This window comes from Peromyscus californicus, unplaced genomic scaffold (assembly GCF_007827085.1).
Source record: "Peromyscus californicus insignis strain IS unplaced genomic scaffold, ASM782708v3 Scaffold_6__1_contigs__length_162567912, whole genome shotgun sequence".
Lineage (NCBI taxonomy): Eukaryota > Metazoa > Chordata > Mammalia > Rodentia > Cricetidae > Peromyscus > Peromyscus californicus.
The window spans coordinates 65,738,066-65,882,244 of record NW_026294584.1 but is presented as its reverse complement, the minus strand read 5'-3'; the positions used below and the strand labels follow the sequence as shown (position 1 = coordinate 65,882,244).

General features: G+C 46.1%; 1 protein-coding gene across 4 annotated transcripts; it reads right to left on the bottom strand.

Annotated features, from left to right (window-relative positions):
* Positions 1-41,576: 41,576 nt before the first annotated feature.
* On the bottom strand, positions 41,577-96,563 carry Dnajb6 (DnaJ heat shock protein family (Hsp40) member B6). Of its 4 annotated transcripts, none has more exons than XM_052719576.1 (10): positions 96,432-96,563; positions 81,999-82,089; positions 78,707-78,816; positions 77,323-77,385; positions 76,383-76,493; positions 65,439-65,570; positions 62,633-62,774; positions 61,607-61,677; positions 46,567-46,869; positions 41,577-42,942 (listed from the first exon to the last, which is right to left on the bottom strand). In XM_052719576.1, the coding sequence occupies exons 2-10, from the start codon at positions 82,061-82,063 to the stop codon at positions 42,860-42,862; spliced, it is 1,080 nt and encodes a 359-aa protein (XP_052575536.1). In that variant the 5' UTR covers positions 82,064-82,089; positions 96,432-96,563; the 3' UTR covers positions 41,577-42,859. The 4 variants fall into 4 exon arrangements, with proteins under 4 accessions (XP_052575536.1, XP_052575537.1, XP_052575535.1 ...); XM_052719577.1 differs by having other exon boundaries at positions 65,439-65,567; XM_052719575.1 differs by lacking the exon at positions 41,577-42,942 and having other exon boundaries at positions 42,950-46,869.
* Between the last annotated feature and the right edge of the window lie 47,616 nt (positions 96,564-144,179).

Below are 144,179 nucleotides of genomic sequence, written 5' to 3'. Positions count from 1 at the left end.
CTCACACTTGCAGCATGGTTTACACGCGTATGTATTCTTCACAAGCAAGCATTTTAACTGCCAGGTTTAAGTTCTCACCCAATTTGTAGAATAAACACAGTTCACAACGCTTCTTGAGCTTGCTAGCTTGGGTGGGTTTTTTTCTTTACCGCCGACTTGTGTGTAGAGATTTGTGTACAGGTGCTGCCACCTAGTGGTAGAAGAGACTACTGACACCTGTGGGAAGGAATATGGCCTCCCCGCCTGCAGAGAAAGGCCAGTAGTGTGCAAAACGATGGGCCGGTTGATAAAGCCCCTGGTGACGTTTTAAGCAGAGGTTCTCCACATGTGGTTCCCGGGCCAGCATCGATAGCACCCCTTCGAACCTGTTAGAAATGTGAGTTACTGGGCCCTGCCCCAGAGCCTCGTAAGAATCCTGCTCGTGTGTCAACAAGCCCTTTCTATTCTAATGCAGGATAGAAGTCGTAAACCACAGCGACAACCTGAAATAATGGCTCCTGGTCTTTTTTAAAGCGCATAACCCGTGACCATCGTAGACAATCTGGTGTGTGTGCAGGAGCACGTCCCCGGGTGACAGGGGAGGGTGTTAGGTGTCCTGCTCTATTATTATCCACCTTATTCCTTGGAGACCGTATTTCTTCTGTCCCTTACTGAATGAAGCTGGAACTAGCCTGGCAGCCAGAAACCCCACGCTGAGGTTGCAGCTGTGCGTGACCATGCCCAGGTTTTTCTCCACCCACCCCACCCCATCCCACACCGCCCTTTGGTTTTTTGAGACAGGTTTTCTCTGTGTAGCCCTGCCTGGCCTGGAACTCAGTATGTAGACCAGGCTGCCCTCCAACTCAGAGATCTACCTGCCCCTGCCTCCCGAGTGCTGGGATTGAAGGCGAGCGCCACCACCTCCCAGCATTTTCTTTAAATGAGGGTGCTGCGGGGTTAGGAGTCAGGTTTCACAGCTGCGCAGAAAGCACCCTACACCACGGCCACAGCCCCTACACTGTCTCTTGAAAGAAAATGTCCAGAGCACACGCTACTAGACTTTGGCAGCCATGGCTGCCATGGTTCCTAGTGCTGACCCTACCATGAGCCGGGATGTGGGGAAGAGCACGGTACCAGCAAAGAGAGCAACGTCTTTCTGGTGTCAGATTCGCTCTGCTTTAAGAGCCAGGTCCTGCTTTGATGTGCGTGGATTTTAGAACCACTGCGAGCCTATTCTGTGGTTTTGCCAAATTAAAAAAAACCCTTTAAACATTTTATTTATTATATGGGAGTATGTTGTGGGTCTGAGTACAAGCCATGGTGTGTGTGTGTGTGTGTGTGTGTGTGTGTGTGTGTGTGTGTGCGCTACACGCGAGTGAACAAATCTCTTTACTCCAGTAAAACCACACTGCAAAAACTTAGCATCTTTTAATCTTTTGATAGTGACCGTAAGACTAAATCAATTTTGTGTGAATTAAGCAAATCAAATTCTTCATGATAAAATAATAAATATTTTTCAGAATACTGAGGAATTCAGTCCCCCTGGGAGGTGATAGCTCTTCTCTTGCCTCCAAAGCCTGCTGGCTCCAGTCTCTTCTTCTGTAGCCATTATTACATGTTTCACAATCTTTTCTGTGTGGGCACAGTCCTTCTATCTAGCATAAATTTATGTCATTTTCTACATTCAATTTTGAGAGCCTATCTTTCATACTGATTAAGTTCCTCACTGGCTAATATCGCTATTAAAGTTACAAAAGTGCTTGGAAATTTCTGGTAGATTATAGCTGCAAACCTATTGCAGTGTCTGAAGGAAACTCAGAACTGATTTTAGACTTTTTTTTTTTTATTTTTGAAACAGGATTTTCCTTTGTAGCTCAGGTTGGTCTCAAGGTCACAATTCTCCAGCCTCAGCTTCCTAAGAGACACCCACACCTGGACCTTCATATTAGAATTTGGAAAGCACTTTAAAATTTTGCTTCTCTAAGTGTGTGTCATGGTGCATGCCTTTGATCCCAGCACTCTCAAAGCAGAGGCAAGCTGATTTTCTGGGCCAGCCTGGTTTACATGTGGAGTTCCAGGCCAGGCAGGGAAACAAATAACTAACTAGACAGACAGATAGATAGATAGATAGATAGATAGATAGATAGATAGATGGATGGATGGATGGATGGATGGATGGATGGATGGATGGATAAAAATTTCTAAAAACATAAAGAGAAAGATTTTATCTCCCCACACATCAGGTACCTGTCAGTAGCACATCTCATGATGTGTTCGTAAGCTGTAATTTCATGTTTAACTGTAGCTGAAGTAGTTTATCTTTTAATTTCCAATAGTATACACCTCTGAGAAAACTGGGATGACTGATGTTCTTTAAGCGCTGTGATTCTTGGAATAATGAAAGTACTACATCTAATGTAGGGATCAGGCTAAGCTGACCACGAGGTCTTCAGCCAGAGGCTCTCTTTCCCTCATTTATCTATTTTTTTTTTTTTTTTTTTTTGGTTTTTCGAGACAGGGTTTCTCTGTGTAGCTTTGCGCCTTTCCTGGAACTCACTTGGTAGTCCAGGCTGGCCTCGAACTCACAGAGATCCGCCTGGTTCTGCCTCCCGAGTGCTGGGATTAAAGGCGTGCGCCACCACCGCCCGGCTTTATCTATTTTTTAATGATGCAGAAGTTGGTATAAAAACAATAAGATTTGCCGGGCGGTGGTGGCTCACGCCTTTAATCCCAGCACTCGGGAGGCAGAGCCAGGCGGATCTCTGTGAGTTCGAGGCCAGCCTGGTCTCCAAAGCGAGTTCCAGGAAAGGCGCAAAGCTACACAGAGAAACCCTGTCTCGAAAAACCAAAAAAAAATAAAAAAATAAAAAAAAAAAAAATAAGATTTGTAATTTGGTTTTTTGGGCTTCTGTTGTTGTTGTTGTTGTTTTGGTTTTTAGAGACAGGGTTTCTCTGTGTAGTCCTGGCTGCCCTGGATCTTGCTCTGTAGACCAGGCTGGCCTCAAACTAAGAGATCCACCTGCCTCTGCCTTCTGAGTGCTGGGATTAAAGGCCTGCGACACCATGACCCGGCTAAGATTTGTGATTTGTTTAACACTGATAGCAGGTATTTCATAAGTCACTACTGGTTTTCCTCAGAGAATTTCTTAACTCTTGATTCTTCAGGATCATTGAGCACATTGACAAGCAGGGAAGTTGACTCGGTGGGTAACACGCCTGCTGTGCAAGCATGAGGACCTGAGACTGCATGCCCAGGGACCACGTGAAAATAAAAATGCGGGGATGGCAGCACATGCCTGTAACCCCGGTACAGACAGACAGACACAGGCAGATCCAGGGTCTTGTTGGCCAGCCAGCTTCACCAAAATGGCAAGCCCCAGGTTCAGTGAGAGACCCTGTCTCAAAAAGTAAGGTGCTGGCTGGGAGTGGTGGCCACGCCTTTAATGCCAGTGCTGGGGAGGCAGAGGCAGATGGATCACTGAGTTCAAGGCCAGCCTGGTCTACAGAGCGAGTTCCAGGACAGCCAGGGCTACACAAAGAAAACCCGCAGCACACAAGTATGCACACACACACAGAAAAGCGTTCTACATATTGGGTTTGTTGCTGTATTATTTTCTCTTATATTGTTCCTTTTATTTATTGTATCACTTAAATTGGTACTGAGTAAAAACGAAGTTTTTTTATAAGGCTTACTTTCTAAAATCTATATCCATAAAATCGTCAAGTTTCAGAATTAGTATTCCATATTGCTCCTTGAACTCAATCTTTGCTCTAGATTTAGGTTTGGTGAGTGTTTTGAACTTTTAAACCTTTCTTGTCTTATGCAAAATGACCTTCTAGACCTTCCTTATGCACTGTTTCAGGGGCCACAGTCTACTGGTCTGAAATATTAAATGAAAAAAAAAACCCACAGATGTAAATAGTTCCCATCTTTATAGTTTAATTGTTATTATTTTTTCAATTGTACGTCTATGTGTGCTTTGCTGCATGTATGTCTGTACCCCACATACATGCCTGGTGCCCTCTTACCGAAAAGAAGTTTCAGCCCGCTCCAGGCAGGCATCCAGTCTCAGCACAAGTGTCCCGTGAGTGAGGCAGGAACTGCTGTAATTCTTCATCTGCGGTTTTCTTATTGAGCTCTGGAATTTGTCTCCTTAATAAAGCACACTATTATTTGGAGTTGGGTTTGTATTCTGCACAAGCCCATTTCTGTAATCAATATGTGCTGTGGCTTCTGCCACATGAAGACATCACACATAAGAATTGTGAGGTTGTGGTGGGTTCCCTGATATTTACATAGTGTTTCACCAGAACTCGGAGAACATCCGCCATGTGCTCAACAGAAGCAGCATGGTATGTACGTTTTATTTACATATGGCCTCACTCTGCAGCATTGACTCTGTGTGTGTGTGTGTGTGTGTGTGTGTGTGTGTGTGTGTGTGTGTGTGTTCATATGTATGGTGTATGTGAGTGGTGTTTGGGCTCATATGTGTGATGTGTGTGTGGTGTGTGCTTGTATGTACAATGTGTGGTGTGTGTGTGTAGTTTGTGTTCATATATGTGGTGTATGTATGATTTTTGTGGTATGTGTGTGTATGTGTGGTGTGTGTGTATGTGTATGTGTGCTCTGTGTGTGTGTGTGTGTGTGTGTGTGTTGCTGAGAATTCAATCCAGGACTTTGTATATACCAGGCAAGCACTGTACCCCTAAGCCACATACCCAGACAGTTACACATTTAAAAGTAAAATTTCATCGCTGAGTGTGCGGTCCACCATGGTGCACATCCTCTCTTTGTTTACTGTATTTACCGAGGATCATGACGACTCTGACAGTCTCTTATTCACCCCTACACTTTGATTTTTAATTCATCTCCAGGTTATAATGCAGATAAGCTGGACTGCTTGGGCAGTATAGTAAATAACAAGAATTAGTGGGGTTCTTTTCCCATTGTTGGAAAAGATGAGGGTCTATGGCTCTCAGTCTGTCTGTTCTGTGTGACCCTCAGTCTGTCTGTCCTGTGTGACCCTCAGTCTGTCTGTCCTGTGTGACCCTCAGTCTGTCTGTCCCTATGTGACCCTCAGTCTGTCTGTCCTGTGTGACCCTCAGTCTGTCTGTCCTGTGTGACCCTCAGTCTGTCTGTCCTGTGTGACCCTCAGTCTGTCTGTCCTGTGTGACCCTCAGTCTGTCTGTCCTGTGTGACCCTCAGTCTGTCTGTCCTGTGTGACCCTCAGTCTGTCTCCTGTGAGACCCTCAGTCTGTCTGTCCCTGTGTGACCCTTAGTCTGTCTCCTGTGTGCATCTCAGTCTCAAAGAATAAATAAATTAAAAAAGCAAACTTCTCAGATGAAAGAGATTACAAGTAGACAAAATTTACGAGGTCCTGGGCTAGTAGATGGCGATTTCTGCAGCCCATTGGCCTGGTATATATTCACATATTTCGTTTCATCGTGTCCCAGACTTTTTTGTCTTAGCTACTTTTCTTTTGCTATGGTAAAACACTATGACCAAGGCAGCTTATTTTTTAAAAAGTGTTTAACTTGGCTTATTGTTTCCGAGGGCTAGAGTCCATATGGTGGACCGAAGGAGCAGCTAAGAGCTCACATCTTTATCTGCCAACATGAGGCTGAAAGAGAGAGGCACACCAAGAATGGCTTTGAAACCTCAAAGCCCAATCCCAGCAACACAGCTCCTCCAACCAGGCCACATCTCCTAATCCTTCCCAAGCAGTTCCATCAACTGCGGACCAAGTATTTAAGTATATGAGCCTATGGGGCCAGTCTCATTCAAACTCCACACTCAGGCACCACAGCTTCACTGCCAGGCCACTTAGCAGGCCCCCTCCAGCATGGCTGGCCCAGCTCATCACTGGCCTGCTCAGCAGTCCAGGCATTCTCTGACCCTCCAGGTTCTTGTAAGTGTCCCTTGACCAGGTGTTATCAAAAGTGTCTGTTCTTGTGGAACAGAATATTTGTTTAACTATGTAAAGATGCATTGCATTTGTTTGTGTTGCAGAATAATTCTTTAACTATGTAAAGGTGTGTTGCGTTTGTTTATGCTGTATTTGTTTAACTATATAAAGATGTGTTGCTTGTTTACCTTGCCTGCCTAAGGCACATGATTGATCTAATAAAAAGTTATTGGAGGGATAGATGGGACTGGTGGGCAGATAGAGAAGGGGAGCCAGCCAGCCAGCCAGCCAGGGGCCAGCCAGGGGCCAGCCAGCTAGGATGGAGGAAGCAGGAAAGCAGGATGGACAGTATGTAGATGAGGTAAACGAGCCTCCAGGCAGCACATAGATGAATAGAAATGGGTTCATTTAAGTAGAAAAAAAAAAAGAGCTGGCTAGAAACAAGCCTAAGCTAAGGCTGTGCATTCATAATTCATAATAAGTCTCTATGTCATGATTTGGGGGTCCAAGAAAGCCTGCTACAGTGTGTCATCCTTAAAACTGTGCAGAAGCTCTGAGAGCTTCTCCCCCTCCTCCCTCTCATCTTCAGCCTCCCCTCCATCATACCCTGCTCGGCAGGTTCAGGTCTCCTGGGAGGTACAAACTGACTCAAGTGTCTTCAGAGGGCACAGAGCGCAGTAACACCTTTCTCTAGATCTCTTTCATTATGGGGTGATTTGTGTCCCCCTACACTGTGAGCTAAAGCATTGCCAGTACCTCAGAAGGCAACTATATTGAGAGGTTAAATTGTGATGAGGTCAGAATAGGTCCTGATGAAATATGACTTGTCTTTAGGGGAATAGGAAATTTGGGCACAGACATAGAGAGAGGATGCCATGGGGGTGAAAAGATGAAACACACATCCTTGACTTTGGACCTCTAGCCTCTAGGCTGTATGTAAACAAATGTGCATTGCTTACTCCACCTGGGCTGAAGTATTTCCTTTTAGCAGTCCTATATACAAATGTATCTCCTATTGTAGAGTATAATTTTAAGGTGTGTTACTTTTGTTTATGTTGCATTTGTTTAACTCAGTGAAGCTGTGTTACTGTGCCTACCTAAACCACCTGATGGTCTAATAAAGCACTGAATGGCCAATAGCAAGGCAGGAGAAAGGATAGGCAGGGCTGGCAGGCAGAGAGAATATATAGAAGGAGAAATCTGGGAGGAAGAAAGAGTAGCCAGAGAAGGAGGAGGACTCCAGGGGCCAGCCACCCAGCTACACAGCTACACAGCAAGCCACAGAGTAAGAGTAAGATTTGAAGAAGTAAGAGAACAAGAAAAGCCCAGAGGCAAAAGGTAGATGGGATAAATTAAGTAAAGCTGGTAGGAAACAAGCCAAGCTAAGGCCAGGCATTTATAATTAAGGATAAGCTTCTATGAGTGATTTATTTAGGAGCTGGGTGGCAGGGACCCCCAAAAGAGCCAAAAGAATAAAAAAAAAAAAGCAAACAACATTTTGGTGTACCAACATGGCACTCAAATTTCCATAGTGGCTGAGAAAGCTTTTTTTTTTAAAAAAAAAAAAAAAAAAGAGGATACAGCTCCTTTGAGAGTGTCTGCCTGATGGCAAGGCCTTGAACAGCCTGTACCTTAAATAGGAACAAAAACCAAAGTAAAAGTGTCTTCCGCAGCATAAGCATCGACATTCTAGAGCTCTAGGAAGGTTGAATGCAGTTCTCGGTCATAAACCTCCAACTGGCCATAAGTTTCAGCTTGGTTTTCATGACCTGAGCAGTGGGTGGAGCCAGCTGAGAGCCGCGAGTGAAGGATCCAGGTGTAGGTTAGCAGTTTAAAGGTTTGCTAATATGGTCAAAAAAGGCTGAAGATACACAATAAAAGAGGTCCAGATGGGAAAACCTCTAAACAGGTTACAGTATGTTTAACAGTGTATGTAGGTTTAAGAAAAGAAAAAGGGCATATGGTCATAGAAAGAAATGAATAGTTTAAAAATAATTAACAAAGTCTTTAAAGAGAGAGTAAAAGTAATATAAAAGAAAAAAGCCATGTAAGATGGGAAATACACAGGGAGTCCGGATCCTGTATATTATTGTGTTGATTTTGAATTTTTTGATTGTTGAAAAGCAAAGGACAGCTGCAAAGAGACCTGGAATTGAAAGAGGAACTGTTGAGACAAATCAGTCTATATATTTTAGAATGCCTTAACTTTTAAAAAGTCAAAAAATATATTTGTCAAATGGAAATCAAAAATGTTTTGGAGTTTTGTTCCCACAGGAGATGAGAGGTTGTGGATTCCTTCAGGGTTAATATCAATCCGGTTTGATCAGGTAAGATCTCCTAAAACTTGTCAGGTAATATCTATCAGCAAAGGTTACTGCTGGTCTTCCCAGGACTTGGTCATTATCTCAAAATTTTCTCTCTGGGACCCTAAAGATACTTCACCCACAGACAGCAGGAAGCAGTTTGGAGAACACTATGCCCACATTTCCAAGAGCTGGGGTGGGTGGTCTTTGGTTATTTGGTGGGTTGTGGATGTTTCCTATAATTTAGAGGAATATAGGAGTGACAGGATGGAAGGGTAGGTTGTTGAATCTACTTTAAATAATAGGGTAGATTATTGAATTTACTATAAACCAAGGGACAGCTATTGATCTCAAGTATTTTGTATTTGTAAGGACATTTGTATATTGATACAAATTTAAGATAATTTTTGTTACAACACACTATATATATATTTCTACTTTTGTTTAAAAGATTTTTGTATATTGATATAAATTTAAGTTATTTTTGTTACACTGCATATATGCTTCTACTCTTGCCTAAAGAGTTTTGTATATTGATACAAATTTAAGGTTGTTTTTGTTACCACATTGTATATATGTTTCTACTCTTGTTTAAGGTACTGTACCTATGTAGTTCATTTAAAAATGTAAAATAAAGTTCTAGTTTTTGAAAGCTATCATTATAAACTATATAGGACAATCAAGAAACATAGGTCAGTAGTTGGTCATTTATAACAATCAAATTTGTAGGTATGTTAGTTATGTTTTCTAGGTTAAATAGATATATTTTAGATAGTTAGTCTTCAAATACTTCAAAGACCTATAGAATAAGGCATTTAAAATGTTTTGTTAATTTAAAGTTTTCATGACAATAAGACACACCTGTTCCTGGCAGCACCAATTTACTTCAGAGAAGATGATGGGCATTGAAGAAATTCCTTATGGAGTTTACTTCCATTGTGGCAACGTTAGCCACTGGGCAAAGAAACTATTCTTGCATTTGACTGCTGACAATGTGCTGTGCAGACTGGACATAAAGGACATACAGGAAAAAGAACTGTTGAACTTTGCCAAAACAAGGAAGGACAATCTTTCAAAATTCCTGCTTCACAAAAGAGTCTGCCAGACATTCTGTAGGACACACAGGAAAATGACTGATGAACTTTGGCAAAACAAGGCGGAAATCCAAAATTCCTGTTTCATAGAAAAGTCTGCCAGATACTCTGGACCTATAGGCTGAAGATGGATTCCCAACGTTGCAGAGGAACTTTGGGTGACTGTTCAGGTAGCCAAATGTCTCTGCTATTATGAAATTTTACAACCTCCTGGGTCTTTGATAGAGTTGAAGACAAGATAGTTATATTTGCAGTTTTTCTTCATTATGATAGAAAGTAAGTTAGGTGTAAAACTTTGGATTCACTAAGACAATGCATTACTTTCTTTGAATATGCTAACTACAAATTGACAGAATATTGTAAATGTAATTCCTACTTGATAATTGTTTTTGTTGTATGTAGTTATGCTATGTTAAAGTTAAAACCTTTCTTTTTATTTAGACAAAAAGGGGGAAATGTTGTAGAATAATATTTTAAGATGTGTTACTTTCATTTATGTTACATTTGTAACTCTGTGATTGTGTTACTTTGCCTGTCTAAAACACCTGATCATCTAATAAAGAACTGAATGGCTAATAGCAAGGCAGGAGAAAGGATAGGTGGGGCTGGCAGAAAGAGAGAATATATAGAAGGAGAAATCTGGGAGGAAGAAAGAGTAGCCAGAGAAGGAAGAGGGCTCTAGGACCCAGCCACCCAGCTACACAACCAGCAACAGAGAAAGAAAGAAAGAAAGAAAGAAAGAAAGAAAGAAAGAAAGAAAGAAAGAAAGAAAGAAAGAAAGAAAGAAAGAAAGGAAGAAAGAAAGAAAGAAAGAAAGAAAGAAAGAAAGAAAGAAAGAAAGAAAGAAAGAAAGAAAGAAAGAAAGAAAGAAAGAAAGAAAGAAAGAAAGAAAGAAAAAGAGAAAAGGTAAAAGCCAACCTAAGGCCAGATGTTTACAATTAAGAATAAGCCTCCCTGTGTGATTTATTTGGGAGCTGGGTGGAGGGCCCCCCAAAGAGTAAAGAGTAAAAAAAACAAACAACAATCTCCATCACAGGGATTAATTTCATTCTGACCCACACAGCCAGTGGTCACAAAAAGAGGCATTAATCTGGGGGCTGGAGAGATAGCTTAGCAGTTATGAGCACCTGTCACTGCTCTTCCTGGGTTCAATTCCCAGCACACATATGGCAGCTCACAACTGTCTGTTACTCCAGTTCCAAGGGATTTTATCCCTTCTTCTGACTGCGGTACACATGTATACATGCAGGCAAAACAATTATACTCATAAAATAAATTATTTTTAAAAATTAAATTAATTTTAAAAAAAAAAGAGGCTTTGATCTGGCTGGAGAGACGGCTCAGCTGTTAAAGGCTAGGCTCACAACTGAAATAGAAGAAAATACAGCAGAATCTTCCTTGTAGCACCCTGGCAGCTAGTGAGGATATGTCCTTCAGGAACTACCAAGCAACCTGGAACAGGAAAGACTGATCAGGAGGAGTGACAGCTAGTAACAGGACAGACCAGAACAGGGGATGCGGCTCAGTAGCAGAGCACACCGGGGTCCTGGGTTTCCCAGCACCGCCCACCCTCCTCCAGGAGAACAGCAGCAGCCTGGGGAGGCAGATAACTCAGGGGAGAAAGCGATGTGGCAGGGAACTTCTGTGACCCAAGAAACGGCAGGAAGCTTGTGGTGCCAGCTGGTGACCTAAGCCAGGAGTGTGTGTTGGGCTGCCAATGGTCCTGCATGAGACGCTTCCCGAAGGCACACTGCCAACACCTGTGGGTGTCCCTCATGCTGTTGACTAGCTCAGGCAGACACAGTGCCACAGTGTCCCCTCAAAATTAAGAAGTGTTAAAAACTGTCTTTCTCAGTCCTGCCTCCAAAAGCAAACAACACGCTTGGTGTAGAGACAAGATCTTGCCCCTTCCCTAAGCCCCAATTCCTGGAGCCAGGAAGATGCAACAACACCCCCCCCACAAAGCTCCAGATAGTGACTCATTTCCCAACTCAGCCCCCTGGGACCCACAGCTGGCTCTACTGTTGCAAATTTCCTGGCTTCCTGTGATCCCTTCCCTAAACACTGCTGTGGAGAGGGCAGAGGTAGGCTGAGAGTGCGAGCCCCACCTCTATCCCCCACCCCCAACCCGGGTTCTGACCCAAACTGTAAATAAAGCATTTCTTTGCTTTATATGTTGTATGTTGATTTCTCTTGATGCAGCTGAATGACTGGACCAGACCTTTGGGGGCAACAGAATTTGTCAAACATTAAGGGACACACCACTGGTCACCACGACGACAGGGTTTTCACTCATTTACTGTTCCTGAACAAAAGGGGAGAATGGAGGACATCCCCGTAGCTTTGAAATCATTTTGTCTGGGGACTTTCCTTCTTTCTCTCTGAGCCAACATGGATGGTCCTTTGAGGTTTGTGATAAAATAGGGGGGGAAGGAGTGCTTTGGAAACTCTGAGCCCAAAGTCTGTTTCCTTATCAGTGATGGCCACACCAGCTGCCTCTCCTGTGAGCGAGTACGTGTGTGTGTGCGTGCGTGCGTGCGTGCGTGCGTGCGCGCGTGTAAGTGTGTGTGCTCTCACTGAGCCAATTTGGGCATTCTCTAGTGAACCAATTTGGAGTTCTGTTTGAACTATCTGGAAAGGAAGTTTGGATTGTCTGTGCTTTGTGCTCTTGCGGCCAATCCAAGGCATTCAGGACACAGGGAACCTGGCGGCTTTAGAGAGGTCTCTGGTTGGCATGAGGAGAAACCCTAATTCTACTTTGGGGTTCCCTAGAGAAATCATGATGAGCCCTGCTGTGGGTCTGAGAAAATATGCCTATGTGATGAGATTGCTTTTGAAAGTGACTGGCTGCGGTACTCACAGATTTTTTTTTTTTTAAACTCTCTGAACTTAAGCTTTTTTTTTGTTTTGTTTTGTTTCTGATGGATTCACCTTTTTAGGTCTGCACACTCAAATTTATTTATTTGTAAATATGAGATGTAGTTAGCATATCTCATCTATACTGACATGTAATTTAGTGTATGTGTTTGTTTTGTGTGATTGGAAGTTTAGACTCCCTATCTGGTCTGGTTTTGGTGTTTTGTTTGTTTGTTTGTTTTGCTAAGACAATTCAGTCACTGTTACTCACCCAGGCTAGATAGAATGGAAACATCCAAAGAATTAACTCAGCCTGTTTGGGACTAGAAAAACGAAGATAAAAGTTGTGGGGTTTGTTTGTTTTATTTCTAAGCCAAGTTACTGTCATATAAAATTTTTATTTTAGTTAGGTATTAAAGTTCAGTCATAACTCCAAGTGGCCTGAGCTTGTTTCTGTCTGTCATAGATACAATTTGGAGTTAGCTGCTTCCTTTTAGACTGGTAAATTTATTATAATTGGCTTTGCCTTATGACTAAAATTTAAACTTAAGAAAAATCTCTTAAAATGGATCAATTTAAATTTGTTGGTAAATAAAAGAGACGCCTCAACACCTGTCAAAAATAAATTAGATAAATGTAAAATGTGATAAATATTCATAAATATATGTAATAGAAGTAAAACTTCTGAGTCATTAATAAATATGTTAAATAATAAAACATCATTTGCTAAGTATAAGCTCCAGGCTCTTGGCATCTTAAAATCTATGAGATGATAACACATTCAGATCTACTGTATTACACAAGTTACTAGTATGTCAAAATATTTTGTGACATACCATCAAGAAACAGCTCTAATCTTGGTAATAGTTTATGAACAATTATTTATTCCAGATCCCAGAGGGGTAATGTATATCTAGAAATAAAGACTTCACGTAAAGATCACTATCATCGAATACAAGCTAAAGCAATGCCGTTTAAAAATGATCCAGTGGTATTCGCCATTCTTTTTTTTTTTTTTTGGTTTTTTCGAGACAGGGTTTCTCTGTGTAGCTTTGCGCCTTTCCTGGAACTCGCTTTGGAGACCAGGCTGGCCTCGAACTCACAGAGATCCGCCTGGCTCTGCCTCCCGAGTGCTGGGATTAAAGGCTTGCGCCACCACCGCCCGGCTGGTATTCGCCATTCTTAACTACCCTATGGCAGTTTAATAATTATGCAAGGCAATTCATTACCATTTAGGTTGTAAAATAGTCACTGTTTTAGGTAGCAGTTGGTTTTGGAAAAACATCTTTCTGTTTTTCTGTAAAGGACCATTAATAAAGACTGTTCTAATAGAGTTAATAACTGGACTCAGCCAGCCAGTTAACGAAGCAGGTTCCTGATGGAAATAGTCAATAGAGCCCAGAGAGACTTGCCATAGGGACTCACTTCTCAGCAGAAGGTGGGTGGCTGTTGTCTTCCCAGGTAATACTTGCTTAGTTTCTTAGCTTAGATTCTTAGTGATGTAGTCTCCCCACCCCCATTTTGGTTCTTCAAGGCAGGGTTTCTCTGTATAGCCTTATCTGTCCTAGAATTCTCTCTGTAGACTAGGTTGGTCTCAAACTCAGAGATCTGCCTGCCTCTGCCTCCGAAGTGCTGGGATTAAAGGTGTGTGCCACCACCGCCTGGCTGAGATGCAGAATTAAAGCAATTATTTTGATTGTAGGAAAATCTTGCGAATCTCAAAAACAAAAATCTTGAGCTTTCCACACCCCAGAGATGATGTGTTTTTGATGAATGTGCCGTGTTTGCATTGGTTATGGCATGCACAGCTGTCTGGAGCACAGCTGTAAGTATATAAATATTAACCAGCTGATAACTATTTAGAAGTCTAGAAATGAAACTATACACTAACAGTAAGTATAGACTAAATTATAAAAAGCTTGTACTTACCTGTTATTTATGACATTACAGGAATTTTTAAGATTTATTTTTTTTTTTTTTTTTTTTTTTTTTTTGGTTTTTCGAGACAGGGTTTCTCTGTGTAGCTTTGCGCCTTTCCTGGAACTCACTTGGTAGTCCAGGCTGGCCTCGAACTCACAGAGATCCGCCTGGCTCTGCCTCCCGAGTGCTGGGATTAAAGGCGTGCGCCACCACCGCCCGGCTTATTTTATTTTTAAGTGTGTGCGGGCACACATGTGTGGTGTTTATGCATGTGTAAATACAGATGCTTGCAGAATCCAGAAGAGCGCATTGAATTCCTCGGAGCTGGAGTTACAGGCAGTCGTGAGCTGCCCCAACATGGGTGCTAGGATTCAAACTCAGCCTCTCTACAAGAGTTGTAGCAAGGCAATGGTGGGAGGCAGAGGGAGGTGGATCTCTGTGAGTTTGAGGCCAGCCTGGGCTACAGAGTGAGTTCCAGGAAAGGCACAAAGCTACACAGAGAAACCCTGTCTCAAAAAAAAAAAGAGTTGTATGTGACCACTGAGCCATTTCTCCAGCCCTTTAGCAGAACTCTTATACTCAAGAAATACAGTTTATATAGTTTTGTTCATTCTTCCTTTCTTTATCCTAAGCCTAAAGTTGGCCAAAAGAATTTTTTGCAGTGACGGGGGCATGTAATGCTGACGATCAAACCTCAGGTCTTCTACTGGGCAAGCACTCCATCACTCTGATAGAGCCCACTCCCTGTAACAGGAATTTTAAGTAGTATTGAGCCAGGTGGCAGTGGCACACGCCTTTAATCCTAACACTTGGGAGACAGGCAGGTGGATCTCTGTGAGTTCGAGGCCAGCCTGGTCTACAGAGTGAGTTCCAGGACAACCAGGGCTGTTACACAGAGAAACCCTGTCTCAAAAAAAAGAAGTATCAATAGCATACATGTGGTTTCTGATTTCTGGGATTGAATTATTTTATAACAATTTAAGGATTTTCTTTCTGTTGCAACTAAAGAGCTAAATACGTTATAGAATTCTGATCCATTGTAGATTTATCAAAGATTAAATGAAAAGATTAAGCTGACAAGTTTATAACAAAAGTGGCACTCCCCCACCCCACTCCACCCCCATCCCCATCCCCACCCCCACTTCATGGTCTCTGTGTCAGTTCCTGCCTCCAGGTCCCTGTCCTGACTTCCCTGGATGATGGACTACAAATTGTAAGATGAAATAAACCCTTTCTTCCCCAACTGGATTTTAATAAAGATGTTTTCATCATTGAAATAGAAACCTTAAGTAAGATAAAATGTAGTTAGCCAAAAAAGTTATTTTTAGGGGGTTTAAGGTAAAAGTTTAATGTATAGATATAAGACAAGAATTGAGTTGTTTATTCCTTAAGCCCTCCTTAAAACGTTGCTTTGCTCTTCATAAAGTTTACAAAAGAACAACTTTCTTTCTTTTTTTTTTTTTTCCGGAGCTGAGGACCGAACCCAGGGCCGTATGCTTGCTAGGCAAGCGCTCTACCACTGAGCTAAATCCCCAACCCCATGAACAACTTTCTTATATACCAAGATATTTTCCTGTTAGAGTTTCCTTTGCTTGTTTTTGCTTTAGGGGCTGGAGTCTTAAGAGACTTGGTGTTTATTTAAGCATCTATTTGCTTTAAGATCTTTACAGTAGGGGACTGGAGAGATGGCCCAGTGGTTAGGGATATTGATTGCTTTTGCCGAGGACCCAGGTTGGTTCCCAGCCCCAACATGGAAGCTCACAGACATCTGTAACTCCAGTTCCAAGGGACCTGACTCCTTGCTCTAAATTCCATGCCTATAAGCACATGGCACACTCACATACACACAGGCAAAACACTCATACACATAAAACAAAAATAAACTATGGGGCTGAAGAGATGACTCAGCAGTTAAGAGCACTGGCTAATCTTCCAAAGGACTCGGGTTCAATTTTAATTCCCAGCACCCACATGGCAGTTGACAACTGTCTGTAACTCCAGTTCCAGGGGATCTGGCATCCTCACACAGACATACACGTAGGTAAAACCTCAATGTACATAAAAAATGAATAAATCTTTTTAAAAAATCTTTACAATGGGCTGGGCAGTGGTGGCGTATGCCTTCAATCCAAGCACTCTGGAGGCAGAGGTAGGTGGATCTCTGTGAGTTTCTCTGTGAATTCGAGGTCAGCCTGATCGACAGGGTGAGTTAAGCCAGGGCTACACAGAGAAACTCTGTCTCAAAAAAAAAAAAGAAAAAAAAAAACAACTTTACGGTGACTTTGGGTGTGCAGTGCTGGTTAAATAGCTGCTGTCACTTAGTAATCGTATGAGATATGTCTCACTGATACAAATGTTATCACCTTTTAAAAGCCTGAGGTTCCTAATACAAAGCTGTCTATCATGAATATCCTCTTAAAATGCTATAAAAAGCCGGGCGGTGGTGGCGCACGCCTTTAATCCCAGCACTCGGGAGGCAGAGCCAGGCGGATCTCTGTGAGTTCGAGGCCAGCCTGGTCTACAGCGCGAGATCCAGGAGAGGCGCAAAGCTACACAGAGAAACCCTGTCTCGAAAAACCAAAAAAAAAAAAAAAAAAAAAAAAAAGCTATAAAAAGAAAACTGCCAGGCAGCAGTGGCGCATGTCTTCAATCCCAGCACTCGGGAGGCAGAGGCAGGTGGATCTCTGTGAGTTTGAGGCCAGCCTGGGCTACAGAGTGAGTTCCAGGACAGGTGCAAAGCTACACAGAGAAACCCTGTCTCGAAAAACCAAATTAAAAAAAAAGGAAAAGAAAAGAAAAGAAAGAAAGAAAAGAAAAGCAAGCAGGCTGCTAAATTACTAGATCTGCATGTACTGTTTAGAGTCATTTTAAACAGCTCAAGCCACGCCTAGAGTCATATTGCTTTGTTCACCTTTATTTCAAAACAAATTTGGAATTAAAAAGTTTAATACAGAGCCGGGCGGTGGTGGCGCACGCCTTTAATCCCAGCACTCGGGAGGCAGAGCCAGGCGGATCTCTGTGAGTTCGAGGCCAGCCTGGTCTCCAAAGCGAGTTCCAGGAAAGGCGCAAAGCTACACAGAGAAACCCTGTCTCGAAAAACCAAAAAAAAAAAAAAAAAAAATGTTTAATACAGGCTGGAGAAATGGCTCAGCAGTTAAGAGCACAGGCTTCCCTTCCAGAGGGCCTGGGTTCAATTCTCAGCACCCACATGGCAGCTCACAACTGTCTGCAACTTCAGTTTTTAGGGAACCTGACACCCTCACACCAAAGCACATAAAATAAATTCAAATAAATGATTTTAAAAAAATACTATTTGAGCCAGGCATGGTGGTGCTCGCCTTTGACCCTAGCACTCAGGAGGCAGAGCCAGGTAGATCTCTGTGAGTGTGAGGCCAGCCTGGGCTACAGAGCAAGTTCCAGGACAGCCAGTCTCGAAAAACCAAAAAAAAAATTTTTTTTAAATAAAAACAAAATTACTATTTGAAAGAGGTTCTCAACTGTACTGTTTGGAAACACTTGAAAACAAAGTCATAGCAGGAGGGACATTTGTAGATATGTGTTCTAAATTGACATTATAAGCAATAATTCTTATAATATGTATTCAAAATAGTCACAGTTCTCTGGTACACACCTAAGTGTTGTGGTTTGAATGTGAAATGTTCCCAACAGGTTCATGTCGAACACTTGGTCCCTCTTAGGTGGCTCTATCTGGGGAGGTGGTGGCAGTTCTAGGAGGCAGGAAGGACCTGGCTGGAGGGGCCAGGTCATTGGAGTGCGCTCTCTAAGGTCCCTGCCCTCTGATCGGCATCGTGTCCACCAGCGCAGAGGGGCTCTGTCTCAACACAGCCACGAGCCGAGCTGTGGGCTGAAACTCTGAACCATGACCCACAATAAATCTCTCCTCTTGAGATGTCTGTCATGTAACTTGCCATAGTGACAGCCTAACTTAACACACTGGTGAGTCAGCCAACTGACTTAACCTAGCCCGGAAAGTAAGTAAGTGTGTGTGTGTGTGTGTGTGTGTGTGTGTGTGTGTGTGTGTGTGTGTGTGTGTGTGTGTGTGTGTGTGTGTGTGTGTGTGTGTGTGTGTGTGTGTGTGTGTGTTTGGGGGGAGGGGGGTGTCTTATGTGCCATTGCCTAAAAGCCGAAGTTCTGCCACAAGATGGCGCTACAGGTTAGCGTCTGATGTTGGCTCCCCCTTGTGTTGGCTAACGGTCCCGGAACTGCTGCCCCCCACCCGCTCCAGCGGGCATCTAGCTCCTTTTACACATGCTTCTCCGGAGCCTTGATGGAATCTCTGCGCAAACAGCAGTAGATGGCCAATCAGATGAAACAGCATGCCAAATCCCTCGCTGAGTAACGGACAGGAAAAGGGGTGTAGCAATGGCCTCCCTAGAAATTGACTTTTTAAAAAAATTGTCCTTTTCAGTCCCAACTCCATACAGGAAATATCATACCAAAGGCGGAGACACCTCTCTGGGGCCCTTGCCCTGGCACTAGAAGGTGCAACAAGAACCCAAGAGGTGGACTTGTGATTTTATTACTTATCCCCTAGCTCTAACCACTGGGACCCACAGCTGAATCCACGTGTGTGCTAGCCAGTCCATCCCTCGCATAGACTATAACACTGTTAGGAGGAAGGAGGAGGCAGACTGAGAACGACTCTCCAATTTTGGTCAAAGCTATAAATAAATCCATTTTATGCTGTTCTTTACAGTGTTTTACAGAGGTCGGAAGATCCCCTGAAACTGGAGTTAATGATGGTTGTGACCCGCCATGTGGGTGCTGATCCCCTGAAACTGGAGTTAATGATGGTTGTGACCCGCCATGTGGGTGCTGGGAACTGAACTCAAGTTCTCTGTAACAGCAACTTGTTCTTAATCACTGAGCCAGCTCTCTAGTTCCTGCTTGCTGTTGTTGGTGGTGGTGGTGGTGGTGGTTGGTTGGTAGGTTTTGAGACAGGGTCTCACCTAGCTCAGGCTGGAATTTATTGTTTAGCCAAGGCTGGCCATGAACCCCTGACCTTCGGTCTCCAGGCCCCAGGTGCTAGTATTATCATCCTGCCCCACTACATCTAGCTTAATATATGAATTTACTTTTTTGAAATAGTCTCAGCCATGTATGATGGTGCACACATTAATCCCAGAACTTGGAAGAGAGACACAGATGAATCTTCAAGGAGTCCCAGGCCAGCCTGGTCTACATAGCAAGTTATAGGACAGCCAGGGCTACATAGACCCTGTCTCAAACAATAACAACAAAATTTAAAAATAAATAATAAAGGCTGGGTATGGTGGCACACGCCTTTAATTCCAGCACTCAGGAGGCAGAGGCAGGTGAATCTTTATGAGTTTGAAACCAGCCTAGTCTACAAAGCAAGTTCTAGGACAGCCAAGGCTATATAGTGAGACCCTGTCTTGATAAAACAAAAATAAATAATAATGTCTCATGTATCCCAAGCTGGGCTCTGCAGCTTGTGATGACCTTGAACTTCTGATCCTCCTGCCTTTACCTCCCCAGTACAGAGGGGATTACAGGATTACCTCACCAGATTACGCAGTGGTGGGGATGGGTCTTTGGGTCAACTGAGCTACACCCTTGTGTTGCTTTCTACTGATGCAGGAGAGAGGCTGAAGCAGAGCTGGGGGCTGGGGGAAGAGGAGCAAATGAGGAGCATCCTGGGAGATGCAGAAGCCCTGTCCTCCTCCAGGGTCCTCCAACATCTACTGACAAGGCTTAACACTGTGTCTTCTGGGAAGGAAACATTCACAACGCAAAGCTCCGGCACAACCCAGGACAGCAACGGGGTCAGGGAGGGTAAGTATGGAACTATGATGCATGGCATATCAGCCCTGAGCTGTGCAGCAGATGCGTGCTTGGCATGGCGCTGACAAACGCTTCTTCACTTTTTCTGAGGGAGAGAAGAAGCATGAGGACTTGGAGGAAGTCACCAGCTCCTCCAGTTCCATCGGGTTAGACAGGCCTGCTAGAGCATTCCCCAGATTTCTCAGTAATGCTTCAGTTCCCACCATCAGGATGTCGGAGGGATCTTGCTAGACTATGAACAAAGTTCACTAGAATATTCTCTGGCCCTTCACACCCCCTAAGAAGTAAGGAGTAAGGAGTAAGGGCTGAGGCAAGCGGAAGACATAGGTGGCAGGAAGATCTGGTGTTACCCTTCCCCGACCTGAGGGCAAAGGACATGGCCATCCTAGGCTACTGGCTCCTGACAATAGAATCTTGCTGCCAGATAAGAACTTCCAGGCTTCTGCATTGAGCAAGTACCTCCAGCTACACAGGCCAAGAAGGTCCAGTGCTTGGATAAGAGGGGATAGCCTGACATTTCCATGGAGTCTCCCAGAAGGAATGGAAGGTTCTAATAACAGATTAGGAAGAAACCAAAGAGGAATATATCTGAAAGTGTGTTTCATTTTCCCGAGCAAAGTGTGTCCACCTCAGCTTTACCCGACTGCCCAGGACCCAGCTGGACACATTCTGACTGTCTGCCCCTAATTTCATAAGGTCGTGACCTTGTGGACATGACACAACATACCTGGAACAGCTCAGGGATGCAAAGCACTTCCTCTTTATCCACCTGCCTTCAAGAGAGATGTCACTCACTCTGGTCTTCAGTCTTTTGCCTAGGCCCTCACGGTACTTCCTAGTATTCTGTGTATGGATACAGCTAGGAGCTGCACTAAGAGAGACAGTCACCACCAATAGCTTGACAGGGGTCCTGAAGAGCGCTCCATGCCACATGACCTAGCCTACCATGCCAAGAATGACAAGGCAGTTCAAGATAGTCTTTAGTCTGGGTATGGGGGTGGGACTGTGCCTGCAGCTTTGGGGCAGAGGATGGAGGGGAGTACTGTCAGGCCACAGAAGTCTTGCTCATCCACACTGTGTAGAGACAGATACAACAAGAGCATTCGCTCCCTGATTGGGGAAATGAAAGGGGGAAGGGGAGACTCACTGTGACCTACAAGAAGGAAGGATTGGAGGGAGGAAGTCCCAGACCAATGAGAGACCCTGTCTAAAACAAAAGGTGAGTGGGACCTGAGGCCCAACCCCAAAGGTGGTCTGCTTGCTCCATATGCACACCATGCATGCATGCATGCACTGGCACCTGTCCCCTCCCCCACAAACTAGAAACCATACATTACAAACTTTGCATCAGCCCATGAAGATTTTCCATGAGGACATAATGGAAATCACCGCCCCTGGATCTTTCAAAATGTGATGAAGGTACTGGTCTTGGCGATGTCCCAGAGGTGTGACATTACTTTTGATTCACCTTCTTGACAGAGCAGTTGATTCCCAGTAGAAGCCACGTGGCCCTTTCAGACACAAGGCCAAGAGCGATGTAAACATTCTGCAGATGGTGAAGTTGATTTGACCTGCAAACCCCAAGCTGAGACAACACTACAGTGAGTGGGAAGGACCAGGTGAGGACGTCCCATCGCGGGCCTCCAGCAGCCTTCGTTCAGTGGGAAGTCATGTCTCTGGGCACTCATGCCAGTTATGGGCAGGAACTAACTCTGGAGATTTTCATATTCCCCTTTCTCCCGTCATAGTTATCATTGGTTCTATGGGGAAGCCTGGGGAAAATTCGCAGACACTAGGGTTGCTTTGCGAAGTTATTCTAGGACTCCAGTTCCAGGTGGGCTGAGCATCAACCTACAATGAATTGATCTAGGTTTCTGCCTAGAATTTACATATTTCTTTCCTCCCTAGACACCTGAAAATGTATTTTAGTTGGCTACCCATTGACTACTTTTCTGAAAACAGCTGCATCAATTACCCACCGTCTTGCCCCTGGGGCTTGTATGACTGTGGCTGCCTTGTGGCGCCCTGCACCAGAATTAAGTCATTCTTCGTGAGACCCGGGACTACCATGGAGATGTATGGACATGTTGGAGAGTACTAAGAAGGCTGAACAGTCAATTATTCCACTGTTCCTATTCCCCTGAGCCTTCGGGGAGGCGCACTCTGACTGTAAGTCACTGTGGTGCACGACAGGTGAGGAGGAATGATGTACAGGACAGATGTGGTGGAATGATGATGTACAGGACAGATGTGGAATGATGATACAGGACAGATGTGGTGGAATGATGATGTACAGGACAGGTGTGGTGGAATGATGATGTACAGGACAGATGTGGTGGAATGATGATGTACAGGACAGATGTGGTGGAATGATGATGTACAGGACAGGTGTGTAGAATGATGGTACAGGACAGATGTGGTGGAATGATGATGCAGGACAGGTGTGGTGGAATGATGTACAGGACAGATGTGGTGGAATGATGATGTACAGGACAGATGTGGTGGAATGATGATGTACAGGACAGGTGTGGTGGAATGATGATGTACAGGACAGGTGTGGTGGAATGATGATGTACAGGACAGATGTGGTGGAATGATGATGTACAGGACAGATGTGGAATGATGGTGCAGGACAGATGTGGTGGAATGATGATGGTACAGGACAGGTGAGGAGGAATGATGGTGCAGGACAGATGTGGTGGAATGATGATGTACAGGACAGATGTGGTGGAATGATGATGTACAGGACAGGTGTGGTGGATTGATGATGTACAGGACAGGTGTGGTGGATTGATGATGTACAGGACAGGTGTGGTGGATTGATGATGGTGCAGGACAGATGTGGTGGAATGATGATGTACAGGACAGATGTGGTGGGATGATGATGTACAGGACAGATGTGGTGGAATGATGATGGTACAGGACAGATGTGGTGGATTGATGATGTACAGGACAGATGTGGTGGAATGATGATGGTACAGGACAGGTGAGGAGGAATGATGGCTGCCAATCAGCTGACCCAGGTTATTATCCTGGGAAATGCAGGCAGTCCGAATATAATCACAGCTCTTTAAATCGAGCAGAGGGAGAGAGAAGAGTCAGAACCAGAGCACTGTCACCACAAGCTCCAACTAACTGTTGGCGATGCCATTGGAGGGGCATTTCCCGTGAGGAAATGTAGATGGGACAGCTTCTAGATTCCCGCAGTAAGGAAATGTTTTCTGCTGCAAGGCAGTGGTGCATGCCTGTGATCCCAGCACTCAGGAGGCAGAGGCAGGCGGATCTCTGTGAGTTCGAGGCCAAAGGAAGGAAGGGAGAGGGGGAGGGAGGGAGGGAGGGAGAGGGGGAGGGAGGGGAGGAAGAAAGAAGGAAGGAAGGGAGAGGGGGAGGGAGGTGGAGTGAGGGGGGCAGAAGGAAGGAAGGAAGGAAGGAAGGAAGGAAGGAAGGAAGGAAGGAAGGAAGGAAGGAAGGAAGGAAGGAAAGAATTTTCCTTTAGGAATGCCAAAAAGGGGTACTGCCTTGCCAGCACCTTGATTCAGCTCCATGAGATCCATTTCTGGACTTCTGGTCTCCAGACCTGGACATTCAATTCATATCATTTTAAGTCATTTTGTGACTGTTTGTCACAACAGCAGGTCATAGGTCAAATATCTACTGTCAATTTTTTTGGGGTTGTTTGTTTGGTTGGTTGGTTTTGGCACTGTTGTGTTTTGCCTTCGTGTGTGTCTATGTGAGGGTGTTGGACTCCTGGACCTGTTACAGACAGTTGTAAGCTACCATGTGGGTGCTGGGAATTGAACCCAGCTCCTCTGGAAGGAAGCTGGTGCTCCTAACCTTAAATCAAGTTCACTCCCAGACCTCAGGGTCCACATAGTAGATTCTAAATCCCGGATGCATTTGCCCATGAAAAGAAATTTCGTATTAGGAAGTTTTAGTGGGTCACTGACAGGTGTTTAATAGTCAGCTCTCAGGAAAGAAAAGAAAACAAAAACAGCAGCCCTGACCTGGGGCATCTGCTGCTTTCTGACTCAGATGCTCTCTCCTTGGCTCACTTCAAGCCAAAAACAGTAGCAGAACAGGAACATGAAATTTGGGGTAACATAATCTGTGTTCTGGGACAATGGTCACTCTAATGGCTGCAGAAGAACCCTTCTTCGCTCTGAGGTGAGCTGTGGTTTCTCTGTTGACAGTTACGATGATGCTGTACTGTGTTTCATCGGAGGAATCAACAACTGACCAGGTACCCGCATGGACGGGTTGGGTCCAGGCCATCTGGTATGATTTGCTCAGGCCTGTGTCCATGCCCCCTTGTTGTTCTGAGGTGGTGGCTTCAGTCTCTTGAGTGTCCCAGTCTCTCTGAGCTCACCTGCCCATGGTTCTTTTCTTTATTAGTGTAAACTCAGAACGACAGAATGGCACTTCCTTTTTCTACAGGATATTGTTGTGCAAGGTTGTCAGGCTCTTTGACCTTTTGACCCTCTTACCCTGTCCTGTGAGCTCCCTCTTTCCGCTAGGCCCTTCCTCTACCCAAATGGTCCCTCTTCTACTGTGTGTGTGTGTGTGTGTGTGTGTGTGTGTGTGTGTGTGAGAGAGAGAGAGAGAGAGAGAGAGAGAGAGAGAGAGAGACGGGGGGGGGGGGGGGGGGGGGGGTGTGCAGGGGATATTCCTGAGTCTGGCTTTCCATTTAGCAAGACCATTCTGACAGCCCAGAGATGGAATCTCCGTGTTCTTTTGATTTGCATTTCCCTGGTGGGTAGCGATGCTGTGACCATCTATTATTTCATGTACTTCTTATTCTGAGAGTCGTCTATTCTATTCACTTGCCTACTTATTGACTGGGTAATTTGAAGAAGAAAGTTTGGTGTTTAATTTTTTGAGTTCTTTATGTTACAGTCTGGATATTCATCCCTGGTCACATAAATAATTGGGAAAGCCTTTCTTTTTTAAAGATTTGTCTAATAAATCATTTGTTTTTATGTGTGTGGGTGTTTGGTCTGCATATGTCTGTGCACTACCTGTGCGTGCTTGATGAAGAGGACATTGGATCCTCTAGAACTGGAGTTTCAGACAGTTGGGAGCTGCCGTGTAGGTGCTGGGAATTGAACCTCTGCAAGAGCAGCCAGCACCTCTAACTGCTGAGCCATCTCTCGAGCTACTCTTGAGCTTTTATGTTCTCCCCCTCCCTCTCTAAGGTGTGGGGCACGTGTGTGCACATATGGAATCCAGACACTGACTTTAGGTAGCTTCCTCAGTATCTTTTTTGGTTTTGGAGAGGCAGGGGTTTCTTTCGAGGACAGGGTTTCTCTGTGTAGCCCTGGCTATCTTGGACCTAGCTCTGTAGACCAGGCTGGGCTCAAACTCAGATCTGCCTGCCTCTGCCTCCCAAGTGCTGGCCTTAAAGGAGTGTGCCACCCCTGCCCCACAGTATCTTATTGTCTAAGACAAGTCTCTCACTGATCCTGGACTCACTGTTTCAGTAGACTGGCTGGTCAAGAAGCCCCTGGCATCCACCTGTCTTCACTGGTATCACAGTCACACCCCCATACCTAGTGTCTGTGTGTGTACGTGCTAGGGATCCTAACTCAGGTAGACAGGCTGTGCTGCAAGCATTTTGCCCACTGAACATCTCTCCAGAGCAAACCAAAGACTTTCTCACATCCGGTTGGTGCCTCTTCATGCTGCAAGATCCTGTCGATGGTTCTGAGCAACCTTTACTACAGCAACACTGCTGCCCATGCTAGAGTCTAGAGCTGGCCCCATGGGACTCAGGGCTGAGACTTCCTCCTGACATGCACTCTCAGGGACACAGCCACTGGATGCTAGAAAGGAAAAGTGGATAGGGAACAGAGCCTCTGTCCCCCGGGCTCAGGGCAGTAGGGTAGTACCAAGGCCACTATGCGGACAGTGAACCTGCAGTGCAGGCCCTTCGGGGGGCAGCCCTCTCTTGCCTTCACCTGTGCACACAAAAGCCCTGGGCCTTCTGGGTTTGGGGCTGGAAAAGGAGGCACTAACTGAGGGAAGAGAAAGGAGGAGGGCCTGAGACCTGGCCTTCCCTGCCTGCACTGAGTCCCAGAGGTGGAGAATGCCAGGTACTTAGAAAATGTCACACCTAGTATTTATACCCCATTTCACCTCTCAGCACGAAAAGAGAGAGAAAAAAAGAGAGTGGTCCATAGGGCCACAGGCCCAGAGAAAATCCTGCAAAGCACCCAGGACAAACATCAGATCCTGGCCGGGCCCTCTGTGTGAGAATTATCACCCACCTCATCAGAAGCCACCGCCAGGGGCAACTGGGGTTTGAACAGCGCTGCTTCAGATTTAAAACCGATTATTTTTTTCCCTTAAGAAACCAGACGAAAAGGGGGTGCTTTGAGCTCATCCGCATTACAGATCAAGCCTCTGAGAGAATCAGCCATCCATAGTTCATTGCAGTTTCCCGCCGAGGATGGAGACGGCCGGATCCTAGCAACAGAGTCCTAGCAACAGAGTCCTAGCAACAGGAGCTGAAGCAGAGCTGCTCCGCCCACCAGGGAGAGGACGGGAAGGGTAAGGCGCGTGGCTCCTCACAAAGAGTGAAGGTGGGGAAACGGGGCTGATGGTGGAGGAGGGAGAATGGGAAGGGGTGTTTGGGGATGAAAGGGAGAACGTGTGAGTTCAAGCTGCAGACACCCTAGCTGACGCAGAAGGCCAGTAGTGTTTATAAAGAGCCCTGCCAGCTGCCACACCGCCTGGTGCCCATCAACACAGCATGCAAACTATGCCATCTCATTGTCAGGTGCTCCAAGAATCACATGACCTCTAAAGAGTGCCTGACTGCCGGTGGGAGGGAAATCCTCCAGTGAGGGCACTGGAGGGATGACCATGGAAACCATCTGGTATGAGACTTCGAGGGGTGCTCTAGACAGGCCTGGTTTTCCGAGTTAGGGTTTCTATTGCTGTGAAGAGACACCATGACTACAGCAACTCTTACAAAGAAAATGTTTAGCTGAGGTGGCAGCTTACAGTTTCAGAGGTTCAGTCCATTATCATCATGATGGGGAACATGGCAGTGTGCAGGCAGATATGGAGCTGGCTACATCTTGACCAGAAGGCAGTGGGAAGTCAACTGATAGTCACCCTGAGGGAAGCTTGAGAAAAAGAGACCTCACAGCCTGCTCCCACAGTGACACACTTCCTCCAAAAGGCCACACCTCCTAATAGTGCCGCTCCCACACTGGAGTTTGACTCCTCACAACCAAGCGTAGTTCACCTGACCCTGACCACTTGATCTTGGGGTCTGTGGCCCTATGAAGAGAATGTGTTTCTTCTATGTTTGGCAGTTTGAGGACACTGGCGGAACCACTAGAAACTTGCAAAGCAATGTGGGAAACACAACTGAAGATCTTTATGGAGGACACCATGGGAGCCACTGAAACCCACGAGCTGTGTGTAAGTGACTATCAGAGCCACTGAAACCTTAAAAGTCATGTGGAGGTCACCTCCAGAGCCACAAAAACATTCAAAGGTGCCAGTTTTTGGTCCGTAGAGAGTGTGACCCTTGCCATGTGGATGCTTTGACTCAAACTCAGGTCCTTGGAAGAACAGCCAGTGCTCTTAACTGCTGAGCCATCTCTCAGGCTCCTGGGGCCTTGCTTCTGAAAGCTTCACTTTTTTCCCTTAGAAATGGTCCTTGTCACAGCAGTCACCACATGGTCCCCAACTTCCTCTTGATGGAGCCAGGGCTAGATGTGCAGCAAGCTGTACACACAGTTCTCTAGGAAGCATAACCACCCACACCACCACAGTGGCCTCCAGGTAGCTGAGACCAGCTCAGAGTCTTTAAGCATCACATGGATTCCTGACGCCTTGAGTGTGAGGTGGTTCCGATGACTCTTGTCAACTCCAGGCAAAGCAGTGACAGTGTCTGTGTCAGGTGAAGAGAAAGCCATCTCGCTAGCTGGTGTGCTTTATATTCCCAGACTTCACAGGACAACTCAGTCATGCCCTCCTGAGCAGCATGCTAGCCGCTGGGACTCATGGGAAAGTGGCACTGATCTAGAACATAGAGCTCATTGGTCTGCCCTGTGTCTGCCCAGATGCTGAGTGGACAGCATGCAGCCTCCACACTGCCTCCACAGCCAAGCAAAGACGAGAATGTCTTGGGATTCTCTGGAGCTCACTGCTCTAGGCTGAACTGCAGAATTGAAGGTTATCGGGACCTTGGAAAGCACCTAGGACAAACCTGTAAAGCCCTGCCATCCTTCCTCACCCTGTACCCTCAACACCAACAGGCACTCTGGCCAGCACAACACTCCCAGTCAGTCTCAGACCAGTATAGGGGAGACTCCTCCTCCCCCCTCCTCAACATCCTCAAAATGATGTCATCTGAAAAGCTGCTGGTGCTTTCCTCTGAAATGATGGTTTCCCTAAGGTCAAGTGGAAAAGCCACTTTCAACAATAGGTCGAGTCTAGACCCGCCCATATTCTGCAGAGTTCATGTGAACCCTTCAAAGCACCCCAGGCTCAGCACACAGACACAGATGTGAACACTACTGACCACTGTGCAAGGTGGGGCGGGGAGGGTATCAGGAACATCAGCAAAGTGAGAACAGGATCATCTGTGACCTTGTATTATTAAAATGACCCAATGACCTCATGTGGGCATGGGACGCTGACTTGAAGGGTGTCAGGTGGCCACACCTGTAATGCTTCCTTAGCTGAATCCTCTTCTGAGGCCCCCACGCACCAACCCCTGGCTGCTCAGGAGCCACTAACACCACAGACCCAGGCAGTATCTTTGCTGTCTGCCTGGTTGGATAAAAGTCTACAGCAGGCCGGGCGGTGGTGGCGCACGCCTTTAATCCCAGCACTTGGGAGGCAGAGCCAGGCGGATCTCTGTGAGTTCGAGGCCAGCCTGGGCTACCAAGTGAGTCCCAGGAAAGGCGCAAAGCTACACAGAGAAACCCTGTCTCGAAAAACCAAAAAAAAAAAAAAAGTCTACAGCAGAAATCAAAACAAATCGGCTGTTCTAAAGAGCCACATATTCTTCCACGCTATGATATGTGTTCCCCTAAACAACGAAGCCACGGAGCAAACGGGAACACCATTCCTAGTCAGCCAACCTGTCAAGCTCATCTTGGCAGAGAGGACTCCAACATACTTCGTAGGGTGAAATACAGAAACTCTAACCATTCAAAGACAATCAGGGGCACTGGATGCTTAAAGCTGCTCATGGCCTGGCAAGATGTTCTCAGGGGGTAAAAGCACCCACCTGAAAACCTGAAGACCTGAGTTCAAGTCCCAGAATGCACGGTGGAAGGAGAGAACTGACTCACCAGAGTTGTCTTCAGACCCCACCCTTCAATACACACAATGATAGTAAAAACAGCTGTAAGAATTATTCCCTGTGGCACTAACTGCTCATTGGTTGGCTAGCTGCAGCTTGATGGCACAGGGCTAGTGACTCCCTGTCTGGGTTGTGGCCCTAGGACAAGGCCTGCGAGAAGGCCCTGTGGCTCTAGAATGCAGCAGGGGTGGGTAGTGGAGGGACCATCGCCATCTTCCCCATGAGCTCCCCGCCCAGCTCGAGCCTCATGAGTACCTCTCAGATACTCTTTTTTGTGCATGTTTAAGTGGCTTCTTTTCATGTTCCAATTGCTTGAGAACTACTCTGTTATTTTCGCCTTGCAACCTGGTTTTCATGGTGCCTTTTTACACTGGCTATTTTATCGTTAGCAACATCCAACTGTTGCATAAATGAAGATTGCCTGCTCCCAGGCTCTTGTGAATGACCTTTATGTCAGAACAGCTCATTGCTATGTACGTGTGGTGGGGTGACTCTCAAGACTCTGCTGACTGTCCACAAGTTCCCACATCCTCCTTCCTCAGTGACTGCTTGGAACCATGGATACAACCACAAGCAAAGAGAAAAGGGTGGCAGAGAATGGGGAACCCTTGTTCCAGAAGGGGCAGGTGTGCATGACAGACTGGGGTATGGAGACGGACACTAAAGCCTGTGACTCTTCAGACCAGGAAGTGAAATTTTGATTAAAACGAAACAGGAAGTACATACTCAATAGGAAGTAAAGGTTGCCTCTTCTCCTCCTCCTCCACCCTCTGTTTTTCTCTCTTTTTTTTTTTTTAAGACACAGAAGACCTCACCATACAGCCCTGGCTGGCCTGAAACTAATTATGTAGAAAAGGTTAGCCTTGACAAATTTGACAGAGACCGCCTGCCTCCACCCAGCCCTGGGATTAAAAGCATGTGTCACTATGCCCATCTCAAATGGAGACTTTGGAAAAACTAAGCAGGCAGCTCCTTCTAGAAACAGCAGATCTGTCTGCCACTAAGGAAAGAACTGAATACCATAAGATTTTCAAAGTCAAATGCTCTAAATTCCTAAGTTAGTTTTCTCCATCTATTGCAGTGATTCTCAACCTGTGGGTCATGACCCCTTGGCATGGAACAACCCTTTCACAGGGGTCGCATATCAGATATTTACATTACAGTTCATAAGAGTAGCAAAATTAGTTATGAGGTAGCAATGAAATAATTTTATGGTCGGGGGTCACCACACGAAGCAATGTATTAAAAGGTTAAGGCAATAGGAAGGTTGAGAGCCACTGATCTACTGTATTTGGAACTTTTTCTTGGCAACCATCAATCTTTTTGTTGTTGTTGTTGTTGTTTTGTTTTTTGTTTTTCAAGCCAGGGTTTTTCTGTGTAGTTTGGTGCCTGTCCTGGATCTCACTCCGTAAACCAGGCTGGCCTTGAACTCACAGAGATCCACCTGGCTCAGCCTCCCAAGTGCTGGGATCAAAGGCGTGTGCCACTGCCGCCCTGGCTCCATGATTTCTTATGACAGCTATAATCTCTACTGCTATTCATACTAAATTTGAAACTTTTTGTTTAATACGAGTCCTTGAAAGTGGTAACAAAAGTATCTATTTCAAAGCAATTACTGTTTCATCCAAGTGGTCATTTTTTAAATTTATTTTTATTTTATGTGCATTGGTGTTTTGCCTGCATGTATGTCTGTGTGAGGGTGTCAGATCCTGGAGTTACAGTTGTGAGCTGCCATGTGGGGGCCGGGAATTGAACCCAGGTCCTCTGGAAAATCAGTCAGTGTTCTTAACCTCTGTGCCATCTCTCCAGTGCCCCAAGTGGTCCTATCTTTATGACAATTTATTTTTTACAGTTTTGTTTAATGATCGAACATTTGAGCTGCAACCTAATCGAGTTCATCCCTGACTAAACTGGATGTAATGCACAGAACCAGTAACGAAGAGAGACAGCAGAGGCTGCCAGAGATGAGGCACCCACAGGAGAGTTCCCCTTATACTGGGCTCAGCCTGCCCCCGATGTTAGCATCTGGATGGATACCCAACCTTGTTTAACAGAGATGCAGAGAAATACAACAGCTGCCTAGCTCAGTGTGACATCATCTCAGCCTCGAGTCTGTCTTGGATTTCTGTTCTTCATGGTGTACAGCACTTACAGCTAAGTGTCTCTCAATACAGCTAAAAACTGAGGAGCAACGTCTAAGAGCACAAAAGGAGGAGAGAGTGAATGTCCTTCTAGCTGTACCCTTCCTGGTCCCACACCAGCTGCTGTGTGTGTTGAGCCTATGCCTAGAAGGCAGCTGGGGTGTGCCTAAGTGGAGTCTCCTCTCCCAAGGGCTTCTGGAGTTAGAAAGCCGCTGGAGAGCCCACTATATGCTTCACGTGAGCCTTGGCTCACTAGTCTCATGTCAATCATAAGTCAATTGACCTTCCTCAAAACTGAAGCCAGAGGACAGGAAAGATGGCTCAGTGGTTGTAGCTGCCAAGCTTGACAACCTGAGTTCATTCCCTGGGACTTACTTGGTGGAAGAGATAATTCAGTTGTCCTCTGATCTCTACATGCCCACCGTGCATAGCGCCCCCCTACACACACACAACTAAAATGTTCTAAGTTTTTTTTTTTTTTTAATCAAAACCTGGGTCTAGGTGTGGTACATACCTTTAACTCTAATACTCTGGAGGCAGAGGCAGGTGGATTTCGAAGTCTGAGGCTAGCCTAGTCTACATAGAGTTTCAGTCCAGCCAGGGCCACATAGTGTGTGGGAGCCCACGAAGGTTTCCTATTGAGATCTGAGCTTGCTTTACACAGTAGGGCTGCTTTAGGGGATGGCATGACCACGTGCATGGTCACCAGGTGTCTAGAATGGTCTGCAGTTGGCTGTGCTGAGGGGAGGTCTTTTGCTCCACCCCTGGGCATTCCTTTAAATAGCTCTTTAGAAGAGACAGACGGGGCTGGTGGGTTTGGACCCAGGCCCTCCCGAGGCTATCCTGTGTTTTCTGTCTGTGTCTCTCCTCTAGACTTCTATCTACATATTTCTCATTTCTCCCCTGCTCAAGAATACCCTGGGGGAATAAGAGGGAGCAGGTCCCCCTCAATAGTGAAACCCTGTATCCAAAAAATAAAATAAAATTTTGCTGGGTATGGTGGCTCATGCCTTTAATCCCAGCACTTAAGAGGCAGAGACAGATCCCTGAGTTCTAGGTCAGCCTGGTCTACACAGTGAGTTCCAGGCAGTCAGGACTACACAGAGAAACCATGTCAAAAAAACAACAAAAAAGCCTAAATAAATGAAATTTAACATATAATTTAATTTAAAATTAAAGCCTGGAGCTACTTGTGGTATACACACATGTAACCCCAGCCCTGGGAAAGCTAAGACCAGAGAGTTCAAGGCCAGTCTGAGCCACATAGAGATTCTGATGCAAAAACAAAGTTTCTGCAGTCAGTCTACGCAGGCTGCTCTGACTTCCTGTGTCGCTGCTGGCTCTGGGACTTGTCCACCTCATGTCCCCTACTCTTGTATCTTAGGTAGGGAGCAGGGGCCATCACGTGAGGGGCAATGACTTTTCTTACAGATATGACTTGGGCTGTGATATTTGGGGGTTCTTTTTATTCTACAGCTTAATTTCCACACAATTTATAGCAAGTCAGGGATACAAGGTGGCACACACTTGGCTCACACTGGACAGTCCAGGAAGACAGAGACCCCATCTACCTTGTCAGCCCCATTCCTTATCTGCGCCCTGGAGAACAGGATGCTCAGGCGAGCACAATTCTGAGCCAGCAGGGGAGTCCCACTGTGTGCTTCCTAAACAACGCTGAAATGGGTTTTGTGATATGGAAGATGGATGCCACCCTCTGTCCCTGCAGCCAGGGGCCGACCCAGCAGCTCCGTTGACACCGTTAGTCTCTTGTCAGTGTACTTGGGGCGGTATCAAGCTCAGCAGGTGACAGGATTATTGTACGGAGAAAGGACTGGAAATACTAACAATGGGTTTTACTTTTCTCTATTAATCAGAAAACACAAATCACTACTTGTCGCGAGTGTGGGAGAACAGAAGGACGACATTTACCACTGTCTTTGGCACTCCTTCTATACACATGTGTGCAAGAGTTCACTTGCATGCACACAGATGTTCATATATGTGAGCATACAAGTGTGTGTGTGCCTTTGTGTGAGTGTATATGTGAGTGCATGTGTTCACATGTGCATTGTGTGCACAATCAAGTGCCCCTGTGTGAGTATGTGTGTATGCTTGCATGTTTGTGTGAGAATATATGTGAACTGTATGTTCATGCATGCATTTCTGTACATGAGCATGCTTTTTGAGTACAGGTATTAGTGTGTGCACACACATACATGTGATCATGCTGGTGTGCACCTTCACAAACAGGCGCTGATCCATGTGGTCCTATTTTCTTTTGTTGAGTCGCCCTCTTGTGACCACTTAAAATGTTGCATCCTGAAACAACTGGGCAGAGGTTTTTTGTTTTTTTTTTTTTTTTCACTGAAAAGTACTTAGATTCTTGGTGAGACTTATGAGACTTTCTCACCAAATATTTTATTTGTGCCTGGATATCAGGTTTGGAGGTTAAGAGCTACTGTCCTATCAGGGTTCAGACCTCAGCACACATGTTAGTAAGCACTCCATCACTTGCGCTAGATCTGATGCCTCCCCTACATAATGGTCTGACCTCTGTGGCCATCTGCGCACACACACACACACACACACACACACACACACACACTTTTAAAAAATAAAGCAAGCCGGGCGGTGGTGGCGCACGCCTTTAATCCCAGCACTCGGGAGGCAGAGGCAGGCGGATCTCTGTGAGTTCGAGGCCAGCCTGGTCTACAAAGTGAGTTCCAGGAAAGGTGCAAAACTACACAGAGAAACCCTGTCTTGAAAACCAAAAAAAATAAAAAAAAATAAATAAATAAATAAAAATAAAAAATAAAGCAAGTTTGAGGCCAGCCCGAGCAACACAAAACCCCATCTGAAGAAGGATCCATCCAGGGCTAGAGACTGTGAGATGGCTCAGCAGTTAAAGCCCCTTTCCACACAGCCTGAGGACCTGAGTGATCCCCAGAACTCCCGTGAAGGTAGTCACTCTGACTTCACATGTATACTGTGGCATGGGCGTGCCCCATAAACACATCACGCACAATATTAAATAACCAATGTTTTTATGTAGTGACCTTAGGAACAAGGACACAGAAGACACGCGCTCAGCCCAGTTTCCAGCGGACAGCAGCATGCCCAGGGCACGCAGTCCATGCCTTGTGTCTTAGGCTGCAGTGACAACTGGCCCCACACTTGGAGGTTACACCTATTCTCTCCGAGTTTTCACTCTAGGGGCAGGTCTCATGTTTCAGGTGACCTGGTTCCTGCCACACACTCACATTCTGCTGCTCCCTTCACAAAGCTGTCTGTGTCTGTCTCAAACCCCACCCCACCCGTCTCCTACACCTAGCAACCTAGCACTGGCCCCAGTGTCCACCCCAAAGCAAACAAAGGCTTGTCTAGACCTTTAACTGTCTACAAAGACTGAGTTCCCCATAGGGTCCCATCCAGGGGCCCCAGGGTGTGCTGTTTCTCAAGAGCCATTTTGAATCTGCAGAAACCAGAACATCTCAGGGAGGGGCAGAGATGGAGAGCAGCCATCATAAGCGACAGTACTCATAAACACACGACACTCTCTGAGTGTCAGGCTGCAGGGCTCCATGTCCAGGTCCTGCCTGCCCTTATCTGGTGAGTTCCTCCCCTACATAATGGTCTTGTTCTCCTGGCTCCATCCTACTTCCCAAGTCTCTGGGGCCTGACCGTCAGGTGGGAAGCGGACGGCAGCAAACAGGATGCTGGAGCAGGCTGCCCTGGTCCAGCTCCCAGCTTCAGGGAACCTAAAGGCTCAGGGATGCAGGACAGAGAAGGAAACCTCTCAGGGAGGCCCATGCTCCAGAGGCAGCCATGCCTTCCTCAGTCAGGGGGCTGATAGGGAGGACCCAGGCTCTGTGGCCTGGTGATCCAGCCTGCTGCAGACCCCCACACAGTATCTTCTCCTGGAAGGAAGTCACAGGCTCTAGCCATCCCCAAAGAGGTCATTCGAGGATCTGCAGCCCTCAACAGGGCACCTGCAGGTTCTGGGAACATAGCTGTGACTGGATTCTATGGAAAGACCCTAGTTAAGGCAATTATAGACTGTGTCTGGGCTGGGAGAACTAGCTAAGTTATGGTCCAGGCTGCCTGCTGCCCACCCGGTATGAATGGTGCCACAAACAGTACAGGGCTGGGATATACTGGGGATGAAACTAGCCCCCCACGCCTGTCCATGGACCCAGGGATTGTCATCTTGGAGCGTATGTCTTCTCTAATAGGTGCCTCCAGTGTCCCTAAACAAGAGGCTCCCTAGACAACGGCTACACAGCCCCAGCCTTAATACCCAGTCAACAACCAGGGCAGAAGCTAAAAAGTTCTACAACACACACCCACGAGCTAAAGGCCTTGTGCATGGTGCCCTCCCTGGACCTGCCCATCCTGGGGTGCTCATGGGCAAGCTGGCCTCATAGAGCCAGCTCAAACCAGTTGAAAAGCCAGGATGGCATTTTAGCCCATCTGCCCAAACCTACACAGCTGAGCGCCGATGCCATAAATCAAAGCCACTTTCTCGGTATCAGAAAGACTCATTGTCCCATGTCACCAATGCCACCCCGCGTCACTGCACAAAGACTAATCCACCAGAAAGACATTTCTTATGTCATGCAAACCAAATTCTGCTTGTCTACTCCAAATACACATTGTGGGGAGAGCAAAGGCCCATGACAAAGGGTGAGGGTGAAGACGGACACACTGGCCACTCCAAGGCCCAGAAGCATGGCTGTCCATCTGGAGGCCCCTCACCAGTCGAGGAACCTGCAAGAGGCAGGGGAAGTCTGAGTGTGGCTCCAGACGAGCAGAATGTGTAGTGAGCACGGTACTGAGCCAGCTGACAGGAAGAGCGGGTAGTTCAGGCTGACACTCTGTCCTGGGCTGGACTGTTGTGTCCCAGAGTCTGCTAGTTGAAGCCCTATCCCCAGAATGTGACTATGGGGGTGGGGGGGGAACGGTATTTAAGGTCAGGACAGACAAAGCAGAGGGACATTGGGAAAAGATTCTATCTCCAAGGAGAGAAGCCTCAGGAGGAACCAGCCCTGGCCCTGGACTCATCCTCCTGCACCATAAGTAAGTTTCTGATCTGAACCCACTACAATGGCCGCACAATATGCTCTCTGCTTTCCAAGGAAGATCCACAGTCTGCAGTCTGGGCAGGGGCAGCCCTGACCTAGCAGGGAGAGAAAACAAGTCCAGCAGCAGGACAGCAGTCTCATCCCGTCGGCACCCTGCAGACACCACCCAATCCACCACTTAATGCCCCCACCCAGGCGATGCCAGAGTCCTGGGAGCGGCTGAGCATCTAAGGCGTGCACGTGGTATCCCTACAGCATGCATGGAAATGGGCTGCCCCCTCAGCCCACCTTGTGTCCAGCCTGTCCTCTAACTACAGGTGCTGTACACACGCGACAGTGGGAAATGCGGCCCTGGCTATGGCCTTCTCCGCCTCCTTCCAAGCTTATGCTGCAGACACCACTCTTCCATCTGCCTGTGTGGGCTTAACCTCTTCCTCAGTGCACCAGATAGGCACTCAGTGTGGAACAGGGGCCTCTGCCACTTCTGCACTAGAGTTTTGGGGTTTTTGTTTGGTTTTGTTGTTGTTGTGTTTTTTGTTGGGTTTTTGTTTTGTTTTGTTTTGGGTTTTTTGTTTTTTTTGTTTTTGTTTTTGGGGTTTTTTTTGGTATTTTAAGACAGGGTTTTCTCTGTGTAGTTTTGGTGCCTGTCCTGGAACTCACTCTGTAGACCAGGCTGGCCTCAAACTCACTCGCCTGGCTCTGCCTCCCGAGTGCTGGGATTAAAGGTGGGCGCCACCACCGCCCAGCCCCACGCTAGAGTTTTGTCGTTGGCACCTGCAGACATGGTTGGCTGGGTCTCCATGGCCATTACAGGCACTCCTCGCCCCTCCTCTTCCTTCAGGACCCAGGGCTGTAGTAGTGGGGTGCAGCTCTCTGACAGAGGTGTGCCTAGTGTGCATGAGGTCCTGAATGCCATCCCCAACACCAGGCAAACAGCAAAGTTGACCTGAAAGGAAGAGCCTGGTGCAGATGGCCCTGGCAAAGCAGTCAGCCCATGCATCCAGCCCCACACAGGGTCTGTCAAGCAATAGGCAATCAACTCTCTAGAGCACAAACACGCGCACACACGAGAGAAAGATAGAGAGACAGAGAAAGAGAACAATGCCTGGCATGATGATCTACATAGTGAGTTCATGGCCAGCCAGGGCTCTACAGAGAGACCCTGTCTCAAACAAAGTGAAGGGGGTTGTGAATGACTGGTTCCAGGAACTAGTCGGTACGTCATCTGGTCAGAGCTTCAGCTTAGAAAGAGACCGTTCTGGAGAGGAGTGTAGAGAACGGCTACAGACCACTGGGCACTTAAATCGGCACGTGTGTTATGCACGTTTTATTAAGAAGGTTGCCCCTTTTAACATTTCTTTATATTTTATGTGTGTGATTTGCCTGCATGCGTGTTTGTCAAAGTGCCAATGGAGGCCAGACAATGATATTGGATCCTTTCACACTGGAGTTAAGACAGTTCTGAGCAGCCATGTGTGTGCTGGGAACTGAACCTGAGTCCTCTGGAAGAACAGTCAGTGTTCTTAACCACCTCAGAATCATATTGTATATTTAAAAAAAAAAAAAAAAAAAAAAACTTATTTTAGCCAGGCAGTGATGGGACACACCTTCAGCACTCGGGAGGCAGAGGCAGGCAGATCTCCACATTGAAGGCCAGCCTTGTCTACAGAGTGAGTTCCAGGACCGCCAGGGCTACACAGAGAAATCCTGCCTCTGGGATTAAAGGCGTGTGCCACCAAGCCCGGCAAATATATATATGTATATATATATATATATATATATATATATATATATATATATATATATATATATGAAAATAAAATAAGGCCGGGCGGTGGTGGCGCACGCCTTTAATCCCAGCACTCGGGAGGCAGAGGCAGGCGGATCTCTGTGAGTTCAAGGCCAGCCTGGTCTACAGAGCGAGTTCCAGGAAAGGCGCAAAACTACACAGAGAAACCCTGCCTCGAAAAACCGAAAAAAACAAAAAAGAAAAGAAAAACTAAGTTTAAAAAAAGAGGGGGAACGCAGTACAAGGTAACATTTTTAAACAGGTGATAAGGGGCCTCCACCTTGGATGGTCCCCAGCACTCTAGGGAAGCCACTTCTAGACAAGGTTATCTGACTGTGGGCTCTCTGCTTGTAGTTTGCAGACGTGCAGCCCTGAGTGTCCATCATGACCCCCAGCCGTGGGAAAGACGCCAAGGAAGGGGCAGACACAGTCAGAGCTCTTGTCTCGCTTGCTTCTTACTCGACTTACAGAACATGGAGATGGACTGAGACTGTGGACAGCAGAGCTATCCCACACAGATCCTACCCACCACGGGTCACAGCAGGCCCAGGAACTGGTTTCAACCTGTTTTAAAGTAGCACTACATGTCAGATCCTCAGATTTCTCTGGAGGAGTGTCCTTCCCTCACAACTGGAGATGCAGTTTCTTCTCACCCTCACTCCTGCCCTTCCCAAAGCACCTCAGTCCACCTGGATACAGAAGCCACAGGCCCTAGAACCTTCCCAACCCCCAGCTTCTCCTAACTGGCCCTCAGCAATGTCCGCCCAGAGCCCAGAGGCAGACCACCTCCCTCAGCCTGCCATCTGTTCTCTACCTGTGGGTGAGAAGTGTCCTGATCTTACTTTACCTTTAAGGGTGGCCAGGGTGCTGGAGTGGAGGGCTTTTCTCTTCCAAGCTGGTACTCAGCTCAGCTGGCAGGCCACTGACTGTGTTAGCTAGAAGTACTAATCTTTGACTGGCAGCATAGTGATGGAGAAGCACTCTTCACTGAGATGGACACCGGCTCCGGGGTAAGACTGCATGGAAGATTGTCAGGTACTCCCAAGGAAGGTGAGGCCACACACCCGCCTAGAGAAAGCGCCACAGGCACTTTCCAAGGCAACATAGGGAAGCCACTGTCACAGGCCCAGGCTCTTCTCAATCTAGGGCCTCTGCGGAAGCAGACAGCTTGCCCACAGGGAGCCTGCTACCTATTTGACACAGCCGACAGTGACCAACCCTGGGCTGGCTCTCAGATAGGGTGGCACCATTCTGGGTGAGTCAGTTGACAGGGACATCTCAGGGGCAGCAGCTAGTCGCAGACCCAGCGTCACCTTTGGATGGAATGGTCATGAGAACATTCACACAGGACATTCTCAGCATCATCTCTAGGGCAGAATACAGGAAAGGGAAAATCTTCACCAGGGGTAGGAGCTGCTCCAGACCTAGATCCAAGGATACCAGATAACCCCAATAGCCAGGTAAGATGCACAACAGTGTAGACCCTTGAGTAGGGGTGCAGGCAGGGACTGAATATGGAAGCCAATGGGATAAAGTAAGTCCCCTCCCAAATGATCTGCAAAGTAAAACCTTGTTAAATCCATATATTACAACTTTTCCTTTGGGGGGCAGTGAGGTGGAGCTGGGGCAGGGAGGGTGTCTTGATGAGTAGCTCTTAATTGGCCTGGATCTACATAGCATAGGTTGGTCTCAGACTCACAGATTTCAACCTGCCTCTGCCTCCTGAGTATTAGAGTTAAAGGCCTTCATTACCACGTGAGACTACAACTGTGATGTTTAATGCCACTTTGCTCAAACACTGGGTGATAACTAGAGAGCCTTTCCAGAATACAGAATCACTTCCTGGATTTCCCTATCTGCCCTACAGCTGTGAGACACTGTGGTGCAGACCTTGGGCCTTCACTGTGCTTACACTCACTCATGCAGGTGTGCTTTGGAGGCCATCACCAAAGGTGGAAAGGTCCAGGAAGTACCAGGCAGACCCTGCACATGGTCCTGATCTCTCCAGATCCCCTCTCCCCAGCCCCACAGGGCATCTCCACCGCCAGAGTTCCACCTTCTAGCCAACACATAAAAGATCACAAAGATGACTGGAGGCAAGGCCGCACACAGTGTCACTTGAGATGCACAGGAGTTTGCCAAGTAGCAATGCTGTTCTGCACTCACTGCCCCTTGGGAGGATCCTGCACTCACACACTAAGAGGCAGTGATCAGCCTGGACCGACCAGCACACTGCAAACTACTGAATACCTAGGGCTGACTGTAATGCCCCAGCCCAGGTATGGGCCAGGAGCCCTGGCTTTTCTGCGTCTCCTTACCTAAGCACAGGCCTGGCACCCAGCAGGCCCTACAGATGTCTCCTCCCTTTTGGCTGTCACATTGCAGCAGCACAGGGAAGAGCTGCCCTTGGACTTGAGTTCACTGGGAAAGCCAGGCTACCTGAAGACATGCGAAGACTCAATGCATACATGAACACTGCGTGCCTACTAGCTACACACCTGTGACTCACCTTGAGGGAGTGGTTATAGCAGAAGTAGTAGTAACTCTGTCCCTAAAACCTCTACGACCATGCCATCAACAGCTAGGATGCAGGCCGAGTGGCCGGGGAGCCTCGTCTGAAGTGGTCTCTGGTATATGCATCCCAGCACCTTCCTCTTCAGTACTGGAGACTTGAGCCGTATATTGTCACAGGCATGGAGCCAGGATGAGAAGGGACCTCCCCAAGGCTCCCAGCATGCTCAAGCAGGCTGCTGCTCCATAAAGCCATGCTCACTGGGCTACAACTGTCCTTTGTATGGCACACCAACACTTGCCCCAAAAATGTCACTTTATCTTCATAATCAAAAATGGAGGAGCTGGTGAGACAGTTCAGTGGGTACAAGTGTGTGCCACCGAGTCTGAGCGCCTACACCAGGCCCCCAGAGCTCCCACAAGTGTGTGCCACCGAGTCTGAGCGCCTACACCAGGCCCCCAGAGCTCCCACAAGTGTGTGCCGAGTCTGAGCGCCTACACCAGGCCCCCAGAGCTCCCACAAGTGTGTGCCACCGAGTCTGAGCGCCTACACCAGGCCCCCAGAGCTCCCACAAGTGTGTGCCACCGAGTCTGAGCGCCTACACCAGGCCCCCAGAGCTCCCACAAGTGTGTGCCACCAAGTCTGAGCGCCTACACCAGGCCCCCAGAGCTCCCACAAGCTGTCCTCTGACTACACACGTGTACCATAGCACACCCTTGCACATACACACAAACCAAATAAATAAATATATAAAACTGTATTTAAAAAAATACAAGACCTGCTTTTATTCTTCATAGTAACAGTTTAACTTACAGGCAAGGAATGACCACAAGAGAGCTGGACTCAGTGACGTTTACATTTTATTTACGTCGGTAGCACTAAAATACATTACGCCTTGTGGATCATATTTCCACAACACACATTAATACCAATCCACACTCCATGGTAACTGCCCACACCACCTCCCATCAAAACCAAGCAAACACAGCAAACACTTCATGGTCGTGCCCTCAAACCTAAGGTGACCTTGTCCCAGACTCCTAGCTATGGCAGTGCCCATAACTCACAAAACTCCCCCTTTCTACAATGCTGGACCCAACTGCTGGCATCTCAAGCCCACCAACACTTTTTATAATGCCCTCCCTTCCAAGGAGACAAAGTTCGAGTAACCGATCCCTGTGGCCAAGAGGAAGGAACACATCCCCAAGAGGCACGTGCAGCCCAGAAGTGAGGCGGCATCAGAACTACTTGGTGCTCAGTGCAAAGGGCAGGTTAGGTGGCAGCATGGCATGGATTTGACAGGATGGTGCTTGTGAAGGAAAGGGCCAATACTTGCAATAGAAAGAACTAAGGTCAATCTTCTTGCTTGATAGCTGATTATTCTGCATATACCTGCGTGTGCCCTGTGTTTGTGTAAGTAGCCAGTGGCACTGACCTACGAAAGCTAGAAATGGTATTGATAGGCAAAACCTTTTGACTGAAGGACAAATATTTCTCCAAGAAGAAAAGATGAGATTTCCCAAAAACTAAACTATATTTCGTGTCAATTCTGACATCTGGAGAAGATTAAGAATTGAACAATAAATATAAGGAAAGACTCTACATCTGAAGTGGCTCATAATGGCCTCTTGTTGCCAGAGTACTGAATCCAAAGAACCCTAAAACCCATGGCTCAAGGCGCAGCTTACATTACCTGTAAGTTCCGCTGTACTAAAACTGCACACTGTACCACCGCCAGGAGACAGTCTGTCATGAACACATACATACCCAGCTCCCTACTGAACCCTACTGGACTCCTACAGCTACAAATACTTCAGTGCTCGGAGCAGGGCTTGGACTGCTAAAAAGAACAAGGCAGATCCTTACAACAAGAGGAAAAGGCTACAGATTTAGTGTTGGGTAAAAGCAAAGTTACAAGGCTGAGGTTGTGTCACAAGCTTATATACTATACAGGCCACCCGGGATTGTCACCTCCATCTCCAACACCCCTGATCCTACCGATCCGTGGGCACACGTCCATAATCCTGCTAAGCGAAGTGGCCCTGGGCGGCACCGAAAGGATGCCGCTGCCGTGTGCGTGTGCACCACACACGAGAGCGGCTGCTGTGGCTGCCGCCAAGTCCAGCCTAGTGGTTCCCTTTGGTCGACTTCTTCTTCTTCGAGTCCTCTTTCTGCTTCTGCTTCTTCCTCTTGCCACCTTCCTTGAGCCCTAAGGAAACATGGCTTGTGAAACACTGCACACCAACAACTGCTTCCCCATGAGGCGGGTCACTCACTAGACACTTCCCCATGTACAAAGAGAGCAACAGAACAGCCATTCATGATGTCCACATCAAAAATGAAAACACCAAATCCGTTTGGATAGCATGCTGAAGACCTTCCGTGTTACTCACAGAACAGCACCACCACACAGGAAGTGTGCTATTCACAGCAAGCATCCTGCATTCACCCAGCAGCCCAGCCACAGAACCAGCTCTGTGGCACAGGCTCCATCTCAGTCCTGAGACCCTGCCAAGGCCCTATCTGCAGAATGTACAATCCTGTCACCTACACAGCCAGGTCAATCTCCACAGTTCCCTTCTGCAATGGACAGCCCACTCTCCCTAGCAGATCATTTTTCTTCCTTGAAAACAAAGCCTCTCTCATTTTCCTGTCATTAAAGCTAATAAAATAAGTACAACCTTACCAACCAAGTCCACAGTAGATGGACGGAGGCTCAACCTTTGGACGCTGCCAATGAGCCAGAAACAAAGGGCTCTGCCTTTAGGACTGCGGAAGTCCTCAGATCCTGGTCACAATGAAAGTAGGTGGGATATGGGCCTCATGTTGAACAGGAGCCACAAAAGAGAACTCAGAACATGCCAACAGATACCTCAACATTCCCATGAAGATCCACCAAAATCTTAACACATGAATTAGTTTGAGGGGCAGGGAGCACAAGAGGCAGGCCAGCAGCAGGGTTAGATGTAGGTTCTATCTCTGCAAAGTGCAAGCCGTGCTGTTCTGTGAAGAGGTCCACACTCCACAGAGCTACTGGGCAGGGTCAAGTTCAGCAGGAAGAGGAAGGAAAGAAAGGTTTATTCCTTCATTCATGATTTTTCCTAATGTTGAATAATTTCTGTTTTTAATAGCCATGTGTTGTTCTTCACAGTTCGCAGACCCATGTTGTGTGTGGACTACACAAATGAAAAATGCCACTAATCCCTTCTCCAAGAAGTGCAGCAGAACAAACTTTAAAGACACACACACAGATACACACATCCAATCCATGAAGCCCCAGGTGGCTTGAATTGCACAATAGGTCTTTCTCTATGAAGACACCTTAGTGAAAATTGTTTTCATCTAGGAAACTCCCCTTCCCAGTGCCAACTGGCCAGGCTGCATCTAGCTGCCTGGCAGTTCTCTGGCTGCAACTGGGATGGTCTGCACAAAGTTTCTCTTTGTGGTTTTTTTTTTAGGAAAATTTGCCCAAGACTTGTAAATCCAATCAAAACCAGTAATAACGGCAAAACCACTGAAGGCTGCACTGGGTCAAGAAGTGCAGGAAGCCTGGCCCAGACCATCTTAGATCTTCAACATGGCTCTCAGAACTTTAAAAGGAAAGGTCTGTTCTTGGTCCCCCTGATCCCAACAGCAGAGCATCAGACTTTGCAAAGGCTTCTGTGCTGCCTGGAGGACAGTGGTTTGCAGTACAGAGCAAGCTATGCTGCCCAGAGATGACAGCTTTGTCGCTGTAGAAACCAGAAACCACTGTTGTGTCGTAGCTAAGCTTCTAATGTCCCTCCCTCCCAACGGGTTTTGTTTTCACTTTGTTGTTAAGCCAAGCTCTCATATAGCTCGGGTGGCAATTTGGAGAACCCCACTTCAAAATGAGACACCATTTCTGAGTGAGAAGGTAAGTGAAGGGTTGTTCACAAACTTGTCTATAGAAGTTACGTGAAGGGTTGCTCACAAGCTTGTCTATAGCAGTTATGTGAAGGGTTGCTCACAAGCTTGTCTATAGAGGTTATGTGAAGGGTTGCTCACAAGCTTTTCTATAGAAGTTACGTGAAGGGTTGCTCACAAGCTTGTCTACAGAAGTTACGTGAAGGGTTGCTCACAAACTTGTCTATATGAAAGCATGGTTCCTTAAAAACATGGGGAGCAAAGGGACAGAGCAGAGGAAGCACTGGCTACACTCAGAGCCATGTGGGCAGATGCTCCTGACTCCAGACTTGGAAACATACAGGGAGACCACCTCATTCACAGCTTTTCCAGCCTCTCAGGCCAAGAATTTCTACAGGAATCCACAAGCTCACTAGTTCACCTCCCTCCCCTCAACACACACACAGAAAAGGTCTGGATCAGCACTGACAAAGCAACAAGGGGAGAGTGATTTGCTGTTCTTACTGCTCAACTCTACTGTCTCCAGATTCTTCGGCCTTGGCTGATCACCTTTTGCTTAACAGGCGTGGCCCAGGGCCAAGAGAATGGCCATCTGCTGCAGTCACACTTCCTGTCCAGATCCTGCTGTGGGAGGCCTGCGCACCTGTAAACAAGTTCTGCAGGCAGGCCTGTCCCTGTACGCCTTCTAAAAACCAGGAGATTAATGGCACAGCACCTGACAGGCCAGCCTTATGATGTCTTCGCAACTGAACATGAAGGGGATGGGGAGGTGCCAAAATCTCCAAGCCTGCTGCTCGCTACCTCTCATCACCCCTCCCAGTCCTCTTGGGAGCACTGGGAGGGAACAAGACATCGTGGGAGGTGTCCATAGTCACTGAGGCACATGAAAGCTTTCTAGTGCAGTCAGGCAAACCTACCCACCTGCCACTCAGCTGCCCAAAGCTCATGTCCCAGTCACCCATCTGTTTTTGCTGGCATCTCTTCATAGCAAGGTATATGCTATACGCTGGCTGCCCAGTTCCAGCAATGCCTCACCCATGGAGGACTTCGTGTTCTTTTGCTCATAGAACCCTGGAGAGTTCTCTGCTTCATTCTCCTATGAGGAGAACCAGAAGGAGCTTGGAGACTTGACTTTAATACAAAGTTCTGGGAAGCAATGGAATTGACCTTTGCCCTCTGTGTCCTATTTCGAGCACTTTGCAATACAATCAGACACAGACCACCAAGCCACATCTCCACCATAGTTTGGCCTGTTTGACCATGGGCACAAACTTGTTTCACTTCTGGGCAATAAAACTACACTGATATAGGGCTTGGGCCTGACTGGGAAAATTCTATGTGTACATGCTGAGCACCCAGAATGTTCTATATAGGAAATACTCCTGAAGATGTACAAGCTGCTGGCTGAGGGTAGAGTTGGACAGTGGACGATCCCATCCTGAGCACTGAGGGAGGAAGGAGCCAGGCCTCCAACTTCACCTGTAGCTCACCTGAGAGAACTCTACTGGGAACCTGTGTCTTTTGTCTGGAAAGTGAAGCTATTATAAGTGTGTGAGTGGCCTTGGGGCAAGTAAGGTCAAGTGACAGACCTCAAGATCTAGTACCAAAACTATAAGGAGCCATTAGGGGCAGAAGCAGCACCTAGCCATTTCCTCAGCAGTCAACTTGACACAGACAACATACTCCATACACATCAGAATACTGGGACCCCTGTTTTAATCAAGGGGCTTTGAACCACGAAGCTAGGCTGTACATAGAGCAACTGTGGGAGGTGAGCTGGGTGCAGGGTCTCCTCTGCCCATACTTGGTAGGCCTGGCACCTTCCCCCAGCTCCCCATGCCTGCTCAGGTCAGAATGCAGCAACACAGGCCTGACTTCTGTTCTCGCTGTCCTGGGTCTGGGGGCAAACCACTTTGGGGGTGCTCCACACCAGCTCCCTTCTGCACACCTGCTGAGGTCATGGGGGCATCCAAGTTGCCAGAAACCCGCTGCCTGTCCTGCTCTTCATCTTCCCGGTTGCTTTTAGACCCAAGTTTGACCGTCGGGGCAGGCTTGGGTGGCTTCTGTGGGCGGGTGCTGATAGAAGGGGCCGGAGTCTGGGCTGGAGCTGGAGCTGGGGCCGGGGGCCGGGCCGGGGGCCGGGCTGGGGAGGGGGCCCGAACTGATGCTGGGGCCGGCCCAGAGGCCAGAATTGGTGTGTGTTGGCCTCTCCGCTGGCATTCTTCTGCAAGGGCGTTCTCGTCAGGCACACCTGAAAGCACAGCACACCAGGGAGAGCTGTGAGCTGCAACCCTCCCTTGGGAGCAGAAGGCTTCACCCGCCTTCTTTCCCAAAAGATGGCTCCATCTCTAGAGCCACCATATTTCTATAAAAGAAGGTACTTACTGTCCATGCCCTCCACTGCACTGCTGGGTCTGAACACTTATAACACTTATAACCTCCTCTTCCCAGAGGGGTCTATAAAGCAATCCCAGAGAAACTAACTGTCTCTGCTGCAATGCCATCATCCAGATTCTGAGTATACAATCAAGGCACAAGGCCTGGCAGATCCTGCTTAAGATGGTTCTTGCCAACCCAATAATGCAGCCCTGCAAAAAGGCACCAGACCCAGCCCAGGCATGTCCATAGGCCAGCACCAAGGAGGCATCACCTCTGCACAAGCATGAAGTGGCTTAGAGGCACTGCAGAAGCCAAGGGCACTCACTCTGCCCACCATGCCTGCGGGGTAGAGCCAGGCCCCAGGCAATCTCCCGGAAAGCTCCCAGTCAGGTCTGTAGCACAGCTCATCACACCCCCCTCAACACTCGCCCATCATCACTCAGAAGACTGTTATCTTTGGAGAAACAGAAACGGGTTCTGAAGGGTTTACACACTAGATGATGCTGAAAACGAAACAAAAAAGCAGCAACAGTTAAAGGACTGACTTCGATTCCCTGGGACTTTGAATAACAGCACCATTTTCATTTGTACCGCCATAAAGCTGAAGGCAGTGGTTTCCAACTCTCAGTTCTCCAGGAGGGTGAACCTTTGCTCACCTCCTGGTGAGGAGCAGCTGCCCTGCTACTATCCCTCCAGTCTGGGTGTCAACTGGCAGGAGACCTGCAAGAGCCTCCTTCCTTTGGTAGGAACCTGGGACAGGCACATCCACTCTCAACACTGGGAGGCACTTGCTCAGAGAAAACTGCAAAGTATTTTAGACCAGTTCTCATTTTGACACCTCCCATGAACCCAGGCTCTGCTGGAACCAGATCTGTGGAGAAGCCATGCCTGATAGGTAACAGAGAACCTGCCCATCTTCCCACTGTGTGGAGATGGCAGCCCTGCACAGAATGGAATACATTTCTGAGGAATCTTAAAATTGGGGTCAAGTATCACACCTGGGACTACAGTCACAAGGTTCATTAAACCCCCAAATGCATGCCTGGTGGTGCTACATGCCTATAATCCTAGCACTTGGGAGGCAGAGGCAGGTAGATCTCTGTGAGTTCAAGGCCAGCCTGGTCTACAAAGCAAGTTCCAGGACAGCCAGGAATGTTACATAGAGAAACCCCATCTCAAAAAGCCAGAAAGAAGAAAAAAAGTTCAGAGCACTGAGCTAACAAGCTTCAACAAGTTACCGGCATCCAGTGAAGAGGCTTTACACACCCATTTTGCATCCATTTAACCAACCATGCACAAAGGTAAGCCAGCAACAATAGCCTGTCCAGAGGTGCCAGTCTTGACCCCATCATTCACACCCATCCTACATGTCCTGGGGATATCCTGTCCCAGAGCTTGGAAATCCTGGTGAGCCATACACTTTCTGCACTCAGCTGAGGGCAAAATGTGGCGTGGGCAAGCTTGTGAGTCCATAGACAACTCATCTACAGATAGGAAACATGTCTGAATGAGACCAAAACCTGAGATCTGGGGATCATCTGGAAGGAAAATTACCATGCACCCCATGTTAAGGCATCATGAAGACGTACTGTTTTCAAAGACTGTGCTGAGGAAAAGGCACAATTTGGGGAGCAACAGAGGCTAGCACACCACGGGGTCTCTGAAATGAACATCCAACACATGGTGGTCAGCAAACAACACATTTCCTGACCACTCGGCCCATAGTGGCAGGCACATGGTGACAGGGTTCAGAATTTGATTGACATAAATGATGGCTTGCAGGACAATGTGAATGCTTACCGGTCCCTTTAGGGGTATTGCCAATTATCCCTGGGGTGCCCCACAGCTGGCCCGTCACCCCAGCACTATCGAGAGACTGAGCACTCAACACTGCCCTTAGGGCCCAGAAAAGCACATGAAGGAAGCCCAGAGAGACTCCAGGCCAAACTATTCTCTCCTGAGCAGAGAATACCTGTGAAGTCATTCCATGCAATGTTTAAAAACTAAACAAGAGCCAGGCAGTGGTGGCACAGGCTTTTAATCCCAGCACTTGGGAGGCAAAAACAGGTGGATCTCTGTGAGTTCGAGACCAGCCCGGTCTACAGAGCGAGATCCAGGACAGCCTAGGCTACAGAAAGAAATCTTGTCTCAAAAAACAAGTGAAGGGAGGGAGGGGGGGAGAGAGAGACAGAGACAGAGACAGAGAGACAGAGGGAGGGAGGGGAGGGAGGGAGGGAGGGAGGGAGGGAGGACAAGAGACAGGCATAGTTGTGCATGCCCATAACCCCAACAAGGGAAGCTGAGGCGGAATGACAGCACACCAGAGGCCAATCTAGAATACATAGTTTGAGGTACACATAGCAACACCCCGTATTTACTAACAGGGAGAGGGAAGAAAGAATGACAGGAAGGAGAAAGAAGGGCGAGCATGTTGCCTGTAACTCGTGAAGAAAACCACTTTTTCATGTGATAACCACCCCCTACAAACCTTTTTTTTGGGGGGGGGAGGGCATCGGGCAGAGCCTCGGGACAGCAGCCTCTTGCTCTTCACACTTACCTCAGTGCCAAGATGGGTGTCCTTGGGTCCGCCCAGAGCCAGGTCTTACCAGGCTCCCATCCAGCTACAAGAGGAGACAGGATGCTCCCCACATTCTGCTTCAGAAGCACCCTTCCCAACAGTCCTGCTGGATCTGCAAGCTCCACCTAGACACACCCCACAAGGTACAACCCCCAACAAAATAAGCAAAGTTCCCCCAATAGACTTTTACAGGCAGTGGCCCTCAGTGGAGCAGTCTTACAAGCTCACCACCCGTGTTGGCCAAGTTCCCCGCACTCTGGCTTTCAGAGCTTGGCTAGGACATCTACAGCAGGGAGCCAATTGCCGGGAGGGTGGCATGCTTCCGTCTCACTGCAGGCTCTCTGCACTTCCAACCCTACCTTCCCCAGCCTGGGGATACACAGCAGACCTGCTTTCAGAGCCCCTTCAAAGAGCTCTGTGCTTACTGCTGAGTGACACTAACCATGCAGAGAAAACTGGCTGTTCGTTGTCTCAGGCCCTGCAAAGGGCAAAACGGCTCAGAGGGTCAAGGCGCTTTGCTGCCAAGTCGAGGCTGAGAACCTGGACTTTATCCCCAGGACGCTCATGTTGGAGAGAACCAATTCTCAAGTTGTCCTCTGATCTCCATTTGCACAATGGTGTGCACACATATGCACGTGCGCACACGCGCGCGCACACACACACACGCACACAAAGAAATAAACGTGAAATACTTTTAAAAAGAACTAAGCTTTTTAAAAAAAAAAAAAAAAAGACAACTAGCAGAAAGCTGAACAAAAACACTACACATTGTGCCTCACAACCCTTCTGGAACATAGGCCTCATTCTTACAACAGGCGACTAGCTGTAGCTCAGGATTCAAGCACATGTGGTTTCTCTGTCTATGCTTGAGGGCCCAGTGCTGGAAAGGCAATACTTGGTGGCCGATGGAAGCCACCCTCAACCCCTCTCATGACTGCCACCTTCCTGCTTAGAATGCCCTCCAGCTCTCGGAGCTTTCTTAAAAATCCCCATTAGGAAATCCCCTGGCCCAGCACGGGAGGGCATGGGACTATGGGCCGCGGGGTCCCACAAACTGAAGTGCCTGAGATGGATATAAAGGTGGGAAATAACCAGACATAGGTCATTCTCTCCTCCAACACTCCCACTAGGTACTTCCTAGGAGGGCTCATTTGCCATGTATTTGTCCAAGCACTCCTTGTGGCCTGCTGCTGTGACGAACCCTTAATCACTTAGCAACTGCTGCCTCTAAGGCAGTCTGGACCAGAGCAAACACAGCACGACCACTGGTGTCTGGGACATTACCAAACCTGACTCCTATGTGGAAGAAGCTGGGCAGGACCGATGACCTCAGCCCCAACACAGATGGCCCTGTGGACTGGCTGCTCTGTGCGGGCAAGCTCCAAAAGCGGAGTCGTAAAGGCAGTAACAGCGCACCAACTTCTCTCAAGTACTATGCTGTGATTTTCACACTCTGCCCCATGACGTGTTCCTGTCTTGCTTCAGAACCTCCTCTCTTGAACCCTCTGGTCTTTGTCTTCATGGCTGCCTACAAGCACAAGTGTTGGACAAGTGCTCTATGAGCCCAGAAACACGGCCAGTCTGACAACAGCCCATGGGAACTAAACTGCTTTTCACAAGGGATGTTGTATTACAGTTTTGATGACTTCTCTGTCCTGTTACGGTGGGAACCCACAAAGGTGCAGAAAACCATTACACCACCACCTTCAAAATGATGGCAAGCACCTAGGCTCAAACACCATTCATCCTTATCCCTTAATGTGGAGATGCCTGACAGACAGCCGAGTGAGAGAACCATCTCGCCATCTTCATATCCTGGCACAAAGCGCACCCAACTAACTCGGTTGATTCTTTCCAACCACAGCCTTCATGGCAGACTCTAGCAGAGCTGGGCAGGTACCCACCACACACACACACACGCACGCACGCACGCACGCACGCACGCACGCACGCACGCCCACCACCCACTGCTGCCTCATCATAGAGTGGCCAGGGAGATGTCACAGAACCAGAAGTAAAGCTTTATCCTGAACAGCACCTATCTATCACAGAAAGGACTCCACTCTCTGTCCTACTCGGCACCCTCACATGCAGCCTGCAGAGACAGAATGGTCCACTGCAGAGGCAGGGTCAGTGGGGGTGGCTGTGTGCCCTGGACATGCTGCTGATGGGCTTCCTTCTGAAAGTAAAAGCACATGTGGCACTGCCACCCCCTCGATGTATCCCTCAACACCCAATCAGGCCTGGAGACTGGGTAGAGCTGGACCACAGTACCGAGGGTAGGCTCAGAGCTCATCCACAGGGTCCTCAGAACACACCCTAGGCTGTGCCAGTGGCTGGGAGCAAGACCAAATCTTGAAATGTAGAGCAAGGACTGGCAGCAGTAGCCCTGGGGAAGAGTGCTAATTTAGCAATATGACATCATGGATTCCACACCCAGGACCCAAAAAATTAAAAGAATGAAATCCTGTAAACAAGGGTGAACTTCATAATGTCCGTAAGAGTAAACAAAGTCCCAAAGAAACAGCACCATAAACCAGCAATTCTCAACCAGTGGGTCACGATCCCTTGGCGATCAAATGACTCTTTCACAAAGGTTACATATCAGTTATCCTGCATACCAGATAGTTACAATTCATAACAGAACAAAATTATGGTTGTGAAGTAGCAATGAAATAACAACATGAGGAACTGTATCAAAGGGTCGCACACAGCATCAGGAAGGCTGAGACCCACTATAATAAACTCTAAAAGCAGATGTCCTCAACGCTTGCTTCTTAGGAATGAGGAAGGTGGGTCCCAGCCTACTATGGCTTGCTGTGTTGAGCTCTTCCAGGGACCCATGTGCTAGGGAGGAGCCTGGTATGCGCAGTATGCTGTGGCTCTAACATCGAAGCAGGCAGAGTGTCTGAGATTAGACAGCATTCACATTTAAAGACTCAGGAGCAGTAATCAACTGACAGCTCTGCTCTGTTCCCTTATCAGATATGGATTATACAAAAGTTTAACTTCACAATGTAACAGACCAGACTGAAAAGAGGGTAATAACCCCAGGATGGCAGAGTCCGAATATCAAGTAAAACCTACACTGACAGGAAAACATGGGTCCAAGGGAGTTCACTTATGCAACAATCCACAGTGCCTTCACAGGACCCATCAGAACCCTAGGGGAGGACATGATTCCAACTCCACAAATAGCAGTTCCCCCTCACCTCAAGATAAGCAAGATATTTTGTCATACCTTTCAGGTTCCTAAGAATCCAAAGAATCATACGGCTGCAAGGTGGCTGGGCCCCAGGCAATCTGTCCAACCTACATGGTTTGAAGCCTTCCTCCTCCATCCTGGGATAAACCAACACTTTGCACCCCAGCGCCATCTCAGATATCCCAGCAACAGATAGACACATGTCAATGGACCAACCTTTCAGGCTATGTGCCTGGAGGCAAAGTGGGTAAAGGACTTCAGAAGGCCTGTAGGCATGGGAGACCCAATCCAAGGAACCAACCAAAGAATATTTTGATTAGAAGTTCCTAATAGTCACTTGAGAACCTGACTTGCAAAACATAAAAGTTCCAGTGGGAAGTGCCCTTGATATCACTTAGGTAGGAACCAGCCCTGAGTCAACTGCCATACAAGGAAGGTAAGTCAGGCCCACAACCAGCATGTCTCAGAGTACTCCTCACTGCTAGCTTTAACATGTCCAGGGGGAAACATGTGGGTCAGTGAGGATCCCAGAGCTTGCTATATTACACTCATCTCACACACAAAGGCACAGCCAGGAAGAAAGCTCAGAGCAAGGGTGCCTGCCACAAAGCCTAATGACCTGAGTTTCCTGGAAGCCACCAACTCCTGCATGATGTTCTCTGTCCCCTGTCCTCCATGTGTGTGATAAAATGCACATACAAGCAAGTGTAATTTCATAAAAGATGTACAAAGGCTTTTCTGGAAGGTACAAAGTACACATTTTCTGCAACTAAAACAAATGCCAGGTCCTCCTGGCAATCTTTCAAAACCAGGGAAACCACCTGAGACTCGGCACACAGTCTTCTGCATAGTATGTGACCAGGAAGGGAAGGGTCAGCATGGATGCCAGAGGCATGGTCTACTACAGACCTGGGCACCGCTCCCATCACAGCATTCCGTAGTAACTCTTGGGCACACAGGGACAAAAAACTAAGGGCTCAGCTCACCATCTCACCCAGAGCTACCAGTTTCTTCCTGGGCACAGCCTAACAAGTGCTAATTGCCACTGGACCTCTTCCCATACCTGGCATCAAATCTATGACGTCTGTCAAGCTTCCCACACTAGCCATATTACTGCACCATCACTCCTCTTTTGCCATTCACCACTGTAACAGTTTTGGTTTAGCAATCTGTAGCCTGAGTGTGATCCATGTTAGTCACGGAAAAATTGGCAGAAAAAGTGACTAGATTTGCTCAGAGGTTAGGAGCACCATTTGCTCTTCAGGAAGACCCAAGTTTAGTCTGCTGTCTTCTGGCTTTTATGGACACCAAGCATGCATATGATGCATAGAAATAAATGCAGTCAAAACACCCGCATACAATAAAAAATAATAATTCATCTTAAAATTTTGGCACAATTTCTGCTAGCCAATTCTTGGGGCTTTTTTTTTTCTTTTTAAATTTAGAGGGGAGGGGAGGGTCTGGAACTCTGTGTAAACCAGGCTAGCTTTGAACTTAGATCCACGATCCTCTGCTATGATTAAAGGTTGTACCACCACATCAGCCATTGACACATTCTTTTCTTGTTGTTTAAAGGGTTTCTCTGTATAGCCCTGGTTGGCCTCGAACTCACAAAGATCCACCTGCTTCTGCCTCCAGAGTGCTGGATTAAAGGCATGCACCACTACTGCCCAGCTTATATTCTTTTTTAAATTATTTATGTGCATTGGTGTTTTGTTTACATGTAGATCTGTGTGAGGGTACCAGATGGGTGCTGGGAACTGAACCTGGGTCCTTTAGGCCAGTGCTCTTCTTAACCTCTGAGTCATCTCTACAGTCCCCTTACGTTCTTTTTTTTTTGAGACAGGGTTTTTCTGTAGCTTTGGAGCCTGTCTGTCCTGAATCTTACTCCGTAGACCAGGCTGGCCTCAAACTCACAGGAATCCACCTGCCTCTGCCTCCCAAGTGGGATTAAAGGCATGTGCCACTACCACTCGGCGTGCATTCATTTTTTTAATGGGGTTATTTTGGTGCTCAGGAGGGATCCAAGCCAAGGACTACTGCAAGTCAACCACTGAGCCATATCCCAGGTCAAATTTATGAAAATATCCAAAATGCTCAAGTTGGTCAGGAGAGTTCATGCTTCTTTTCCACTTGGGGAACACACCAGAAAACATCCTGCTTTTGAACAAATCAAATGAAATTTTAAAACAAACCCATGATCTGCCAGTGTCCTGAGTCAAGACACTGAGGTCACCCAGAAGCTGTGACAGAAATACTCGGCAGCTGTCACATGAGTGTGGCATGACTTCAGATGCCACACTGAATGTGAGTGCACTCCAGACTTCCCACAGCCCTCTCCCAGTACATGGGAGAGAGGTCTACTTCACTCTAGTCATTAATGCCACCGTAACCTGAGATTTCATCACCTCCTGGCCCACAAGGTGAAGTCCCACAGTTGATGACTGACATGGGTCAGGCACTGGGACACAGCCCTCCTGTTCTTGTAAACAGTTTCAAATAAGGGGAACAAGAGCGATGTGCTTCCAGTCTCAAACAAACAGACAGAATGGGGAGCACCTTCGAGAGGACACACATGTGAACAGAAAAGTATGTACGCAGCAGCCAAAAAAGGAGAAAAGCAAGCGAGCGGGCAGACGAGGACCGGCCAGCCTGGGATAAGTGAGGGTGGGAAGGAAGGAGGGGGAAACTGCGTGCAAAGGGTCAGCAGGGTCAGCAGGGTCAGCAGGGTCAGCTTGGGGAATGCCATGGAGAAAAGTTAGGAAATACAAGCAGGCAGAAACTGCATTTTATCAGGGGACCTAGGAGGCAACGAATCTCCAAAGCATTCATTTCAAACAGGACATAATTTATTTCTAACACAGGCTAGACAAGTACCATACCACTGAATCACATTCTCAGACTTATGAAGAATCCTTAAAGACTTACTAAATATGATCTTTGGAGTCAAGAGATACACAGACAGATTATAAAAATAACTGAGCTGAGTGTGGTGGCATACACTGAAATCCCAGTATTTAGGATACTAAGGCAAGGGTTCCACAAGTATGAGGCTAGCCCATGCTACCAAGTGAGGACAGAGCCCCTAACTGTATGGTTAAGCACTATGAAAAGCACCAGAGCTGACGACAAGGGGTGTCCAACTGCTGTTGGGAGCTGTGTGTGTCACAAGCATCCTGAAGCTCCTGAGTCACAGTGGACAAAGGGCCAAATGATTTCCAGCAGTCCCAGTGGAGTTGGTATCCTCTATATGGAAAAGTTATCTGTCCCATAGGATGCTGTGCCCCTAAACTGTGTTGCTCATACCCACCAAATACCCTGGGTAAGGGTGTTCATAACCAAGTCAGTCCTTAGGCAGGCAGGGCTGGACTCAATGGGAATCTTAAAAACACCAACTGTTCCCATGACCGAGGCCAAATGTTGTCAGTTACAAGACAGTGCTGCTTAGCAACTCCCCACACCCCACAGCTGTGGCCACTCCTGAATGCCTCTTGGAGCACCCTCTAGGACCAGAGCCAGTATTTACGGGGAACACACGCGAGGCAGCTTCCTGCACCCAAGCAGCCCAGGCAGACTCCACTGCCCTCTGCCATATGCTCAGTGAAAAGGGAACAAACAGGACTCGGGTGCTGGACATAAACCAGATGCCACTTAGTTCTTCAGTTTAAAACATTTTGGAGCTGGAGAAATGGGTCAGTGCTCAAAATCTGCCCCTAAAAAAACAAAATAATAATGTTGGGTGGTCATGACACATGCCTTGGAAGGCAGAGGCAGGTGGTTCTTACAAGAGAAACTCTGGGGGGTGTGGGGGAGAGGAAGGTATGAATATGAATCTGCTCTTCTAGAGTTTGGTTCTGAGTCATTAGGAGCAATAATATAACTTCTTCCCTTGTGAAACTGTTGAAGTCTCTAAAGAATGCCGTGTTTCCTGTGTGCAATAAATAGAGAGCACAGCCCTTTTAGGGTAGGGAGACAGGACAAATACAGACACACATGCTGACTACAGACAAGCCAGTGACCACAGAAAGAAAAGAGAGAGAAGTGGAAGATTCAAATGTGGGTTCATTCTTGGTCAATTAAGAGGAAGCCTGTGTTTCCATTCCTTGATGTACTATCAATACAGACTGCATAGTAAGACTGTCAAAAAAAAAAAAAAAGGATACACCTCCTGCTCGTCAGCTCATTCCAGATTCTGGCTACCAGAGGGCAAAAAGGGAAAAACTGTCCTATTATTTCAAAAATTCCCAGAGACAATGGATAAATTTCAGGATCTATTTCCCCAAAACTGGGGAAAAGGAGACTTTTTGTATACTATGCTTTCTAAAACCAGCCTATAACAGAACATAATGTTGTCAGTGGGCTGGAGAGATGGCTCAGCATTTTGCATTTTTCTAGAAGACCTGAATTTGGTTCCCAGCACCCACAACAACCTTGTCAACACTGTTTAGTATTCCAGCTCCAAGGAATCAGGTGCCTTCTTTTGGCCTCTATGAGTAACTCCACTCACATGTGCACACTCACACAGACGCATAAAACCAAGTCCTGGGATGTAGAGAAGGATCAGCAGTTAGGAGTACTTGCTCTTCTAGAGGATCTGATTCTATTCCCAGCATCCACATGGCAGTTTAAAACTACCTGTAACTCTAGTTCAGGGGAACACCCTCTTCTGGCTTCCAAAAGCACTAGACATGCACAGTACAAACATACATGTGCACAGACATACATATAGGCAAAATACCCAGTTTTTTTATTTTAAACCCACTGTCACCTAAAAGTGTACACCAAATGAATGACTTTTTAATCAAGAATGGGAGATGGAGAAATATCTCAGCAGTTAAGAGCATTGGCCACTCTTCCAGAACCAGAATTCAATTCTCAGTACCATACAGCCACTCACAACTGTCTGTAACTCCAATTCCAGGGGATCTAATGGCCTCTATTGGCCTCCTCAGGCACTGCATACACATGGTGCACAAGTAGACACATGCATACAACACTCATGCACAAAATGCTTTTTACATGTGTACACTGCACACAGGAAAACAGGCACACCCAAACACAAATGTAAAATGATTTTTTTTTTTAAAAAGGAAAGCTCTGAGAAATGTATTTCAACACTCCCCAGCACTTCTTCGCAACCCTAAACAGGGTCTCATACCCATCAGTATCTTCAAACCACCTACAAGCTGAGGTTGAGGTTATGATTTAATCTGTGCTGGCAGATGGATGAAATCCAAGTACTGGTATATGCTAGGGTGAGCAATCTATGGATTGTGCCCTATCATCCCTAGGGTCCATGCAAATAATTCAAATGAAGTCAACCAAGCAGCAGCAAATCAGGTGTAGCAGTTTGTGCCTATAATCACAGCACTTGGAAAGCTGAAGTAGGCTAGACAATGAACTTCCAGTTCAGCCTAAGCAACAGTGAGACCTTATCTCCCCCAACTCCCAACAACGCAGAAAAACCAAACTAAAAACACAAAAAGTGTAACAGAAGAATCTGAGAAAATATTCCGGAAGAGGGCTGGGGAATGCAGCTTGGGTACACCATGCACAAATCTCTGGGTTCTATCCACAATAAAGTTTTAAAAAAAAAAAAAAAAAAGGCTGGGAGCCAGGCGGTGGTGGTGCCTACCTTTAATCCCAGCACTTGGGAGGCAGAGGACAGACACACCTCTGAGTCTGAGGATAGCCTGGTTTAGTTCCAGGAAAGCCAGAACTACACAAAGAAACCATCTCAAAGGGCTGGGAGTGATGGTGCACACTTTTAATCCCAGCACTTAAGAGTCAGACAGGTATATCTCTGAATTCAGAACTATATAGGCTGTACTATCTAGGTAGACCAGGCTGTCCATGGTCTACATACATAGTGAGACCCACAACAAGGAGAGGCTAACAGTGCATGCCTGTAGATCATCCCAGAACTTGGGGGGAGGGGGGGGGGGTTAGGGCAGGAGAATGAGACTCTCTCTCTCTACCATCAACATGCCCCAAAAAAAGAATTCTGGAAGAGATGATATTCCTTAAGAGGCCACACACACACATGATGAATAAAAACTAGAGTTGTGCCAAGAAGCTCATCCCACTGTTCCTCAAACCTGAGCACCTACAAGTACCCCCCACTTTTAACCGTGTAGACACACAGGCTGAGAACGTTGCTGTATGGCCAGATTGACTACACATTGCTATTGAAAACTGCCCTTAACCTCCACAAGGCAAGCCACTCAACGAACATATGTTCATTGCATATCCTAACAGTGACTCAGCTCCAGAACCAATCCTAGAACTTCTGTTTTAAAAAAAAAAAGTGTGGGGAATAAGCCTTCACTTCACTGACACAGAAGAGAATGAGTGGGGAAAAAGAGAAACTTACAGACACAAGCACCTCCTAATCAAGGACTCTGCACATGGCAGCCAGCTTCTGAGAATCGTCCTGTACAGAAACTGAGCATACCCTCACAAGCTTTCACATAGATTCTCAAGAGAGAACTTTAAGGTGGTGGTGGCGCACACCTTTAGTCCCAGCACTCTGGAGGCAGAAGAAGGTGGATCTCTGTGAGTTCGAGGCCAGCCTGGTCTCCAAAGCGAGTTCCAGGAAAGGCGCAAAACTACACAGAGAAACCCTGTCTCGAAAAACGAGAGAGAGAGAGAGAGAGAGAGAGAGAGAGAGAGAGAGAGAGAGAGAGAGAGAGAGAGAGAGAGAGAGAGACCCCAAGACCTTCCTTTTCAAAGTGGTAAAGGGACCTTTTCATTTATCAAGTCACTGCTAAATACCACCACCACCACACAGCAATTCAAACCTTCCCAAAGTGGCATCAAGTGGCATCCACCCTGGGGATTGATTCTGCTCTCTGGGAACCAGTTTTACCAAGTGGGTTGTGTGTCCGCACAGCCAGCAACGGACACGCCGCCCTCCTCCTCCACCCCTGGTCTTTGGCCTCTAGCACAGCTGCATGACCTCCAAAGCTTCAAGTTCCAACATCACAGTATTCTCACACATGCGCAAATACAAAACTGAGGCCAAGTACTGCCTCATTCCTTTCCACTCCCATATCCTTAGCAACACCACAGCTTCTGTCTCATCCTGTTTCCAGGTACCTACTTGATGTCGTTAATGAAGTAGGGCTTTCTGGTCACACACTATTTGAGAAGCAAAGCAATAGGCACCCATGTCTTCAGATTTGCAGTGCGTTTGCATACCCACCTTATCCAAAGAAGTGGGAGTCACAACCAGCTCACTCCCAAGACATGTTCAAATGCTTAATCCTCTGCCATCATCTTTAGATCATTCACTTTAGCTATGCACTTTAAAGGTTTTCTTCTCTCCTATGAAAGTTTGTAAAATGGCTATTCCTTATTCCAGGCAGTATCAGAGTCCTTACAGTCCCATGAGAAATTTTTACAACAATCAGAATCTACACTTCTCACTTCCTAAATGATAGAGCGGGGGCTTAAATGCAAGTTTAGTTTAATATCACATTTAGCTAGAATTGTCGTAACCAAAGGTTATTTTTACAGACTGAAAAACCAGAGAAATTCATTGTTGTTGGCTCTTTAAGCAGACCATGATGTTCCATGCACACTGCCCTGAAATGATAGTCTGTGTAAACTATCTTAGAAAACTACAACAGAGTTTTCAATGAAATCTGAACTGGTTCCTTTTCCTCACAAACTGTTATACTAACATTTGTAACAGCAAAACATGATGGAGCATGCCTATAATCCCTTGGAGTGAAGGCAGAGAAATCTAGAGCTCAAGACTACACTGAGCTGTTTAGAAGAGATTTCAAAAATACAAGGATAAGAGGGTATCAGTGGTAACTACCTGTCTAGCATGCATCAAGCCCTGGATTCAATCCCCAACAAATCACTAAGTTGTTGCTCATTATTTATACAGGTCTTCATATAATCTAAGCGCCCCCCTCCACACACACACACATTGTTGGTCATTGTTTACAGGTCTTCATATACTCTCTGTACATACACACTGAAGACAGATCTCTATGTGACTTCCACTCAGAATCCACCATAATGATGGAAGGAAGCACAGCAGTGACACTAGAAGCCCAGGCACAAAAATCACACAGACACAAGAAGGCTGCAGACCCCACTCATGAAAGAATGCACCAAACACATTCGCATTTATTTTCTTTTTTTTTTTTAAGCAAATGACATAGACCCAAATTACCAGCTTTTTTTAAACCTAAGCTTAACATTACATATTTAAACAATTGTCAGAACTGACAAATTTGCCAGCATCCATGCACAACTAGAAAACATCCTTAATTTACACTAAACCAGAAATGTATTACCATTGATGCAGTAATAGCTTTCATTACTAAATACTGAAAATAAAATTGAAATATTTCTGTGGAAGGTTCATCTGGCAATGTTAACTTCACAGCAGGCTGACACTACTCACTCACATGTCAACACAATGGGAAGGAAGCAGATCCATGCTGGTGTTAAACAACAGTCTTGTCCTAGCACTACTCAAGAGTCACAGGGCTCACCTCAGATTACGTTTTGTTTTCTTTTGTTTAAAGCAAAGTGCATACAGAGATTACAACAATTTTAAAGACAAAAAAATGGTCCTATTTTGTGGTCCCAACAACAAACTCAAAAGTCTATGACAAATAGGGGCTCCGATGAGCTGTTTTATAAATACTTTAGATTAGGTACAGTTATACAGAAAGTCGAGTTCGTTTGAAATCTTCAAAAAAAAAGTTCCTGTTATTCCTCAAATGGTGCTTGTTATGGTTTACCATTTCTGTTAAATGCGTGCGTTGAATTACTTGTTATCCAAGCGTAGCAGGTGCTCCTTACCATTTATCGTCAAGGACTTTAACTGTCCGTCTTCCTCAACTTCTACTCTTTCCTGACCATTCTCCACAATTCTGTAAGAAATGATTCATTTAGAAACTGGTGTTCAACTGGAATGTAGAGTTTACCTAGCACACTTATGGCCCTAGGCTCGTCCTTAGAAGCACAAAAAAGGTTTTTATAATATTCTTAAATATGAGTATTTATAGAACAGGCCCATGAAAATTAAGCTCAAAATTCAGCTTAAGAATTCTTTTTTAAGATTCCTGTCCTGACAAAACTAAGTTTGGACTCTATAAACACTGTGACTCTGTCTGCGAACAATACACAAGATGTTACCAACACAAAGAATAAGGCTGGAGCTGAGGTGTGGCTAAGGGGCAGAGCACCTGGACCCTGGATTCCAGCCCAACTCAACCATAGGGTTCTCCTACTCAGCCACTTTCCTTTTGCAACACTCACAGTGCCAGGAAAGCTCATCTCATAGGACCACACACTGGCATGCCTCAAAGTATACATTAAGCAAATATTGAAAGCAAAAGGCTTTAAAACTTTAGCTGATTTAGAAATTCAGCTCGGAGGGATGTGCAAAGCAAGCATGTGAAACACTGTGCCATCAGACTCCCATGACTAAGAACAAACACTAAGCTACATGTGATGTGCATGACTATAACTCATCACTAGAAAGACAGCAGCAGGATTAGAGGGTTCAAGGTCATCCAGGTCTACCAAGTCTCAAAAACTTTTAAGTGGAAAAATAATAAGGGCTGGAGGTAAAGCTCAGTTTGTAGGACGCTTGCCTACTCTGGGCAAGATCCTGCATTTCAAGCCATAGCACAACAGTGGTGTGAAAACCACTAACCACAGTACTGCTATCATGGAAGGCAGAAGAATCAAGAAAGTCAAGATCTTGGCTGAGCATTTAATGCACTAGGGGCGGGGTAAGTGGCTCTCTGTGAATCTGAGGCCAGCCTGGTCTAGGTGAGTTCACTACCTCAAAAGTAAACAAATAAATTCATTGATAAATACCTCTTTGTAGTAATTTTTTTGCCATTAACTATCTTAGTAGAAGTTGATATTGATTTGAAGTTGCCCATTCCGCTACCGCCAAATGATGCTGAAGAGAAGGAAGTGATGCCCCCATGCCCTAGTGAGCCGAATGGAGTGAATCCTATAGAGAAACAGAAAATACAGTTAAAGGCTGCATACTTCAAGTATTCATGCAAAAAATTACTAAGTTCAAAACTTAGTAAGCTTCCAAGAGGGCCAGTGAGATGACTCAGTGGGTTAGGCACCAGTTGTCAAGCCTGGTTTGCCCCCGACCCACATAGTAAGAGAACTGACTGCACTCTCCATGCATGCCACTTGCTCCCCAGCAAGTGCCCACACATACACAAATACAAAGAATTGAATGAAACCTTTCAAGAAAAGGGTTTCTGTGTAGTCCTGGCTGTCCTGGAATTCACTCTGTAGACCAGGCTAACCTTGAACTGCCTCTTGAGCGTGCCACCCTCTTGAGTGTGCCACCCTCCTGAGTGTGCTGCCACAACCTGGCTTAAACCCACCCCCACCACCCAAAAGCTGCTTCAAAGAGCAATATGCCAAGGTCCTAGTGTGATGGCACAAATTAATCCAACCAAGTGGGATGAAAAGGCAGGTGATTTCCCCCTAAGCACAAGACCATCTTAGTCTATCTACAGATTGAGATTTGAGGTGGGAGACACATGTCTGTCAACAGCATGGCCATCTCCAGAATCACTTCTGTAGAGCTATAGCTACTTTCTTTCAGTGGTCTCTCCTCCCAAAGTGCTTTGCTTCGGCTCACTGGTATTTCCAACTTGCCAGACTGCCCCTATTCTGGGGTATCTACTTAGTACCAAACAGTAGACGGAGAAGGGGTAAGAAGTATCTCTATGTTACAGACAGAGCACAACAGAAATATGAGCCTACCTAGCTCATTTTCTTGCAATGGGATCACAGGACACAAACCTTGTGCTAAGGGCTGCTGGTATTATCTCAGGTACAGAATGCTTGTCAGCATGCACAAGGTTCTAGATTGGATCCCCAGTACCCCAAAACTCCAATTCTTTGGCCAGGTATTATGGTTCGTGCCTGTAATCCCAACACTTAAGGGACTGAAGCAGGACAATGACTACAGGTTTGAGGTCAAGGCTCTATAGAGGTCAAGGCTTTATAGTGATCACCAGAACAGTAGGACTCAAAAGAAAAAGTTTTAGACTAACAACTAATTCTTTGAAAAATCTGAACTATAAAAATTTTTAAATAATTTTAGAGGGCCTGGAAATACACTCAGCAGTTAAGAGGAGAGGACTTGACGCATTTCCAGGTTTGAGCCCCAGCAGCTTGCAAGTGTCTCCGACTACAGTTCTAAGGGATCCAAAGTTCTCTTCTAGCCTCAATGAGCACCAGGTATACACATGGTAAGAGGAGTACATGCAGACAAAACACCCATATACATAAAATAAAAACTTTAAAATAATTTTAGAAACAGAATAATTATTTGAGAAATCGTACTCTTGCAATATGTGCACACTGCTCTCAATCATACCACAATTACACTATGGGTTGTAAAGACCATTAATTTTTAAGGTAATGGAGCAGACCTATTTTCTGATGTGAGGTTGTTTGTTTTTGTTAAAGACCTCAGTACGTTTCCTGTTTCTCAAACTAAAACAACTCACATTCCTAGGCATGTCTCAATCATTTAAGCTCTATTTAAGCTCTAATGCTGCCTAGGACTGGTGATACCCACAGGAAACGAGCGCTGGAAGTTTAATTGACATTATTGAAGCTCATACCAAAATAAAGAAATTAAATCTCATTATTCTTGTTTACTTTACACAAAATCTTATTATTACTAATGATTCTCTAGAGCAGTGGATCTCAACCTTCATAATGCGGACACCCTTTAATATAGACACTCATGTTGTGGTGAACCCAACCATAAAATTATTTTCACTGCTATTTCCTAACTGTAATTTTGCTAGTTATTAATTGTAATGTAAGTAAGTATCTGTGTTTTCTGATGGTCTTAGGAGATCCCTATGAAAAGTTGTTTGACACACTCAAGGGGTCGAGATCAGCGGGTTGAGAACCATTCTAAGGGGCAACCAGATGCATGATTTATGAGCTGATAAAAGCGTGCCATTAAAACCTGATGACTGGGGCTGGAAAGGTGGCTCAGAGGTTAAGAGCACTGACTGCTCTTCCAGAGGTCCTGAGTTCAACTCCCAGCAACCACATGGTGGCTCACAACCATCAGTAATGAGATCTGGTGCCCTCTTCTGGGCATACATGCTGTATACAAAATAAATAAATAAATCTAAAAAAAAAAAAAACCTGATGACCTTAGTTTTATACCAAGAACCCACGTGGAAGGAGAAAAATCACCCCCAAGAGCTCTCTCCCTCTGGCCTCCAAACAAACACAATGGTATCCATGTGTCCAAGTACTCATACACAACAGTAGAATTTTTCTCAAGATAGGAATAATGCCCTTTGTTTTCTCACATGCAGACTTTTTGGGACACACCTTATGAGCACCTTAAGGCAGGGGAAAACTATATACCCTACAGTCTCACAATGGTGGCCATGGCTTTTCTTACTTTGAGATAGGGTGTCATTACAATCTCCAGGATTACAAGCATTACCTTCACACCTGTCCATATAGCAAGACCCTGACAGTCTACACACCCACACTCAAGACAGGAAATAGATTTCCAAGCAAACAGAGACGACCTGTCCAGCCCCCTACAAACTTCAAACTGTGCTAGCTAAAAGCCTTGTTCAGACTGATCCATTTAGGGCTTTAATACCTGTATCAAAAGCAGGAAATCCACCTCCAAAAGGAGGAAATCCACTGAAGGCAGAGAAAAACGAGCCTGCACCTCGGTTTCTGCTTCCTCGGGGACCCCTTCGGTTCCCAAAGAAGTCATCAAATGGGTCTTCTAGAAACAAATGAAAATTTGTGTTATAAAAATAACACAAGTTTATTTTTTCCATAGGAGAAGAACAATAGGTTAATGTCTTGATACACATCAGTCCATTAGGAACAAATATCTTACTATTAAGAGCAACAGCTCTTAGCAGGTCTGGAGCACATGCCCAACACTTTTACTTACTGGTATCATTCAAATAAAGCCCAAAGCTACAAAGCAAATGACCAGACTCATAATGCGAACGGTGCGTCCATGTACACCTGGCTCTTTATCAAGCCTTCAGAGTGCCATTCAACAAAGTTTTTTGCTCAAGTACACAGTTAGGTTCGTTAGAAAACATGGTTTCAACTTTAGGACAAATCTCTGGGTTCCCCCCCCTCTGTTATTTTATGCACACATGTGTCTTTGATAGGTTAGGTGCATGTATACGTAAAGGCCAGAAGCATCTGGTCACCATGGAGCTGGAGTTAAAGGCAGTTGTGAAATGCCGGACTTGAGTTCTGGAATCTAATCTCTTGCAAGGAATGAGCCATCTCTCCAGCCTCCAACCTTAGATACTTGTCCAGATAGAAGGAGATGCTTTCACCAAAATAATTCTGTGTGGCCCACACCTTTAATTCCAGCAGAATTTCAGACAAGCCTGATCTACAAGTGTTCTAAGGCAGCAGCAACAGGTAGCTGTCACTTGCCGGTGAGCCTGATGAGGCTGTCCCAAGAATTGTGTTTCTCATTTCTGTCCAATTTGATGGCCAAGATTTTTACAAGATAAAGCTGGAGAGTTAACTCAGAGGTTAAAGGCATGTGCTGTTCTTACAGGTTCAGTTCCTAGCACGTACACGGAGGCTGACAACCATCTCAACTCCAGTTCCAGGGGGATCCGACACCCTCTAGCCTCCAGGGGCAGTACCCATGTGATACACAGGCAACACAGGCAGGCAGGACACTCACAGGAACATACAAGAATCTTAAATTTTATAATTTTAAAATTTTATAAGACCAGTGGAATCTGAAGTACTCTGCCTGGGACAAACCATCATCACTTTAACTGAAAACATGATGATGCTCCTGAAAAGAAAAGGCTTTTTCAATAGCCAGGCATGGTTATTATGATACCAGCTCTTTGGGACGGGGGTTGGGGGTGGCCACAGCACAGAGGCTACAGTACAGGTTCTCTGACTTCAATGCCAACCTGGTCTACAGGAGTTCCAGGACAGCCAGGGATAGAGAAAAAACCAGGGTGGGGGTGGGGGGGTAGGGAGTGGTGCACCGCTGACCAATGACTCAGCAAGAATACTCTACATCTAACATATATCAACACTGCAATCTAAAGTGAGCAGCAAATTCAGTTTTTCATTATGGCAGCTAACAATATAGTATTTAGAATTACCTTTTAAACTTACCTTAGTGTTTTTATTTCCCCTAGGAAAGTGGGAAATCTGTAAAGAATCATACACTACATACTTTCAAACACAAATGCATGAAGAAGGATGTCACAGACACATAACGACAGACAGACAAGAGAAACCAGCACAAGAACTGGCTGGTCTGCCTGCAGTCAGATGAACACAAACACAACATTCCAGGGAGCCCTGGTTCCACAAGAGGGGTCTCCGGCTGGCATTCCCCCAAAAGGGCTCTATCAGGATAGGATCACAGGGGCCAGAGCAGAGGCACAAGCGGTCAAGGTTATTTTGAACAAGACTGGCTGGCCAGGCAGCACTGCCTAAAGCTGAGTCCAAGAAAACAGGACTTAACTGGCCAATGGCCCTGGCTGTCTTCTTCCAAGGTCTGGCAGTGGGTGGATGAAAGTAACTTGGTGTGTTCACTAACAGGAGTTTACTAATACAGGGTGAACAAATGAAGTCAACTGCTGTCTGAGCTGGGACTGGAGGAGGCCATCTTTTATGGAGTTCATTTATTAACTACTTTGAAAACACATTTTTTTTTAAATTTATGTAAGTGTATGCCTCTGTGTGGGTTTGTTCATTTGTGTATAGTGTCCAGAAGCCAGAAGAGGACACAGGATGTGAGCTGTCTGAACTGAGTGCTGTAAAGTATCTCAAATGGCTGGCCTGGAGCTTAGTACATAGCCTTAGGTTCCATCCCCAGCAACTGTGAACCCAGCACTTGGTAGAGGCAGGAGGACCAGATATTTGGGTCCATCCTTGGCAACATAGCTGAGTTTGAAGGCGGCCTAAGGCTCTGATACCCTGACTGTCACCACAATCAAAAGCATCAAAAACACTCTAGGTGGTAATTCAGAAAATGGGGTCAAACTACATCATCAGCAAGAAAAACAAATTCTCCACAGCTAATCTTAAACTAACCAAGCATTTTGTCTTTCCTGAAATCGTTAAAAGTATGTCTGTGTACACAATTTGGAGTGGGGATACTAACAGAGCATGCATACGAAGTCACAAGACAACTGGAGTCAGTTCTCCTCTTCCACCTTTACTGTCCATGGATGTACTCAAGGCATCAGATTTGCACAACAAATGTTTTTTTTACTAGCTAAGACATCTTATGTCCCGCCCCAACTATGTCTTTATTTTGCAAATGCTAAAGTTTTATTTAGTGGTCTAGATTTTTTATTTTTTTTTAAGGGTACAAAACAATATAATAGGGGCCATCTATACTAAACTCAAGGGTTGTAACCTGCAATTTCTCCTCAATCATTGTTCTGGATTATTTGGGGGCTGCAGTGTAGCTAGCTCAGGGGTGGAGCACTTGCTTAACATGTGCTAGGCCATGTGCTCCATCCCATGAACTACCATAATGTATGGTTTCACTTACAATGTTAAAATACATTTATCTGGGGGCTGGAGAGATGGCTCAGAGGTTAAGAGCACTGACTATTCTTCTAGGGGTCCTGAGTTCAATTCCCAGCAACCACATGGTGCCTCACAACCATCTATAATGAGATCTGGTGCCCTCTTCTGGCATACAGGCAGAACACTGTATACATAATAAATAAACCTTAAAAAAAATACATTTATCTATACTCTAATAACAATCAGGAAGCTGATGAGATCACAAGTTTGAAGCCAGCTGGGACTGTTACAAAGTAAGACCTGTCTCAAAGAATGGAAACAAACAAGGGCTGCTAAGATGCCTTGGTGGATAAAGACGCCTGCCAACGTGAGTGTAATCCTCAGAACTATCAAGATGGATAGAGAAAACTGTAAAATGTCCTGACCTCCAACAGCGGCCCCCCCCCCACCCCACCCCACCCCACCCCCACACTTTAATATAACAATACTTTTAAAGAGGGGTTGGGGTGGTTCATCAGGTTAGAGCATTGACTGTTCTTCCAGAGCACCCAGGGGGTTCAAATCCCCCAGACATATGGTGGCTCACAACCACTCACAACTTCAGCCTCAAGGGACCAGACTCCCTCTTCTGGCCTATGCAAGCACCAAATATGCACCATATGCATGCAGGAAAACACCCATACACACTAAATTTAAAAATGTTTTAAGGAGAAACTTTGTATGGTCCTGTTTTCTGACACTGAATAAACTAGCACTCTATAGTGACTTAACAAAAGTATCTCTAAGTGGAGACACACACACACACACACACACACACACACACACACACTGAGAAGCATAAAAGGTAACAAAAAGCCTAAAGGAAGACTGGTGAAACACTCACATTTTCAATTTCCCAGGACTGCTAGCTTCAAATCTGATGTTGCTATCAACTCTAGCCAGTGAAAGCCCACGAGCAAAACCACACACTCCACACAGCACCCCACAGACAGCAGGGAGAATGGACTAATTTTCATAGCCCGAACACTCCATCCCTGTGCTTCCAGATCAACTCCCAAATATAAAAAGCCAACCAAACACACACACACATACACACAGAGAATACACCGTGGGAATTCCTAACATCTAAAAAATTCTCTGTGTAACTTTAAAACCAAACTACCAATACTACACAGTAACCCAGGCTTAAAATGCCAGCACTTGAGAGCTAGGGTTTTCAAGGCCAGCCTAAGCAATTCACTGGAACGGACCTCACAGTCAAACTGCTAAGCAGTTGGACAGGCCCCTAATCCTAGCGCTAAGGAGACAAAAGGACTGCTTGCTATAAATTCTCAGCTAGCCAGAGCCACATAGTGAAATCAGTTCTCAAGCAAAAACAAAAAGAAAAATACAGGGTTGGGGAGATGGCTCAGTAGTTCAGAGCTCTAGCTGCTCTTCCAGAGGACCGGGTTCAATTCCCAGCACCCACGTGGCAGCTTACAACTGTCTGTAACTCCAGTTCCAGGGAATCTGACACACTCACACAGACAAACATGCAAGCAGAACACAAATGCACATAAAATAAAAATAAATTATTTAAAAAGAGGGGAAAAAAGACAATGAGTCATCCTAAGGAGATGTACAGGGCAAACACTAATCCCACTGCCTAAGAGCTAAAATTAAAGCACTTACTCAGTACAACTACAATTTTTCAAGTGGTATCTTTTACATTTCAAGAGTGGAAAATAACTACTTAGAATTAACAGAAACAAAAACCACAGCCAGGGACTATACTAACCCACATGGCACCCAGGATGGAGACTGGCGCTAAGTAAAGGATGTTGAGTATGTTTAAATTAAACCTCTAAGTGATTTTGCGTACAATTAATCTAGTTCATGAAGAGCCTCGGAGACGGGGTTACCCCAGAACTCCCTCCTAGAAGAAACATGCTAGGGCACACGGTAACTCTGTTTAGGGGTGAGGGGGCTCCTCTCTACTCTAAGATGTTTAGTTCTATCCTGGGCGCTAACTGCAATCTCATACAATGTCAGCCTGCTGCTTACCTTGCCCAAGGTAAACTAAAGGGGAAGACAATGCCATTGTTCCCGAAACCCACACCAGCAAGCTTGGATGGATTAAACTACTCTTCTGTCAAGGGATGACACCATGGGTACCCACTGAGGATGTTGCACTCATCTCTGAGCTGTGCACTGTCATGAATACAACATGAAAGTATGTGAACTAAGCTAGGTGTGGTGCCCACGGGAGGAAGCGGCAAAGGCAGGCCAATATGAGTTTGAAGCTAGGCTGGTCTACATAGCAAATTCCAGGCCACCAGGTGGGGCTATGTGGAGTGGACCCTGTCTTTAACTTTAAAAAAAAAAAAAAAGTGCAACCAAACAAGGTACTTGTTTCCTTCACATTTGGTTGGGGGGAGGGAGGGTTAAACAGGAAACAGTACAGAAAAATCTCAAAAAGTACATGAAAACCTCAAGAATACTGTGGGGATGGCCAGGTGTCAGGCTCCTACAGGAAAGAACACAAGCCTCAAAAAAACTTCAAATAGCACATCCTCTACTTCAGCACTCTTTGAATAAGCCAGCTCATTCCAGAAAGAAATCACCAAAGCAGCCTCCATTCCCCTTCCTTATGGTTAGGTATCAGTCTCTAATGTAGCCTCTACACCTCAACAGTCCATTTTCCTTTAAGAACAAGCAAGGAAGCTGATGAAAGAGACAGGCATTTTACTAACTAGCTGGAAGGAAACTGGTCTAGCATGTTTCTATATACTTTTAAGTCTTATCCCACTGGGGAGAGAACTAGCACTTTGTAAGGACATCTGTGATTGAGCCGGAGACGCAGAGTCACAATCCACGTGCAATATTAAGCCATCTGTTCTGTCACTTCCGCTCTGATCTCTGAATTGTTTCTAACTTCCAACTCTTCCAACATCCCCAGCTTTCACGATTTTCTACTTCTAAGTTTATTACTAGCTCCTAAACCGCACAGACTAGGATTTAAACCTAAGCAACTGCTGAGTGTCTTCCTGAGCTGTGATCTCATCTCAACAGATCTGAGCTTTTCTACTAGGAGCTCCCTGAAGTAATCAGATCAAATGAACTCATGGACCAGGGGTCAGCACTGGTCACAGGAGAAACTGGACACGGAAGAGCTGCCCACGGCACATCTGCTTCAGCTAGCAGGGACATACCCTGGCGTACCTTTACCTTGGACCTGCAGCACTGAGGAAGTTTGTTGTTTAAACCACTAGGACTGAGTGCTTTGTTTCAGCAGCCCAGTTTCACCTGGGCTGTAGCCCAGCCATCCTACAAAGAGGGCTGGCCTGGGGCGTCTGGGCCCCCTCCCCTCCCTGGTCTCCAGGTCAACTCTGGGAATCTGACCACATACAACATGGCGGTGATAGAAGCAATTTCTTTTTATTCTAGATAAATTTTAAAGAAAATAAACTTTCTTATAAGAGAGACCCAGGCCATTCCTTTCTGTTTATTGTTGAACAAGCAGCGCCTCGGGTTCCGGCCCACTGTGCTCCTCCTCGCTCAGTAGCTGCTCCTCATACTCCTCGCTGAGCTCCTCTGCATCCCCGAGACTGGCTTCCTCCTCGCTGGAGATGAGGTCCAGGTCCTCACTGAGAAGTCCGCCCTGGCCCCAGCTACAGCCTTCACTTGACTCATCTTCACTAAGGTCCAGCTCCTCACTGGATATCACATCCAAAACCTCACTGTGCTCGTCACTCAGGGCGTCTTCTACTGACTCCTCAAAACAGGGCTGGTCTAGATCTTCACTAGGCTCCAAGTCCTCACTGGCCACTTCCTCGAATCCTGGGGAGTAAAACGACTGACTCACTACATTAAAATTACGGCTCAGAAAAATTACCCTCCACAGTGTCACCCTCCCCCAAGGTTCTCCACACCACGGGCCTTTTCCAGGCCTCCTCCTTCCTTCCCCAGAGTTCACAAGACTTTGTGAAGAACAAGCATACTGCGTGGGAGAGAGGAGAGACCCTCTGGCAACAGTGTCAAAGGCCGTTTGTTTTGGGCATTCCAAAGTGAGAACAAAACTAAAATGTGGCATTAAACCCACACAGTTCTCTAAGAGATACTTCCTGCCCTAACTAGAAAGAATGAAAAGCCCACTGCTGGGTACTTGTCGGTCTTACACTACCACGTTTACATAATCAGGACACAGTAAAATATTGTTCTGGGTCAGTAAAACACATGAAGAGATCATCCTAATTCAAATTAATGCATATCCTGTTTTCAATCAGCATTTCAAGCTCATTTGTGGGTGAGATATATACTCTGGGAAATGTAAAGGCCAGCTGGCCTCAACATTCCACATACATTCCCCTCCACTGCTAAGCTCCTTGTGGAAAGTGCCTACAGGGATTTTTCTGAAAAAGTGGCTAATCACAGGGAAAGGTGTTTCTGCTCCTACAGGATCCCAAAGCATCTCCCTGCTCCAGGTCTCTGAATCTGAGGACCCCATCCCATTCACCAGGGTAAGAGACCTGAAATTTTTGAGCACAGTGTAGCTCAACAATACCTTACACTAGGACATAAGGATATTGTGTGATCCCAGCACTTGGAAGGCTGACCAGAAAAACAAGGAAAGCCTGGACTATGTTTAAAATAAAATCTTAAAAATGACTTTTGAAGAGATAGAAAAGGGATAAGGATTAGGTCTATAAAACGCAGAATAGCCTCAAACTTAGGAACCTTCTGTCTCAGTCTCTCAGTAGCTAAAACACACACGTGTACTACATTATACTGCACCCAGGATATTTATAATAAATTGAGCTACTCTCAAAAACCAAACTCCTCCCCCTCCAAAAAAGAAATATAGAAATAAATAAATAATAAATTTGGTGTGTAGAAATTTAAACTGAAGATTCACTGGCTACAATCAATAGACACTGTGACTGGGTTTACAAGGGCTCTGGATGCTGCTGACCATGCACTAGGTCCCCCAGCCCTGCACGAAGGACCCAGTCTACACTCCACATACCACCAGCAGGCTGCACGGTCACCTCATACACGTAGTAGCCGTGGAGTAGCTTCTTTTCCTGTGCGAAAATCCTTACTGCCTGAAAATGGAAGTCCCCTAGAAGACCTACAAGAATGGATTGAAGAAGCATCACTGCCACACTCATCACGGCAATGCAGGGAGGGATGGCTACCTGAGCCATACCTGAGATGGAGCAGACCTCAACAAGCCTAGTACAGTCTTGCACTACTGATAAAAACTTAAGGTTATCTAATTAAAAGCTCTAATATATACCTCCCATACAAAGAATTGTCCAAAGGCTAGTGTGTCCGATTCTTTTTCTCAAAGAAAACAAGCACTGACCACGTGATTCACTAAAAGGGAACACACACACACACACACACTTTTCTGTGACAGTGTTAGGGACACAATCCAGGGTTCATACACACTAGGCAAGCATCCACCACTGAGCAACATCCACCCAAGGTGAGATTTTGGAGTTGTTTTAAGTTTTGTTGCTGTTAAGATTTACTATGTAGCCAGGAGTAGTGGTGCACACCTTTAATCTCAGCACTGGGGAGGCAGAGGGGATCATTTCTCTGAGTTGGAGGCTAGCCTGGTCTACAGAGCAAGTTCCAGGACAACCAGGGCAGTTACAGAAAAACCCTGTATTTAAAGGGGGGAAAAAAAGGTTCACTATGTAGCCTTGATGGCCTCAAACTCATGATCCTTCTGCCTCAGTTTCCCAAGTTCTGGATTATCAAGATGTGCACTACACAACAGACTTCAATTTTTCTTTAGTCAGGAAGATATAGCAGTACTTCGGATATATGACCTTCTCAGAGAAGAAGTTAGCCTACTTCATCATATTACCGCACAAGCTGTTCTACTCGGAAAGGACATCAGAACAGACTCTGTCCAACACCACTCTGTCCCACAACAAACCAAGGTGGAATTTACTAAAGGCTTATTTTTGAAGAAAAAAATACCAGCAGTGATTTTTATTGTTCTGTTTTGCTTCTTGAGACAAGAGTATTGGAAGGCAAGGTGGGCTGCCTTGGACAAGAGCTGGTACTGCAACTGTGCATGATCCCACCTACCTGTTTCTAGTTTTCTTAGAGTCACATCTGCACTTCTCAACATTCAGGTAACAATGGATACAATAATGTTCATTTCTAAGCCTATTATAAATCACTCACTGCTTTGTCTGAAGTATGTACATAAAGGCTAGAAATAGAAATTTTAAATTATCATTTTTGTAAACACACATTTATTTATTAGTGGTTCCTGTGCAAATGCTCAAGCACCAAATTCAGGTCCTCAGACTTGTTGACAAGTGTCTTTACCTGTTGAGCCATATTCGGATTGTATACTGCTAGTGAGCTACTCCTTAATCTGTAATTTTAAATGTCCCACAATCTTTGGGTCATAGGCCTCGCTCTTAATAATTTGTTTATAGGGAACTTTCTTTATGTTTTTCATTAACATTAAAACAAGCAGGATGCCGGGCGGTGGTGGCGCACGCCTTTAATCCCAATACTCAGGAGGCAGAGCAGGCAGATCTCTGTGAGTTTGAGGCCAGCCTGGTCTACAGAGAAGTGAGATCCAGGACAGGCTCCAAAGCTGCACAGAGAAACATGGTGGGGAGGGGCACACCAAAAAACAAGCAGGTCTCAGTGTCAAACCACAGTCCATCCCAACCCTTACTAGCAACAACATTCAGTTTTCCTTCCCTCAGGAAGGCAGGATAAAGGATAAGTCTCTCTCTCTCTCTCTCTCTCTCTCTCTCTCTCTCTCTCTCTCTCTCTCTCACACACACACACACACACACACACACACACACACACACACACACACTGAGATCAACTACAGGATCACACCCACACCATGAAAAGTCTAAGACCTACCAGACCAGATCCAGGGTGACTTGTTCCTCTTCACACCCATAACATCAAGACATGCGGGGCTCCCACCTGTCTCCCTCTGGTATTACTGGTAGACACAACTGTCTTTTTTCCTCTTGGGGAGTTGCTGGTGGTGTTGGAGTCTCTTCAGCCACACAAGATGTGTTTCCCTTTCAGTGCACCCAGACAAAAAGAGGCAGCAACAGCACGTTCGACCCTGACCTCCCATGTCAAACACTCAAATACGTCTCGGCAATATGGAACATCTCTAGTAACCGACACCAACAAAGGTATGGAAAGGCTCCTGTGCACAAGCCCCTAAGAGTCCAGGGTCAGGCATCAAACCAAAGGCAGGAGATGGGAGAATCTATTTCCCACCATTCAACAGCTGGTCACACTCCTGATTCCTGCTGCCTGGCTCTAGACGCACCCTCTCTTCACAACACTTTAAGTGGACTACAGTTAGAAAAGGGTGTGTTTATGGAACCTGTATGTTTAAGTTTTGTTGCTGTTAAGATTTATTTATCTATGATGCTTAGTGAATTTCACAAACTCACAAAGTAATACATAAACTAACTTGTAGAGTGGTGGTAGGTCAGTGCTAAAAATGACAGTATATCCAAGGTCCTGGGTTCAAATCCTCAGCACCAAAGCAAGAAATAATACTTCTTTTTTTTTTTTTTTTTTTTTTTTTTTTTTTGGTTTTTCAAGACAGGGTTTCTCTGTGTAGCTTTGCGCCTTTCCTGGAACTCACTTGGTAGTCCAGGCTGGCCTCGAACTCACAGAGATCCGCCTGGCTCTGCCTCCCGAGTGCTGGGATTAAAGGCGTGCGCCACCACCGCCCGGCAATACTTCTTAAAAAAGATAAAACATTTAAGAACAGATTTCCAACATCCTATCCTGTCCCAACCATGGTTCACTGGAGGGCAAAGACAAATTTACTAGGATAGAACAATACACACAGAAGAGAGGAAGAATACACTAAACTCTTTTATTGTTGAAGTCACAAATTCAAAAGGTCTGAAAAGCCTGGCAGAAAATATCTGATGATTCCACTGGTCTGTAAAGATAAAAGGTTAGTAACATGGCACAGTGTTAAATGCAAAGGGCACCACAAGCCCTCACCAGACCAGACAAAAGAATGGACCAAGCAGTTACTTACCAAAGAGGTCAAATGAAAATGGGTCCCTTCCACCAAAAAATTCCCTGAAGACATCATCTGGATTCCGGAATGTGAAGCCAAACTCAAACGGACTGTCAAAATGACTTCCACCTATACAAGCACAGTAAAGTGTTTAGCCTACGAATTCTGGCGTTTCTAAACAATGTTTGTTCATAAAACATTACATGCTTCAAGGTCTAAAAGAGAGAACATATTCCACACATCTGGGATTCTAGAAACCAGAGGCCTTATTGATGCTAACTGCACTTGTCTAGCACTGTCTACAGATTTCCATCTCCAAAACATGTGATTTAAATCATTGCCCACTGTTTTTGTCACTAGTTATAATAAAGGCCTATGGAAGCTGGTAACATATTTCATCAATTTCTCCATAAGTACAACATGCTCACAATTAGGTAACAGCAAGAATTCTAAGGACCACGATGAAGGAACTCAATTTATTGAACACCACTTTCATGAAACAGGCAAGGCAGTGTGTGCTGTTTAAACCTGAATAGGTTCACTGCCAAAAACACAGTAAGGTTATCTATCATACTATATAGCTCGACATAAACATCCTAACTTGACTGGTCTATGTAAATGAAGCAGGCTGGCCCTCCACTCTCAGAGTCAAGTCTCTTTTGGTTCTTTTTTTTTTTTTTTTTTTTTTTATTCCTTTAAGGAGGCAAGACCTGTCACAAGAACTATAATCATACAAAGTGACCTGACACCCACCAGGCAGGCTCTCAATTCACAGGCACTATCCTGCCTCACTCAGCCTCCCTAGGTGATAAGATTATAAGCATTCCTCCATGTCTACCTAAATTTACCACTTTCTAGGCTACTCTGTATTGACTATCGGGTATAAATCATATGAACTCAACAAATATGGATGACTTGTCAAGACCTGTGTCTCCAAAGAGAAAATACATTGACATACCTCCTCCTCCACCACCATTTAATCCTTCTTTGCCGTATTTGTCATAGATGTCCCGCTTTTTTGCTTTAAATTTGAGAAAAACAATTATTATGGGCAAGTTCTTTCAAATCCTCCAAATTCAATCAGTATTTTCCCAAGTTTTAAATCTAGGTCCAAAGTTAGGAGACCCTGACTTTAAAAAAGAGGCAGTTGACTCTCTCTCTCAAAAGACCAGTTGAAAACCTACTTTTAAGTGCTACAAATGCTTGGAGATTACCTACTACAGCGTCCAGGGGCCGTTAAGGGTAGAGTGGAAAGCGGCTAAGCACATTCCATAGAAGGAAGGAGACTGCCTGTGTGCATAGCACACGGGACTCACAGGTGCTGTGCTGGTACCTACAGTCCCTGCTGCCTCTGCATTCTGGACTAGGGCAGAAAAGAACAGCTGCCACTTATATACATCATTCTGTTCTCCCCAAAAAGCTCATCTTCTACAACTGGGGAAACAAAATAACGAAGAACCCCATTTTGAGTAAGAAGAGCCCTTGTAAGCAGTGAGCTTACTAGAGCTCAAAAGTCCCAACAGTGTGAAGACACTGTCACATTTGTAGGATTTCAGTTATCAGTGTTTTCATAAGTTTAAAAAAAAAAAAAGATACTTGTGAAGTAAAGTTTCCAGATCTGCCTTTAAAAGTAGGGAGAAGGGGACACGTCAGAGCATAGACAATGCAAGGAGTTGCATGCCAATAAGCTGGCTCAGTGAGTTTTATCTCAGGTTCATTCTAGAAACGGATTCTTAATGATAAGAACCTATTTGTTATTTTCTGTGGTCAGTGAATCAGTACAGAACCTTTTGAAGTCAACCCTCTGCCTTGACTCATGCCAAGTCACCCAACAGGCTAGCGCTTAGGATGTGGACAGGACTTTTCCAGTCTCTGGCACTGTCCCCAGCCCTACAGATACAAATCTTTCCTTTGCCACAAACTCAAACTTGATGGCTGCCCCTAGCTGACAGCTAATCCTTCACCTAATTGCAAAATACAGCCCATCTTCACAAAGGCACCTAATGCCTATGCTCTAGATCCAAAGTAGGGAATCAAAGTCTAAATTGGAGCACAATGTTCAACCCCTTTCGTATCCCACTAATAAGGTCCTGCTGCAGTAGAACAATGGAGATAAGGTCAAGATGATCAGGAGTGGACACAAAAGTTCTTAAACCCAACTCTCCCTCAACTCCAGCCAGGAAAACCTCCCCATAGCCTATAGCTCCTCAGCACTGGTAGTTAGCTGTACCAGAAGCAACGTCCACAAGAAAATGAACCCTTTTGGGAAGGGGGGCAAACAAATCCTTTGTCTTCTGCTATCTCTGGAAAGACCTGCCCTTCACAAGCTCAGATGGACTTACCATCCGATAACACCTCATATGCCTCAGCTACTTGTTTGAATTTCCGCTCTGCTTCTTCTTTATTTTCAGGATTTTTGTCCGGATGCCATTTCAGTGCCTGTTTCCGATACCTTGAAAGATGAAATGAGTGTATACTGAGCACATATGAAGTCCACATAACTTTAATAACTGATATAAGGAGCTGGGTGTGGTAGTGCACACCATTAATCCCAGCAGGCACAGAAAGGTTTGTGCCTTGAGAACAACCTAATCTACATAGTGAGTTCCAACCTAGCCAAGGCTATACACAGTGAGACCATATCTCAAAAAAGAGAAAAGAAAAAAGAAAGGGAGGGACGGAGGGATGGAGGGAGGGAGGGAAGAAAAAAAAAAAACCACAAACTACCTACCCTTAAGCAAGAAAATGGCTTACACCATTAGGTGAAATTAACACTATCTTAGCACTCTTAATGATTTTCAAAAATTGCTGGGAGATATTAATTGTCTATGGCCCACAACTGGATTAACAATTCAAGAACTAAGTAATTTATTTCAAACCTTGCAAGATGGTAAGGACTTAAATAGTCCAAGAAAATTATCAGCTAAGGCTGACAGAGAATTGGCTCTGGTAGAAAAGAAATTAAATGATGGACATATGGATCACTAGGATCCAGAGCTTGATTGTATTCTGGTTTATTTTACCTTCTACACATTCTCCCACAGGAATTCTTATGCAGAGAGAAGTAATATTTTAGAATGGATATTTCTGCCACACAGAGTAAATGACTAAAGATTTATATAGAAAAGGTTTATGAATTGATTCTGAAAGGAAAACTGGGACATCATCAATTTGCAGGAATAGACCCAGCAAAAATTGTGGTACCTTTTAATAATGCTAAAATTTCTTCATTATAGGCAGAAAATGAACACTGGCAAAGCGCTTGCAATAATTTCTTGGGAGAAATTAGCAACAAATAACCCACAAGCAAGAGACTTCAGTTTATAAGAAGAACTAATTGGATCCTCCCTCACATTGTGTGGGGAAACACCAATTTTGGAGCCCCTACATTCTATACTGATGCAAATAAATCAGGAAAGGCAGGTTATAAGTCAGTGAAAAATAAGTGACTCAAAGCCCTATGTGTGATTCTGTTCAAAAGTCAGAATTATATGCTATTCTCATAGTATTATTAAATTTTCCAGAACCTCATAGTTACTGACTTTCAATATGCAGAGCTGTTTACATATTGAAACCACTGAACATTCCAGATGATTCAGAAATCACTTGGTTATTTATTCAACTACAACAACTAATCAGAAACAGAAATCATTCATTGTATATAACATATAACAGATCTGATATAGGTCTACATGGCCCTTTAGCACACAGTAATGATGGAATTGATCAGCTATTGGTAGGAAATGAGCTAAAAGCCTCAGAATTTCATAAAAAACACCATAGGTTCGAAGAAAGATTTTTCTATTACTTGGCAACAAGCAAAGGAATTATAAAGGAAATGTCCTACTTGTTCTTCATAAAACCAAACTCTATTACCTGCAGGAAGTAATCCAAAGGGTACTCAAAGAAATAAAATTTAGAAAATGGATGTGTTTCATTTGCAGAATTTGGAAAATTAAAGTATGTGTGCCATACCATAGATATATATTCAGGATTTCAATGGGCAACTGCTTTAAGTTCTGAAAAGGCTGATTCTGTAATTGCACATTTATTAGAAGTTATGGCCATAATGAGTGTACCTGCACAAATTAAGACTGACAGTGCTTCAGCATGTCTCTAGTAAAATGAAAGGTTTTTACATATTACAACATAAAGCATATTACAGGTATACCACACAATGCTACAGGATAAGCAGTTATAGAAAGATCTAATCGCACTTAGAAGATATGCTTAATAAACAGAAAGGAGTAATGAAGACCTCCCAGAGATAGATTCCACGGTGCTTTATTAACTTTAAAATCTTAAAATGCTAATGAGAAAGGACAGCTGCGGAGAGACATTGGTTAGTAGAAAAAACCTGAATTAAATCAGCCTGCCTATTTTAAAGATGTGCTGATCTCACATTGGAAACCAGGATGTGTGTTACGTTGGGGAAGAGGTTTTGCTTGTTTCCACGGAGAAAAGCTATGGATACCATCAAGATTGATAAAAATTAGATTTGAACAGGAGAGGAGAAACCTCTTGACTAGGAAAGGCAATAGTTCATCGAACAGCATCATTCCATAGGCAGGAGTCCTAAACTGCAGAGAAATCAAGCTAAGTACAGGCAAGAACACAGCCATCTATGCATCCATCTATCTTAATCTTAACTATGGATCCTGCCATGACTTCCCCACAATCATGTACTCTGACTTTTTTGGGGTTTTTTGTTGGTTTGTTTGCTTGTTTTGTGTGTGTGTGTGTGTGTGTGTGTGTGTTTATTTTCAAGACAGGGTCTCTCTTGACTTGACTGGCCTCGAACTTACAGAGACCCACCTGTCTCGACCTCCCAAGTACTGAGATTAAAGGCGTGCTGCACCACCACCACCACCACCACCACCACCACCACCACCTCCGCTGCCGCACAGCTGGACTGGGACTTATATCCTGAAACAAACCCCTTTCTACTGTTTGTTTCAGGACATTTCATCACAACAACAGAAATAAACTAGAACACCAAGACTCAACTAGTAATATACCAGCTTTTTTAAAAATCATGAAGAGGAAAAAAAAAAATGGGCTGGAGAGATGGTTCAGCGGTTAAGAGCACTGACTGTTCTTCCAGAGGTCCTGAGTTCAATCCCAGCAACCACACGGTGGCTCACAACCATCTGTAATGAGATCTGGCACCCTCTTCTGGCCTGCAGGTATACATGCAGACAGAATACTGCATACATAATTAATAAATAAATAAATCATGAAGAGGTACAGATATATAGTTCAGTAGAAACAACAGGCCTGGGTTTGAAGGGGGGGCACACATAATAAAGTATCACCAAGTAAATATAGATAGTACCAGGAACTGGGGATGGAACCCAAGGCCTCTACCACACAAAGGCAAATGTTCTTATGTTCTTATTTTAACAGTCTAAGTTATCAAGTTTTCCTTTCTCACCCACATGTGTGTGCACGCATGTGAGGTCAACCTAAGAACCATCCACGTTTAAAAAAAAAAAAAAAACATTCACACAGAAAATAAATCTAATTTTTAAAAAGGAAAACAAAAGCAAAGGTTTAATAGGTGACACAAGTTACATTATCCAATTACTAATGAACCATGGTACAGAGTATCATTTCAGAAATAAAATCACTTACGCCTTTTTAATGTCCTCGGGTGAGGCATGTCTCTGCACGCCCAGAACTTCATAGTAATCCACCATGTTTTAACAGATTGTTGGAACAAATCCTGCAAATAAAATAAATAAATAAGTGATTTCAGTCCATAACACTGCCCAATCACAGGGAAAGGTGTGATAACAGGTGAGAGGTGGTTCCTTCTCAGCACCTACTGGCCCAGAAAGAACTTCTGGTAGCCAGTCAATAGCCTGTATGTGTAGGGTAGGACCTTGTCCAGAAACTGTGTTCAAGAATCATTCCCAGCTGGGCGATGGTGGCTCACACCTTTAAGCCCAGCCAGCACTCAGATGGCAGAAGCAGGTGACTCTCTTGTGAGTCTGAGGCCAGTCTAGTCTACAAGGTGAGTTCCAGCACAGCCAAGGCTGTTAAACAGAGACGGGAGGGGGGAGGATCATTCCCAGCTGGCTAGTGACGCACACCTTTAATCCTAGCACTTGGAAGGCAAAGGCAGTAAAACAGCTCAGTTTGATGCCAGCCTGGTCTACAGAGCAAATTCCAGGACAGGGATACATAGAGAAAGCTTGTTGGTTTTTTTTGTTTTGGGTTTTTTGGTTTTTTTTTTTTTTTTTGGGGGGGGGGTATCATTCTCAAAAATCTATACAGAAGCCGAGCAGTGGTGGCGCACGCCTTTAATCTCAGCACTCGGGAGGCAGAGGCAGGTGGATCTTTGTGAGTTCAAGGCCAGCCTGGTCTACAGAGCGAGATCCAGGGAAGACGCAAAGCTACACAGAGAAACCCTGTCTCGAAAAACAAAACAAAATTATATTTATATTTATATATATATGTACACACACATATATATATATAAATTAAAAGCTGTTGCAAAAATATTTGTGTGTAATGTGAGGGAATGCACAAGTACAGATGCCCTAAGAGGTGAAAGGTGTGGGATATCTCAGAAAGAGAAACAAGGATGCTTGTGGGTGGTAATATTTAAGGAAATGTTCACAAAAGATTAAGTAGACCTGGTGTCAATGTGCAGGTTTTTTGATCCCAGCTCTTGGGAGGCAGATCTCTTTCTTTGAGTTCCAGACCAGTCTAGTGTACACAGTGTGTTCCAGGATAGCCAGGGCTGCAAAGTGACCTTGTCTCAGAAAAGCAAGAGTGGAGGGTGGGGTTGGGGATGGGTATTAAATCCAGTAAATTACAAGACAGAGGAGTGAGCATCCAATTATAAAAGGCTTCCTTCCTTCCCACCAGAAGTTACACTGACACAGACATAAGGATACCGAGCAGAGTAAGTTCAGCTGGTCCTGCCAAACCAACCAAACTTGGTGGCTGAAGCGGCAATCAACTCCCACACAACTCAACCGCACAACTGTCTACCAGAAACCAAAAGGGCTCATGAGTAAGCAAAAGGAGCACAAAAACCAACACCTCTTCCTCCCTACCTCATTAAGCGATCCAGAGTTGTAGCTGCAAAGGATTTGAAGAAGCATTTGGGGGGGAGGGGGACGCTGAGACAGGGTTTCTCTGTGTAGCTTTTGGAGGTCGGCCTCCATCTCAGAGATCCCCCTGCCTCTGCCTAAGTGCTAGGACTAAACCCGTACACCACCATTGCCCAACAAATGCTGTTCATCTTAAATAAAGAGTACCCCTTGAGTTAAAACAATCTGGAAAACTCTGACACTGTGCTAGAGTAGCCAATTTGTCAACCACCAAATCCCTTGAAATGGTCAATGCCAGTTAACTATTTCTCCACAGCCTTAATTCACTTATTTCCACTTCTACCTATCATTTGAAATCACCCTGTAAGCTCAGGAACTCAGAACCTAAGCCTCCCAGTACCACTCGTAATTTGAGAGCTCTCCTGACTTCCAAATCTCTTTCCTGTCTTCTCAGGTCTGCCAACTTCCTCACTGAAGGGAGTTCAAAGTCTCCTCTCACCATCTTTCTCTCCTTACAGAACACCCTCAGTCCCAAATGGAAGCCTAACCCCAGTAAACAGGCACATGACTGTGCAAAATAGCCACTTGGACGCTGAGCAGGTTGTCTCAAATAGAGCAAGAAGACTTAACTCTTGAGCCTCTCCACACCGCACAGCATGTCTTTCTTTAGCAAACTACCTTGATTAACTCACCCATGTTGTTACACCCACCATATAAGCAAAGAAATTATTCACAAGTAATACCTATCATTCTTCCAAACATCTCCAGCTCCCCTCTCTTCTGCATGGTCTGCAACCCTTACTCCTGCTGGAGCCTCTACACCACCCTCTTCTCAATGAAGACAGAGACTCCCAAGTGTAATGTACTAAGCAATACCAGCCACAAGGGACTCTAAGTCAACTGTGAAATTAAGAGAACAATCACTAATTGTACTGACTAGTGTCAGTTAAGAGCAGGAAGGAGTTACAAAAAGAAGCCAGAGCACATCACCGAAGAAAGTTTAAGAGCTCTCCCAACTTACAGCAAGTCAGGTGTGGTAGGAGGATCAGGGATTTAGGGCATGGTCTGAAACATAGGTTTGTGGCCAACCGGAGACACATGTGGTGACCCTGTCTCAGAAAACAAACAAATGGAAAAAACATCTTTTGGTTTGGTTTTGGTTTTGGTTTTTCAAGTCACGGTTTCTCTGTGTAGCCCTGGCTGTACTGGAAATCGATCTGCAGACCAGGCTGGCCTCAAACTGTCTGCCTCTGCCTGTTGTGTGCTAGAACTAAAGGTGTTTGCCACCACTGCCTGCCAACACTTAACTTTAAAACTACCTTCCAATTCTAAACAAACATCAGTACTAGCAAACAAAAACTCAAAGGTACATTTGCCCTACCAAAAACGTAAACTGTAGTTGGGGTGTGTGGTGGTGCACACCTTTAACCTCCCTCTGGGGATCTCTTGGGGTTTGTTTGTTATGTTCTGTTCTGTTTTTGGTTTTGGGGTTTTTTTTTTTGTTTTTTTGTTTTTTTTTTTTTTGAGACAGGTTTTCTCTGTGTAGCCCTGGCTGTCCTGGAAACTCACTGTAGACCAGGCTGTCCTCGAACTCATAGAGATCCACCTGCCCCTGCCCCTACCCCTCTAGCGCTGAGATTAAAGACGTGCACCACTACAACTGGGCAGGATCTCTGAGTTTTTAAGTCAGCCTGGTCTACATAACAAGTTCTAAGCTATCCAAGGCTAGATAGTGAGAGTCTGCCTCAAAAAATAGTGATGGAGAGATGACCAAGAGAGATTTTTCTTCCTGCTGGCGAATATTTCTACTAGGACAGCACAACCAAATCATACTGTAAACACTTGTGAATTACAAGTCAGCCAAGTTTTTTAAAAAGCAGGCATAGTGGGACACACCTTTAACTCCAGTACTGGGGAGGCAGAGGCTGCAGATCTAAACCAGCCAGTATTAGATGGTGAGATCTTATCTCAAAATTAATCATTTTCCTAATCTAACAATTTCTCTTGGTACCTGTCATATTCCTATTGGAGGTATCCAACTTGCTGGAAGAACATTTGCCTGGAACCACCAAAAATAAGCCAAAACAAGGGTCTCCTGAGAAATATCTAACAAATGAGTCAAGATATTCACGCCCTTTCCTCCCGTCCTTAGCCTCTCTGTGGATGTGGATCAGGTGTCTTGCTGTTCCTCGTACTTTTAGGTTTAGTGGGTATCTGACCTCTACTCTTCGGGTACCAACCAAAGCACCCACATATCCAAATTGTGGCCATTTAAGACACTGCTGGAGCCGGGCGGTGGTGGCGCACGCCTTTAATCCCAGCACTCGGGAGGCAGAGCCAGGCGGATCTCTGTGAGTTCGAGGCCAGCCTGGTCTACAGCGCGAGATCCAGGAAAGGTGCAAAGCTACACAGAGAAACCCTGTCTCGAAAAAAACCAAAAAAAAAAAAAAAAAAAAAGACACTGCTGGAAGCTAAGCATGATCCTAGCAGCAGCCAGAGGTGCAGTGAGACCATCTCCTCCCCCCCACACACTCAAAAAAGGACACTGCTGAAGGTCCCCTGAAGACAGCAGCACCCCAAGAACGAACTTTCCGAGTTGGGGAGGGTGGCCCCAAGAGACAGTAGGGTGGCAGCCTGAGGCAGGTGCACTGCTAAGGAAGAAAGTTTTTGGTTAGATTGTAGAACTTCTCCATCACAGCAGGGACTAGCGGTACAGACCTATAATCCCAGCTACTTGCTTGACTATGGCAGATATTCAAGACTTTGGGATGAAGATGGAGTTTGGATGGCAGATGCTTGAACAAAGCCCTGGGTTCAGTTCCTAGCAATTCATGACCAGCACTGAGGGAAAGAAACGGGATCTGAAGAACAGGCTATCAAATATATAAATATGAATATATAAACAATGATTCTGAACTGGGGGAGGGGGGGGTGTCACTGCCCTGGTGGCAGAGTACTTGACTAGAAGGTTGTTTTGGCTAAATATTCAAGGCTCTGGGTTCTACCCAAACACTATTTTAGCTCAACAGCCAGAGGTGGAACTTCTTTTCATTTTGACCTTACTATCAGCTTCAGAAACAATTCTGTCCCTACTCCATCTTTTTTCATGTGTCACTCAGTGAGTAGAGGGCTATTCTGGCATACCAGAGGGCCTGGGTTCAATCTCTAGTACTGCCAAAAATGAAGTGATAGAGGCACACAGGCCTCATCCACTCCAGAGGGGAAACCTGGGTAAGGACTTCAAGCTCATCCTGTGCTACTTTGGCCTCTATGTCAAAATGACAAAAGAAAAGGCTGGATCTTCTGCCCTGGTAGTTAAGCACCTTTACATGCTAGTACCATCTACAGAGGATGTGGCTCTGAGGCAAAGCACCTGCCCAAAATGCACAAGCCCGGACAAGCATACATGCTTTGCATGCATGATTATATGTATGGCAAGCTTGTGTCCATAAAGTCTGGAAGGGGGAAAAAACCCTACAGCTTTGATTACTATGAGCTGCTTATCTACCCTTTGTCCTTTTTCCAACTAACTGTTGGCCTTTTCTGCTGAGACTACTAAAAACCAAGCTTTGGCTCTGTCTTCCGGTTTTTACTCTTTCAATACAGGAATGCCCAGCAGGGGCCACTAAGTATGGGGGGGGGGGGGGGTTTCAGTTGACAGTGCTTGTACTGAGATGACTGCATGCAGCAAAAAACTGAACTAAGATCAGAAAAGCAAGCAACATTGAACAAAGGGCGAGCACATGCAAACAAACAGAAATGAAGAGCAGGACTACTGAGGAAAGACTGCCACTGGAGTGCCAGGGAAAGCGCAAGGAACCTGTCCTAAGGAGGACCCACAGGCTGGTTCAATTCTCCAAGATGATATTACACTGATGTCAGCCTGCCAAAACACACTTCAAACAAGCACTCATGACCAATACTATTATATGTATTGTTCTACAATGTCAACGCAAAGCTGCTTAGCCACTTAGGATGAATTTAGACTAGCCACAACAAATCAGTAAAATACTAAAATGTTATCCAGCACCCAAATATACACTGGACATTAACAAGGAACAAATTTTATCCCATTTGAATCCAGAACACCCACCAGAAGTCCATTCCCAATGTACTGTCCCCCAGGTATCTGACAATCAAAAGTCAAAACTCAGCCAGGCATGGTGGCAAACTGCTTTAATCCCAGCATTATGGGGGCAGACACAGGTGGATCTCTTGAGTTCAAGAGTGCTAGTTCCAGTATATCCAGAGCTAAAAAAATTAAAAGGGGGGTGGGGGAGAGAAAAGGAAAAAGGTCAAAGTCCCCTCAACTCTCATTGTGTTGGGGGAGTGGCATTCAACTTGGACCTCCCATATGCCAGACAGCACTCAGCACTACCACTGAGAAAATATTACTGTTTAAAATAACCCTGGGACCTCCTGAAACTGAGAAGCTTGTGTAGGGCAAAAGACATGGTCAATAAGACAAAAAGACAGCCTACAGAATGGGAAAAGACCTTCACCAACCCCACATCTGACAGAGGACTGATCTCCAAGTATATAAAGAACTCAAGAAACTAGACATCAAAATACTGAACAATCTAATTAAAAAATGGGCTAAAGAGCTAAACAGAATTCTCAAAAGAAGAATCACAAATGGCTGAAAGACATTTAAAGACATGCTCAACATCCTTAATCATCAGAGAAATGCCCTCAAGTCATTTAAGAGTGTTGGTGATGGCAACCATGACTTAAACATGGTAGGAAAGCACTCTACCAATTCAACAACCAAATCTAAGGCAATTTTTGCTAAGTCATGAGGTTCCTTTAGAGAAGATTTCCAGGAAAGCTGCCCCTTACTAATTTCTACTCTCACAGTATTGCAGAGCTTCTGAAAAGACACTCTACAATCAACTAACAGATACACCTGCCTGTCTGAGAGCTGGGCTTCACAGTGTGTGTACCACCACACTCCATTCTTACCCTGTTTTTTAAAATATTTTGTTTATATTTTATGTATTAAGAGCTCTGCATGCTAGAAGAGGGAATTAGATCCTGTTATAGGTGGTTGTGAGCTACCATGTAGTTGCTGGGAATTGAACCCAGGTCCTCTGGAAGAGCAGTCAATGCTCTTAACTGCTGAGTCATCTCTCCAGCCCCCACCCCACCCCTGTTTTTTGTTTCTTTTTTTTTTTTTTTTTTTTTGGTTTTTCGAGACAGGGTTTCTCTGTGTAGCTTTGCGCCTTTTCCTGGAACTCACTTGGTAGCCCAGGCTGGCCTCAAACTCACAGAGATCCGCCTGGCTCTGCGTCCCGAGTGCTGGGATTAAAGGCGTGCGCCACCACCGCCCGGCCTTTTGTTTCTTTTTTAATTCACATTGGTGTAAAGGTGCCAGATCCCCTGGAGCTGGAGTTACAGATAGTTGTGAGCTGTCATTTAGATGCTGGGAATTGAACCCGGGTCCTCTGGAAGAGCAGTCACTGCTCTTAACCGCTGAGCCATCACTCCAGCCCTGCCTCATTTTCTTAAAGGATAAAGCCTGTATGCCCAACAGGTATGTGTCAGCAATACATGTCCCTTTCTGGTAGGATACACATAATTTCAGGAGTCAAGGGCCTCAAAGGTACATAGTTTCATAAACTCTGTCCCAAATTTTAGCCATCCACCTACTAAGCTTTTACCATATAGGACAACTTTATTACTGAACATGAGGGAGGCCCTATATCAAAGGCCTTTCCATCTAGCACCTCGGAAAATGCTGGCACTAGAGCGTGGGGGGGGGAGGCGTGTCAAGAAATAAGTCTTGCAGTTGGGCGGTGGTGGCACAAGTCTTTAATTACAGCACTTGGGAGGCAGAAACAGGCAGATCTCTGTGAGTTAGAGGCCAGACTGATTTACAAAGTGAGTTCCAGGACAGCTACGGCTGTTACACAAAGAAACCCTGTCTCCAAAAAAAAAAAAAAAGAAAAGAAAAATGAAAAGAGAGTCTCGCCCAGGTCACTAACAAAACTGGCCTTCTTCCTTTCCTACAAGGAAGATCAATTCTGAAAAGGACTATCGTATTCCAGGCCACAGTCACTGAAGACTCGCAGCTATCTTTTTTCCTCTTTCTCTTGTTTCTGGTTTTTCCAGACAGGGTTTCAATGTGTAGTCCTGGCTGTCCTGGAACTCCCTCTGTAGACCAGGCTAGCCTCGAACTTACAAAGATCTATCTGTCTGCCTCTGCCTCCCAAGTGCTGTGTCTAAAGGGGTGCTCCACCACCACCCTATCTTTTAACAAAGAGCAAAGTAGGCCAGGTGTGGTGGTAAACATCTTTTTTTTTAATTTATTTATTTATTATGTATACAGTGTTCTGCCTGCATGTATGCCTGCAGGCCGGAAGAGGGCACCAGATCTCATTACAGGTGGTTGTGAGCCACCATGTGGTTGCCGGGAATTGAACTCAGGACCTTTGGAAGAACAGCTAGTGCTCTTAACCGCTGAGCCATCTCTCCAGCCCTGGTGGTAAACATCTTTAATCCCAGAATTCTGGAAGCAGAAGTAAGCAGGTGTTTTTAAGTTTAAGGCTAGCATAGTCTACATAATAAGTCCCAGCCCAGCCAGGGCTTCATAGAGACCCTGTCTCCAAAAACAAAAAAGAGAAAAAAATGTTTAGTAAGTTTTACTAGGTATGGTGGCAGACACCTTTAATCTAGGCACTTGGCAGGCAAGTATGTGTTCAAAGTTAGCCTAGTATACTCTGCATATTCAACTACAGGCCAGCCAGCATTACATTTTCAGAAAAAATAATAATTAAAAATCACAAGCAGAGTTCAAATTATGTTGTGGCATCACACAAACTTAACGCAATACTATTTGCTTGACAGAATAATAGCAGGGGCAAATATGAAGCCCAAGCCAGGTAAGGCAGGCCTACAAGAAGCTAGCACCTAAGAGGCTGAGGCAGGGGTGGATTTCCAAGCCACGGAAACATTGACAAAAACAGTAACTCTCAGCCTGACAAGTGTGTAATTGCAGCTATTCAAGAGGTTTAGGAACAAGTTTTTTATTTTTTTTTTCCCAGTCCCCTCCTCCCAGGCTGAAGGAAGTGTCCCTGCATAAGCCCCAGGTTCCAAACAGCCAGCTCATGCACTAAGGACAGGTCCCGGTCCCACTGCCTGGGTGCCTCCCAATGGAATAAGTTTTAAGATCAGTCTGAACAACTTAGTGAGACCCTGTCTCAAAACTTCCCACTGGGAAAAAAATCCTGGGGTTGGGAGGTAGAGTGTGGTAGAGGCAGACTGCTAGGTCATTAAAGTGCCTGCCAAGCAGGCAGTTAGAACCGAGTTCAGATCCCTAGCACACACACATTTATTTAGCCAGTATGGCAGACCTGGAGATAGACACAGGCAAATCTGTGTGGCACAATGCCCAGCTAGCATAGCCAACTGGTGAGCCCAATTCCGTGGGAGACCTTTATCAAAAAAAAAAAAAAAAGTTGAAAGCAATGAGGACACCCAACAGCTACCTCTGGCCTACAAAAGCACATGCACACACCCACATGCAACATTTTTCAGGTCCTCATTTTAAATGTCCAATGTATCACACCCCCCCAAAAAAAAGTAAAAATTTTACAGGGGATAAACATGGCATGCCTCGTAAGGAAACCACCCTTCTGAAGGCTCAACATTCCTAAAATACTCAAGTATTTTAATACAATACAGTTCAGCAGTGTTGAAGTCAGAAGCTACAGTCTTTGTTTATTCAGAATGCCCATAGGGTCCTTGAGTTGGATTTAGAAAGTCACTTTAAGAGAAAACCAGGCTATAGCTAATCGCTTTAGAAATAGATATAAACTGAAACCTCTTGGATGAACACCGTGACCCTAGGAGATAAAAGTATTTTTAGCATTTTGCATTCTCAGGTAGAAGAGTAATATGGAAGTAGTCAAGTGTGATCTTCCTTAACTATCTAAAGTTTGGCAAAACACCTTATATTCATAGCATAATCTAATACAACAAAATTCCTAAGCCAGCCATGGTGGTGCACTCCTGTAATGCTTTACTAGCACATGGGAGGCAGAGACTGGAGGATGTCTGTGAGTTTGAAGCTGTTCAACCAGGACAGCCAGGACTACAGAGACCCTGTCTCTCCTAGCCAGGCAGTGGCTTTAATTCCAGCACTCTGGAGACAAAGACAGGTGGATCTGTGAATTCAAGGCCAGTCTGGTCTACAGAGAGAGTTCCAGGACAGCCAGGGCTACACAGAGAAACCCCATTTCAAAACACCAAAAGAAAAAAGAAAAAAAAAGTAAAAAGAAAGAAAGCATTCCTGCTAGCTGACTTACCTAGTAAGTCAGTCTCCAGGCGTTCAGTTCTCCCCCACCCTTTTTTTTAAAGCAGAGTTGCAGTTTATTAAGGGATTTGAACAGTTTTAAGCAGTGCCTAGGGAGCACTCAGAAATCAAAGCATACAACCCTGTGTGTGATGGTGTGGCCTCAGAAGAAAATGGCCCATTTCTCCCTCCTACTGGATCTTACTGGGGGAGGGGCACATATGGCGTCCAGAAGAAAACTTTAAGGAATTAATTCTCTCCTTCCACCCTTCTGTGGGTCCCAGGGATCAAACTCTAGTCTTCAGGCAGTGTATGCTTTACCTTGCTGAATCCTCTCACTAGCATGATGATATTATCTCTGTCACATTCTTTGCACCAGCTCCTCCTCCTCACTAATCTCAAGTTTTTGCTTGTTCTCTTCTTAATAAAATAGGATCTCACTATATAGACCAAGATGGCCTTCACCTAAAATTCTCCTGCCTTACACCCTCTTGAATACTGGTATCACAGACCCATAGTACACAGCCCTTGGACCTTGGTTTTATTCCCAAGGTTAAACTCTCTCTTAAATTCTGTATGTGAGAAAACAAGTATAACATTAATTCACCATTAATCCCTCCTACACACTCAACATCTGCAATTGCAGGCCCTTCACCACCAGATGGTGTCCTGGGTGAATTTAACCAGGCTTAACACAGGATTGCAAAGTTTTTAAGAATCCTGCAAAGCTGGACATAGTGATACATATCTGTATCCCAGCTGTTTTGAGGTGGAGGCAGGAGGAATTCAAGGTCATTCTTGGCTACAGAATGAGTTCCAGACCAGCCTGAAGTACCTGAGACCCTCTATCTAAAACAAAGGTGTTAAATAAAATCAAGTAAAAAGGCTGATTCTGTTATAGTCCCTCGCCTTCCTGCTCTTTGGGAAGGCATCAGAAGTGGTCTAAGAATGTGAGCATCCTTAAGCATTAAACAATGTAAAAGATGGGCTGGAGAGATGGCTCAGTGGTTAAAGAGCACTGACTACTCTTCCAGAGGACCTGAGTTCAATTCTCAGCACCCACATGACAGCTCAACTGTCTGTAACTCCAGTTTCAGGGACCCTAACACTCACAGCAAGACACCAATGCACATAAAATAAAAATAAATAAATTTTAAAGTTTTTTTTTTGTTGTTTTTTGTTTTTTTTTTGTTTTTTCGAGACAGGGTTTCTCTGTGTAGCTTTGTGCCTTTCCTGGGACTCACTTGGTAGCCCAGGCTGGCCTCGAACTCAGTTTTTTTTTTTTTTTTTTTTTAATGTAAAAGACACTCTGTCAAACCGGGGGAGGGGGGTCTGGGGGGGGGGGGGCGCGGGCGGGCGGGCGGGCGGTGCACGCCTTTAATCCCAGCACTCGGGAGGCAGAGCCAGGCGGATCTCTGTGAATTCAAGGCCAACCTGGGCTACAGAGTGAGTTCCAGGAAAGGCACAAAACTACACAGAGAAACCCTGTCTCGAAAAACCAAAAAAAAAAAAAAAAAAAAAGACACTCTGTCATACCAGGTATCTACTGGACAGTTTTAACGAAGTACCTTCTTCAAAACTCTCAGGATGTGCTAGACTAGACTAGACTAGCCCTAATCTGGGTTCTGCAAGTTGTTATGGACACAGTGCTGCTGGTTTACACAGGGAAATGGTACTACCACTTAATACTAACAGGACTGCTTAAAAAGTGGAGCTACAAGTAGGGCAGTGGTGGCGCACACCTTTAATCCCAGCACTTGAGAGGCAGAGGCAGGGGGAATCTCTGTGAGTTAGAGGTCAGATTGGTCCACAAATCGAGTTCCAGTACAGCTAGGACTGAATAGTGGAGCCACTATTCAGAGAAATTCCTAATTCAGTCTCCAAAGTATAAAAGAATATTCACCACCCCAGTATACTATTTGTCTGTCCTTAACCTAAATATCTCACACATCTAATGCTGATAATCAATAAGAAAAAAAATTGTTTGTTTCGGTTCTTAGAGATAGGGTTTCTCTGTGTGGCTCTGGCTAGCCTAGAACTCAACTCTGTAGACCAGGATAGCCTTGGAACTCAGAAATCCACTCCACTCTGCCTCCGAGTGCTATGATTAAAGGCAGTTTTGAGTTTGTTTTTGTGTGTGTGTGTGTGTGTGTTTTTGTTTTTTGAGACAAGGTCTCACTCTATGTAGGCCTGACTGACCTCAAACTCAGGAGACTAGCCTGTCCCTGCCTCAAGCAATTATTTCTTTTTGCCAAGATGGCTTCTCTGTGTATCCCTGGAAGTTCTAAACTCCATCTGTAAACCAGGCCTTGAACTTACAGAGCTCCACCTGGCTCTGCCTCCCAGTGCTCAATGAAAGGTGTGTGCCACGAAAATGCTCCACTCTAAACTCAGTGATCTGATTCCATCTCCACTGCACAAAACCAACTTCAAAAGCCAACTTCTCCCAGAGGAAGGGGGATCCCTGTGAGTCTGAGGCTAGCCTTGGTCTACAGAGTTAGTTCCAGGACAGCCAGGACTATTACAAAAAGAATCCCTTCTCAAAAAAAACACCAAACCAACCAATCAAAAAAAGCCAACTTCTCAGGCTATGGAGCTGGGCCTGCTGGCCAAATAATTCGGTCCCACAAGTCTGACAACTTAAGTTCCACCCCAGGAACCCATGAAAGGAGAGAAGTGACTCCAAAAGTACTCTGGGCCAAGCATGGTGAAACACTACTGTAGTCCCCAGCACTCTGGAAGCAGAGACAGGTGGATCTGAAGGCCAGACCATCCTCATCTACATACCAAGTTCTAAGCCAACTACAGCTAAAAAGTGAAACCTGTAGCCAAAAGAAAATAAAGGGGGAGAAGGATATGGTGGCGTAAGCCCAGCACTTGAAAGGCAGTCATGCTGATCACTGAGTTCCAGGGCTACACAGTAAGACCCTAAAGTCCAAAAAACAAACGGAACAAATTCAGATCCAGTACTGTAAGCTATATAAATGCAGAGAGTTAGTACTAGCAAAAGAGAGATCGAAAAGATGGAGGATTCTCATTAGTGTGCCAGAACACACTTTTCATATGCACACAAAAATAAAAGTATTTTAAAAGCCAACTTAGCCGGCTGTGGTGGGGCAAACCTTTCATTCCAGCACTGGGGAAGCAGAGGCAGGCAAATCTCAGAATTCATACACTGCCGAGTTCCAGGACAGCCAAGGCTACACAGAACTCCCGTCTCAAAATACAAGGCCAACTTCTCCTTCAAAATACAGACACATGAGAAGCCAAATTTTCAGAAGTCTGCCTGTGCCAAACAGCAAATGGAAGACGAAACTTACTTTACAAACTTTTTGTTTTCCTTTCTATCCAATCACGCATACCTACAAGAAGGCAGCATTTCTTCCCAAATCTCGTATTTTTCCTCAATTCCAAAGCTCCACGTGCAGTTCCCTGATCTGTGTCTGCACTGATCACTGACAGCCGTAGTAGTCACACACCGGAGGGCAATGGTGGTGACATCCCAGAGAATAAGGGCGTCCGGTAACAGATGTGCCCAATTCCTTTCAGATATATCTCTAAGTCTGGTGTGAGGTTTACTTCAACAACAGAATAAGTTCAAACATCCAGGATGCATTTTCTTTAGGACCGTTCCCTCCTTTTCCTATTAAAGCAGGTGCCTTAATGTAGCTATCACTTCCCTAGCAAGCAGAAAGTCCGGAGTTCAATTCCCTAGATTATAGGCCCTACAAAGACGGGGATACAGTAGACTTACTAACCATAAAACCTGACCACAAATCTATGGTTCAACTAAAGACATTAATAAAAACAAAGTGGGTGCCCTGGGCCTACACTCCCCACCGGCTTGGGCGTGCCTGAAAAGGCGGGACCATCCCCTCCATCCCCTTTCAACAGTGCACACACAACTTCGGTAACCAAGCTTTTAAAACTTCTAACAACCCATTCTGTAAAATAAAATCACCAAAAATTTTTTCAAGACAATCTTATGGCTTGAGTTCTCTTGTCGACACGACCGAAGAGAATTAAGACCGAAGAGAATTAATGTAAACTTCAGTTACATAAACTTTAGTTACATAAACCCAAACAAAGCAAAGCACCCTTCAAGGCTAACAAACAGCAAACGGGTTTTGGAAGTAAACTGAGCAAGGAAGGTTGCCTAGCAAACTTCCCAACAGTCCCAGGAGAAGCTTGGAAACCTCCTTGGCCCTCCCACCCGGCCCCCTAGGCAGCCTGGCCCGGTGATCGCGCCTCCCATAGAGTCCTGCTCTTCGCATGCCACCTGACCCCTTGCTTGCAGAATGCATTGAGGATGCCAGGACAGGGTGACACCGGTCTCGCCGACTCTTGTGGCTCTGTGGCGGACCTCGCGCGTGCCGGGCCCAACCGCCACTGCAGACCAGGGAGGCAGGGGAGCGGACCCCAGCTAAGCCCCGGGCTAGGCCTGAGCCGGCACGGCAGACGCTTTCCACGGACCCAGTCTAGACCCGGGCCGGACCAGGAACAACTTAGGCCTCAGGACCAGACTCTAGACCACAGCTTGGACTGGAACCCGCTCGGCCCTGGCGAGCAGTCCCGACCCCACTGTCGGCCCGGCTTCCCTGCGCCCGTGTCCCAGGCGCCGAGCAGGTCACCCTATCCGCACCCAGCCGCCGGCCCTCCTCCCCCGCCACCGCCAACCCTGCTCTCCGCCCCAGTCCGCAAGTCCCTCACCGAGGACGCGGCGGCCGGCGAGGCGGGGGGAAGTCGGGCGGCCGGTCTCCTCGCGGCTCTGGGACAGCTGCGCTGGTGGCGGTGGCGGCGTCTCCTCGCGCTTTCCTTTCTCTCCTTTTCTCCAACAACAAACAGGAAGTGCGTCATGCGGTGGCGGCGCGGCGGCGGCGACTTCCGCCCGGCCCTGAAGCCACGCGTGCGCAGTAGCAGTTGCCCGCTCTGGTTCGCGTGGATTCCGCAGCCGCGGCTTCAGGTTGGGAGGCTTCTGCCAGCCTAGCCGATGAGACTCAGTGGAGTCTCTGTAGGCGAAAGCGGCAGAATAGAGCGGGGAGCGCCACCCTGCGCTAGTCCTGGGCCTGGAGGCCTCCGAAGCTGGCGGTGACTTATGGGCGACCCTGACTGACTGACCTAGGGGCCTGCGGTTGCCCGGAAGCAGACAGGGAGGAAGGACGCTCAAGCCTCTGATGGTGGAAACTGACCCATAAAGTTCGGAGATAGCGATCAGATAGCTTAGTGTGACTCACACGCCCTATGGACGTGGAGAGTTGTAGTCCCGAGGTTTGGAAGAAAGGCTAGCACACTCGAGGTCGGCCAGGTCGACAAGCAGTCCCGATTTAGGAGATCCTCCTTTGTCCCGAACCCAGCCGTCATCACTTACTTGGAGCTTGAGAGACTTCATCATTACCAGCATGGAATGCCGAGTAAAATTCAGTGTCTGATTTTCAACCACCTTCTCACCACACAGAATTTTTTCTCTTTGTTCTTTTTGTTTGGTTGGTTTTGGTTTTTCGAGAATTATTTTTTTTCTCCCAATGCTAGACATTGACTGCAAGACCCCGCACATGCTAAACAAGCATTGTACCCTAGAGCCCTATCCCCGCCCTCTTATTTTTAGACGAGGTGCCACTGAGTTTCCTCCTCTGACTTTGAACTTTCCAGCTCGAGACTTCGAAGTAACTGGGGTTACAGGTTTTGCATTACAAATATCCACCAGGCCCAGTTTACTCTGGACAGAAGGCATTTTGCAAAATTTCTTCTACTAAGTAATGAGAAACAGTAGTTCCAGTGGGGCTTTCCCAAGCCCAGCTCATCTTCCTAAAGACTCGACCTCCAAAATTAAACAGTTGACCTTCGGGACTAAGGTCAACATCACACTCAGTCTGCCCTGACTCTGAGGGCCCAGTGCTCTGATTCCTCTCAGTTGCCCACATCCTCTCCCAATCTCACCTGCAGGGAAGGTATATAAGCTTCTAAAGATAACAAGAGTTCTGAATATTGTTCAAGTAGTGCCCTCGTGAGCACAATATTGTATATACTTTTATTTTGTTAATATGCCTACTGCCCATCTATTTAATAGACTTGTTAGATAAAAATTACAACAGGTCGTTTTTTATAGACGAAGCTTTTTCGCTGGGGAAACAGGCTGGGCTAAAATTCGCAATGGAATCACTGAGATCAAAAGTTAAACCTGTTTGTGCTGGCTAGTGTTACATCAACTTGACACAAGCTAGAGTCAGCAGAAAGAGGGAGCCTCAGCTGAGAAAATAATTTGGCTGTAGGTAAACCTGTAGGGCGTTTTTTTTTTTTAATTTATTTTTATTTTATGAACATTGATTGGTGTTTTGCCCGAAAGTATGTCTATGTGAGGGTGTCAGATGCTCTGGAACTGGAGTTACAGACAGTTTCAAGCGGCCATGTGGGTGCTGGGAACCGAACATAAGTCCTCTAGAAGAACACCAATGTTCTTAACCACTAAGTCATCTCTCGGGCCCCAGGCATTTTCTTAATTAGTGATTGATGTGAGACGACCCAGTCCTTTCTAGATAGGGCCACCCCTAGGCCGTTGGTCCTGTGTTCCATAAGAAAGGACCCTGAGCAAGCCAGGAAGCAGCAATCCTCCATGGCCTCTGCATCAGCTCCTGCCTCCAGATTCCAACCCTGATTTTCCTCTATGTTGAACAATGATGTGGATGTGTAAGCCAAGTAATGCCCCCACACACACCCCAAGTTGCTTTGTCACGGTGTTTCATCACAACAATAGTAACCCTAAGAAACTGCTCTTCCTGAAAAAAATTCCCCAGTTTCAATTGACATGCTAATGAAGTTACCACTGTCTTAATCCTTACATTTAGAGAGTAACCTCACGGTTACCTATAGGTTGTCTTTCCTTTTCGGGATCTCCCAAGCCTGTTATGCTAGGAAAGTAACTGTGAAAGGCCCATGGCTTCTTTTTTTAATTTCTTCCTGGGCCTTGCCTTGATCAGCCCATCAAACAAACCACAGGAAGCCTTGCCTGATCCTAGAAATGAAAACAAAGTTAGGATTGAGCTTGGGTGTGACAGCACACACCTATAATCCAGCATTCTAGAAGATTGCCGAGAGTTCACAGTGATTTGAGCTGTGTGAATTAGTCTCTTTCTCAAAAATTAAATAAATAAATAAATAAATAAATAAATAAATAAATAAGTAAATGAATAAATGAATAAATAAAATTAAGATTGTTAAATCATGCTGTGCTTTAGAGACTGGGTGATTAGGCGACTGAAGCAGGAGGATTACCACAAGAAGGATTACCACAAGGTAATTACCACAAGGTCAACCTGGACTACAGAGTTGAGACCCCATCTCAAAAATAAGTATAGCCAGTAATGGTAGCCCACACCTTTAATCCCAACACTCAGGAGGCGGAAGAGGGTAGATCTCTGAATTTGAGGCCAGCTTGGTCTATCTACATAGTGTATTCCAGAGCTACAAGGAGAGACCCTGTCTCAAATAAATAAATACGAGTAAATAAATAAAAGAAAGGGGGGGGTAAACTATTATAATGTAGTGACTCATACCCATGACTGAGGGGGAGGCAGAAGAATCAGGAATTCAAGGAAAACCTGGGATGCCTCGAAAAGAAAAGATCATTGTAATTTTGAATTTGACAAGTCAGTTCTACAGCCCTCAGAGGGTAAAAGAAGCATTTTTGTACTGTCCTTCTCCACTACCATGTCCTCGTTTTAGACAACTGGAACTAGTGTTGGTGCTAGTGTCTCTTCCTCAGGACCTGGCTGTCTGAGGGGTGCAGTTTAGTAGCCTAGGCAGATGCCCTGATGGGGAAGGAAATATTCTTTCCTTTTCTTCAGCTGTCAGACTTGGAGCAATAGATACCCAAGGAATTACAATTTCCACAGGACCCATGCCAGAGGGAGGGAAAGACCAGAAGAACTTGCCTCCCTGGGTGATATTATCTCACAGAGCAGCAGCACAAGGATAGTTAGTTTCTGGCTTCTAGTTCATCTTTTCTATAGCATTATAACAGTGCCACAGAAAAGGACAAGAGGAAGTGTGAGTCTTTCCAATTTGTCCAAGTTGCAAATAAATGCATTCATTATCCTAAATCAGATATAGTACCACTCAGCATCTACAATGAAAGATCCATAACCACCCATAGCTCTAGTGCCAGAGGATCCCACAGGCAACAGGCATGCACTTAGTGCATACACATACATATGAGCAACACATTCATAAAATAGATTTTTTTTATTTAAAAGAAAAAAATCCCAGAGCAAGCAAGTTGTAAAACCTTAGCTGCTGCTCAGCAGAAGAGAGTGGAGGAGAAAAGGGGGAAAATCCTGCCATTTAAAAGCTGGCATAGCGGGCGGTGGTGGCGCACGCCTTTAATCCCAGCACTCGGGAGGCAGAGCCAGGCGGATCTCTGTGAGTTCGAGGCCTGCCTGGTCTCCAAAGCGAGTTCCAGGAAAGGCGCAGAGCTACACAGAGAAACCCTGTCTTGAAAAACAAAATAAAAAAAAAAAAAAAAAAAAGCTGGCATAGGGGTCAGACACATGGCCAACAAGCAGTCATAGGGAAGGGAGGGAAACTTTAGAGAAAGAGTGAATTGTCAGGCATGGTGGCACAGGTGCAGGCCTTTAATCCCAGCACTTTGGAGGCGGAGGCAGGCAGATCTCTGTGAGTTCAAGAACAGCCTGGTCTAAAGAGAGTTCCAGGACAGCCAGAGCTACACGGAGAAAGGGAAAATATGCTTAGAAGAGATACAGGCTGAGGATGGTAAAGGAGTGTTACAGTTACATGTTTCTAAATTAGTCAAAAGAGAGGCTGACTTACAACCTTACATGATTGTGATCTGTAATCTGCCAAATTTCTCTTCTTAATTTCATTTGACATATAGAAAAACCAGACAGAGACTAGTCTCAAACTCAGTGTGTGTGTGTACTCCCTGGGAATGGAAAGCAGTGACTTATGAATGCCTAGCCAGTGCTTTACCAATGGGCTATTAAAAAAAACAAATTACCAGGCATGCAAGTCTTCAATCCCAGTACTGAGAGGTAAAAGCAGACAGACCTCTGTAAATCTGAGGCCAGATTGAAATACACAATAAGACCCTGTCCCTCCCACTAAAAACCCCACAGAAACAAAACAAAATTGAAATCAGACACAATGCTCTACATAGTTTTCTTTTAGTAGGTTAAATAATGTCTATGCAAAAGGAAGAACTGACAGGAGTATTTGGCATCTCATAATACAGGCTAAGATCATCTCATCAAAGACCAGGTTTCATTTGATATACAACAGTCAGTCACAGTCACGTGTAACTCTTTCTGCCAGCAGGTTGATGGAATTTTATTTCGATCTGGGTGTTGACAGTACTCTCATATGACATTTCACATTCAAACAAGTCCCTGCAGCCATTGTGACCTAATCTTGAGGTACAGGCACATGGATTTTAAATAGTACAATGGCAAGAGAGCCAAAGATTGCCTCTTCCCCCTACAAAATGAATAAATATAATAATAAAATAGATATTTTGTACAAAACCGACCCCACAAATTGCCTCCAACAGTTAGGGGAGAACAGGTGTGAAGACTCAACACTAAACAAATGTGCGCATGAGTGAATTCAGTTAAAAAACAAAACAACACAGAGCTAAGCAGTGAGAGTAAAGACACCATGGCTACTGTCACCCAGACAGTGGAGTAAGGTGACTGCCACATGGATCAGAAAGGACTCAGAGTGAATGAAAAGTGTTTGCAGAGGAGATAGAGACAGGACACAAAAGCACAGGCCCTGGAGCAGACATCGTGTCTTGACAAGCAGAGCTCCAAGGCGGGGTGACCGGAGGCAGACAAGAGGGAAAAGAGTCCGTCTTGCAGGTTGTCCAAGCTCTGGATGGTTCCCAGTGAGAAAAGCCAAACAATAACCAAGCTGTAGTTTCCAGAAGGATTGGTGGGGGACTCAGCTGTTCCCTAGAGTTCTCTTCCCTCGTGTGTAAAACAGTGTAATGGGCTTGGGTGAAGGTTGCTTGCGTGTTTAGCTCATTGCTAGACACTTACTCACACCCAGTACTAATAAGTCTTCTGTATCTCTGGCCTCTGACGAACTCAGGAAAAAGATGGCTATCCCCTGAGAAACAGTGCCAGTGACAGAGATTTGTAGATAAACATGCACGTGTGTCCTCCCCCTCCTCCCTCCCACCACACACACTGCCCAGCCCTCCCTGAATCCAGGGACCCCAAATGAAGGTCCCAAAGGACAGTTTGGACAGTTCATCAAACTGTAAAATTCGTCTTTGCTCTATCTAATAACAGAAAAGGTTGTCCTAAGGCAACAGTGCGGGAGTGGGAAGAAAAAGGTCAGGGGTTTGTAGATAATTAGTTCCTCCTTCCTGTGAATTGCATGGAAGGCATCAAAATAACTGTTGAGGACCTCTTACTGACTAGAAGACCTGTGTCTGGTCTCCAACACTGCAAAAAGTAAAAAAACGTCAGTAAGAGAAATATGGCGATAATTAATGGCATGAAATGTATGCAGGATATATTTCTTTTTATGTATTTAAGGTTTGGTTTGGTTTGTTTGTTTTTGTTTTTTTTTCTTTTTTTTCGTTTGTTTGTTTGTTTGTTTGTTTTTGAGACAGTGTTACTTGTGTAGCAGCTCTGACTGTCCTGGAACTCACTCTGTAGACCAGTTTGACCTTTAATTTACAGAGATTGTTATACCCAGATTGTGGGGACCCCCAAAAGACCACCACGGAAACCGAATCCCTCATGTAAAAGCAAACAGCCTTTATTTCAAGCTCCAGAGCTTGGTCCATCTGTCTGTCCGACACAGCGGTGAGAGCAGAGAGCCCTAAATTCAGGTGGGGCAGAGTTTTTTAATCATAGCAGAGGTTGGGGTGAGGGGATTTCCAGGATCCAGGACCCTGATTGGTTGACAACTGTCTTGGGTTTTTTTGGGGTTTTTTTTGTTTTTTTTTTTTTTTTGGTTTTTCAAGACAGGGTTTCTCTGTGTAGTTTTGCGCCATTCCTGGAACTCGCTTTGTAGACCAGGTTGGCCTCGAACTCACAGATCTGCCTAGCTCTGCCTCCCGAGTGCTGGGATTAAAGGCGTGTGCCACTACCGCCCAGCGGCTGACAATTGTCTTGGGGTATCTATAAAACAAAAAATAGATGTGTGCTAGACTCAAGGGTCTCTGGCTAACTTGTCTAATGGTTGGAATGTTTGGGATGTCAGGTACTTCCTCACCCCTGGGTAGATCCCAGGGTGGTATCAGCTTAAGGCTTTTCCTGGATCTGGGTGTTGCCTGCCAGTAAGCCTGTCACAGAAGCTGTGTCTAGGCCCCTAAGCCTGTCATGGCTGCTGTGTGCTCAGGCTATTTTGGGGCCCCTTCCCAAGATCTGCGAGCCTGTGCCTCTGGAGTGCTGGGATTAAAGACATGCACCACCATCACCCAGCTGGTTTTTAAGTTTGTTTTTTTTTAATTAATTTATTTATTTTGAGACAGGGTTTCTCTGTGTTGTTTTGATGCCTGTCCTGGATCTTGCTCTATAGACCAGGCTGGCCTCGAACTCACAGAGATCCGCCTGGCTCTACCTCCTGAGTGCTGGGATTAAAGGTGTGCATCACCACTGCCCAACTTTAAGTTTTTGAAATTGTTTTTCGGTCTGCGTGTATTGATGTGTGTGGCAGTCAGAGCACAAAACTGAATGTTGGTCCTTGTCTCCCACCTTGTTTGAAACAGGGTCTCTTTATTTTGGTTTTCTGTTTTGTTTTTGTTTCCATTATATATGATAGGAATTCCAACCAGGCCCCATGGTCCTGCATGCCCAGCGGGACACTTTGTCATCTCCACCTAGTCATTTCCGGGTCATACGTCCTGCATGACCCATGGCCCATGGTTACGTGGTCACGTAGTCCTGTGACCGTGTGATCTCTGTCCGTGGGCCTGTGTGAGCAGGTCCATCCTGGCCTTTATAAGGCAGCACCATGTTCCCCCAATCTCTCTCTTTCACGTGTCCTTCCACAAGCCTGATCACATCTATCCCTTTCTCTTTGTCTTTTTTTGTTGTTTTGTTTTGTTTTGTTTTTCGAGACAGGGTTTCTCTGTGTATGCTGTGGGATGTTCTGTATGTCAAGTGTGTTGCTGATTGGTCAATAAATAAATCACTGATTGGCCAGTGGCCAGGCAGGAAGTATAGGCAGGACAAGGAGGAGAATAAAGCTGGGAAGTGGAAGGCTGAGTCAGAGAGACACTGCCAGCCGCCACGATGACAAACAGTATGTGAAGATGCCAGTAAGCCACGAGCCACGTGGCAAGGTATAGATTTATGGAAATGGATTAATTTAAGCTGTAAAAACAGTTAGCAAGAAGCCTGCCACGGCCATACAGTTTGTAACCAATATAAGTCTCTGTGTTTACTTGGTCGGGTCTGAGTGCCTGTGGGACTGGCAGGTGAGAGAGATTTGTCCTGACTGTGGGCCAGGCAGGCAAACTCTAGCTACATGTGTAGCTTTGCACCTTTCCTGGAACTCACTCTGTAGACCAGGCTGGCCTTGAACTCACAGAGATCCGCCTGCCTCAGCCTCCCGAGTGCCGGGATTAAAGGCGTGCACCACCACCACTGCCCGGCATCTCTTTGTCTTGATAAAACTCTTGTTAGTGGATTCTGTCTTGTGTTCCTTTGGGGCAAGAGTCCACAAAAAGCTTTCGATATATACCAGGCTAACTGGCCAAGACCTTGCAAAGATTCTCCTGTCTCACCTCCCAGCTTCCCTAGGTACACAGGGATTACAGATTATCAAGCTACTGTGTCCAGGTTTGATATGGGTTCCAGGGATTTGACCTTAGGTCCTAAAGCTAGCTGTTACTGAGAAACCAACAGCAGTTCATGGTTTGGATCAGGAAAAGAGATGACACAAAATTACCCTCCAGAAAATTAGCTTTTTTCTAAGAGAGAAGTCCACATAACCTTAGAGACCATGGTCAACCCAGGATATGGGTCGCATCATAAGAGACAGTACATATGTGGTGGTTTAAATTAAAATAGCCCCCCATACTCTGTGAGTTTGAGACCAGCCTGGGTTACAGAGTTCCAGGACAGGCTCCAAAGCTATACAGAGAAACTCTGTCTCGAAAAAGCAAAAAAAGAGAGAGAGAGAGAAGGAAGGAAGGAAGGAGGGGGGGGAGGGAGGGAGGAATGGAGGAAGGAAGGAAGGCAATTAGCCACCAAAGACACAGAGAAACACTCTTAAGGGCTGTGGTCTTGTTAGAGTAGGTGTGGCCATGTTGGAGGAAGTGCATTGATGTGTTTATCTAAGTTATTCTAATATCAATAAAAACTCTGGAATCAGATATTAGGGTAGAAAAACCTGATAGGTCCAAAGAGTGGCAGAGGAACGATCAGCTGACCCTAACTCTCCACACTTCCCAGGTTGAAAAAGACTGCAAATCTCTTTAAACCCCTTCCTATATCTTCCTATACTCCCCCCCCCCCCAAATCTGGGTCCTCCAAAACCTCTATGGCTAATTGCAGTCAACCAATTGCTGACTCTGCCCTCTGATTAAAGGTAAACTTTATTGGTAATCTCGGAGTGTCAGTGCAAACAAATATCCCACAGCAACTGTGCATCACTGGGGGGTGGGCTTTGAGGTTTCAGAAGCTCAGGCCAGGCCAGGCCTAGTGGCCAGCTATCTCTTCCTGCTGCCTGTGGATCCAGATGTAGAACTCTCAGCTGCCTCTCCAGCACCATGTCTGCCTGCATGCCACCATGCTTCCCACCATGATGATAATGGACTAAACCTCTGAACTGTAAACTAGCCCTAACTAAATGTTTTCTTTTGTAAATGTTGCCATGGTTAAGCTGGGCAGTGGTGGTGGTACATGGCTTTAATCACAGAGGCAAGTAGATCTATGAGTTGATGGCCAGACCAGTCTACATAGTGAGTTCCAAGACAGTCAGGGCCATAAAGTGAGATCATCTCAAAACACACACACAAAAAAGAAAGTTCGTTTAGTGCCTTACACATACTAAGTGTATACATTCTCTACCATTGAACTGCACCTAGCCACTGTTACTATTTCTTTGAGACAGCATCTGCCCAGGCTGACGTTGAACACACTCGGCAGCTCAGGAGGGCCTTAAACTTGTGGTTGTCCTCCCTCAGCCTTGCAAGTAGCTAGGATTACAGGTCTGTGATACCAAGTCTAACTAAGAAAAAGAAAATTTACAAAATTAAAACCATGAATGGCAGACTCAGAACTCTGTACCTGTAGTTAAAACAAAGTCAAAGGTTAAGCTTGAACACAGCATTTTTTTTTATTTTATTTATTTATTTTGGTTTTTTGAGGTAGGGTTTCTCTGTGTAGTTTTGGTGCTTGTCCTGGATCTCACTCTGTAGTCCAGGCTGGCCTTGAACTCACAGAGATCCGCCTGGCTCTGCCTCCCGAGTGCTGGGATTAAAGACATGCACCACCACCGCCCCGCTGAGCAGAGCATTTTTACTTAGCCATTGACTGAACATGTATTAAACTCCTACTGTATACCAGCACAGCTCTTGATCCCAGGAACCCATACATCTTAGAAGGACCGGATCTGGCCCTGGTGGAGCTTTGATCTGGAGGAAAACTCCTATCCCATGTTCTGATACAGGGCTGTGAGGGTGGGGCACAGGCTCCAGACACAGCACAGGGGCTCGGAGAGCATGGTCACAGCATAGACAGCAGCACCATGAAAGGCTGTCCAGGCTGAGTGACAGCAGAAGGACTAGGTGGATGGAGAACGCTAGAGGCAGAGACCATGTCTACGGGTGGCAGAAAGGAAAAAAGATAGTGTGCTATTTTTAAAGCCAGCTATTCCACGTTCTCAGAATTCCTTTTGGGAAATTCCTTCCTGGGTATCTCTACTGGGCAAGTAGCTCAGTGGAAGAGCTTTGATTAATGTGTGGGGATACTGGGTTGGATCCCTAGTATTAATTCAAATTTTTAAAAAAAAATAGAAGAAGGTCAGGTGTGGTGGCACACACTAATCCCAGCATTCCAGAGGCAGAGGTATATGGATCCCTGGGATTCTGGGATCTACAAAGCAAGTTCTGGACCATTCAGAGCTACATGATGAGACCTTGTCTCAAAAATAAATAAATAAAATGGCCAGCTGGGTTTGGTGGTGCACACCCATAATCTCAGCACTTAGGATGCAGAGGGAGATGAAGCTATGTAAGTCTGAGGCCAGCCAGGTCTACATAGTGAATTCAGGCCAGTCAGGGCTATATAGTGAGACCCTGTGTTGGTTAAGTGGTGGAGCTTTATTGGAAGAGAGAGGGAGGAAGGGAGAGAGAGAGAGAGAGAGAAACAGAGAGAGAGAGAGACCACGCGGAGAGAAGAGAACAGAAGGAGAAAGGAAAGAAAGAAAACGCACAGAGGGCACATCTGCTTTTTAGGCTGGGACACTGTCGCAGGCTGGTGACATAATTAAGGACATAATCCTTACACCCTGTATAAATAAAATAGAAAGAAAGATGCCAGAGATTGTCACATACCTTTAGTCCCAGCATCCAGGAGACAGTGGCAGGAGGATCTTTATGAGTTCAAAGGAAACCTGGTGTACCTAGCAAATTTTAGACCAGCCATGGCTATATAGTGAAACCTTCCTTCTGAATAAGTAACTATAGAAAGTAAATAAAAATGCCAGGCATGGTGGCGGCACTTAGACAGGAGGAAGCAGACGCAGGAAGATCTTTGAGTTCGATGTCAGTTTGGTCTACAGAGCAAATTCCAGGACAGCCAGGAACCCTGTCTCAAAACCCTATTCTGTCTCAAAAAAACAAAAGCAAAAGAAAGAAAGAAAGGAGCCAGGTGGTGGTGGCGCACGCCTTTAATCCCAGCACTCAGGAGGCAAAGGCAGGTGGATCTTTGTGAGTTCGAGGCCAGCCTGGTCTACAGAGCTAGTCCAGGACAGACTCCAAAGCTACAGAGAAACCCTGTCTCGAAAAAAAACACACAAAAAAAAAAAAAAGAAAGGAAAGAAGGAAGGAAGGAAGGAAGGAAGGAAGGAAGGAAGGAAGGAAGGAAGGAAGGAAGGAAGGAAAGGCCATTCACACCTGGAAGAAAGGCTTTGAGACAGACCTCACAGGGAGGAAAAGAGCTTCCTTGGACAGAGAAGGCAGAAGTGACTGTCCTAAGGCCTGCACAGGGTTCGATGCCGACCTTGGGCAGAGTGGACCAGACTGGACCCTGAAAGCAGCTAAGGTGGGTTTTCTGCACAAGGACTCCTTCATTTCCTCTCCTTTGGTCTCCTCGCCATTGCCTCGGACCCCCATGGTTCTTTACCCCAGCAATGCTCTGAGCCCTGTGCTGGGGACGTGGGTCTGAGACTGGGGCCTTCTGTCACTAGTTTGCCAAATCACGAACACATTTTTCTCTTGTGGAAAACTGGTTGTCTAAGTGATTGGCATAGTACCCAGGGGCAAAATGAGCCCGTTGGCAATATGGTGATGTTTTGCTTCTCTGGCCTTCTTTAACTTAAATACAGAACGCCATTAAACAAACTTCTGCTGGGGAAAGTTCGAACACCCACAAACCCACGGCACCAGTTCATCCCAATCTGTGGGGAAACCACCCATTCCACCTTCATGGAGGCATATGTACCTCAGAGAAAGAACCCTGAACCCAGGAGGCTCCAACTAAGCCTTAGGAGGGCCTCAAGTTGTTAACGATAAAGTAACAAAGGAATTCACAAAGGAACAGAGGCCAGCACTCTGGAGGCAGAGGCAGGCAGATATTTGTGTTTGAGGCTAACCTGGTCTACATACTGAGTTCCAGTACAGCCAATGCTACACAGAGAAACCCTGTCTTGGGGAAAATAATAATAATAATAATAATAATAATAATAATAACCAGAGGCCAGACCAGCTCTGTGAAAGTCTCCTACTTATTCTACAATCACTGAACCCAGGGCTCTGGACCTGCTAAGCTTTGCCACTGAATTATAGTGCCAGCCATCTTTAATTTTTTTTTAAATTTTATATTTATTTGTTGTTTGCCTGTGTGTGTACACCAATACCACAGAATGTGTGACATTTATTTTTGGCTAAATAGTGAGTTCACTGTCAGCTGGAACTACACAAGACACTGTCTCAAAAAAACAATGCCACCAAGACTGGCCTTAAACTCCTGATCCTCCTGCCTCCACTTCCTGAGTGCTAGGGTTACAGGCATGTGCCAACCTGCAAGGCTTTAGAAACACAATTATGACAATGAAGATGGCCAGAGACTGACCCCTGTTTATGGTCATCCTGTAAATGACCCTCGATTCTCATCTTATCTTTCTGCTTAGCCAGGCCCACCCTGGTCTTCTCTCAGTGGACAAGGAGTATGCTTTGGAGTTACCTTACTTTGGAGTATGTTTTACCAGACACTCCAGTTCCCTGCTCTGTCTAGAAGCTCAGCAGGGTAAATAGAGTTGGGAGACCTCAATAAAGGAGGTGAGAGAGTTTGTAATGAATTCCAACAGGTAACTGACCTGCCCAATCCCTGCATGCCCAAGGCCCTGGAGCCCAGTCCCAGCATGACTGAGGCCCTGAGGCCTAGTTCTAGCATGTTCAAGGTCCTGGACTCAATCTCCAGCAACACATACACATACCTCTGATAAACAAGATTTTCAAAATGAGCTGGAAAATAATAAGAATCCTGTTGCCAGAGGTGTTCAAGCAAAGATTATTTTTTTTAGAAGCATAAATATTTATTTGTAACAAAGGAGTTTGTGTAGTGTTGAAAATCTACAACTTCTTGTTAAATTCACATTTCAAGCAAAGATTATTGTGGAAGATGATGTGTCCCAAAAGTCCAGAGTCCATCAAGCTTGGTTTCCTTCACTTTCAGCCATCTGTGCACTTATTCATTCGACCTACACACACTTGTGTGTGCAAGAGGCTCAGCAGGGTCGGCAGAACTGAAGCAGCACAAGAGAGGCTCACAGTGAAGTCCTCGCTTCTCTTCAAGCTTGTGGGAAAATTGCTCGCAGTCATCCATCAAAGCTGTCTGTGGCCTCCCAGAAAACACTCACATCTGGACTAACCACACAGAGCCCGCAGCAGAATGCTACGTCAGACAACAAAGTATTTGACTGCCTCTTAGGGCTCCTCCAGCCCCAGCCTGGGTGAACTCCCAATACACACAACTGTCTGTAACTCCAGTTCCAGAGGATGGAAAAGGTTCACACAGACATGAACGCAGTTAAAATACCGATGTACATAAAATTAAAAACAAGACAAAAACAAACAAAAAAAAAACCAAAATTCTAGCACCAGGTCTGAAGAGATGGCTCAGTGGTTAAGAGCATTTGTTGCTCTTCCAGAAGACCTGAGTTCAATTCCCAGCATCCACATCAGGCGATTCACAAAGTGCCTGAGGCTCCAGCTCTAGGGGATGTGAGTCACTCTTCCAACATCTCACCTCACATACACATGGCTTATCCTTCCCCTGAGCTCCTCTCTTTCAAAAAACCCAAGTTCTCAAATCTACAATGAAGTCTTTTCTTCAGCTGGGAGTGAACACATCTTTGATTCCAGATGTGATATTTTCCCTCCAGGCATTTAGCTAAAGGGGGAGGGGGGGAGCGCGGCGCAGCGCCGGGATGGGCTCTGTAACCTCAGTGCTAGCTCTCCATTTAGACAAAGCAGAGATGCTTTGGACTGATCTCCTGCATTGGACACCAGCAGGATAGATCAATCACTCATAGGAAATGCCCCAAAGTCAAACTGTAATGATGGAGCCCAAGCTCTTCCGGAAAACAGGGCTTTGGCTCCAGCTGGGCCAGTGAATAGGGGATCCCCATGCTCTAAGGCTTAGAGAGGAACCCAAGCTACCACCCAGGGTTCACATATTTCAAAAAACTCCTCTTGAGCTATTGCCCCATGGAATGCCCCTTCTATTTTTGCCTCCCTGCCCCCTCCCGTGAAACAAGGTTACACTTTTCCCAGGTAGCTGCAAACTCCCATGACCTTCTCCTGATATTCCTGCTTTCAGTCCCCAATTGCTGAGATGACAGGTGTGTCACCATGCTTGGCTACTGGGGGCTTTTTTCCAGACAGGCTCTCACCCTGTAGATTAGGGTGTTGCTGAGACTCACAGCAATCCTCCTGCATAGGCCTCTCAGGTATTGAGATAACAGGCATGAGCCACTACCCTGAGCTTCTTTTTTCTTTCTTTCTCTCTTTTTCTTTTTTTTGAGACAGAGTCTCACTATGCAGCCCTGGCCTTGAACTCCTAGAAATCTCACCTGCCTCTGCCTCCCAAATGCTGGGATTAAAGGTATTAGGGTCCTAGAGAAGTCCTGTAAAGACCACCAGACCAGAGGCAGGCAGATGTCTGTGAGTTCAAGGCCAGCCTGGGCTACAGAGTGAATTCTAGAAAAGGCTCCAAAGCTACACAGAGAAACTCTGTCTCAAAAAAAACAAAAACAAAAACAAAACAAAACAAAAAAACAAAAACAAACAAAACAAAAAAACAAGCCGGGCGGTGGTGGCACGCCTTTAATCCCAGCACTCAGGAGGCAGAGCCAGGAGGATCTCTGTGAGTTCAAGGCCAGCCTGGGCTACCAAGTGAGTTCCAGGAAAAGGCACAAAGCTACACAGAGAAACCCTGTCTCGAAAAACCAAAAAAAAAAAAAAAAAAAAAAAAAAAAAAATCAAAGCAACAACAAGACTACCATACACAATGCAATCAACAAGAGCGTTTATTATCTCAAGAATAAAGGTACCAGCTTGCAGGCTCTTTTATACACAACTAAAGGAATTTTAAAAGCAGTAGAATCGTTCTACCTAGGATTGGCTTAAGCAAGTGGCAATCATATCAGTACATTCCTAATTGGTTGTTGAAGGCATGGGATAGCATGCCCAGCTGTTCTTTTGGATTGTTTTGTCCTGTGATTTTGTTTTACATGTGTGTGTGCCTGTGTGAACCACAGCATTCCTTCCTGGGAGGGTTGGAGGACAGCTTTCAAGAGTCTGTTTCCTTTTACCTTATAGAAGCAAGCTCTCTCTCTCTCTCTCTCTCTCTCTCTCTCTCTCTCTCTCTCTCTCTATTTATTTATTTATTATGTATACAGTGCTCTGCCTGCATGTATACCTGCACACCAGAAGAAAGCACCAGATCTCATTTTAGATGGTTGGGAACCACCACGTGGGTGCTGGGAATTGAACTCAGGTCCTGTTGAAGAGCAGCCAGTGCTCTTAACCTCTGAGCCATCTCTCCACCCTAGCAGGGTCTCTCTTGCTGTTCTGCCACTCTGTGTACTCCAGAAGAGCTGGCCCATGAGCTTCTGGGAAATTCTGGGGTCTGCACCTCCCAACTCTCCATAGGAGTACTGAGATTATAGAGACATGCCAAGGCATCCAGCTTTTTATGGGTTCTAGAGAGTCAGCTCAGGTCATCAGGCTTGCACAGCGAACAAATGCCTTTCCCTGCTGAGAGCCATGTCCCTGGCCCTCCCTGATCTGTTTTCACTGTCCAGTCCTCTCAAGCTCCCAGTCAGTGTGTTACGTGACTGGATCCTAAGATAGTCCAGACAAGTCACCTTCTGGAATGTCCCCCATACGGCTTCTGTCAACTGCTTTCTCATGATTATTCATCTAACTATAGCAGACTGAGCTGTGGATGTGGATGACTCCTGGGAAAGCTTCTGCCTGTTCAAGGAAGGAGACTGAAAGAAAAAAAGAAATAAAAAAGAAAGGAAACGTGACTGCTCCTAGGTGTGATGGAGGAGAATATTTATTGTAGCTATGTGGGAAAGCACAGCCAGAGGCAGGGACCTCTGAGAGAATCCAGAGTGGACAGGACTGAGCTGGGTCATGGGAGGAGAGGGGAGAGAGAGGGGAACCGGGTGCAGCAGCCAGGAGGCCCAAAGGTACAAAGAGAGCAGGGAACCAAAATGGTGGATTATGTAGGAAGGGAAATGCAGCCCCTGGGATGGAGAGTTCCGGGTAAGGTAGGAGGCTGGATATGCCAGCCAGGAGAGCCCTGTAACAGGTGGAGTCTGAGGGATGCAGGGAGAACCTGGTGGCCAGCATCTGCTTTGGTATGTTAAATAGACACCTCAGCCACTCTCCCAGGTTTGAAACCTAATAGAGACCACTCCACAGTGGGCAAGGGGAGGGAACATGGTAGACCAGGACTTAACATTTCAGATACTAGCCTCAGTTTAGGCTTTTGCTGCCCAGCCTGTCTGCCCTCAATCTGGAGACTCAAAGCACTTTTGCTTTCCCACACAGGAAGTAAACGTTGATGGTTTGCTTGCTCTGCCTGTGCCCCGGTGAGAACCCGCCTCAGAGAGCACAAGAATTCAGACTGCTGTGAGAGTTGGGATGAGAGGAGACTTGGGAGGAGGCGTTTTTCCCCATCCCTAATAGGTACCTGTCCTTTTACAGCAGGAGCAAGAGAATCCTGGAAATAAGCTGTGTCTGTAGTAGCTGATTAATTAAAACCTCAATGACTGTGGAGCGTGTGGGATGCTGCAGGTCCAGAGCCTAATTACAATTTATCTTGGCCTATCTTTAGTCCACTAAATAGCCATTCCTTGACCCCTTTGTCACATCCCTAACATTATGATAAACAGATAAAACCCTTTGGAATATCTTAACCAAAACCTATTCTGCATTAATCAAAGGCTTAAGAATGCTACCAGATAGCAGCTGAGGCATGTAGCCAAGAGTTCTCTGATGTTTCTATCAATGTATTTTATTTTATTGTAGGTTTTTGTTTTGTTTTGTTTTGTTTTTTGAGACAGGGTTTCACCATGTAGCTTTGCGCCTTTCCTGGATCTCGATCAGTAGACCAGAGATCCGCCTGGCTCTGCCTCCTGAGTGCTGGGATTAAAGGCATGTGCCACCACCGCCTGGCATATTGTAGATTTTTTGAAACAGGATCTCTCTGTGTAGTCCTGGCTATCCTATAACTCATTATGTAGACCAGACTGGCCTTGAACTCAGGTCTACCTGCCTCTGCCTCCTGAGTACTGGAGAAAAAATGTACAATCAGTCCCTTGTATATGATGTCACATAGTCACATACTTGCCTCCAATTCAGTCCCTTGTATATGATGTCACATAGTCACATACTTGCCTCCAGTTTTTTTCTTTCTCTTTGTATTATATTATTATTGATTATTATTAGAGGGGTTGTGGCTGAGGCTGGAGCCCAGGGCCTCTGGCACTTTAAGTAGGAAATGAGACCTATCTCTGAGCAGCACCTAGGCCTGATTCACTTCCTGTTTCAGATGCTGTGTCTTGTCTCTCAGAAGGGTGAAGGTCAGAGCCTGGGCCCTAGCAGCTTTCACAAGCTAGTTTTGGCTACTCATCCTCAACACACCAATTAAACAGGCAAGTAACAGCAGGAAGCAGAGAAAGATGAACTCAGTGTGGCCACCATGGGAAAAGGGACAGACAAAAGGGTCCTATAACACTCCCCAGGACTGTTTTCAGGGTACTGAAGCAAGGTTTGGGGTTTGTTTGTTTGAGACAGGGTCTCATAGCTCTTGCTGTCCTGGAACTTGCTACATAGGCTAAGCTGGACTCAAACTCACAAAAATCCACCCTCGCCGGGCGGTGGTGGCACACGCCTTTAATCCCAGCACTCGGGAGGCAGAGCCAGGCGGATCTCTGTGAGTTCGAGGCCAGCCTGGGCTACCAAGTGAGTCCCAGGAAAGGCGCAAAGCTACACAGAGAAACCCTGTCTCGAAAAACCAAAAAAAAAAAAAAAAAAAAAAAAAAAAAAATCCACCCTCCTCTGCCTCCCCAGTGCTGGAATTGAAGGCGTGCTCTACCACACCCCTTGAGGTTTGGGTTAAAGTACAGGACAAGAGGTGAGCACAGCTAAACAGTCAGGTGTGGTGTGGTCCCGCCCATCACCGACCCATCATTATCTCGGCTCAGATGTCAGGACAGGCGTGTACCAGGGCTCCAGCCTTCCCCTTCTCTTATGGAATTCCTGGGAAATTTTAATTCTTTGGTCAGTGGTATAGGGCACAGGCCAGAATGGCTTCACACTGCTGCCTGAAATGGCCTGAGTTGTTCTTTTAAGAGACCTCTCCTCAGGCAAGGTTGGGTTCTTACTTTTTTGTTTGTTTGTTTGTTTTTCAAGACAGGATTTCTCTATGTAACAGCCTTGGCTGTCCTGGAACTCACTCTGTAGACCAGGCTGGCCTGGAACTCAGAGAGAGATCTGCCTGCCACTGCCTCCTAAGTGCTGGGATTAAAGGCATGTGCCACTACTGGCCAGCTTGGATTCTTGATTTTGAAGAAAAAGAATTTCAGAACAAGCCAGCATGGAATTATCAAAAGGAAATGTAAAAGAAAACTTTTTTTTGAAGATTTATTTAGTTTATATATATGAGCGTTTCACCTCCATGTCTGTGCACCACATGACTGCAGTACCCGTAGAGGTCAGAAGAAGGTGTGGGATCCCCTGGAACTAGAATTACAGATGGTTGTGAGCCCCGTGTGTGTGCTGGGAACCAAACCCAGGTCCTCTTCAAGAGCAGTAGTGCTCTTAATGCTGAGCCTTCGATCTCACCCCACTTAGGGAAAGTTTAACATCTACCAGGACTATTAGAGAGAGAAGCATACAGGGGAAGGGAAGACGCTCTCCTCAAGAGTGTGTGGGCTGTTCCTGAGCTATCCCTCAAGTATTTTTGTGGTTGTTATTAGGACACAAGGTCTCATTACGTAACTCTGGCTGGCCTGGGACTAATCATGTAAACCAAGTTGAACTCACAGAGACCTCCTGGCCTTTACCCAGAGCACTGTGCTGGGCCAGCCCCTCAGGATCTTCACAGTGCTTATGTAGTTGGTTTTGGTGGCTCCTGAAGTCACATCTTGAAACTAAGGAATTTAAGTGAGATCTTGGGTCCCCACAGTGCACTGGCTAGGATGACAGCTGAGCAGACATTTCCTGCAGGGTCCCCAGGACTCAGTGTTTTTACTAAGAAGCAGAGTTTTGAGTTGTTGCGAAATTCACAGAAGTTTGTGGATCACACATGCTTCATGGCTGTTTTTGTTGTTGTTGTTTTATAATTGTGAGTGTATGTGCATGTGTTTTGCTCCCCTACTAAAAACTCTAAATGAACTCTAAGAATAAACCTTTAGCTGGGAGGTGGTGGCACACATCTTTAATCCCAGCACTCGGGAGGCAGAGGCAGGCAGATCTCTGTGAGTTCGAGGCCAGCCTGGGCTACAGAATGAGTTCCTTTTTTTTGTTGTTGTTGTATTTTTTTTTTTTTTTTTTTTGGTTTTTTCGAGACAGGGTTTCTCTGTGTAGCTTTGCACCTCTCCTGGAACTCACTTGGTAGCCCAGGCTGAAAGGTTTGCAACACGCCCCCACGGTCGGGCGTGTTCGCATATGCCCAACAGACACTTCCACCTAGCCAGTTCCAGGTCAGGATAGCCATTTCCGGGTCAGGGCATCTTGCGTGACCAAGATCCGTGACGTTCCATTGGCTACGTAGGCGCGCAACGTGGCCATGTGATCTACGCGCTTGCGTGTAGTAGTGACGCTGATCTGTCCACGCCCAGCCTTTAAAATCCGGCGCCATGTTCCCGGTTCCTTCTTCTTCTTCTTCCTCCTTCTTCTCCACACACGTGTTTTCCGCAGGCCTGTTCACTCTCTGTCCCTTTACCTTTAATAAAACTCTTGTTAGCGGATTCTGTCGTGTTTCGTGGCATTTCCTTGCAGGGTAAGAACACAACGCAGCCGAAAAACTAACACAGGCTGGCCTTGAACTCACAGAGATCCGCCTGGCTCTGCCTCCCAAGTGCTGGGATTAAAGGCGTGTGCCACCACCGCCTGACCCTTGTCGTTGTATTTTTAAAATAACATTTATTATACCTTATTTTTTGCAGTAAGCTATTAAAAAAAAAAAACTCTCTGTAGTGGTTCTCAAGTCTCTCAGTATCAATAACCCTTAGCAGTATTTTTAGAAATAAAAGTAATACATCGACAAAAGACTAAAACAGTAAAGAAAATGGGGGTAGGTAAAGGAAAAAATAAAAGCTGCCTTACTTGTCGATGGTGGCACACGCCTTTAATCCCAGCACTCGGGAAGCAGAAGCAGGCTGATCTCTGTGAGTTCAAGGCCAGCCTGGGCTACAGAGTGAGTTCTAAGAAAAGCACCAAAACTACACAGAGAAACCCTGTCTCAAAAAACAAAAACAAAAAAACAAACAAACAAACAAAAAAGAATAAACCTTTATCTATCTATTTATTTATTTATTTGTTTTTTCCAGACAGGATTTCTCTGTTTAGTCCTAGTCCTGACTATCCTGGAACTCACTCTGTAGACCAAGCTGGGCTTGAACTCACAGAGATCCACCTGCCTCTGCCTCCCAACCGCTGGGATTAAAAGTGTGTGTCACCACTACCTGGCTAGAATAAACCTTTATTAAAAAAAAAAAAAAGTAGGGTGGTGGTGGTACACGCCTTTAATCCCAGCACTTGGGAGGCAGAGGCAGGCAGGTATCTGTGAGTTCAAGGACGGCCTGGTCTACAGAACTAGTTCCAGGACAGCCAGAGCTATACAGGGAAACCCTGACTTTCAAAACAAACAAAAAAGTAAAAAATAAACCTTTGTGATGAGGTTCGGTGCATCAGGGTGGTATGGCCATAGAAAAATAAATAAATCTTTTCAAAAAATGTCCCCTCCATTTCCAAATCTATGTGCAATTTAATCTTTTTTGTTTTGTTTTACTGAGACAGAGTCTCACTATGTACCCTAGAATGTAGACCAGGCTGGCCTTGAACTCACAGAGATCCACCTCCCTATGCCTCTGAAGCACTGGTAATCGAAGATGTGTACCACCACACCCAAACAGCAATTCAATTTTTAAAAAAAAATTTATTATTAAGAATTTTTTTATTCATTTTACATACCAACCACAGATCCCCCCTCTTCCTGCCCGCCCCCCCCCAGTCTTCCCCTCCACCCACCTTCCATTTCCACCTCCTCCAAGTCAAAGTCTCCTAAGGGGAGTCAGCAAGCCTGGTACATTCAGTTGAGGCAGGTCCAAGCCCCTGCCCCCTGCACCAAGGCTGCACAAGGTGTCACACCTTAGGCACTGGGCTCCAAAAAGCCAGCTCATGCACCAGGAATGGATCCCAACCCCACTGCCGGCAGGCCCCCCAAACAGTTCAAGCTAAATAACTGTCTCACTTATCCAGAGGGCCTAGTCCAGTACCCTGGGGGCTCCACAGCTATTGGTCCACAGTTCATGCTTTTCCAGTAGTTTGGCTGGCCATCTCTGCATGTATTCCCATCATGATCTCAATGTCCCTTGCTTATAGAATCCTTCCTCTCTCATCAATTGAACTCCTGGAGCTTGGCCTGGCGCCCGGCCATGGATCTCTGCATCTACCTCCATCAGTTACTGAAGTCACTGGATGAAGGCTCTATAATGACAGTTAGGGTATTCACTAATCAGGTTACCGGAGTAGACCAGCTCAGGCACCCTCTCCTCTATTGCTAGGAGTCTAAGGTGGGATCATCCTTGTGGATTCCTGGGAACTTCCCTAGCACCCTGTTTCTCCCTATTCCCATGATGTCTTTATTTATCATGGTATCTCTTTCCTTGTTCTCCCATTCTGACCCTGTTCCAGCTCGAACCTCCTGTTCCCCTATGTTCTCATTCCCCATGCCTTGCCCTCCACTACCCCCCTCACCCCCAGTTTGCTCATGTAGATCTCATCTATTTCTCAAGCAATTCAAATTTTTTTTTTAACAAGACACCAAGAACAAATAAATAAAAAGATGCTTGGGAGCCGGGCGGTGGTGGCACATGCCTTTAATCCCAGCACTCGGGAGGCAGAGCCAGGCAGATCTTTGTGAGTTCGAGGCCAGCATGGTCTACAGAGCAAGTTCCAGGAAAGGCGCAAAGCTACACAGAGAAACCCTGTCTCAAAAAAACAAAAAACAAAAAACAAAACAAAATAAATAAATAAATAAATAAAAAGATGCTTGGAGGTGCACACCTGCATCTTAGCAGTGGGGAGGGTAAGGCAGGAGGATCCTAAATTTCAGCTCAGCCTGAGCTAAACAGTAAGACGCCGTCTTAAAAAAGAAAAAGAATTTCCTACCTGAGTGTTGGTGGCACATGCCTTTAATCCTAACACTTGGGAGGCAGAAGCGCCTGGATCTCTCTGAGTTCAAGGCCAGCCTGGTCTATAGAATGAGTTCCAGGACAGCCAAGGCAACAGAGAAACCTTGTCTCAGGGAGGCGGGGAAGGGGGAATGGGGGGAGAGAGAGAGAGAAAGAGAGAGAGAGAGAGAGAGAGAGAGAGAGAGAGAGAGAGAGAGAGAGAGAGGGAGAGAGAGGGAGAGAGAGAGAAGGAAGAGACAAAAGGTGACTTCTATAGTGGATCTCATACACAGTCCTGGAAAGGTCCTGTCCCAATCCCCCACCGGAACATTTGGTGACATACAGAGTAGACTGAACAAGAAGGGCCTGACTCCTTCACAACTGTCTGACCTACAAGGGCTCACACGGCACCACACAAAGCACATTTTCGTGGTCGGCACTAAAACCTTCAGAACCTTGGAGTCACAAGGACTTGCTTCTGACCTGACAATGGGCATCATTCAATGAAGACAGTGCTTCCTGTTCCAGACTTCAGGAAAGATGCAGAAAGGATGAGGATGCTGACCTCCACCTGACCCTACACAGAGCTGACAGCAGGGTAAGACTAGAGGTCCTTCTCAGCTCCTGGACACAGGAGTCTTCCACAGCCGCCTCTGTGCTGGGGCGTAAGTCTGTCTGGTCTGCTCAAGCAATAACATCAGCTTTAATACATTAAGGAGAAGGGGGCTGCAGATGTCTCAGTGATTAAGAGCACTGACTATGTGAAGGGGCCTCAAAATAGCTTGACCACACAGCAGCCACGACAGGCTTAGGGGCCTAGACACAGCTTCTGTGACAGGCTTACTGGCAGGCAACAACCAGATCCAAGAAAAGCCTTAAGCTGATACCACCCAGGGATCTACCCAGGGATGAGGAAGTACCTGACATCCCAAACACTTCAACCGTTAGATAAGGTGGCCAGATGTCCTTGAGTCTAGCACACACCTATTTTGTTTTACAGATACCCCCAACAATTGTCAGCCAATCAGGATCCTGGACCCTGGAAATCCCCTCACCCCAACCTCTGCTATGATAAAAACTCTGCCCCACCTGAGTTCAGGGCTCTCTGCTCTCACCACTGTGTCGGACAGACAGAGGGACCAAGCTCTGGAGCTTGAAATAAAGGCTCTTTGCTTTTACATGTGGGATTCGGTCTCCATGGTGGTCTTTTGGGGGTCCCCGTGATCTGGGCATAACAACTACTCTTCCAGAGGACCTAGATTTGTTGTCCACTCAATATGATAGTGAACAACTACTGTAACTCCAGTTCCAGGGGCATCTGAACCCCTCTTCTGGTCTGTTTGAGTACCAGGCACACATGTGGTACACAGACATACATGCAGACAAAACACTCCAATGCATAAAATAAGATGAAACAGAGTCCTGGTTTCTTTAATTATTTTATATTATGTATATGGGTGTGTAAGGAACATGTGAGACCTAGGGTGAACAACCCTGGTCAGGAGTGATAAGCAATAGAATGACGTAAATAAACCACCAATGGAGTAGTGATAAACTATGTGTGCAAGTAGTGATAAGACTAGAAACCTAGCCAGAAAGGGGTATAAAAAATGAAGCCTCAGACACCAACAACAGAGCTCGTCAGGCCCACCAGTGAGACGACTCTCCTCTGCCAGAGACGTGAGATCCTGTCCTCAGCGCAGAGGAGTTTGACCACAGGAAGGCTGACCTGAGATCCAGAGGAACAAACGTGTTGAGTCCAGACCTGTACACCCAGAGAGGTATTCCTGCTTCCACTTGGAAGACGGGATAAATATTGCTTGTAATCTTATTGTGTGAATAAATGAGTGTTATACCAAGTCTGAATCAAGAAGTAATTATTCCTCCCCCGTAACCGGGGTATGTGCTCACCACAGGGTGCATGTATATCTGTGTGCCACACACATGCCTGGTACCTGAGGAGGCCAGAGATGGTGTCAGGTTCCCTGAAACTGGAGCTATGGACAGTTATAAGCCAACACATGGGTGCTGAGTATTTAACCTGGGTCTTCTCCTCTGCAAGAGCAATATGTGCTCTTAACCACTAAGCCATCTCTCCAGCCCCTCCCCGCTTTTCAGATTATGTGTATCATTGTGTGCGGGTTTGTACATGCACTGGCTGAACGCTGGACATGTATGCTGAGACTCGAACTCAGGTCCTGTGGAAAAGAAGTATGCATTATTTTATTTTATTTTATTTTTTGGTTTTTCGAGACAGGGTTTCTCCGAGTAGCTTTGTTGCCTCTCTTGGATCTCGCTCTGTAGACCAGGCTGGTCTTGAACTCACAGAGATCCACCTGCCTCTGCTTCCGGAGTGCTGGGATTAAAGGTATGTACCGCTGCCGCCCAGCCGAAGTATGCATTCTTAATTACTGAGCCCTCTCTCTCCAGAACCCCGATTTTCAGGTGGGGTCACCTGAGCCCTGCTCATGTCACCTCTGTTGGTAGAAGGCCTGTGGACTAGAAGGACTATATGCTGAGAACTTCCGGCGTGTAAGTGGCTCCAGCGAGGACAGGACATATGCCACCCTTGGTAAGGGTAACACTGTTGTCCTCAGAGTACTGCCACTGCCACAGCTGCCTCCAAAAGTTTTTGGTTTTTATTGTTTTTTTCCTTGAGATTGGGCCTCATGTAGCCATGACTGGTTCTGGTTCTGAGCTCTTGCCTCTGGGTGCTGGGATTCCAGGGGTAGGGGCCACACCCAGCTCAAAGACATTCTTTTATTTTCTCTCTCTTTTTTTAAATGTGTATAGGTGTTTTGCCTGCATACATACTTGTGCCTGGTGCCCTCAGAGGCCTAAGAGGATGTAGGATCTTGTGAGGCTGGAGTTACAGACAGTTGTGAGCCATGATGTGGGTGCTAGAAATTGAACCTGTGTCCTCTGGAAAAGCAGTAAGTGTTCTTAACCACTGAGCCATTTCTCCAGCCCCTCAAAGACATTGTTAACTCAGACATAACAGATGGAGTCTGCCGATAATTCATGAGACATTATGACATCATAAAAACAGACTTGTGACATCATAAAAACAGACTTGGTAAGAATTCTACCTCAGAGGTTAACAGTACTGGCTACTCTTGCAGAGCACCTGGGTTCAATTCCTAGCACCGACAGGGCAGCTCACAACTGTCTATAACTCGAGTTCCAGGGGATCTGACACCCTCACACAGACATACAGACATGCAGGCAAAACACCAATGCATGTAAAACAAAAATAAATCATTTAAAAGAAGAGAAACCTGGGCGCCAGTGGTGGTGTATCCCTTTAAGCCCAGCCAGCACTCGAGAGGCAGAGGCAGGTGGATCTCAGTGAGTTGGAGGCCAGCCTGGTCTACAAAGTGAGTTCCAGGAGAGCCAGGACTGTTACATAGAGAAATCTTCTCTTGAAAAAGCTAAAAAATAAATAAAATAAAATACAAGAGAGAAAGAGCCAGGCAGTGGTGGCACATGCTTTTAATCCCAGCACTCCGGAGGCAGAGGCTGACAAATCTCTGTGAGTCTGAGGCCAGCCTGGTCTACTGATCTGGAGAGTAAGTTTCAGGACAGCCAGAGCTCCACAAAGAAACCTTGTCTCAAAACAACAACAAACAGACAGAAAAACAAAACAAACACACAGAAAAAGACAAAAAGAAAGAAAGAAAGGAAGAATTCTATGGTAGGACAGCAAGGTCCAAAAGGAGTCTCAGAACAGGAAGGTCCTGTTTCCCTTAATTTGGTACTTTTCCTTACTTCAGAGTAAAAATAGTTTTAAAGTGGGAAAATTACAGCCGCTGTGTTGCTCACTCATGAGAATGAAGTCACAATGGTCTCATTGTTAGGGTGCCAAGGTGACAAGTGATAAAGCCCAACAATGACTCTCTTCCTCTCCTCCTCAGGTGATCCCAGCACCTGAAAAGAACACCTAAATTGCAAGATGCTCCTGCTAGGCTAATGTGGCTGTTTGACTCTCCTGGTCACCAGCACAGAGCTTCAATGCCATTCCACACCAGCCTTACCCTGCCTGCTCAGGCTTCCCCAAACTGTCAATCAACTGGGCAGTGTGCACTGCACATAACTCCAGCCTGCAGTGTGGCAGTGGAGGGTACCCAAAAGGGCTGGAGATCCACAAGTTGCAGATGCCTCTACAGGCGTGGGGGGCGATGGGAGGTGGTGGTGGTGTTGACATGTAGGGTCGGTCGGGATGCAAGACCAGCTTTCCTGGATAGATGGAGCCTGATCCCAGCTTCCCTGGGACAGGCTACATTTATGTGGGGTGGGGTGGGGTTGGGGGTGGGGGTTTAGGGAGCTCATGACACAGATCACCTACATTGGAGAGTGTCATGGATTCTAGAGCAGACAGGATAAGGTAGGAATTGTATTCTCAGAAAGAGAATCTCAGGTCAAGGCTTTAAGCCAGCATTCCTGTGGCCAAACCCTGTCAGCCATGAAACTAAGGAAGCCAGGTGGAAGGGGTGGCATAATCAGGAGTTTCTGGAACTTTTTTGTAGCTGAAGTATTTCTGTGTCCACCCGGCTCCCGGAGCCGCTCAACCCAATTAAAGACACAGAGACTTATATTACTTATAAACTGCATGGCCATGTCAGGCTTCTTGCTATCCAGTTCTTATATCTTAAATTAGCCCATTTCTATTCATCTATAAGTTGCCACGTGGCTCGTGGCGGGTATCTTACATCATGTTTCTCATGGTGGCAGCTGGCAGCGTCTCTCCCTGCCTCAGCCTTCCTCTTCCCAGCATTCTCCTCTCTCCTTGTCCCGCTTATACTTCCTGCCTGGCTACTGGGCAATCAGCACTTTATCAATCAATCATCCACAGCACCTTTTTTTTTTTTTTTTTGTGGTGGTGGTTAAATACAGGGTCCCACTCGTGCTCGGCCCCTGGACCCCAGTCCTCTCCTCTCTGTTGCTTTCTCCTTCCTTGTCTCCTTCCTCTATCTTTCCTGTGATGGGGGTCTCATGTAGTCCAGGCTAGCTTCACCCTTCCTACATAACTAAGGATTACCTTGAACTTCTGATCCTCCTGTGGCCTTTAATACGAAACAGCTCTAAACAATGAATTCTTACCACCTCGCTGCTGAGACACTGGTGTGCCTGAAGCCAGGCTCTGCTGTTGTAGGGGGCTGGGCAGGCACATCTCCTGTGGATACTGGCCTAAGAGACAGAGCTGAATCCAGGGTCCCACCACTGCTTCAAAGGGGGTAAGAGTTCATTCTGAGCCGTGTGTGTGTGTGTGTGTGTGTGTGTGTGTGTGTGTGTGTGTGTGTGTAACATAATAAGCAAAACTTAAAGTTTAGCCAGGCAGTGGTGGCACACACTTTTAATTCCAGCACTCAGGAGACAGAGGCAGGCAGATCTCTGTGAGTTCGAGGCCATTCTGGGCTACAGAGCGAGTTCTAGGATAGCCAGAGCTACACAGAGAAACCCTGTCTCAAAAAAAAAAAAAAAAGAAAAGAAAAAAGAAAAACTAGAATACAGACTCAGTTTACCCCAATGTCATGTCCCAGGTAGAAATAGTTGCATGAACTTTTATAGCGACCAATCGAAACACTATAAATCAGTGCATTTACCAAATGCGTGCGTAGGCAGGGACGTCAGGCAGGACAATTCCAGCAAAGTGGGACATCTCGGCTCTAGCCTCATGCTAGCGGATCTGATGACAGCTGTGGCCTTTGGGTTGGTGGGAGCTGGTGGTCTAAATTAGTGCACCCCAAAGGTTCTGAAAGACACTCAGGAGCCGTTTTCACTGAAAAGTGTTGATTTCTCACTTTGGCCCCTGAACGAACTGAATGAAGGAGGCCTGGGCATGGTGGCTCACACCTGTATGTAATCCTAGCACTTGGAAGGCTGAGGCAGGCGGATCATTGAGTTCTAGGCCAGCCTAGGCAACATAATGAGACACCCTCCACCCCCTGTATCACAAAAACGAAACAAAACAGTTTTTTTGTTTTTTGTTTTTTTCCTGTATGTTTTCTTGCTTTGTTTCTGTGAGACAGGGTAGCTAGGACTGTCCTGAGACTTACTAAGGGGACTAAGCTGGTCTTGGACTCACAGACTCCTCCTGTCTCTGACTGCTGAGTGCTGGGATTAAAGGCCTGTGCCAACACCTAGACCACGCCTAGACCTAAAACAAAACAGTGAGCCATGCTTCATTTTATGTTCATGCCTTTTACATTGGCTGAAGGCACAGATAAACAGAGATCAACATGTCCTAAAGCTGAGGTCACCTTGATGAGGGCAATTTTCCCACAAGGATGAGGCTGCACCCTAGAGCAGAAGCGATCATCTTGTAGGAATCACGTGACCCATCCCAAGTGAAGATAGGAGCTCTTTCCCCTCCAGCTCCTTCTCCACTTAAACCTAAAACCCATGTCAGTGCCCCGAAGATGGACTTGTAGGCCACGGGCCCCTTTGCCTGCTCCTCTGGTTTCTGCGGCCACACTGAACAAATCTCTGCCTGTCACCACTGCTTCCCTCTTTAACTGATGTATAGGACAGCGCCGGCCTAGCTTGTGGAGGCTGCTGAGCCTGTGCTTTGGGCTGAAAATCTTTTTTTGTTTGTTTTGAGACAGGGTCTCTCTGTGTAGCCCTGGCTGTCCTGGAACTGACTATGTAGACCAGGCTGGCCTTGAACTCAGAGATCTGCCTCCTGAGTTCTGGATAAAAGGCCTGCGCCACCACATCCAGCCTCCAGTCACAGTCTTATCTGACAGTGATGTCAGATATGGGGGTGGGTGACAACTGGCTATTAAGGGATGACAGTTTTGGCTCTGGATCTGCGACATTTTAACTCTCCATAGGCAGGAAGTTCTGCACTCAGTCCCCAGGCTCCAGACTCTTCTAAACAGGTGTGTCTTTTTCAGGGAATTTCAGCTCTTGAGTGGGTCTCTGCCTCTGGCTGGCTTAGTACTGACTCACCCAGACAACAGAAAGTGTCCTGGAGTCAGTCCCAGGGAGAATTAAGTCACAAAGAGGCTTCAGCGATGGCCACTTAATGCATCCGGCTCCACCAGCATCTTTGTTTTAGTCTCCAGGGTCAACTGACACAGCCTATTTAACAGGAGAAAAAGAGTTTAAGTATGCCCATATGCAGAATCCCACCAAAACCACAGCAAAGCCAGGCCAGCAAAGCCAGGCCGGAGGTTGAGGGTCAGTGTCCTTCCAGCAGGGGCCTAGAGACTTCTGGGGGCTGCAGAGAGACGTTTGGGAGGCTGGAGAGAAGGGATTAAGGTGTGAATAAAGGATGTCTTGTCATGCAGATTGAAGTTTCAGGGTGATAAAATCGCCTGGAGCATTTCTTGAGGCAAGGACACAGATTTATAATGGTGCAAATTTCCCTCCATCAGGGCGCCTCTCATAGCTGCTCTGGTGGGACCAGATCAGGTGTGGAGCGCTCCAAGAGCTGTGTATTGGGGTTGTGGCACCCTGGAGAGGTCGATGGAAAAGAAAACAGATTTACTTTTAAATAAGTCTTAGGGGCTGGAGAATCACTTGCAACTGATAACCTGAGTTCAATCCCTGGATCACAACCTGGAAAGATAGAACAACTCCCAAAAGTTATCCTTTGACCTGCACACTCAGAACTGTGTTCACACACACACACACACACACACACACACACACACACACACACACACACACCACAAATAAGCAAATAAATAAGCTTTATGTTGAAATGTCCCTCGAAACAGGAGCAATCTGAGGCTTCAAGGACAGGGAGAAATCTCCCCATTCCTTAGGGCACTATGGGTACAACCCCTCCTCAGCTCCTGCTCTAGGGAGGCCAGCGTCTCTAGGCTGCCTCCCCGCAGGGAAATGGTGAGGGATTTCTTTGCTCACACGGAAAAACACAGCTTCCTCAAAGGGATAAGAGATATCTTATTCTAAAGTCAAATAATTAGTGGATGTGGCCTAGGAACACAGATTCAGTTCCCCCAAATACTAAGTTCTGACGGGGGTAACAGCTTCAAGATGTTGTCATAGTAACAGAACAAAAGAAAAAAGTCAGGACACTTTGAAAGACATGGATGTTAGTTAGCAGCTCACACCTTTAATCCCAGCACTTGGGGGGCAGAGGCGAGAGCATCTCTGAATTTGAGGCCAGCCTGGCCTACAGAGCTAGTTCCAGGACAGCCAAGACTACACAAAGAAACCCTGTCTCAAAAAAAAGCAACAATTAATGAATAAAACGCATTGGTGGGGACATCGGGTAGGCTAGACACAGCAAAGCCAGAAGGCTGTGGAAGGCTTCCTAGCTGATATCACTTAGCCTTTGGTTTGGTGGGAGCTAGTGGTCTTGTTTGTGCATTCCGTAAGGACGCCAGGTCACACACAGAGGTGGCCACTGAGCAGCTACGAGGTGGGCTAAAGACAGCCTAAGACTTTGGGCTCCCAACCTGGAACATGATTCCAACTCTCCATGCAAACAGAAGTTCTCACCCGCCAGGGGCCTCGTGGGACACTCAGCACAGTGTGACTCTTCTAGAACTTCAGTTCACACCTTGATTTGTTTCATAGACAGGTTTTCAGACAGCTGAGCAGCCCTCCCACTTCGCGGCCCTAGGCTCTTACACACATCTGGAAAGGACCTTGGGTATTTCAAAAGAGGACTAGAGAAGAGAGAAGGACTCTATCCATAGATGGCCATTGGGTGCTGGGAAGACACACCCATTGGGTGCCAGATCCGCCAACAGCAGCCCAGGAGCCACCCTCCCGCCTCAGGGATCTCTACTCAGAGAAACCAGGATCCTTGACTAAGACACAGAATAGAGTTTTCAGGACAGGCAGAGTGAAGCAACATTGCCTAGTTTATTTCTATTCCTTTCTTTCTTTGGAAATCCGGGGGACTGAACTCAGGGCCTTGCATATACAATAAGAACTCTTTTTTTTTAAATTAATTTATTTGTATTTTATGTACCCACGTGTATGTCTGTGTGACTGGGTCTGTGGCGAGCACCCCGGTTACAGGGGAGGAATAATCACTTCTTGATTCAGACTTGGTATAACACTCACTTATTCACACAATAAGATTACAAGCAATATTTATCCCGTCTTCCAAGTGGAAGCAGGAATACCTCTCTGGGTGTACAGGTCCAGACTCCCCAGTTCCTCTGGATCTCAGTTCAGCCTTCCTGTGGTCAAACTCCTCTGTGCTGAGGACAGGATCTCACGTCTCTGGCAGAGGAGAGTCGTCTCACTGGAGGGTCTGACGAGCACTGTTGGTCGTGTCTGAGACTTCCTCTTTTATACCCCTTTCTGGCTAGGTTTCTAGCTTTATCAGTACTTCCACACATAGCTTATCGCACTCCATTGGTGGTTTATTTATGTCATTCTATTGCTTATCACTCCTGATCAGGGTTGTTTACCCTAGGTCTCACATGTTCCTTACAGGGTCAGATCGCCTGGACCAGGAGTTACAGACAGTTGTAAGCTGCCATGTGGGTGCTGGGATTTGAACTCAGGTACTCTGGAAGAACACCCAGTACTCTTAATCCTCTGAGCTATCTCTCCAGCCCCACAAGTAAGAACTCTTATCACTGAGCTACGTTCCTGGTGCTGGCTAGTTTATAAGATAAGAGCATATATATATATATATATATATATATACACACACACACACACACACACACACACACACACACACACACACATATATATGCATATACACACACATATATATTTAATCTGTAGCTCCATAGCTTCTACTCTGAATGATTATTCTAACTGTAGAGCTGTTCATTGAATTATTTATATATTTTTATATATAATTTTAATTGTATGAATGTTATTATATAAAGAAACTTGCAAGCCCAGATGGTGACAGTGTAAGGTTTTAATCCCAGCATTCAGGAGGCAGAGGCAGGGGAATCTCTATGAGATTGAGGCAAGCCTGGTCTACAGAGCTAGTTCCGGGTCAGCCAGGGATACACAAAGAAACCTGTGGAAGCCCACAGAGGTTTCCTAGTTAGATCTGAGCTTGCTTTACCCAGTAGGGCTGTATAAGGAGATGGATGGATCATGTGCATGGGTACCATGTGTGTAAGGGTCTGCACTTGGGCTGTGCGGTATGCTTTGATCTAGCAAGGGGGAGGTCTTTTGCCCTGACCCTTGGCATTGTTATAAAAAGCCCTTTTGAGGAGACAGAAGGGGCCAGTGGATTTTGATCCAGGTCCTCCAGAATCTATCCTGTGTTTCAGTCTGTCTCATTTCCATTATCTTTCTATCTACTAATTCCTTATGCCTCTCTTCTCATAGGAACCCTATAAAAGGTGGGGCGGGCCCCCTACAGAAACCTTGTCTTGAAAAACCTAAACAAACAAACAAATAAATAAGCAGGCCAGGCAATGGTGGTGCATGCCACAATTGAGGACCCCTGGCAGATAAAACAGTGCAGTTTGGAGCTGGGCTAAGTAAGGGTCCCAGCATTAACCCCAACATGAGCCAACATGAGACAGAGCCTGAACCTGAGGAGCAAGGTCTCAGGGGTACATGAAATATGGCTACTGAAGCATGCCTCTAGACGGAAGGAGTGGGAAAACATTTGCTCCTGGGAGTGGATGGAGCAGAATACACAGACACACACACACACCAGGCACACACACACACACACACACACACACACACACACACACACACACATACATACACACACCAGGATGGGGAGTTAGGGGAGTTACCTGCTAGCTTAAGCAGGTAAAAGGACACAGTGACACAGTGCTCTCTGGTCCTGTGACTGTCGCTGGCTTACACAGGACTTCTTGCCCCCAGCTATATGAATAACAGCGGCAGACATGTCCTTCTGCCTAAACCCAAGTATCCAGGAATGACAAGCAACACACCCCCAGCCAGCTTCTTGGAGGCTCACCAGGAGGAGATAGCTTCTGGAAGTTCCCCAGCCTGGCGGCGGGGGACATCTTCAGAATGCTCCTCAGGCTGGTAGCAAAGGCTGAAAGCTGTCCTCCAGAAGGTAAATGGGGGTCCTACCCTCAGCACCTCAGAATGTGACCTTTGTTCAGAAACAGATTCATGGAAGATACAGAAAAACAGTCGTCCTGGAGCAGTGTGAAGTCTCCCTCAGTGTGACTCCATCCTTAGAAGAGAAGGGCTTTGAAGCTAGGCAGCCGCAGGCTGAAGAACACCCAGAACTGTCAGATGCCCTGGCCGGCGGGCAGAGCAGGAAAGACCCTCCTGGAGCCTCGGGGAGCACAGCCTCACGTACCTCCCCAGTCCACAATTCTGGACGCAGAAGTGGCCGCAGGATAAATGCCGGCTTTTTGTTTTGTTTTGGTCGTGCTGGAGGCACCTCCGAGGGTCCCCTGAATGCTGGGCAAAGGTCTGGTGCTGAGCCACACCCAGCCCCGACACCACACTGACTGTAAGGATTCTGCAGCCAGGCTCCTGTCATTTGAAGACTTAGGAAGGTGCTGGGTGAGCGGCGCAGAGCAGAGTGGCTACAGAAATACAGCGGTTTGAAGGCCGCAGGGTAAGTCCGTGGCCTCCACTGGGGCTTTTCTCCTCAAGGAGATACAATGCCGGTGCTTCCTTATCCCGATGACCGGAAACCGGTCCCTTCTCATCTATTGTTCCGTCTCTGATGTTTGGAAACCTGGCCTGATTCAAAGTTGGGTCTGCTGTCCTGGCACCTGGCCAGCAGCAGTGACTCTGCACTGGGTTTGGGTCAGCCTGCTGAGCTGTTTGTAGAAGCCCACTGTGGAATAATAGCTTCATCTGATAAGCCCATTAAAGGGACTAAAGTTTGTTCGGAAACGGACAGACCAGGCGCTGTGGCTGACTGGGGATTAAGGGAGACGGTGTGAATAAACATGCCTGGCAGAGGTGAACACCTTTGACCCTCATTTAACAGTGCCATCCCAAAGATGAGTGAGTGTCCTTTCACATGGAATTGTCACTTTTCCTTCCCTTTTCTTGCAGTGCTGGGGACAGAACCCAGGGCCTCATGAAGTTAAGCAAGTGTCTCTACCACTGAACAGCATCTCCCGTTACAGTTAAGCTCCCCCGCCGCACTGTTTTTCTTTTTCTTTTTTTCTTTTTAAATATATTTTCTTTTTCTTTCTTTTTTTTTTTTTTTTTAGGTTTTTCGAGACAGGGTTTCTCTGTGCAGCTTTGCGCCTTTCCTGGATCTCGCTCTCTAGACCAGGCTGGCCTCGAACTCACAAAGATCCACCTGCCTCTGCCTCCCAAGTGCTGGGATTAAAGGCGTGCGCCACCACCGCCCGGCTATATTTTATTTTATTTTTATGTGCATTTGTGTTTTTGCCATGGGTGTAGGGGTCCCCTAGAAACTGGAGTTTCAGACAGGTGTGAGCTGCCATGTGGGTGCTGGGAATTGAAACTCAGGTCCTCTGGAAGAAGAGTCAGCACTCTTAACCCCTAAGCCATCTCTCCAGCCCTCCCCCCATTTTTCAAGATAGGATTTCTCTCTGTAGCTTTGGAGACTGTCCTGGAACTCACTCTGTAGACCAGGCTGGCCTCGAACTCACAGAGATCCGCCTCTGTTACAGTCAGTGTTTAAAGACGGATGTGAGGCTGGAGAGTTGGCTCAGAGCTCTTGAGAAGAACCTGAGTTTGATTCTCAGCACCAATGTCAGGTGGCTCCCAACTACCTGTAACTCCAGCTCCAGGACATCTAATGCCTCTGGCCTCTGAACACTGAAGTCACATGCACACATCCCCTACACACACACACACACACACACACACACACACACACACACACACACACAATTAAAAGCCGGCGGTGGTGACACACGCCTTCAATCCCAGCATTTGGGAGGTAGAGGCAGGTGGGTCTCTATGAGTTTGAGGCGAGCCTGGGCTACAAAGAGTTCCAGGACAGTCAAGACTACATAGAGACACCCTGTCTCAAAAAAACAAAAATAAGCCGGGCACGCCTTTAATCCCAGCACTCGGGAGGCAGAGGCAGGCGGATTTCTGTGAGTTCAAGGCCATCCTGGTCTATGAGTTCCAGGACAGGCACCAAAACTATGCAGAGAAACCCTGTGTCGAAAAACAAACAAACAAATAAATAAAATAATAAAACAAATTAATTTTATTTATTTATTTATTTGTTTGTTTGTTTTTCGAGACAGAGTTTCTCTGTGTAGTTTTGGTGCCTGTCCTGGATCTCGCTCTGTAGACCAGGCTGGCCTCAACAAATTAAAATTTTTAAGTGTCATTAAAATTCAAGCAATAGACTTGGATGAGCATTGTGGTGCAGGCCTTCCTTCAATACCAGCCCTTGGGAGGCAGAGGTAAGTGGGTCTCTATGAGTTCAAAGCTAACCTGGTCTACATAGCAAGTTTGAGGACAACCAGGGCTACAGTGAGACCTTGTCTTAAACAAATGCGTGAGGCTAGTTATTAAGTTTTTCATCTCAGTACTTGGGAGGCAGAGGCAGGTGAATCTCTATGACTTTGAAGCCAGCTTGGTCTATACAGCAAGACCTTGTCTCAAAAAAAAAAAAAAAAAAAAAAGGGCCTGGCTGTGGTGCACACACCTTTATTAATCCCAGTACCCTGTAGAGAGAGGCAGGCAGATATCTATATAGAGTGAGTTCCAGGACAGCCAGGACTACACAGAGAAATCCTGTCTTGAAAAACTCGAAAAAAAGAAAAAGGGTGAAGATTGGGCAGGAGTCTATAACTCCAGCTCCAGGGAGAGTCATGCCTCTGGCTTCCGCAGGCACCTGCACTCCTGTGCGTAATACACTCATACACAGGCATACACATATACGCATAATTAAAAATAATAAAAATAGCCGTGGGTGATGGTGCATGTCTTTGATCCCAGCACTCCAGTGGCTGATCTCTGAGTTTGAGGCCAGCCCTGTCTACGGAATAAGTGCCAGGACAGCCAGGACTACGTAGAGAAACCCTGTCTCAACCACTCTCCTCCCCCACAAAAAAAATGTTGCAAAAACCAAACTCAAGCAATAATCAAAAGAAGTGGGAACATTATTATACGCTCGCTAACACACCATCACCATCTGCCAGGCACACTGTTCCCTGCCTGGATGTGTAGCACAAATGTGGGTGTGTTCTCGTTTGCATTCTGTTGCTATGATAAAGATTACAACCAAAGCAACCTGGAGAAGAAAAGGTTTATCTGCCATAAACTATCCTACGTTCTGGACCGCTAAGAGCCCTTCCATCTTTCCTAGATGTCACTTCCCGTCTATACATGTTCCCTTCTCTATACTCCCCTCCCCAGTGTCCTAGACTCACACTCCACTGCAAACTCTCCTTTCCTGCCAACCAGGCTTCCGCCAGTTTACTTTACAGGTCCTGTCACCAAACCTGCACAATGATGGCCCCCGAGAAGTTGGGCATAACAAGCCCATAAAATGTCTGATATTTGAGTGAGCCTTAGATGGCGGAAGGAAATAAGGTGAGCCAATCATGGTTGTCAACTTGACTTCCCTGGGAATGGGGAGCTCCTCCATCTGATTGACCTGTGGGCATGTCTGTGGGGTATTTTCTTGGTTGCCAATTGATGTGGGAGGGCCTAACCCACAGACAACCATGATAATAGGGAGCTGGGACCCAGGACCCAGGACATGATGATGGATAGACCAATAGGAAACTTTCCTCCTTGGTTTCTGGCTTGAGTTCCTGCCCTGACTTCCTTAGGTGATGTCACTGTACCTAAGGAAGGGAAATGGCTTCTAGGAAAGACAGAAAACTAGAACACAGGATAGTTCTGTGGCAACATCTCAAATGTAGTCACAGTCCTTCTTGGCCCTGAAACTGCAGCCAGAGAAGCCATGATATCTGCATTTTTTGTTCTAAAAAATATTTTTATTTATTAAATATTTATTTTCAAATATGTATATATGGGTGTCTTTGTTCCTTTTCAATTGCTATGACAAAATACCATAACCAAGACCACCTTATAAGACAGAGAAAGCTAACTGGGAATGGTGCTGGCTTTTAAAACCTCAAAACCTGCCCCCCCCCATGACACACCTCCTTCAACAAGGCCACCCTTCCTAATCTTTGCCAAATAGTTCCACCAACTGGGGACCAAGTGTTCAATTATAAGAGCTTATGGGGGCCATTCTCATTCAAACCACCACTGTGTGTATCATCTGTGTGTGGGTATATGTGTGTGAGTACAGTTACTGCAGAGGCCAGAAGAGGGCATCTTCCCTAGGAGTTGCTGTTAGCTGCCTGATGTGATTGCTGGGAACTGAACTCTCATTCTCTGCAGGAGCAGTACCTGCTCTTTACCAAAGAGCCATCTCTCCAACCCTATTACACAGTTTTTAGTAAACTGTATTGGAAGTTTGAAGCACTTCAGGACTTGTTTTCCCGCTTACCCAGAAGTTATGGACATATGATGCCAGCTAGGGCTGTGGTGACAGTTCTCAGAAAGGGGTCATTCAAAGCCACAGAAATGAGCTGGGCATGCTGACTGAGAGGATAAATGGCGCTGGTTGTTCGGTGGAGGAATCTCGAGCCATGGCTACCAGAGTTAGAAATGGACTTTATTAGAAAGAAGAGGGAATAGGATGGAGAAGCCAGGCCTGGCAGAGAGGAAACAGAAAGAGAGGCGCAGAGAGAGAGAACGTGGGGGTCTGTGTGTGGCTTTTTAAGGCGGGCATGCAGTCACCCACTGATGATGTAAGGCGTTAAACCTGGAAGAGTGAGAACAGGATCCTAACACTGACCGCACCTACAATCTCAGTCAGTCCCCAGGAGGCTGAGGCAGGAGATGGGACAAGGAGAGAGAGAGAGAGTTCTAGAGCCCTGTCTCAACATAACAAACAGAACTGACTGTGACTGGAGGCCAGAGCCCAAGATCATGGTGTCACAGGGCTGCTTCTCTGTAGGGGACTTAGGTCCCTCTCCACCCTGCCTCTGGTGTTGCCTCTTGACTTGCAGATGCAGCATCCACTCTGCTCTGTCTGTCTGCATCCCCCTTCCCTTTAAATGTTTCTTCAGACCCCACCCGCCATCTCCCCATCCCCCTCATCCCCCCACACACACCTCCCTGGATACTGACTGCCTTGGGACAGGGACACTCTGAGGTAGCATGGCATCATTTTTCTCCCTTTGGTTTTATTTATTTATAATGTGGCTCTGCCTGGTTTGGAACTAGCTCTGTAAAGCAGACTGGCCTTGAACTCAGAGATCCACCTACCTCTGCCTCCTAGGTGCTAGGATTAAAGGCCTGCACCACCACTGACTGGCAGTTCTTTCTAGTTTTTTTCTTTGTTTGTTTGTTTTTTCCAAGACAGGGTTTCTCTGTGTAGCTTTGGAGCCTTTCTGTTTTTGAGACAGGGTCTTGTTGCATAGCCCTTGGGCTCCAGGCAATCTTGCCCAGCTGTCTGAGTGCAGAAATTCTTACAGCCATGAGCCACTACACCTGGAAAGTCCTGTTTCTTGCCTTTCACTGTGTCCCACAGTATCTGACCCAAGTCCTCTGACTACTGAGTGTTCCGGGATCTTAGCCGACCTCCAGCCTCCAGTCCTAAGGCTGAGTGAGGTAGGATATCACATCTAACTCCCAGAGAAGACATTTCCTACAGGCTGTGTGGCCACTTGCCTGAAGCCCAGCAAAGTGTTTCCTAAGTACACTGTGACTGTCTCTATTCTGGAGAGGCATTGGTGACATCTTCTACTATGGAGCAAATCACTCTGGCAGCCTCGCTCCATTTATATTGGAATATGTATTGTCTGCCCCTAAAACTGCTGTAATTTTCAGCCATGAAAAACAGTTCAGGAAGGCCTCACTCGTCACCACCACTCCGTCTCCTTCAATCTCTGGCAGCCTCGTAGGTGAGAAACGTCACTTGCATAATAGTTTCTATGACTAATTCATTCATTTTTCCCCCTTTTAGATAGGGTTTTACTATGCCACCCAGGCTGATCCAAAGCTCTCTATGTAGAGCAGGCTGGCCTAGAAATGATAATGGCATCCCTGCCTCTGCCTCCTGAGTGCCAGGATTAGGGAACACACTCGGGATGAGTTTATCCTCGTTGAGCATGAGGGTCTTCCTGGATCCAACAGCGGAGTGTATTCCAGAGCAATGGTCAGTGGGTCTCTGGGAATGTGGGTCTCTGTAGGGATGTGGAACAGAATTATGGGACCATTCCTGGAGTGTCTCACTGCAATTTTGCCTTTTTGGTTTTCTCTCTCTAGCAAGTTTTCCTGTGCCCCACTTTAAGGAGTGAGAGGCTCACCAACCTAAGACAGCTCCTGGGAAGAAACAGGGCAAGAGTGAGCACACAGACTTTGAGCTCTCATGGGGAGGGATCCCCTGGAACTTGTAGGGTGAAACTGCATTTTATTGCCTCCAATGTCAGCCTCTAGCCACGCCTGAGGAAGAGAACAGGAGAGTATTTACAGAAAGGAAAACCACAATGTCTGCCTGCGGAACTGGCTCCTCTTCCCACAAGTTAACAACGGTGAAGCAAAGTCCCTTTCCACCACCTGGGGAGACAGAACGTGGCCCAGGACTAGCAGCATTTATCGGAAGACTCCAGACTTCGGCGCCCTTCACAACCCTGAGGCTGGATGGTGGACGTGGTGATCTGGCTCTACCCTGCTCCAAGCTTCTTCATTTTCTTTAGGACAACAGCTTGCAGACTGTGTTGTGTCCAGGGTGACTCCATTTTACAAAGCAGTCCCTTCACTCTATCTTTTAAAAATAATTTATTTTAAATTTTATGTGCCTTGGTGTGAGGGAGTCAGATCCCCTGGAACTGGAGTTACAGACAGTTGTGAGCTGCCGTGTGGGTGCTGGGAACGGAACCAGGAACCAGGGTCCCCTGGAAGAGCAGCCTGTGCTCTTGACTGCTGAGCCATCTCCCCGGCTCCCCCTTTTCTTTATTTCCAGTGCAAATATTGAGACAGATGACTCGGCGCTGTGCAGGAAACAGCCATGGCTCAGACCGATAGCTGATTGGTTCCTGCAAAATTTTATCACACACAAACTTATCAAATTGTATCGGGAACACAGGTACATATGGGTAAATAAAAACCATTAAAAGGAAACTAGACCTCTGATCTTACTGAAGGCCCCAGACCAAGAGAAGATACAGCCCTCTCACATACACTCTATAAAAGCAGTGACGCCTTCTACTGGACACAGTGGCACCTGCTGGACTCATCAGACCATAAGTCAGAACAAGTGGCAGGCAGCTCCTGGCTCTCTTCGGAAACGGGAGGGGGCTCCAGCTAGGCATGATTCCCACCGGAACCGTCAGTCTGGCCCCGTGCCTCGCTTCAAGCCAGCTCTGTCTGCAGTCTGCTCTGGGCTCCATGACTCCAGACTCCTCTCGATTGGGTCCCTTACGACCTTATCTGCCCACCTGCACGGCCTGGCTATATCTTGTATCTGCTTTCCACCTCTGCCTTCAGCAAGGCCTCCTTAACCCTTTGGTAGCTATTCTGTAACATAAAGAAATACTTATCTCTGGGATATAATGTGTGAAGTGAGACTAATAAGTAAGTTTGGAACAAGAGAACCTGTGATGTCCAAGGCCACACCTACCAAAATCAGTAGTAACTAGTGAATCACAGCCCACAAAGAAATTGACCTAGCTGGTAAATTTGTTGTTCAATAAATTCTGCCCTTGTCTCTGGGATTATGCTTAGGACAGCGGGCTCTGCTGGGGTGGCAGACAGGGTCATGGCCTCTGGAAGGAAGTGGGCCTCCTTGGACCACATTAGTACCAGGATGCACGTCTTCCCTCTCCGGTGCAGGGTCTTAGAGGCTAGACTCCAATTTAAGGCTCACTGACCTACTCCAGGGCTGACTTCCTGGCCTAAGAGCCCTGGCTTCATCAGCTCCACCCAGTATATCTGGACTTGGACGGAGGCCAGGAGGTAGCTGCAGGTGTTCAAGGTGCAGGGGCAAAGCTGCAGCCTGGGAGCACATCCTCCTCTGCGGAGTGGGGTAAGGGTGTTGTGTCGACCTCTTCTGACACACGTGCCAAGTATAATAAGGCAGTTGTTGGATCCTGAAACAGAAAGTAGAAAGGTGGCCAAGGGCAGGGTGCAGCACGGGGAATCAGTATACAGCCCATTAAAGTTTCAGTGTCTGGGGGCTGGAGAGATTGGTCAGAGGTTAAGAGCACTGACTGCTCTTCCAGAGGACCCTGGTTCCTGGTTCAATTCCCAGCACCCAAATGCAACTCACTACTGTCTGTAACTACAGTTCCAGGGGATCCAACATCCTTACACAGACATATATGCAAGCAAAATACCAATGTACATTAAAAAATAAAAAAAGTTTCAATGTTCGGGCTGGAAAGATGGCTCAGCAGTTAAGAGCACTGGCTGCTCTTCCAGAGGACCCAGGTTCAATTCCCAGCATTTACATGGTGGCTCAAAACCATTTATAATTCCAGTTCTAAGATATCTGATTGCCTCTTCTGGCTTCTGCTGGCACAAGGCACACACACACACACACACACACACACACACACACACACACACACACACACCACAGTACATAGACATACATGTAGGTAAAACACCCATAGGCATAAGAAAAGTTTCAATGTTGTGATATATAAAATAGTTCTAGAGCATGTGAGATGGCTCAGTGGGTAAGGATGTGTTGCTGGTCTTTCTTGTTGGATTTTCTTTGGACAGTCAGCCCCAAATAATGACTTATTATCCATTGTGAAAGCTTGGCCTTAGCTTAGACTTGTCCTACTAGCTGAACAACAAATAAAAAACTTGCTGGGCAGTGGTGGCGCACGCCTTTGATCCCAGCACACAGGAGGCAGAGGCAGGCGGATCTCTGTGAGTTCAAGGCCAGCCTAGTCTACCAAGTGAGTCCCAGAATAGCTAAGGTTGTTGTTACACAGAGAAACCCTATCTCGAAAAACCAAAAAACAAAATATATACACATTATATAAAACCTTGTGTACCCCTGCATGTATATAAAAAAGTATGCAGGCAAGGGCACTTGCTACCAAGCCTCTGACCTCCACTTGCATGCATGGCATACATGCCACACACATACACATCTGTACAAAAAATAAAAAATAGAAAAATGTATGTGTGCCTCCTCACACACAAAATAAATAAAATCAATTGTAAAAAAACCTTGTAGATGTGCACTCCACTCCACCAGGAATCACAGACATGCCAATGAACGTGGAAGTTTCTGCTGATGAGATAGACTGCAGCTGTAGCACTTGACCAGAGTGCAGTTCAGTGGTGTGGGGGAGTGTTTCTTTTTGTGTGGCCCTGGCTGTCCTGGAACTCACTCTGTGGATCATGCTGGTTTTGAACTCAGAGATCTGCCTGCCTCTGTGCCCCCCACTAGAATGTTGGGATTAAAGGCCTGCCCCACCATGGCCCAGTTGGTGGGGGTCGTTTTTAGCATGCAACCTGCCCTTGCATGAAGGAAGAAAGGAGGGAGCTAGTGTACAGAATGTGAAGGAGGAAGGGAGTCGGGCTCACTGCCCCAGGTCAACAAATTCCTGGAAGAGAGCAGCGGGCCTTGTGTAAGCAAAGGTTTTACTGTGTGTGTGTAGGGGGATTAAAACATTTGCAAATATTTTAATAAAAGTCTTACAAGATAGGGGAGATAAAACATTCGAATTCCTTTAATCATAACCCTTGGGAGGTAGAGGCAGGCAGTTCTTTGAGTTCAGGTCAGCCTGGTCTACATAGAGAGATCTTGTCTCAAACAAAACAATGTTTGTCCCAATGTTTGTCCTAAACACAAATTTTGTAGTATCTGATAGAAGAGACTTGTATTTGTTATTTTTTATTGAAGGAAGGAAGGGAACAGTGTAAATATTAAAGTACTAGACTTTGAGAACTGCCGTCCTGTGGTGGGAACAGCTTTTGCAGGACAATTCATCCAATGTCTATTTTTTAATTCTTTTTGTTGTTGTTGCCTTGGCTTTTTATTTTTATTTTATTTTTTATGCGTATGGTAGTTTTGCCTGCATGTGTATATGGATGTGCATGCACCACATGCTTGAAGAGCATCAGAACCCCAGGGACTGGAGTTACAGTCATGAGCTGCCCTGTGGGTGCTGAGATCAAACCTGGATCCTCTGCAAGAACAGCCAGAGCTCTTAACCACTGAACCATTTCTCCAGCTGTTAATCCACCTGTCATAATAAGACCACTACCAAAGTTTAAAGCCAAATTTGAAGCAAGCTTTAATTAAATACTGGCCAGGTTGATGGACTCTGGCCAGGTCCTACCCTGAGTTTCCAGAAAATGGCCCCAAATCATGGTTTGCAGGGGCTTAAAAAGGCAAAACCTACAATCCACCACATTTCCCATCAGGTCCAATCAGGGGTAAGCATACATCCTGACGTATTTCCTGCCCACATACCGCCCATCTACATCCAATGGGGGTCGGGGTGGGGGTGGGGAGTGGGCAAGGGTACATCGTGATGTATTTCCTGCCTGTGAACCTCCCACCCACACGTGATCAAGCACATCAGGCGTAGTTGGGCCAAACAAACATGTTTAGGGGAGTGAAAACATGGGGTTTGTTATCTCCCATAAACAATAGCCTCCAGCATTTCAGGAGCTATCTGTCCTTGGGCAAGGGGCTTATAAATCGGAGGCATTTGTTTCACAGTTCTCTTAGGCACAGTGGTTAAAACCAAAAGCATAACTTTGACTCTCACACAGGCCCAAGTCCTGTTTTCTGAAACAGTGTTACTGTGTAGCCTAGGCTGGCTTGGAACTTGTGATCCTCCTGCTTCAGTGTCCTAACTGCTGGGATTACAGGTGTGTGTTACCATGCTTGGCTTTCATTCCTTTGAGTCAGGGTCTCTCTGTGCAGTATTGGCTGTCCTAGAACTGTCTTTGTAGACCAGGCTGGCTTCAAACTCAGAGGTAAGCCTGCCTGTTGTGGATATTGCTCTGAATGTTGTGAATGTGTTGCTCTGATTGGTTAATAAATAAAGTGCTGATTGGCCAGTAGCCAGGCAGGAAGTATAGGCAGGACAAAGAGAGAGGAGAATTCTGGGAACAAAAGGACCGAGTCTGGAGTTACTAGCCAGACACAGAGGAAGCAAGATGTAAAAGTACTGGTAAGCCACAAGCCACGTGGCAACTTATAGATTAATAGAAATGGTCAATTTAAGATATAAAAACTAGATAGCACCGGGCAGTGGTGGCACATGCCTTTAATTCCAGCACTGAGGCAAAGCCAGGCAGATCTCTGTGAGTTCGAGGCCAGCCTGGGCTACAGAGTGAGTTCCAGGAAAGGCACAAAGCTGCACAGAGAAACCCTGTCTTGAAAAACAAACAAACAAACAAACAAACAAAACAAAAGAACTAGATAGCAAGAAGCCTGCCATGGCCATACAGTTTATAAGTAATATAAGTCTCTGTATGTTTACTTGGGTCTGAGTGGCTGCAGGAGCCAGGTGGACACAGGAAAACTTCAGCTACACCTGCCCCTGCCTGGGAGTGCTGGGATTAAAGATGTGCACACTATGTGGGGCCCTACATTTTAAGTTCTTCTTATAATGTTCATTTATGTGCACCAGTGTTTTGCTGTCATGTATGTATGAACACCACATGCATTTCTGGTGCCCATGGAGGTTAGAAGGCACTGGATTCCCTGGTACTGAGGAGGCAGAAGGTTGTGAGCTGCCATGTGCGTACTGGAACCCAAACCCAGGTCTTCTGCAAAAGCAGCAAATGTTCCTAATGTTAAACCTGAAAATTGCTAGGAGAAAGATCAGTCCCACAATCATCCAATTAAAGCAAATTTTATTTGGTACTGGCCAGGAAGGTGGATATTAGCCAGGTCCATACCCTGGATCTCCAGAGACAGGGCCCTGATTTTAGGTCAGTCAGGTGCTGCTCTAAAGGTAAACCCCTACAAGGCTATGGTATTTCCTGCTTTTGTCCAGTTGGGGATAAGCATACACCCTGATGTACTTCCTGCCTACCTATCTCCCACCTATGTGTGATCACCCAGATAAGGTGCAGTTGTTTAGGGAAGTGGAAACACGTGGCTTATTGTATGAACAACGGCCTCTAACATCTCAGACAGTACCTGTCCTTAGTCAAGGGGCTTACACATTAATTTTAGCCCTTATACTAGTCTCCGAGCAATCTTTCCACCCCTCCCCCTTTAAAATTCTTAATTGAGATACAACAAAACCACTCTCTTAAAGTGTACAATTTAGTAGGTTTTACAGGTTCACTAGTCTATACAATGGTCCTCACTATCCAAACCCAGAGCATTCCTGCTACTCCAAAATCTGCTCCCCTTCAGCAGCCGAACTCCACCTACTACCCTCAATGCTTTAGCCCCCTTCCTGCTGCATCTGTCCACAAGGCATTCAAGCAAGGAATCTTTTTCTTTTTTCTTAAATAGATTTATTTTATCAGACGCAGCAGTATGTGCCTATGTCTGAGGCCAGTAATGTTGTCAATGTGAGGTGTGTACCACAATTAGCATAAGAGAAAAATAGGCATGACTTCTGACCCAGCTAGGAGGAAGCTATTCTTAGACGCCTGTGCACAAGTGGATAAAGTCGGCATGTTAGATATGCGCTGGAAACTCTGCTGCCCTGGTCATGGAGCAAAACCCTCTACCAGCTCAATTATAGCCGGGGTGGGAGGTAGTAAGACCAACCACCTGTGGGCAGTGGGGTCACAGAGTGGAACGTTACAAGAGTCCCCGAGAAGAACCAGAGAGTATGTATTCTAACTTGGGATGGTGGATACAGTATGTTTTTGTTGTTTGATGTGGTTTTAGTTTTGATTTTTGTTTGTTTCCCTGTTTTGCAGAACCCTGGCTGGCCATGAACTAGCTTGGAAGGCCAGACTGGCCTCAAATTTTCAAAGATCAGCTGGGCGGTGGTGGTACATGCCTTTAATCCCAGCACTTGGGAGGCAGAGGCAGGAGGATCTCAGTGAGTTCGAGGCCAGCCTGGTCTACAGAGCCAGTTCCATAATATCCAGGACTGTTACACAGAGAAACTCTGTCTTGAAAACCAAAACAAATAAATAAAATAAAAATAAATTTACGAAGATCTGACACCCTCTGCCTCCCAAGTGTCGGGATTAAAGGTATTACCACACACTAGGCTTGTTTTTATTTTGAGACAGTGTCCTGACTAGTTTTGTGTCAACTTGACACAAGCTAGAGTCATCTGAAAGAAGGGAACCTCAATTGAGAAATGCCTCCATAAGATCTAGCTACAGGGCATTTTCTTTTTTTTTTTTTTTTTTTTTTTTTTTGGTTTTTTTTCGAGACAGGGTTTCTCTGTGTAGCTTTGCGCCTTTTCCTGGAACTCACTTGGTAGCCCAGGCTGGCCTCGAACTCACAGAGATCCGCCTGGCTCTGCCTCCCGAGTGCTGGGATTAAAGGCGTGCGCCACCACCGCCCGGCATAGGGCATTTTCTTAATTAGTGGTTGATGGGGAAGGTCCAGCCCATAGTGGGTGGTGCCATCCCTGGGCTGGTGGTCCTGGATTCCATAAGAGCTTAGGTTGAGCCGGGTGGTGGTGGTGGTGCATGCCTTTAATCCCAGCACTCGGGAGGCAGAGCCAGGCGGATCTCTGTGAGTTAGAGGCCAGCCTGGGCTACCAAGTGAGTTCCAGGAAAGGCGCAAAGCTACACAGAGAAACCCTGTCTCGGAAAACCAAAAAAAAAGAAAAAAAAACAAAAAGAGTGCAGGCTGAGTAAGCCATTGGGAAGTAAGCCAGTAAGAAGCACCCTTCCATGGCCTCTGCATCAGCTCCGGCCTCCAGGTTCCTGCCCTTTTGGAATTTCTGCCCTGACTTCCTTCTATGATGAACAGTGCTGTGGGAGTGTAAGTCAAATAAACCCTTTCCTCCCCAACTTGCTTTGGTCATGGTGTTTTATCACAGCTATAGAAACCCTAACTAAGACAGACAGGGTCTCACTATGTAGCACTGGCTGGCCTGGAACTCTCTATGTAGACCAGGCTAGCCTTGGACTCTAGAGATCCTTCTGCCTCTGCCTCCTGAGTGCTGGTATAAAATGCATGTGCTAGCACATGCAGTATTGGGGATGGAACCAGGACCTCCTACCTGACAGGCAGGCATTCTCCCAGTAATTCTATCCCCACTCGCCCTGGGACATTTGCGCGCGGGGGTGGGGTGGGGGGTGGGGGGTGGGGGGGGGTGGGGATGGGGGCAGTGGTGGTGAAAACATACTTATTTATTTCTATGTGTCCCTTTGTGTGTCTGTGTGTGTGTGCACACATGTGCAGGTGCCTGCAGAAGCTAGAAGAGGTCATCAGGTGGTTGTGAACTGCCTGATGTAGGGATGTGGGTGCTGGAAACTGAGCTCCGGTCCTCCAAAAGAGCAGCAAGT

Excerpts from the sequence above, each read along its gene's own strand:
- Dnajb6 (XM_052719575.1), bottom strand. The coding sequence starts at position 82,063 with ATGGTGGATTACTATGAAGTTCTGGGCGTGCAGAGACATGCCTCACCC. Across the intron at positions 62,775-65,438 it reads ATTTCCTGCTTTTGATACAG|GATTCACTCCATTCGGCTCA; the intron begins GTATTAAAGCCC and ends GTTTCTCTATAG. Across the intron at positions 61,678-62,632 it reads AAAAAAATTACTACAAAGAG|AATTGTGGAGAATGGTCAGG; the intron begins GTATTTATCAAT and ends CATTTCTTACAG.